General features: G+C 47.3%; 2 protein-coding genes and 1 pseudogene across 2 annotated transcripts; 1 reads left to right on the top strand and 2 right to left on the bottom strand.

Moving 5' to 3' along the window:
• Window positions 1-28,159: 28,159 nt before the first annotated feature.
• On the bottom strand, window positions 28,160-79,412 carry LOC123099355 (desmethyl-deoxy-podophyllotoxin synthase-like; annotated as a pseudogene).
• Window positions 79,413-80,751: 1,339 nt separating this feature from the next.
• LOC123095647 (switch-associated protein 70) lies at window positions 80,752-85,178 on the top strand. The gene is made up of 10 exons (XM_044517185.1): window positions 80,752-80,997; window positions 81,091-81,195; window positions 81,773-81,834; window positions 81,922-82,005; window positions 82,092-82,123; window positions 82,214-82,295; window positions 82,913-83,144; window positions 83,880-84,107; window positions 84,201-84,493; window positions 84,622-85,178. The coding sequence occupies exons 1-10, from the start codon at window positions 80,974-80,976 to the stop codon at window positions 84,980-84,982; spliced, it is 1,503 nt and encodes a 500-aa protein (XP_044373120.1). The 5' UTR covers window positions 80,752-80,973; the 3' UTR covers window positions 84,983-85,178.
• A 434-nt stretch (window positions 85,179-85,612) lies between these two features.
• On the bottom strand, window positions 85,613-91,760 carry LOC123095646 (ARF guanine-nucleotide exchange factor GNOM). The gene is made up of 2 exons (XM_044517184.1): window positions 90,764-91,760; window positions 85,613-89,421 (listed from the first exon to the last, which is right to left on the bottom strand). Exons 1-2 carry the CDS (start codon window positions 91,493-91,495, stop codon window positions 85,909-85,911), a joined length of 4,245 nt encoding a protein of 1,414 aa, XP_044373119.1. The 5' UTR covers window positions 91,496-91,760; the 3' UTR covers window positions 85,613-85,908.
• Between the last annotated feature and the right edge of the window lie 25,386 nt (window positions 91,761-117,146).

Here is a 117,146-nt window from a genome sequence, read left to right as displayed (position 1 = left end):
GGCGAGGCAGTGGAGTGGTTTCATGTGGTTTCATGAGCATGCAAGGCCCCCATGCTCTCGTGTTAACACATACAGTAGTAATAAGTGTGGCATCTCTTTGGTAATGTGGTACGTTGGTGGGTGTGTAGATGGGTCTTGGTCTTGGGGAGAGCGAGCAAATGTACAACGGGCTGATCAGAGGCATCACATGGAGGCAGTGGGTGTGGTGGCAGAAAAAGGCTGAGCGAGAAAGGATCAAGGAGCGGCCGGGGTGCAGGGCGCAGCCAGCTAGCTAGCTACTCCTAGCTCATGTGTGGATTTAGGTGCATGTGATCATATAGTAACTAGACGATCCTACTCCTCAATTGCACTATACTTCGGTGATTTGATTGTATGAAACATGCATTGTTGAATTAATAATAGCTGTACTAAAAATAAAGTATTACATTTAATTATTGTGGACTCGGAAAATAGTTTGGATATAAGTGGCATAATATAATGGAAAACTTTTTGCATACATGTTGAGTGGACCTTTAGAGTGAGGTGACAGGTGTGGTGAGATGGGACGTGTGCATGTGATCAACTAAAAATGAAAAACTTCTCATGCATGTGGTGGTGGTCCTTTGATGAGGTAGCATGTGTGCATGTTAAGTAATAGAGGTAGTGAGGATGAACTATTTAGGTACATAGGATAAGGACATCGAGGCTTTCAATGTTTTTTGTCATTCAACATGGTGCGCAAATGTCCATGGAGTATGCGCGTCCAAATTCTTGCAAACCGGACAAAAATTGGAGTGAGGTTTGCGGGCATCCGAATCTCCACAACGTAGAACTCGACACTCTTGGCCCGCTCAAATTCCCTCGCCCGTACCATTTTTGTCCCGCTCCATCCCTCCCCTTACTTTGTAACCCGCACCATCCTAGTCCGACGTCGCCATTGTACCACTTCGGCAGCCGCCCAAGCCTTGTCAGACATCTGTCGGCCCTCGCGCTTGCCCACCTTGGATTACGCCGCCATCCGCTCGGATCCGTCTGTAGCCATGCATCCTTCGCCCCCAGCCAATGACGTCCATGCCGAACAATACACCCGGCAAGTGTTTGTCCAAATGCCATTGACCATTTTTAAGTTATCGTTGTTTCTTTGGAGCAAGCACGATGATGGGGGTACTCCATGATGGAGACCAGGATGAGTTGATGTGCGATGTGTGAATGGCCAGAATTGGCGGACTTTGTAGGCATGAAGGAAGTTGACACAGTGTTTCGGCGAAATGTGCATTCTTGGTTTCATCTATAAAAACACTTTGCGTCTTACTACTTCACTAGTAAAGAATCGAAGGGGATTTTTAGTACGCGGGTGCATGGGCATGCAACCCCTTTTTTTCTTTTGGCTCTCGATATTCAAACTTTCATATTGAATCATAAGTTTTGTTTTTATGTTCGTGTTTCTGGTGACGAGGGCTTTCAAATGAGATCCATTTTGAATACCTGATGATGAGCTCTAAAAATCATAAGTTTCAAAAACTAAGACTCAAAACTTGATGTGCCCACGTGCGGGATCCATCGACTTTGAGAATCGCGAGGCAAAATTGGGAGCCCGCCACGGCTGGGCAGGTACGTGATTATTGTGTTTGTATTCTCTTAATGCTTCATGTTGATGCAATAAAATTCAGAAAGAAAAAAGTAAAAATGTGCTTCTGCATAGGGAACAGATGTCCATCGTACTTCCTCGGGCCTCCCAAAGGTTCGTTGTGAAACTGTACATGCTGCTCCTCAAGTTACTGTTCATTCTTTAGCACACTTGTTGGATCTGCACTAGCTTGTATGTGCATGGATCCGTGCCCGAGAATTAGGAAATATACTTGTTGATCAAGCAGCTTATATCTCATTCCCATAGCTTAAGCGCTTGTTCTATATCCGCCTTCCCGATCTCGTCTCGCTCCATCCTAGCTCAACGTTGATGTATCTCACTCCTAGCTCAAATGTGCAGCGTAAAGACCGAGGGCAACTACTCCCACTCACTCTTCCTTTGATCCAGCGAATACGTGCGTACGAATTACGGGCATGTATATACTAATGGTTTGACAGAGCACATTATTAATTGAGATGACAAGTTGGCAACGACCACAGCGTCTGTCTGTACCGGTGATGCGAGCGCGTCCGGCCGGCAAGAGAGTCTACTTAGCGTCTAAGTCCATTGGTGTCTCTTCGATGATGCATGAGTAGTTCATTATAGACCTACGGGTCCGTAGTTAGTAGCTAGATGGTTTCCTCTTTCTTTTTGATTCTCAATACAATGGTCTCTTGAAGATCCATATGATGTAACTATTTTTGCGGTGTGTTTGTTGGGATCCGATGAACTTTGAGTTTATGATCAGATCTATGTTTTTATCCATGAAAGTTATCTGAGTCTTCTTTGATCTCTTATATGCATGATTCCTTATAGCCTCGTATTTCATCTCCGATATTTGGGTTTTGTTTGACCAACTTGATTTATTTATCTTGCAATGAGAAAAGGTGCTTTGTGATGGGTTCGATCTTACGGTGCTTGATCCCAGTGACAGAAGAGGAACCGACACGTATGTATCGTTTCCATTAAGGATAACAAGATGGGGTCTATTTCTACATAAATAAATCTTGTCTACATCATGTCATCGTTCTTATTGCATTGCTCCATTTTTCCATGAACTTAATACACTGGATGCATGCTGGATAGCGGTCGATGTGTGGAGTAATATTACTAGATGCAGACAGGAGTCGGTCTACTAATCTTGGACGTGATGCCTATATAATGATCATTGCCTGGATATCGTCATGATTATTTAAAGTTTTAGCAATTGCCCAACAGTAATTCGTTTACCCACCGTTTGCTATTTTTCTCGAGAGAAGCCACTAGTGAAATCTACGACCCCTGGGTCTCTTCTTTATTATATTTTCCTTCGGGATCTATTTTATTTGCTTTTATTTTCAGATCTATTAATTCAAAAATACAAAAATACTTTGCTGCACTTTATTTTATTCGCGATCTATTTATTCAATCTATTACAACTTTCTCCCGTCTACTTGCCAATTTCTGGCGCCGTTGCCCGAAAGGGATTGACAACCCCTTTAATATGTCGGGTTGCGAGTATTTGTTATTTGTGTGCAGGTGCTGTTCATGTAGTGTTGCGTGGTTCCCCTACTGGTTCGATAACCTTGGACTCATCACTGAGGGAAATACCTATCGTTGATGTGCTGCATCATCCCTTCTTCTTTGAGGAAATACCGACGTAGTTCAAGCCGCATCATGGTGGTGCAGTGCTAGGCATGACATCCCCCCTTTCTTCAACAATGGCTTGTCCCCAAGCCGCAGCGCCTGGGAAGTGGCTCCTTAGCTCAATGAAGTCCTCCCACGATGCCAGCTCCTCTGGTTGTGAAGACCACTTGATCAGGACTTGCGGGATCTTGGAAGCACCTTTCGTGACCAATCGTCAGGCCAACACTTTCTCGGGAAAGTCTGGAGCGGAATGTGGCCTTAGTGGCTCCGGAAGGGCCATCACCACATCTGTGTCCGGTGGCAGCGCTCCTCGTAATAGCGACACATGAAAAACCGAGTGTATGTGGCTGCCGTCCAGCAATTTCAGTCCGTAGGCCACACTCCCGATCCGCGTCGTCACCTGGAATGGACCAAAAAATCTTATGGGAAGTTTATGGTTAGCGCGAGGTGCGACTAAGACTTGCACATATGGTTGTAGCTTCACATAAACCCCATCCCCCACAACGAAAGGTCATTCTGAGCGTCTTTTGTCTGCTTGGTCCTGATACGTCTCCGTCGTATCTATAATGTTTTATTCTTCCATGCCAATATTCTACAACTCTCACATACTTTTGGCAACAATTTATATGATTTTTTTGGACTAACATATTGATCCGGCACCCAGTGCTAGTTCCTGTTTGCTGCATGTTTTTTGTTTCGCTGAAAATCCATAACAAACAAAGTCCAAATGCGATAAAAATTTATGGAGATTTGTTTTGGAATATATGTGATTTTTGGGAAAAAGAATCAACGCGAGACGATACCCGAGGGGACCACAAGCTCAAAAGGCGCACCCCCCACCCTGGGCGCGCCCAGCAGGCTTGTGGCCACCTCGTAGGTTGGTTGGGGGTGTCCTTTTGCCACAAGGAAGCTAATATTCGGATAAAAATCCCCTCAAAATTTCAGCCCAATCGGAGTTATGGATCTCCGGATTTTAAGAAACAGATTTCGGCCAGAAAACAGAAACACAAAACAGAAGAGAACAGAGAGAGAGATCCAATCTCGGAGGGGCTCCTGCCCTCCGGGAGCCATGCGGGCCATGGACCAGAGGGGAAACTCTCCTCCCATCTAGGCGGGGGAGAAGAAGAATGAGGGGGCTCTCTCCCCCTCTCTCCCGGCAGCGTCGGAACGCCGCAGGGGCAATCATTGTGTGACGGCGACCTACTCCAACAACTCTGTCATCTTCATCAATGATACGTCTCCAACGTATCTATAATTTTTTATTGTTCCATGCTAGTATAGTATCAATCTTGGATGTTTTATATATATTTACAAGCAACAATATATCATTTTTTGGGACTAATCTATTAACTTAGTGCTCAGTGCCAGTTGCTGTTTTTTGCTTGTTTTTGACTTTGCAGAATATCAGTACCAAACAAAGTCCAAATGCCACGAAACTTTTTGAAGACTCTTTTTTGGCAATAAGAAACCCTGGAAGTTTCGGGAGGGGACGAGAAGACGGAGCAGTAGCCCACAAGGCACCAGGACGCGCCCTGGTACCTTGTGGGGCCCACAAGCCTCCATTTGACCTAACTCTGCCTCTATAAATTCTCAAAAATCAGAAAATCTACCATGGAGTCCACAAAATACTTTTTCCGCTGCCACACACCTCTGTTCTCGAGAGATCCCATCTGGGGAACTTTTCTGGCACTCCGCTGGAGGGGGATTCAATAACGAAGGGGCTCTACATCAACCGTGTTGCCCTTCCAATGATGTGTGAGTAGTTTACCACAGACCTATGGGTCCATATTTAGTAGCTAGATGGCTTCTTCTCCCTCGATGTTTTTCAATACAATAATCTCCTTGATGTTCTTGGAGTTCTATCTTATATAATTCTTTTTTGCGGTGTGTTTGTTGGGATCCGATGAATTGTGAGTTTATGATCAGATCTATCCATGAATATTATTTGAGTTTTTTTTAACTCTTTTATTCATGACTAATATAGCTTCGTATTTCTTCTTCAATTTGTTGATTTGGTTTGGCCAACTAGATTGATTTATCCTGCAATGGGAAGAGGTGCTTTGTAATGGGTTCGATCTTGTGGTGCTCAATCCCAGTGACAGAAAGGGACATGACACACATACTTGGGGAAGCCCCTCCGACTCGTTCGCCCCGCGCCTCTCTGCGAGAGTTCGGGCGAACCCTAGCCGCCACCTCTCTAGTCACCTCCCCCCGGTCTTCCCTCCCTCGCCGCCGCCCGGAGGCGTCGCCAGGCAAAGCCTGGCTGGTGTTGGCGATGATGGGGACTCCTCTTCCTCCTCCTATTGCGGGTCGCGACGCGGGGCACGGCCGCTTGGCGAGGACGCCGTGCTGTAGCGTGGGGCATGTTGGGGAACGTAGTAATTTCAAAAAAATTCCTACGCACATGCAAGATCATGGTGATGCATAGCAACAAGAGGGGAGAGTGTTGTCTACGTACCCTCATAGACCGTAAGCAGAAGCGTTATGACAACGCGGTTGATGTAGTCGTACGTCTTCACGATCGACTGATCCTAGTACCGAATGTACGACACCTCCGCGATCTGCACACGTTCAGCTCGGTGACGTCCCACGAACTCACGATCTACCAGAGTGTCGAGGGAGAGCTTCGTCAGCACGACGGCATGATGACGGTGATGATGAAGCTACCGACGCAGGGTTTCGCCTAAGCACTACGACGATATGACCGAGGTGGATTATGGTGAAGGGGGGCACCGCACACGGCTAAGAGATCAATCATCAACTTGTGTGTCTATGGGGTGCCCCTTGCCTCAGTATATAAAGGAGGAGAGAAGGGGAGGCCAGCCGGCCCTAGAGGCGCGCCCAAGTGTGGAGTCCTACTAGGACTCCAAGTCCCAGTAGGAGTCCACCAAGAGGAAGGGAGGGAGAAGGAAGGAGAGGGAGGAAAGGAGGAATGGGGGGCCGGCCCCCTAGTCCAATTCGGTTTAGGCTAGGGGGCCGCGCGCCCTGCCTTGTCCTGCCTCCTCTCTTCCACCACTTGGCCCATGAGGCCCAATACTTCTTCCCCCGTATTCCCGTAACTCCCCGGTACTCCGAAAAATACCCGAATCACTCGGAACCTTTCCGATGTCCGAATATAGTCGTCCAATATTTCTATCTTTACGTCTCGACCATTTCGAGACTCCACGTCATGTCCCCGATCTCATCCGGAACTCCGAACTACCGTCGGTACATCAAAACACATAAACTCATAATACCGATCATCACCGAACGTTAAGCGTGCGGACCCTACGGGTTAGAGAACTATGTAGACATGACCGAGACACGTTTCCGGTCAATAACCAATAGCGGAACCTGGATGCTCATATTGGCTCCCACATATTCTACGAAGATCGTTATCGGTCAAACCGCATAACAACATACGTTGTTCCCTTTATCATCGGTATGTTACTTGCCCGAGATTCGATCGTCGGTATCTCAATACCTAGTTCAATCTCGTTACCGGCAAGTCTCTTTACTCGTCCCGTAATACATCATCCTGCAACTAACTCATTAGTTGCATTGCTTGCAAGGCTTATAGTGATGTGCATTACCGAGAGGGCCCAGAGATACCTCTCCGACAATCGGAGAGACAAATCCTAATCTTGATCTATGCCAACTCAACAAGTACCATCGGAGACACCTGTAGAGCACCTTTATAATCACCCAGTTACGTTGTGACGTTTGGTAGCACACAAAGTGTTCCTTCGGTATTTGGGAGTTGCATAATCTCATAGTCATAGGAACATGTATAAGTCATGAAGAAAGCAATAGCAACATACTAAACGATCAAGTGCTAAGCTAACGGAATGGGTCAAGTCAATCACATCATTCTCTAATGATGTGATCTCGTTAATCAAATGACAACTCATGTCTATGGCTAGGAAACTTAACCATCTTTGATTCAACGAGCTAGTCAAGTAGAGGCATACTAGTGACACTCTGTTTGTCTATGTATTCAGACATGTACTAAGTTTCCGGTTAATACAATTCTAGCATGAATAATAAACATTTATCATGATATAAGGAAATATAAACAACAACTTTATTATTGCCTCTAGGGCATATTTCATTCAGTCTCCCACTTGCACTAGAGTCAATAATCTAGTTCACATCGCCATGTGATTTAACACCGATAGTTCACATCACCATGTGATTAATATCCATACTTCACATCGCCATGTGGCCAACACTCAAAGGGTTTACTAGAGTCATTAATCTAGTTCACATCGCCATGTGATTAACAACCAAAGAGTACTAAGGTGTGATCATGTTTGCTTGTGAGAGAAATTTAGTCAACAGGTCTGCCAAATTCAAATCCGTATGTATTTTGCAAATTTCTATGTCTACAATGCTCTGCACGGAGCTACTTTAGCTAATTGCTCCAATTTTCAATATGTATCCAGATTGAGACTTAGAGTCATCTGGATCAGTGTCAAAACTTGCATCGACGTAACCCTTTACGACGAACCTTTTGTCACCTCCATAATCGAGAAACATATCCTTATTCCACTAAGGATAATTTTGACCGCTATTCAATGATCTACTCCTAGATCACTATTGTACTCCCTTGCCAAACTAAGTGTAGGGTATACAATAGATCTGGTACACTGCATGGCATACTTTATAGAACCTATGGCTGAGGCATAGGGAATGACTTTCATTCTCTTTCTATCTTCTGCCGTGGTCGAGCTTTGAGTCTTATTCAATCTCACACCTTGTAACACAGGCAAGAACTCTTTCTTTGACTGTTCCATTTTGAACTACTTCAAAATCTTGTCAAGGTATGTACTCATTGAAAAAACTTATCAAGCGTCTTGATTTATCTCTATAAATCTTGATGCTCAATATGTAAGCAGCTTCATCGAGGTCTTTCTTTGAAAAACTTCTTTCAAACACTCCTTTATGCTTTCCGGAAAATTCTACATCATTTCCGATCAACAATATGTCACTCACATATACTTATCAGAAAGGTTGTAGTGCTCCCACTCACTTTCTTGTAAATACAGGTTTCACCGCAAGTCTGTATAACACCATATGCTTTGATCACACTATCAAAGCGTATATTCCAACCCTGAGAGGCTTGCACCAGTCCATAAATGGATCATTGGAGCTTGCACACTTTGTTAGCACTTTTAGGATCGACAAAACCTTCTGGTTGCATCATATACAACTCTTCTTTAATAAATCCATTAAGGAAGAAAGTTTTTGACATCTATTTGCCAGATTTCATAAAATATGACAATTGGTAACATGATTCGGAAAGACTTTAAGCATCGCTACGAGTGAGAAAATCTCATCGTAGTCAACACCTTGAACTTTGTCAAAAACCTTTTTTGACAAGTCTAGCTTTGTAGATAGTAACACTACTATCAGCGTCCGTCTTACTCTTGAAAATCCATTTATTCTCAATGACTTGCCTATCACCGGGCAAGTCAACCAAAGTCCATACTTTGTTCTCATATATGGATCCCATCTCAGATTTTTTGGCCTCAAGCCATTTCGCGGAACCTGAGCTCATCATCGCTTCCTCATAGTTCGTAGGTTCGTCATGGTCTAGTAACATGACTTCCAGAACCGGATTACCGTACCACTCTGGTGCGGAATGTACTCTGGTTGACCTACGAGGTTTGGTAGTAACTTGATCTGAAGTTTCATGATCATCATCATTAACTTTCTCACTAATTGGTGTAGGCATCACTGGAACTGATTTCTGTGATGAACTACTTTCCAATTCGGGAGAAGATACAATTACCTCATCAAGTTCTACTTTCCTCCCACTCACTTCTTTCGAGATAAACTCCTTCTCTAGAAAGGATCCATTCTTAGCAACGAATATCTTGCCTTCGGATCTGTGATAGAAGGTGTCCATTGGGTATCCTATGAAGACGCATTTCTCCGATTTGGGTTCGAGCTTATCAGGTTGAAACTTTTTCACATAAGCATCGCAACCCCAAACTTTAAGAAACGACAGCTTAGGTTTCTTGCCAAACCATAGTTCATACAGTGTCATCTCAACGGATTTAGATGGTGCCCTATTTAACGTGGATGTAGCTGTCTCGAATGCATAACCCCAAAAACGATAGTGGTAAATCGGTAAGAGACATCATAGATTGCACTATATCCAATAAAGTACGGTTATGACGTTCGAACACATCATTACGCTGTGGTGTTCCGGGTGGCGTGAGTTGTGAAACTATTCCACATTGTTTTAAATGAAGGCCAAACTCGTAACTCAAATATTCGCCTCTGCGATCAGATCGTAGAAACTTTATTTTCTTGTTACAATGATTCTCCACTTCACCCTGAAAATCTTTGAACTTTTCAACTGTTTCAGACTTGTGTTTCATTAAGTAGATATACCCATATCTGCTTAAATCATCTGTGAAGGTCAGAAAATAACGATACCCGGCGCGAGTTTTAACACTTCTCGGACCGCATACATCGTTATGTATTCTTTCCAATAAGTCAGTACCTCGCTCCATTGTTCCGGAGAACGGAGTTTTAGTCATCTTGCCCATGAGGCATGGTTCGCAAGCATCAAATGGTTCACAATCAAGTGATTCCAAAAGCCCATCAGCATGGAGTTTCTTCATGCGCTTTAAACCAATATGACCTAAACGGCAGTGCCACAAATAAGTTGCACTATCATTATTAACTTTGCATCTTTTGGCTTCAATATTATGAATATGTGTATCACTACGATCGAGATCCAACAAACTAATTTCATTGGGTGTATGACCATCGAAGGTTTTATTCATGTAAATAGAACAACAATTATTCTTTGACTTTAAATGAATAACCGTATTGCAATAAACATGATCAAATCATATTTATGCTCAACACAAACACCAAATAACATTTATTTAGGTTCAACACTAATCCCGAAAGTATAGGGAGTGTGCGATGATGATCATATCAATCTTGGAACCACTTCCAACACACATCGTCACTTCACCCTTAACTAGTCTCTGTTCATTCCGCAACTCCCGTTTCGAGTTACTACTCTTAGCAACTGAACCAGCATCAAATGCCGAGGGGTTGCTATAAACACTAGTAAAGTACACATAAATAACATGTATATCAAATATACCTTTGTTCACTTTGCCATCCTTCTTATCCGCCAAGTATCTAGGATAGTTCCACTTCCAGTGACCATTTCCATTGCAGTAGAAGCACTCAGTCTCAGGCTTAGGTCCAGACTTGGGCTTCTTCACTTGAGCAGCAACTTGCTTGCCATTCTTTTTGAAGTTCCCCTTCTTCCCTTTGCCCTTTTCTTGAAACTAGTGGTCTTGTCAACCATCAACACTTGATGCTTTTCTTGATTTCTCCCTTCGTCGATTTCAGCATCACGAAGAGCTTGGGAATCGTTTCCGTTATCCCTTGCATATTATAGTTCATCACGAAGTTCTAGTAACTTGGTGATAGTGACTAGAGAACTCTGTCAATCACTATCTTATCTGGAAGATTAACTCCCACTTGATTCAAGTGATTGTAGTACTCAGACATTCTAAGCACATGCTCACTAGTTGAGCTATTCTCCTCCATGTTGTAGGCAAAGTACTTGTCAAAGGTCTCATACCTTTCGACATGGGCATGAGTCTGAAATACTAATTTCAACTCTTGGAACATCTCATATGCTCCGTGGCGTTTCAAAAACGTCTTTGAAGCCCCGATTCTAAGCCGTAAAGCATGGTGCACTAAACTATCAAGTAGTCATCATATCGAGCTTGCCAAACGTTCATAACGTCTGCATTTGCTCCTGCAATCGGTCTGTCACCTAGCGGTGCATCAAGGACATAATTCTTCTATGCAGCAATGAGGATAATCCTCAGATCACGGATCCAATCCGCATCATTGCTACTAACATTTTTCAACTTAGTTTTCTCTAGGAACATATTAAAATAAAACAGGGGAGCTAAACGCGAGCTATTGATCTACAACATAGATATGCTAATACTACCAGGACTAAGTTCATGATAATTAAAGTTCAATTAATCATATTACTTAAGAACTCCCACTTAGATAGACATTCCTCTAATCATCTAAGTGATCACGTGATCCAAATCAACTAAACCATAACCGATCATCACGTGAAATGGAGTAGTTTTCAATGGTGAAGATCACTATGTTGATCATATCTTCTATATGATTCACGTTCGACCTTTCGGTCTCAGTGTTTCGAGGCCATATCTGCATATGCTAGGCTCGTCAAGTTTAACCTGAGTATTGTGCGTGTGCAAAACTGACTTGCACCCGTTGTATACGGACGTTGAGCTTATCACACCCGATCATCACGTGGTGTCTCGGCACGACGAACTTTGGCAATGGTGCATACTCAGGGAGAACACTTGTACTTTGAAATTTTTAGTGAGAGATCATCTTATAATGCTACCGTCAATCAGACCAGAATAAGATGCACAAAGGATAAACATCACATGCAATCAATATAAGTTATATGATATGGCCATCATTATCTTGTGCCTTTGATCTCCATCTCCAAAGCACCGTCATGATCACCATCGTCACCGGAGCGACACTTTGATCTTCATCGTAGCATCGTTGTCGTCTCGCCAACTATTGTTTCTATGACTATCGCTACCGCTTAGTGATAAAGTAAAGCAATTACAGGGCGATTGCATTGCATACAATAAAGCGACAACCATATGGCTCCTGCGAGTTGTCGATAACTCCGTTACAAAACATGATCATCTCATACAATAAAATATAGCATCATGTCTTGACCATATCACATTACAACATGCCTGCAAAAACAAGTTAGACGTCCTCTACTTTGTTGTTGCAAGTTTTACGTGGCTGATATGGGCTGAGCAAGAACCGTTCTTACCTACGCATCAAAACCACAACGATATTTCGTCAAGTTAGTGTTGTTTTAACCTTCAACAAGGACCGGGCGTAGTCACACTCGGTTCAACTAAAGTTGGAGAAACTGACAACCGCCAGCCACCTGTGTGCAAAGCACGTCGGTAGAACCAGTCTCGCGTAAGCGTACGCGTAATGTCGGTCCGGGCCGCTTCATCCAACAATACCGCCGAACCAAAGTATGACATGCTGGTAAGCAGTATGACTTGTCTCGCCCACAACTCACTTGTGTTCTACTCGTGCATATAACATCAACGCATAAACCTGGCTCGGATGCCACTGTTGGGGAACGTAGTAATTTCAAAAAAATTCCTACGCACACGCAAGATCATGGTGATGCATAGCAACGAGAGGGGAGAGTGTTGTCTACGTACCCTCGTAGACCGTAAGTGGAAGCGTTATGACAACGCGGTTGATGTAGTCGTACGTCTTCATGATCGACCGATCCTAGTACCGAACGTACGGCACCTCCGCGATCTCCACACGTTCAGCTGGTGACGTCCCACGAACTCACGATCCAGTAGAGTGTCGAGGGAGAGCTTCGTCAGCACGACGGCGTGATGACGGTGATGATGAAGCTACCGGCGCAGGGCTTCGCCTAAGCACTATGACGATATGACCGAGGTGGATTATGGTGGAGGGGGGCACCGCACATGACTAAGAGATCAATCATAAACTTGTGTGTCTATGGGGTGCCCCTTGCCTCATTATATAAAGGAGGAGAGGAGGGGAGGCCGCCCGGCCCTAGAGGCGCGCCCAAGTCTGGAGTCCTACTAGTACTCCCAGTCCTAGTAGGAGTCCACCAAGAGGAAGGGAGGGAGAAGGAAGGAGAGGGAGGAAAGGAGGAAATGGGGGGCCGGCCCCCTAGTCCAATTCGGTTTGGGCTAGGGGGGCCGCGCGCCCTGCCTTGTCCTGCCTCCTCTCTTCCACCACTTGGCCCATGAGGCCCAATATTTCTTCCCCCGTATTCCGGTAACTCCCCGGTACTCCAAAAAAATACCCGAATCACTCGGAACCTTTCCGATGTCCGAATATAGTCGTCCAATATATCGATCTTTACGTCTCAATCATTTCGAGACTCCACGTCATGTCCCCGATCTCATCCGGAACTCCGAACAACCTTTGGTACATCAAAACACATAAACTTATAATACCGATCGTCACCGAACGTTAAGCGTGCGGACCCTACGGGTTCGAGAACTATGTAGACATGACCGAGACACGTTTCCGGTCAATAACCAATAGCGGAACCTGGATGCTCATATTGGCTCCCACATATTCTACGAAGATCTTTATCTGTCAAACCACATAACAACATACGTTGTTCCCTTTGTCATCGGTATGTTACTTGCCCGAGATTCGATCGTCGGTATCTCAATACCTAGTTCAATCTCGTTACTGGCAAGTCTCTTTACTCGTTCCGTAATACATCATCGCGCAACTAACTCATTAGTTGCATTGCTTGCAAGGCTTATAGTGATGTGCATTACCGAGAGGGCCCAGAGATACCTCTCCGACAATCGGAGAGACAAATCCTAACCTTGATCTATGCCAACTCAACAAGTACCATCGAAGACACCTGTAGATCACCCAGTTACGTTGTGACGTTTGGTAGCACACAAAGTGTTCCTTCGGTATTCGGGAGTTGCATAATCTCATAGTCATAGGAACATGTATAAGTCATGAAGAAAGCAATAGCAACATACTAAACGATCAAGTGCTAAGCTAACGGAATGGGTCAAGTAAATCACATCATTCTCTAATGATGTGATCCCGTTAATCAAATGACAACTCATGTCTATGGCTAGGAAACTTAACCATCTTTGATTCAACGAGCTAGTCAGGTAGAGACATACTAGTGACACTCTGTTTGTCTATGTATTCAGACATGTACTAAGTTTCCGGTTAATACAATTCTAGCATGAATAATAAACATTTATCATGATATAAGGAAATATAAATAACAACTTTATTATTGCCTCTAGGGCATATTTCCTTCAGGGCACGGCGGCGACACCCGACGCACAGTGGGGCGGCGGGGTTGCGGCGACTGCGGGGCGGCGGTGCACACGTGCAGCGGTGCTAGGGGCCGCGAGGCCTGGCTGGGCTGGGGCTTCCTCCAGGGCGGCTGGGTGCTCCAGATCTGTCAGGCGCGGGTTGCGGGCTGCGAGTTGCGTGGACCAGCGGCGGCGGCCTTCTCGGCTGTGGGCGTTGGTGGTGGTGGTCTAGATGTGCGTGCCCGCCGGATCTGACGCCTTGAGCTCGGCGGGCGACGCGGGATGGGGGCAGCTGTCCGGCGTGGTAGTTACTCCGAGTGGGGGCAGCGGCCGGGCGTGGCTGTTGCTCCGGCCGTGGGCGGCGGCGTGGGGACGTCCGGCATGGGGTGGTGGCCTCCTGGTGGCGCGGCGGCTACACGGTGGCTTGGCGGCTCTACCCGCGGTGGCGTCCGGCTCCTCCGTCGTCGGCTCGTCTGCGGTCGGGTCGTATCGACCTTCGCTTCATCTCCTCGTCGTCCGGGCACTACTTGCATTGAAGGGTTGGCCGCTCCCAGCTGTGGTCCATTGCCCGTCTCACGCCCGGCAGCAGGACCGAGCTCGTCTCGCGCTCGGCGGCAGGACCTGTTGGAAATATGCCCTAGAGGCAATAATAAATGGTTATTATTATATTTCTTTGTTCATGATAATTGTCTATTGTTCATGCTATAATTGTGTTATCCGGAAATCGTAATACATGTGTGAATACATAGACCACAACGTGTCCCTAGTAAGCCTCTAGTTGACTAGCTCGTTGATCAACAGATAGTCATGGTTTTCTGACTATGGACATTGGATGTCATTGATAACGGGATCACATCATTAGGAGAATGATGTGATGGACAAGACCCAATCCTAAGTATAGCTCAAAGATCGTGTAGTTCGTTTGCTAGAGCTTTTCCAATGTCAAGTATCTTCTCCTTAGACCATGAGATCGTGCAACTCCCGGATACCGTAGGAGTACTTTGGGTGTGCCAAACGTCACAACGTAACTGGGTGACTATAAAGGTACACTACGGGTATCTCCGAAAGTGTCTGTTGGGTTGGCACGGATCGAGACAGGGATTTGTCACTCCGTATGACGGAGAGGTATCTCTGGGCCCACTCGGTAATGCATCATCATAATGAGCTCAATGTGACTAAGGAGTTAGTCACGGGATCATGCATTGCGGTACGAGTAAAGAGACTTGCCGGTAACGAGATTGAACAAGGTATTGGGATACCGACGATCGAATCTCGGGCAAGTAACATACCGATTGACAAAGGGAATTGTATACGGGATTGATTGAATCCTCGACATCGTGGTTCATCCGATGAGATCATCGTGGAACATGCGGGAGCCAACATGGGTATCCAGATCCCGCTGTTGGTTATTGACCGGAGAGGCGTCTCGGTCATGTCTGCATGTCTCCCGAACCCGTAGGGTCTACACACTTAAGGTTCGGTGACGCTAGGGTTGTAGAGATATGAGTATGCGGAAACCCGAAAGTTGTTCAAAGTCCCGGATGAGATCCCGGACGTCACGAGGAGTTCCGGAGGTGAATAATTATATATAGGAAGTCCAGTTTCGGCCACCGGGAAAGTTTCGGGGGTTATCGGTATTGTACCGGGACCACCGGAAGGGTCCCGGGGGTCCACCGGGTGGAGCCACCTATCCCGGAGGGCCCCATGGGCTGAAGTGGGAAGCGAACCAGCCCTTAGTGGGCTGGGGCGCCCCCCATGGGTCTCCCCCTGCGCCTAGGGTTGGAAACCCTAGGGTGGGGGGGGGGCGCCCCACTTGACTTGGGGGGAAGTTTCCCCCCCTTGGCCGCCGCCCCTCCCATAGATGGGTTCTTGGCCGGCGCCCCCCCCTCCCAGGGGGCCTATATAAAGGGGGGGAGTGAGGGCAGCAACACCACAGCCTTTGGCGCCTCCCTCCTCCCCTGCAACACCTCCCCCTCTCGCAGAAGCTTGGCGAAGCCCTGCCGAGATCCCGCTACATCCACCACCACGCCGTCGTGCTGCTGGATCTCCATCAACCTCTCCTTCCCCCTTGCTGGATCAAGAAGGAGGAGACGTCGCTGCTCCGTACGTGTGTTGAACGCGGAGGTGCCGTCCGTTCGGCACTCGGTCATCGGTGATTTGGATCACGGCGAGTACGACTCCATCAACCTCGTTCATTGGAACGCTTCCGCTCGCGATCTACAAGGGTATGTAGATGCACTCCTTTCCCCTCGTTGCTAGTATACTCCATAGATGGATCTTGGTGATGCGTAGGAAATTTTAAAATTCTGCTACGATCCCCAACAGTGGCATCATGAGCCAGGCCTATGCGTAGTTACTATGCACGAGTAGAACACAAAGCAGTTGTGGGCGTAGATGTTGCCAATTCTTCTTGCCGCTACTAGTCTTATCTTGTTTCGGCGGTATTGTGGGATGAAGCGGCCCGGACCGACCTTACACGTACGCTTACGTGAGACAGGTTCCACCGACTGACATGCACTAGTTGCATAAGGTGGCTAGCGGGTGTCTGTCTCTCCCACTTTAGTCGGAACGGATTCGATGAAAAGGGTCCTTATGAAGGGTAAATAGAAATTGGCATATCACGTTGTGGTTTTACGTAGGTAAGAAACGTTCTTGCTAGAAACCTATACAAGCCACGTAAAAACTTGCAACAACAATTAGAGGACGTCTAACTTGTTTTTGCAGCATGTGCTATGTGATGTGATATGGCCAGAAGATGTGATGAATGATATATGTGATGTATGAGATTGATCATATTCTTGTAATAGGAATCACGACTTGCATGTCGATGAGTATGACAACCGGCAGGAGCCATAGGAGTTGTCTTTATTTTTTGTATGACCTGCGTGTCATTGAATAACGCCATGTAAATTACTTTACTTTATTGCTAAACGCGTTAGCCATAGAAGTAGAAGTAATCGTTGGCGTGACAACTTCATGAAGACACAATGATGGAGATCATGATGATGGAGATCATGGTGTCATGCCGGTGACGAAGATGATCATGGTGCCCCGAAGATGGAGATCAAAGGAGCAAAATGATATTGGCCATATCATGTCACTATTTGATTGCATGTGATGTTTATCATGTTTTGCATCTTATTTGCTTAGAACGACGGTAGTAAGTAAGATGATCCCTTATAATAATTTCAAGAAAGTGTTCCCCCTAACTGTGCACCGTTGCGAAGGTTCGTTGTTTCGAAGCACCACGTGATGATCGGGTGTGATAGATTCTAACGTTCGCATACAACGGGTGTTGACGAGCCTAGCATGTACAGACATGGCCTCGGAACACACGCAATACACTTAGGTTGACTTGACGAGCCTAGCATGTACAGACATGGCCTCGGAACACGGAGGACCGAAAGGTCGAGCATGAGTCGTATAGAAGATACGATCAACATGGAGATGTTCACCGATCTTGACTAGTCCGTCTCACGTGATGATCGGACACGGCCTAGTTAACTCGGATCATGTTTCACTTAGATGACTAGAGGGATGTCTATCTGAGTGGGAGTTCATTGAATAATTTGATTATATGAACTTAATTATCATGAACTTAGTCTAAAATCTTTACAATATGTCTTGTAGATCAAATGGCCCACGTTGTCCTCAACTTCAACGCGTTCCTAGAGAAAACCAAGCTGAAAGATGATGGCAGTAACTATACGGACTGGGTCCGGAACCTGAGGATCATCCTCATAGCTGCCAAGAAAGATTATGTCCTAGAAGCACCGCTAGGTGAAGCACCAATCCCAGAGAACCAAGACGTTATGAACGCTTGGCAATCACGTGCTGATGATTACTCCCTCGTTCAGTGCGGCATGCTTTACAGCTTAGAACCGGGTCTCCAAAAGCGTTTTGAGAAACATGGAGCATATGAGATGTTCGAAGAGCTGAAAATGGTTTTCCAAGCTCATGCCCGGGTCGAGAGATATGAAGTCTCCGACAAGTTCTTCAGCTGTAAAATGGAGGAAAATAGTTCTGTTAGTGAGCACATACTCAGAATGTCTGGGTTACACAACCGCTTGTCTCAGCTGGGAGTTAATCTCCCGGATGACGCGGTCATTGACAGAATCCTTCAGTCGCTTCCACCAAGCTACAAGAGCTTTGTGATGAACTTCAATATGCAGGGGATGGAAAAGACCATTCCTGAGGTATATTCGATGCTGAAATCAGCGGAGGTGGAGATCAGAAAAGAACATCAAGTGTTGATGGTGAATAAAACCACTAAGTTCAAGAAGGGCAAGGGTAAGAAGAACTTCAAGAAGGACGGCAAGGGAGTTGCCGCGCCCGGTAAGCCAGTTACTGGGAAGAAGCCAAGAATGGACCCAAGCCTGAGACTGAGTGCTTTTATTGCAAGGGAAGTGGTCACTGGAAGCGGAACTGCCCCAAATACTTAGCGGACAAGAAGGCCGGCAACACCAAAGGTATATGTGATATACATGTAATTGATGTGTACCTTACCAGTACTCGTAGTAGCTCCTGGGTATTTGATACCGGTGCGGTTGCTCATATTTGTAACTCAAAACAGGAACTGCGGAATAAACGGAGACTGGCAAAGGACGAGGTGACGATGCGCGTCGGGAATGGTTCCAAGGTCGATGTGATCGCCGTCGGCACGCTACCTCTGCATCTACCTACGGGATTAGTTTTAAACCTCAATAATTGTTATTTAGTGCCAGCTTTGAGCATGAACATTGTATCTGGATCTCGTTTAATTCGAGATGGCTACTCATTTAAATCCGAGAATAATGGTTGTTCTATTTATTTGAGAGATATGTTTTATGGTCATGCCCCGCTGGTCAATGGTTTATTCTTGATGAATCTCGAACGTGATGTTACACATATTCATAGTGTGAATACCAAAAGATGTAAAGTTGATAACGATAGTCCCACATACTTGTGGCACTGCCGCCTTGGTCACATTGGTGTCAAGCGCATGAAGAAGCTCCATGCAGATGGACTTTTGGAGTCTCTTGATTACGAATCATTTGACACGTGCGAACCATGCCTCATGGGTAAGATGACCAAGACTCCGTTCTCCGGAACAATGGAGCGAGCAACCAACTTATTGGAAATCATACATACCGATGTGTGCGGTCCAATGAGTGTTGAGGCTCGCGGAGGATATCGTTATGTTCTCACTCTCACTGATGACTTAAGTAGATATGGGTATGTCTACCTAATGAAACACAAGTCTGAAACCTTTGAAAAGTTCAAGGAATTTCAGAGTGAGGTTGAGAATCAACGTGACAGGAAAATAAAATTCTTACGATCAGATCGTGGTGGAGAATATTTAAGTCACGAATTTGGTACGCACTTAAGGAAATGTGGAATCGTTTCACAACTCACGCCGCCTGGAACACCTCAGCGAAACGGTGTGTCCGAACGTCGTAATCGCACTCTATTGGATATGGTGCGATCTATGATGTCTCTTACCGATTTACCGCTCTCATTTTGGGGCTATGCTTTAGAGACTGCCGCATTCACTTTAAATAGGGCTCCGTCGAAATCCGTTGAGACGACACCGTATGAATTATGGTTTGGGAAGAAACCTAAGCTGTCGTTTCTAAAAGTTTGGGGATGCGATGCTTATGTCAAGAAACTTCAACCTGAAAAGCTCGAACCCAAGTCGGAGAAATGCGTCTTCATAGGATACCCTAAGGAAACCATTGGGTATACCTTCTACCTCAGATCCGAAGGCAAGATCTTTGTTGCCAAGAACGGGTCCTTTCTGGAGAAAGAGTTTCTCTCGAAAGAATTGAGTGGGAGGAAAGTGGAACTTGATGAGGTGATAGTCACCCCTTCCGAACCGGAAAGTAGCGCAGCGCGGGAAGATGTTCCTGTGGTGCCTACACCGACTGGGGAGGAAGTTAATGATGATGATCATGAAGCTTCGGATCAAGTTACTGCTGAACTTCGTAGGTCCACAAGGACACGTTCCGCACCAGAGTGGTACGGCAACCCTGTCCTGGAAATCATGTTGTTAGACAACGGTGAACCTTCGAACTATGAAGAAGCGATGGCGGGCCCGGATTCCGACAAATGGCTAGAAGCCATGAAATCCGAGATAGGATCCATGTATGAAAACAAAGTATGGACTTTGACTGACTTGCCCGATGATCGGCGAGCCATAGAAAATAAATGGATCTTTAAGAAGAAGACAGACGCGGATGGTAATGTGACCATCTATAAGGCTCGACTTGTCGCTAAGGGTTATCGACAAGTTCAAGGGGTTGACTACGATGAGACTTTCTCACCCGTAGCGAAGCTGAAGTCCGTCCGAATCATGTTAGCAATTGCCGCATACTATGATTATGAGATATGGCAGATGGACGTCAAAACGGCATTCCTTAACGGCTTCCTTAAGGAAGAATTGTATATGATGCAGCCGGAAGGTTTTGTCGATCCTAAGAATGCTAACAAAGTATGCAAGCTCCAGCGCTCAATCTATGGGCTGGTGCAAGCATCTCGGAGTTGGAACATTCGCTTTGATGAGATGATCAAAGCGTTTGGGTTTACACAGACTTATGGAGAAGCCTGTGTTTACAAGAAAGTGAGTGGGAGCTCTGTAGCATTTCTCTTATTATATGTGGATGACATATTATTGATGGGAAATGATATAGAATTCTTGGAAAGTATAAAGGCCTATTTGAATAAGTGTTTTTCAATGAAGGACCTTGGAGAAGCTGCTTATATATTAGGCATCAAGATCTATAGAGATAGATCAAGACGCCTCATTGGTCTTTCACAGAGTACGTACCTTGACAAGATATTGAAGAAGTTCAATATGGATCAGTCCAAGAAGGGGTTCTTGCCTGTATTGCAAGGTGTGCAATTGAGCACGGCTCAATGCCCGACCACGGCAGAAGATAGAGAAAAGATGAGTGTCATCCCCTATGCCTCGGCCATAGGGTCTATTATGTATGCCATGCTGTGTACCAGGCCTGATGTAAACCTTGCCGTAAGTTTGGTAGGAAGGTACCAAATTAATCCCGGCATGGAACACTGGACAGCGGTCAAGAATATCCTGAAGTACCTGAAGAGGACTAAGGATATGTTTCTCGTTTATGGAGGTGACGAAGAGCTCGTCGTAAAGGGTTACGTCGACGCTAGCTTCGACACAGATCTGGATGACTCGAAGTCACAAACCGGATACGTGTATATTTTGAATGGAGGAGCAGTAAGCTGGTGCAGTTGCAAGCACAGCGTCGTGGCGGGATCTACATGTGAAGCGGAGTACATGGCAGCCTCGGAGGCAGCACAGGAAGCAGTCTGGATGAAGGAGTTCATTGTCGACCTAGGGGTGATTCCCAATGCGTCGGGCTCGATGACTCTCTTCTGTGACAACACTGGAGCTATTGCCCTTGCGAAGGAGCCCAGATTTCACAGGAAGACCAGGCATATTAAGCGTCGCTTCAACTCCATTCGTGGAAGTGTTCAAAATGGAGACATAGATATTTGTAAAGTACATACGGACCTGAATGTAGCAGATCCGTTGACTAAACCTCTCCCTAGAGCAAAACATGATCAACACCAGGACGCAATGGGTGTTCGATTCATCACAATGTAACTAGATTATTGACTCTAGTGCAAGTGGGAGACTATTGGAAATATGCCCTAGAGGCAATAATAAATGGTTATTATTATATTTCTTTGTTCATGATAATTGTCTATTGTTCATGCTATAATTGTGTTATCCGGAAATCGTAATACATGTGTGAATACATAGACCACAGCGTGTCCCTAGTAAGCCTCTAGTTGACTAGCTCGTTGATCAACAGATAGTCATGGTTTCCTGACTATGGACATTGGATGTCATTGATAACGGGATCACATCATTAGGAGAATGATGTGATGGACAAGACCCAATCCTAAGCATAGCTCAAAGATCGTGTAGTTCGTTTGCTAGAGCTTTTCCAATGTCAAGTATCTTCTCCTTAGACCATGAGATCGTGCAACTCCCGGATACCGTAGGAGTACTTTGGGTGTGCCAAACATCACAACGTAACTGGGTGACTATAAAGGTACACTACGGGTATCTCCGAAAGTGTCTGTTGAGTTGGCACGGATCGAGACAGGGATTTGTCACTCCGTATGACGGAGAGGTATCTCTGGGCCCACTCGGTAATGCATCATCATAATGAGCTCAAAGTGACCAAGTGGTTGGTCACGGGATCATGCGTTACGGTACGAGTAAAGTGACTTGCCGGTAACGAGATTGAACAAGGTATTGGGATACCGACGATCGAATCTCGGGCAAGTAACATACCGATTGACAAAGGGAATTGTATACGGGATTGATTGAATCCTCGACATCGTGGTTCATCCGATGAGATCATCGTGGAACATGTGGGAGCCAACATGGGTATCCAGATCCCGCTGTTGGTTATTGACCGGAGAGGCGTCTCGGTCATGTCTGCATGTCTCCCGAACCCGTAGGGTCTACACACTTAAGGTTCGGTGACGCTAGGGTTGTAGAGATATGAGTATGCGGAAACCCGAAAGTTGTTCGGAGTCCCGGATGAGATCCCGGACGTCACAAGGAGTTCCGGAATGGTCCGGAGGTGAAGAATTATATATAGGAAGTCCAGTTTCGGCCATCGGGAAAGTTTCGGGGGTTATCGGTATTGTACCGGGACCACCGGAAGGGTCCCGGGGGTCCACCGGGTGGGGCCACCTATCCCGGAGGGCCCCATGGGCTGAAGTGGGAAGGGAACCGGCCCTTAGTGGGCTGGGGCGCCCCCCATGGCCCTCCCCCCTGCGCCTAGGATTGGAAACCCTAGGGTGGGGGGGGCGCCCCACTTGACTTGGGGGGGAAGTTTCCCCCCCTTGGCCGCCGCCCCCCCCATAGATGGGTTCTTGGCCGGCGCCCCCCCAGGGGGCCTATATAAAGGGGGGAGGGAGGGCAGCAACACCACAGCCTTTGGCGCCTCCCTCCTCCCCTGCAACACCTCTCCCTCTCGCAGAAGCTTGGCGAAGCCCTGCCGAGATCCCGCTACATCCACCACCACGCCGTCGTGCTGCTGGATCTCCATCAACCTCTCCTTCCCCCTTGCTGGATCAAGAAGGAGGAGACGTCGCTGCTCCGTACGTGTGTTGAACGCGGAGGTGCCGTCCGTTCGGCACTCGGTCATCGGTGATTTGGATCACGGCGAGTACGACTCCATCAACCTCGTTCATTGGAACGCTTCCGCTCGCGATCTACAAGGGTATGTAGATGCACTCCTTTCCCCTCGTTGCTAGTATACTCCATAGATGGATCTTGGTGATGCGTAGGAAATTTTAAATTTCTGCTACGATCCCCTACAGGACCGAGCTCGCCTCGCGCCCGGTGTTGTAGGACGCGGTGATGGTGGCCAGTTTTGGCCGGCCTATTGGGTCTGGGCGCTGGGGGCTACCCAGGGGTGCGAAAGGCCGGGCCTTTCCGCTCGTCTCTTTGGTTGGGGTAGCGACGGGTCTCGAGTGAGCTGGTGTATTGGTCTTGGATGCCGGGGCGGCGGCCCTGGTGGTGGTAGCATGGTGCTCGTGGGCAAAAGTCGTGGCTTGGTGCTGCCCGGCGGCCATGGCCGTGTGGGCGGCGTGGTTTCCGGGGTGTGGCGGTGAGTGTTGGCCGGGGTGAAAACCTATTCTATCCTCGGACGGACCGGCGGCGGCGAAGCTCGCTCCCTTCTTGAAGGCGTCGTCGCAGCTCTCATTGCCCGTTGTGTTGTTCCAGGGGAAACTCTGACCCTCGGGTTGGGCGGTGGCGGCGCTCCGGTGTCGTTTACTTCTTGAAGGCGCCATCTTAGAGTCCACAGTTCGTCGTACGCGGCTTCATCTCTTCGTAGATAGGGATGGTGTTGCTGCGCTCAGCGCCTATGTACCCTGCCTTGGATATGTGCGTGTGTTATGGTGGCGTGCGTTTGTACCGACAGTTGTGGATCGTTGCTTTATATATAAAGCGGGGCAGAAGCCTTTTGGGGTAAAGGGACATGACACGTATGTATCGTTGCTATTAAGGGTAAAAAGATGGGGTTCATTCATACTTGAGTTTATCTTGTCTACATCATGTCATCTTGCTTAAGGCGTCACTCCGTTTCTTGTGAACTTAATACGCTAGATGCATGTTGGATAGTGGTCGATGTGTGGAGTAATAGTGGTAGATGCATAATCGTTTCGGTCTACTTATCTTGGACGTGGTGCCTATATACATGATCATTGCCTTGGATATCGTCATAATTATTTCTTTTTCTATCAATTGCCCAACAGTAATTTGTCTATCCACCATATAATATTTTCTCGAGAGAAGTCTCTAGTGAAAACTATGGCCCCCGGATCTATCTTTTATCATATAAAAAATTCAAAAATACCTGCTGCAACTTTTACTTTATTTATTTTATTTTATACTTTGTGCGATCTATTTATCTATCACCATACAATTTAATCTTGCAATTAACCGCCAAGGATTTACAACCCCTTGTTCGCGTTGGGTGCAAGGATTTGTTACCTTGTGTGCAAGTATTGCTTACATAGTGTTCCTTGGTCCTCCTACTGGATTGATAACCTTGGTTTCATAACTGAGGGAAATACTTATCTCTACCATCGTGGTTTTGTCACGGCAGATGTCCTCGTGAAAGGACTTAGTTGTGAGGCCATCGCCGCTAAGTAAGTAGCTTGAATGGGGTTGATCGGAATCGAGAGACAAGGATTTACCCAAGTTCGGCCCCTCATGGTGGAGGTAAAAGCCTACTCCTGCTTGATTTCTATTGATGATGATGATCTCGATTAGAAGGGTGCGACTTGGCTAACCTAATATTCGGGAACATGTACCTGTTCTTTCTACCGCAGGGGCTCCCGTTTATATACAGGTGGAGACCCTGGGCTTACAACAGAGTCCGGATTGTACTACGATCCGTGACCTAGTATGTTTCCTATTTGTCATGTTTCCTAAGTAAGAAACTTTCTTTGGCGTCATGGCTGACACTGGCGGCTTGTGCTTCTAGGCCATGAGTCGGCCCATCTGGCGACTCATGTCCTGGGCCTTGAACTCGCGGTCACCTCAACCCATTATCAAATCATACCTTCGCCAAGTCGTGTGTGAATGACCCGGCCCTAAACGAGCCGGTCATATCGCAGAGTTATATCTCCAACATTAGCCCCCAGGTTGATTTGAATTTTAAAAAATGTTTGTAACATTCAAGAAGATGACGTTTAAAAATGTTCACCTATTTAAAAATAATTTACAAGATAGTATTGAGAAATAGCTATACAATGTAAAAAACTGTTTGTATAATTCAAAAAATATGTTACATTTAAAAAATTGCATGCATTGCAAAAATATGTTTGTGATTTTCCATTAATATTTATACAATGTGAAATATGTCCCATAGTTTTTTTAAAGTTGTGTATCATTCAAAAAAAGTTTGAAGTGTATTTATTTTTTTGAACATTTATTAAAAAATGTTTCAGAACATGTATTTCAAAATTGTTAATCATGTATTTTAAAATGCTAAACATATATAGGTTTTTTAAAAATATATAAAAAATCGAAAATGTGTATGAAAAATGTAGGTATCAAAAAATATATTTGAAAAAAATGTCTCATTTATTTAAAAAAATGTCCCTGGTGTATATGGGAAAAGTATAATGCGTATGAAAAAACTAGACTTGTGTTAAACAGAAAAATAAAACACCCCGAGGAAAGCATGTGAACACTAAAGAGAAGAAACAAATAAAACTAAGAAATTGAAGAAGGGATGTGAAATTTAAGAAGCTGGTTGGGCATGCTATGAAGCGCACAATGTTTTCTATCGCGGTTTGTTGAGAAAGCTGCGAAAGCCGATTGTCCTGAGAGCATCTTCAAGATGTAATGTGAAAACATTGTAGGGTAAGAGAGAAGATTTTGCATCACCGCAGCTGCCGCTGCTTTAACAAGCGATGTAAAATTTTCTCTCACGTACTCTGGCGCCGTTTTCTTCTCCACAATTGCTAAATATTGAAACCAATAATGATATGATAAAACTTAGGAGCTCAGTTTATCCAGAGCGAGAGCTAGATTGTGTCCCAGTACTGTCCCTTTGGATTGGAGTCCCACTAGAGTCCCGCCTTCCGCCGTGTCATAACCCCTTCCTTACTAGTGTTTCATTTGCCACTAAGCCATAGGCTCAATAAGCGAGCACTACTGCTCGGATTGTACTACCTTGCTGAGCAAGAGTACTGTAATATAACTTTGTACCCTATGGGTACTCTATTAGAATGTGGTTATTTTGTACCAAACTATAGTCGTGTTTCAGAAGACATGGATCTCTGGGTTGGAACATGAGGGCCTTCGGTTCTCTGAATCGGGGTGTCACACTTACATTCAAATGGTTGGTTTAGATTGCATGTTTGAATTTCATGAACTCCCCTACTCTGGTAAAAAAATTGAATTTCCACATGCTTTTTTTTTCTTTTGAAAAAAATAAGACTAGCAAAATATCCAGGACGAAATAAAATTACAATGAAAAGACCATGAAAACATGTGCCGTGCAAAAGAGGATGGTGATGTTTTGTTGGCGTATGAAATTCCAAGCTCAAACACAGATTCGTTTAGGAGGTATGAAAAGAAAAGTGGGGTATAAAATAGTTGTGTTTATTGGTTGACAACTGTTTTTAGCAGTAGCACGGGCATGCACATAGCAGCAGCGTGGGTTTAGCAGCAACGCGCTCAGAATAGCGGCGTTGCTGCTATTAGCAGCAGCGCGTTTCAGGAAGCACGCTACTGCTATGTATGGTTAGCAGTAGCACGGGTAAACCCACGCTACTGATAAAGTTTAGCTGTAGCGCCATAGCAGTAGCGCAGGCGCCCGCACTATTACTAAGGCAAAACCCGCGCTACTGCTAGCCTTTTCCCTAGTAGTGCGAGCATGCAGGTCATCAATCTTACAAGCATGGAGAGGTTATTATAGTACGGACTATATTGGTCAAAATTACATCTTAGTGCGCAGTAAAACTAAATCTTAAAGGTTAAAAAAATCATGAGCCACCAAACTTACATTCAAATGGATGGTTTAGATTGCTTGTTTGAATTTCATGAACTCTCTTACTCAGGTAATAAAAAAAGGATTTCCACATGCATTTTTTTGAAAGAAAAAAAACAACACCGGGAAACTATCCAGGGGAAATCAAGTTACAACGGAAAGACCATGGAAACATGTCCTTGCGGAAAAAAAAGATGGTGATCAGGGGCGGAGCCAGAATTTGGACATGAGAAGGGCGAGCAAGATAATTATCATTCTAGAGACATAATACAAAATATAGTCTCAAAACTGTACCATGATTTCTCTTATATTTTGTTCTTCCAATTCTAGTTTGTCGTGAAATTTCTAATGATACCACAATATGCTGATCATCTGTTTGCGTAGCAGCTGGATTGTGGTTAGAAATATCATCTACAATAAGTTGCTCTTCAAGTTGGCTTGCGTGTTCAGTAATATTTGCGTGTTCCTCCTCATCCGTTAGTTATTGAAACATTAAATAATGAGTGAAACTAGATTTCTAAATCATAATCTTACTGCATCTAATTAGTAAACTAAGCATTGCTTCGAACGAAGTGTACTAATTCATAAAGATTTAACAGTGACGTACCTTGATTCCTTGAAGTTAACATGTTGATGTAAGATGTCGGTGAAGAGTTAAGCAGGTATGGTCTCTCTCGTGGATTCAATTACGGCTGCAGTAGAGCACTGGACCCCTCCGCGCCTCATCCCCACGACGGCGGTAGCAGCGAGAGGCGACGGGCGACCGCGCACGACGTTCGGAGCCACGAACGTGATTACGGGAAGGATAGGAATTTTTTGTTTGAGACAATTCCACGAAGCTTTATTAATTCGTCACAATGTTTACAGGGAGGGATGGAAGATTCCCTGGATGCCCCAGCCAAACATGGCGGCCAGCCCCCAAGGTAAGTGCATGCTTCGCTAAATTGTGAGCTTCAAAATTTGAGCTCCTATGTTCATGAACTATATTACAGAAAGTAAAGGAAAGAGAATGGCTTATAATCTCTTGAACTATAGCCCCATAACTCGACAAATTTTTCTTCTGAATGTCCGTCAACCACCACCTTGCAGTCCGATGTCACATGAATTCTTTGGGCATAGAGATCATCTGCTAGATCCATAGCTTCTCTAACTGCCAATGCTTCAAGCGTTGTTGGGTCCGAAATATATCTGAAAAGGGATAGGAAATTTTCCTACTTGATCTGCCGGCTGCAAATAATTTGGGCCTTTGGGCTGGAAAGTCCCGATGTCATTAGCATGATTATGCCTACGAGCAAGCCTATATTACTTCCCCTTTGGGCTAGAATAGTAATACTAGTACCTGGGCGAGGCGATGGGGGGTGTCTGACCCCTGCTCACACCCCCTGTCTCTGCCTCTGATGGTGACTAGTGGTTGGGGCCCGCCATTGCGGGCCGCTTGAGAGAAAGCTATGCGCAACTAACTATCATGTCAAAAAATTTAAAAATATTCTCGCGTCACGTGGACATCACAACCATCTTAAAAGGAAAGAAAAATGTAGAAAAACTTCTCTAAAAAAAGTCTCCCTACCATTTTAAAAAACTAAAAAATACTTTCTCACCGTGACCCACCAGCATGCGCCACATGGCGTAGCTGATTGGCCACCATTCTAGCGCCTCTTAGATGTGAGATAAGTATTTCACATCTGGATATGAAATAGCAAAACTGTTAGTTCATATATTATCAATTCAAATATTTATGCTTCACGCAATTAAATCTCTCTAAAAAAAATCTCTTGAAATATTGTTGCAATCGATACCCGCGGCAATCGCACGAAGTATCATCTTAGTTTTTAAGTGACTGATAAATAGCAAAAACGTTTTTTTATGACTAGCAACAATGGGTAGTAACATAGACTAGTAACATGCCTATGTTACTAGTCTAACATTCCTATGTTACTAGTCTAACATTCCTATGTTACTAGTCTATGTTACTACCTCTATAGTGGGGAGTAACATATGTGTGGTAACATGCAACACTTCATTTATTAGCCTATAGACTCATCTTGCTTTGATACGTGCGATGTTACTCATCTTACTAGTAACTAGCTATGTTACCATTTTCCTCTCTTTCTTCATTTATTGGTTGCCACATCATCTAATTTATTTAGATATGTGTGATGTTACTACCTATATTACTCCCACTGTGGGTAGTCTAAGGCCAACAAGCATGAAGCAATTTCATGAGATGATTATATGTAGTACCTTTGTACTGTTTATATTATAGATCTCCTTGTTTATCATTGTTATTTGCTGGCATAGTAGTGATCGCTGATATCTAGTACTATGGTACAGGAACAAGCGTGGTGGCCACCACGAGAAGCTCGGACCTCCGCCGCGTGGTGATGCCAGCCTCCTCCGTCATGTCCAACCCCGCCGCGTCCACGCCTGCAGGCAGCTCCAGGTCGAAGTGGAACAGCAACGCGGCGAGCGCGAGCTCGATGTGCGCCAGCCCAAACATCATCCCCGGGCACATCCTTCGCCCTGCTCCGAACGGTATGAACTCAAAGTCTGTGCCCTTAAAGTCCCTCCCGGCGCCACCTTGCTCCTGGTCAAACCTCTCCGGCAGAAACTCCTCCAGTGCGTCCCAGTGCGCGGGGTCCCTGGCGATCGCCCACGAGTTAACGAGCACCATGGCGCCCGCGGGCACGTCGTACCCGAGCACCTGGCACGGGCTCCTGCACTGGCGGAGCGTCAACAGCGGGCCCGGCACGTGCAGCCGGAGAGACTCCTTGACGACCATGTGCGGGTAGTGGAGGTTGCCGAGGCCGTCCTCCGTCACCTTGCTGTGGCCGGCCATCGCTCACCGGACCTCCTCCTGCGCCTTATGCCGAACCCTCGGGTTCCGCATGACACTACAAAAAAATACACTTCCGTGATGATACGTGTTTGTCACAGTAGGTCGCGTTTTTTGTCATGCATGTACATCCATGACAAATTTATGACAGAATCAAGATAGTAATACCTGTGCTGTCGTAGAAGTGTTCCATGACATTACCAAAATTATCATCACAGAAGTGTCCACTTCCATGACGATAAATCGCGCGTCACAGAAGTGCTTTCGTCAAGGGTGACCGACACGTGGCATCCACCGCAACGGAACACCGTTAAGCTATCGGGTCGGGTTTTGGATCCGATAACCCGTTAACAGCCCCGACCAATGGGGATTTTCCACGTGTAAAATCATCATTGGCTGGAGGAAACACGTGTCGGCTCATCGCTGGGACAAATGTCATCCACTCATTGGACAGAAGGCGCCTATGATACGTCGACACGTGGCACGGCCCAACAGAGGCCCATTCCTGTGAAAAGGCCGGCCCGTTTGACTTGGTGAAAAGGTGGCGGGCCGGCCCATGGAAAGTCTGTTAACGGCCTGTTCGCATATAGCCCATTTACAACCCGCTAACCCAAGGCCCGTTACGCCCTATTCGAATTAGGCCCAGTAGCGTCATCTGGGTTATCCAATATGATTCCAGCCCGTTTTCACTTCTGGCCCATGTATGGCCCATGACGTCTTTCGGCCCATATGAGGCCCTATGTAACTCTTGGCCTATTAACGGCCCGTGGTGAAACTGGCCCGTAATGAACAGTGTATCACTTTACACCCATTAACGGCCTGTGGTGAAACTGGCCCGTAAAGGACAGTGTATCACTTTATACCCATTAACGGCCCGTTATTCCGTTGGGCCGTTTCCAGCCCATGTTATCTTTCGGCCTTCTCAGAGCCTATTTATTCTTGGGCTATTTTCCAGCATTCGTTTACTTACGGCCCGTTACTGTCATTTTCTGCTTGTGGGCCAAATTCAGCCCGTGGTTACAGTCGGCCCGTTTGTGGTCCGTTAATACGTTGGGCCATTTTCATAGCGTCATCAAATACGGCCTATTAACGATGGCCCGTTATGGTCGGCCCATGAACGGACGATTCCAACTCTAGCCCGTTTACGGCCAGAATGCGGTCTGTTTGGCCCATGTTTGGCCAATCGATCATACGACCCGTATAAGGCTCATTGATGATACGGCCCGTAGAAGGCCCATTGTTTCTACGGCCCGTAGAAGGCCCACTGTTTCTACGGCCCATAGAAGGCCCACTGTTTTTACGGCCCGTAGGAGGCCCAGTGTCACTACAGTAAATATTAGCCCATGGTTATTATGGCCTAGTTTTAAAAAATAGGTTATTGCAGCCACTAGCAAATCGCAGAAAAAGAACTGCACTGACTACAAGCAAATAAATAAACAAGACAATAAGGAAATAAATAAGCAAGCAACTTACACTAGGCTATCACGGCTATTACACATATTACATCCACTGGGCATCAAAGTTCGCCACCAGTGCAAATATAGGGAACACAGCAGCATATAAACGCCGCAGCAAAACAAGTGCAGAACTGAAACCACTTCAGAAGAGCTCAAGAAACAATATCCTGGGTACCCATAATGGTGGCAAGATGCTTAGCAAGCTTATTAACTTTCTCTTGTTTGGCGCTTAAGTCCTCCAGGGCTTGCTGTTGCACCAGAAAGTATGCATCTGAATTCTGCAGGGACTTCCTCAGTCTTTCGGCTTCCTGTCGCATAACATCTGATCGATATCTTTCAACTTGAAGTTGAGACTCAAGAAGCCGAACTGATTCAGGCAACGAGTTCGAAGAGCTGGTGCCAGCAGTGGTAGCCAGTAACTCGAACACTACATCAAGACAGGACTTTGGGGTTGTCTCAGTGTCTTCAATATAGTTTTTATCAGCTTTCTTGGAGACCAACATGGATGTCTCACTATCTTGAACCTTATCTGCATTACTTCCTTTACCATTGCATAACAGGGTACTCTTCTCCAATATTTTATTCGCGTTCTAAAAGAGAAACAAACAAACACATCTCAGGTTTACAATGTAGTATATGAAACTCATTTTGGTAAACCAGTTCAGTAGTAAGGTGGACAAGATAACAGCATGAAACAAACATATATCTATGTAGTATGGTCACTGTATGGTCTATATCATTCTAGTTTATGTTGCCAAATCAAGATAGATACAGTTCGAATCATATCTATTTAAGACAAAGCAGCATAGACAGAATATAAGTGTGGGAAACTACATAGCAATAACAACACTTGTAATGTGCATGGCATGAGAACATAACTGTTTATTCAATTGAAACTGAAATCAACATAGAGCAAGTTACAACAGCAAACAGCCAAACACGTTGAAGAAACAGGTTTAAAACATACCTGTTGCGCCATTGGAGTTTCAATTGCATCCTTCAAATTTGAAATTAGTTGGTATCAGTAAATATGAACCATAGCTACGGAACCTGACTTGAGAACAATTCTTCTTCTTCTTTAAGCGTTGACTTCGGGTTCGGAGTGGTGGTCCTCGTGATTTGGGCACTGCAGTTGCCTTACTAACCGTTCGTGTTTGGGTGCTCTGTGGTGGAGACGGTGCTGTGTCAACGGGAACTGGGTGTCTATCTGCTGGGGTTGGGGTTAGAAGGGGTGTAGCTAGTTCTCTGTCCAACTGGGTAGGGGTACAATCTGCATGAGTATGGGTTATGTGTGGTGGGGCTGGTTCTTGGGCAAGTACAACCGTGGTTCTATCTGCATCGACAGGTAGCACGATCTTTTCTGAAGACCGTGTTTTTACTCCCACAGATACTGCCATCACTCCCTCCAATTGAAATGACTGATAAACAAGAAAAGTAATTGAATGTACAGACATCGTAAGATAGATAGGTGCAATGGATAGTAGGGAAGAAAACAGGGCATGAAATAATTCACATTTATGTTGTCTAAGCAAACAGAATAGCAGGACATAATTTCACATATATGATGGCTAATTAAACAGGATAGCATGACACAATTTCATATGTATGATGGCTAACTAAAGAGGATAGAATGACATATTTCAAAATATGATGACTATGTAAACAGGATGACATGATATAACTATACGATGTGTCTATTAAAGTGGTTGGCATGCCATAAATCACAAACATGCCGTCGACGGAAACATGATGGCATGATATAATTCACGGATAGAATGACATAATTTAAAATATGATGACTATGTAAACAGGATGAGATGATATAACTATATTATGTCTTTAGAAAATGGGTTGGCATGCCATAATTCAGATACATGCTGTCTATGTAAACATCATGGCATGACATAATTCAAATATATGATTTATATACTAAGGAAGTGAGCAGAGGGCAATCGCATATATGATGTGTCAACTAAGGAGATGGCATTCAATATTGTGTATATGATGTAAAACTAAGCATTGTAATACAACATATGCATTATATGAGTAATATAACCCTGCCAAGTTTGAGCATACACCTCAGGGGGATAATAGGACTGGTCATCTGCCTCTGAATCCTCCTCTGAAGAGCTATCTGTAACCAGCAAGATATCTGCTTCAGTAGGTAGCATTGTCTGCTCTGAAGACCTTGTTTTCACTCCAGATTTCTCCATCACCAATTCAAATGGCTGATGCACAGGAAGAGCAGTTGAATATACAAACATTGTCGACAAAAGCAATGAGAAATACAAAAAAAGGACGGCATGATATAATTCACATATATGACGCTTGCCTAAACAGCATGGCATTGCATAATTCACATACATAATGCCTTGCAACAAGATAACATTGCATAATTCACATATATAATGTCTTGCAACAAGATGGCATTGCATAATTCCCATATATGGTAATTAGACACTAAACATGTGGCATTCACACAAAGCATGTCTAAACTAAGAAAATGACATAGCAATGCAAGATACCATACGCACGATATGAGCAACATAACCCTGCCAAGTTAGGGCATGCACCTCGGGGGAGAAATATGACTGGTCATCTGTCTCTGAATCCTCCTCTGAGGAGCTATCGGTAACCAGCAAGACATGCGCTTCGTCAGATAGCATTGTCTGCTCTGAAGACCTTGTTTCCACTCCAGATTTTTCCATGACCGTGCCGAATGGCTGATGCACAGGAAGAGTAATTGAATGTACTAAAATTGTTGACAAATTTAACACGTAATAAAAAATGATGGCATGATATAATTCACATATAAGATGACTGGCTAACCAGGGTGGCATTGCAAAATTCACATATATGATGCCTGGCTAGACAAGATGGCATTGCATGATTCACATATACGATAAAGAAACTAAACAGATGGCATTGACACAAAGCATGTCTAAACTAAGCAGATGACATCTTTAATGTATACAGTAAGCAATGCAAGGCACCATATGCATGATATTACCAACATCAGCATGCCAAGTTAGAGCGAAGACCTCATGGGGTAAATAGGAGTGGTCTTCTCCTTCTGAATCCCCCTCGGAACAGTTATCTTCCTCTTGATTACGATCCGAAATGGGTGAAGGGGGGCTGCCTTTGCGCCCACCATGGAACGACGTCTGCATGAAATTTTATTGCCACGCAAGGCTCGTCTCTTTTGCTCTACATGATCAGTTCCATTGTGTACAATAACTGGCATGCATAGGAATAAAACATAGTGAGATTATGTAAGGAGTGCATGCACAAATCCAAAGTGATGGTAGCAAACTGTGGATAGACCCAAAACCAATGATAGCAGGCAGATAATAGCTTTAGTTAAAAAATACAAATAATGGCTCCTTTAATGTTTGTTTGCACCCAACATGAAACTCATAGTAGACACCGGAGATTAACCAGATAGTAGACAGATAGTACTGATTGCTGCCCCAATATGTACCCCACAACCATTTAAAAACTCAAGTTTCAGCATTAGTTTGGACCTGACTCGGAGTCTAATAGGTGAACACAACGATAATGTAGCATGTCATCATATTAAGCGACGCATAACGTAAGCAGACACGGAAGAGTGCGACCTCTCTTGCGGACCCGTGTAGTCCTCAAGGTCATCTGCTCAGTTGATGATGGTAATGCAGTTGCCGTGGCTGCCAGCGGCGGGGAAGAAGATCTGAGGCGGCGAAAGACAGTCTGGAGAGCGGATCCCTGCTGTGGTGAACCCTTCCGTCATTGGAGCAGCTGAGCTGGGGTGGAACACAGCGTCGCAGGAGCAGGACAAACCACACAAGGTTTTCTTTGACACATATCTGTAACAGAAGTAATTGAGTAAGGGCTTGTTTGAATTTAAGGATTCTAACAATGCAGGGATAGGAAATAGATAGGAATAGGATAGGAATGCACGTGCAAAATATAGAATTTAAAAACACAGGATTTCTGCCAATCTGGGTGTTTGATTCACAACAATTGGAAGATCACAGGATGCAAAAAAGCATGGTGAGATTAAGTCAAACCACAAGAAAATGTACGGTTATAATGCTATTATGCTACTATCTCTTAGTCTTGTGCTTGATGAATAGGAATATGAAAAGGAGGAGAAGTGGAAATTAGAATTCCTACGGTTTTTCTTTCAAGGAGACACTAAAGGAACAAATCCTACAGTTTTCCTTTGCTCCATTCCTTTGCACCAAATTCATGAAAAGTAGTACCATAGGAAACTTTCCAATTCCGATGTTTTTCATTCACTTTTCCTTTCAAGCACTGGCGATTCTAGTAGGCAGGCTTGAGCAAGGAAAATCCTACACTAAAAAATGTTTTTGTGCTACTTCTATTACTTTGGACCCAGGCCACTGCCATACTAGCTCAACTCCCAGGCCCATCGACAAATGCACAGCTCAAACGCGCAGAGATAAATAATGATGGCGTTCAAGAGAGTCCATCACGGATAGCTAAGTTGCCTGGTACCTCACTGCTTGTCATATAGTAGGATAAAATAATCGTATTTCCCGTTACTATGAGTGCTCAGTGGACAATATATATAACATGTAGAGTAAAAAAGAGATGCAACAAGTGTACAACCTCTTTGGCGAAGCCATGTCGATCTTAGCGTGATTGGGTTGGCCGGTGAGGATGCTCCGGCTGACTTGGCTGTCGGAGGAGGGGAAGAAGATCTTAGGCGTCTGGAGATGGAGCCCGAGGTACTGCTCCGCTGTGATGGAGGGTTTCGTCGTTGGAGCAGCTCCGGTGAGTTGTACGACGCCGAGGCTGAAGCAGGACAAGAGAGACAACGAACAACGTTAACCTGAGTGGAATTCTAATAGCATCTCCAATACATGACGTAAAATACATAACCACAAAGTGCTAGATGTAAAATACATTAGCCGCTCATCTCTGAACTTAACTGTCGAAACTGAATTTAACTGTCGAAACTGAACTTAACTGTCGAAACTGAATTTTGCTGTCGAAACTGAACGCACTAGCAAGGTGAGGCTACACATCGGTCGACTGACTTTTTCATCTCTGGTCAGTCGATTTTGCAGTCGTTGGATACGAAATCAAGGGCCTGCGGTTCATCTTCAACCTGCACCCCCCTGAGCCGCCAGCCACCACCGGCCAAACAGCAGCCCCCCGCCGCCCGCGGCCGGCGGTGCGCCTCCCCGCCCGCCCCGAAAACACTCCCCACCGCCGGTCCGCCGCCGCCCCGGCCATCCCTCTAGGCCCCCCCGTGCCGAGCTTTTTCTCCGGCGATCCCCATGCCACCGCCCCGCCAACGCCCCGCCACCGCCGGCGACCACCGCCCCCATCCTGAACCCTAAGATAGATAGTGGGGTACCTCTCCGGCGAGCCCCCCTCCCCGCTGCGGCTGGTTCTTCCTTCACCCCGGCGAGCCCCCCCTGAAAATCGACTGACCCAAAAGTCGATTCAGTCGACTGAAGTGTAGCTAAATCGGAGCAGCATCGCAAGCAAGAGCAAGAGCGAGAGCAGCAGCGCGAGCAAGAGCAATAGCAAGAGCACACCAGGCAGGGGACCGAGAGCAAGAGCAGAGCAGCAGCGCGAGCGAGAGCTAAAGCAGCAGCAGCTCCTACTGATGTGGACGTCGCCGCCGAGGGAGCGACACCATGGAGGAAGTGGCCGGCGATGCCGCCGTGGATGGAGCCGCGCCGTGTCGGCTCGGGACCGAGCGCCGGCAGCACCGTGAGATCGAATCAAGTAGAAAATGCGGCGATTAGTGTACAACCTCTTTGGCGGCGCCGATTAGGCCGCAGCTTCATCCGAGGAAACGGTGATGATGATGCTCTTCCGGTGGTGCAGGTGAAGACGGCGGTGTGGGAATGGAGGTGGTGCGAAAGACGAGGGGAACGTCGGCGCAGCTCCTTGGAGGTGGAGGACGGGGTGGCTGAACCGGCGGGACGATGAGATCGATGACGGATCCTCATCCGGTACGGTGGATGAGGACGTCGAGGTGTTGCTGTGGACGACGTCGTCGGGGAAGAGGCTCCGGCTGGGTGGCGGACGGAGCAGGGTGTGGGGTTTCATCGCGGCTTTTCGCGGCCTCGGTGTACGAATGGGTGGGCGGATGGGATGGCAGTGGGGAACCATGGCTTAGAGACGCGCTTGTCCGAAATGTGGGGTAAGTTACGAAAGTACCCCCACCGATTTGAGGCGGTTCTTTCGGTTCAGGGGTACCACGGGCATTTCGCGTGTCGGGATTTCACAGGAGGTGGGAGTTTTCGCGCGCGTTGTAATTTCGGAATAGCAAGGCGCGGGTTGAGATGGAGGGAGTTGTCGGAGCACAACGAGACAAAGATATATCTTAAATATTTCGGGCTAACAAGGCGCGGGTTGAAGAGGCGGGAGTTTCGCAGCACGATAGACAGAGACGCTAGCTTGAATTTTTGGCATAACAAGGCGCGGCTTGAAATTTCGAAGAACAAGCTTAACGTGTACCAAAAAAAGACAATTTGCACCTCAACACGCACAACACACACACAAACACCATTTAGACTAGAGTAAGGTACACGTGCATTGCACGCATGAGATTTGGCCAACCAAATAATGAATAAATACCATATTATAGAATGCAAGCTTTGAGTCATATATGCATGATGTAGATGTTCGTTTAACTCTTATAGTTCATTTCATTCAAATCATCTAGTTTTTATAAGAAGCTAATCTATTTTAAGATTCATGGAATTGTGCGTTGTAAGACATAAAGTAAAAAACAAATAATGGCAAATCATGTAGAAAAAACATTTGGGCAATTCTGATACGGAAGATTCTAGAACAAATAAGAAGTGCTTGTGTTTTGATGTTTGTGCATTATGCTTAAGTTCAACCATGGAGTCTTCTAGATTATACATGTGGCGAAATCTGGTGGAATCTAGATGATATCCAACGGTCAGTAGTGCTCAAATTTGCCATCTTTGGACCATCGGATTCGCCTCATCCAACGACCATCTTTCAAAGTTAAAGTTACCCGCACACAATATAATATATATATAGGGGTATAGATATAGATATGTGATGCGAAAGCCGCCCATCATCTCCAATTAGAATAGTGTGTCCATGCACGGATGCGACGTGGCCTAATGATGTTTGTCATTGGTATCTCAAATTCAAATCAGTCCGACCTTGTTCAATGTGTATACATTACAACATGCTCGTTTCCAAACCACACCGCGCAGATCTCCGTTATATTCATGCATGCATGGGTTTCAAACATCAGGATCTCTTATTCAAATATTTGAATTCAACTTTACATTGATTATGACCTCACCTATTCTTTTACACCCACACAGTAGTCTTCTCTTTATAATTGTACCACTAACTTTTTCTCGTGCATGCATGCACACACACTACTAGTCGGCATTATCCATCGCACGCATACAATCTTTTTCTTCAGGTCGGTCTCCCATGAAGGCACACACCCACACACATCCCCCTCTCCATCATATCGTGCATTCTTTATCTCTCACGCGTGCATGCGCAACGATCGATGTTCCTCTATGTATGTGTGTATATAGCTAGGTCTTTCATAGTTTTCCACACAAACCGATCAATCGATATATCCAGTGAGGTCTCACCCTCTTTCCCACGTCCACATCGATCAATCTATACCTCTCTATATAGGATTAACATATATAGCTAATACACCCACATTAATTATATATCCAACGTCCCCCTCTCATCATCCATGCCTACCGCTTCATCTCTCACACGTGTGCACAATGGCGAAGACAGGGGCAGTAAGGGCCCTGCCCCCCTCCCCCCTAACATCACTATATATCGAGGCTAATATGAATGTGATCATTAGACAATTGCTGCTAAAAATGGTTTAAGTTCATGAATTGACCCTCCTCGTAAAGGATTAGCAATGCTTGGCCCCCTAGCTCATTTATTTTTCATGGCTCCGCCACTGCGCGCAACAGCGCACGTGTTCGCCCCTCTCTCTAAATATCGATCTCGCACTTGTGCATTCCTTCATAGTCTCCCTCCACTCGGCCCCTCGCACCATCTTCTAGCCCCCCACCGGATTTTGCCACATGTACAATCTAGCAGACTCCATGGTTGAACTTAAGCATAATGCACAAACCTCAAAACAACAGTGGTTCTCTTTTGTTCTAGAATCTTCCGTATCATAACTGCCAAACTTTTTTTCTAGTTGAATTGCCATTATTTGTTTTTACTTTATGCTTTACAACGCACAATTCCATGAATCATAATATAGATTGAGGGCTTCTTTGATTCAAAGGATTCTCAAAGGAATTTTGGAGGATTCTAATCATTAGGAATTTTTCCTATCTTGGTTGTTTGATTCGTAGGATTGTAAACCATAGGAATTTTTCCATATGATTCATTTGCACTAGATTTCATAGGAAACATCCCATCCACTCAAACCTCTTTGAAAGAATTCTGCGTTTTTTCTATGCACAATCAAACACTCGTACAATCCTGTAGGATTCAAGATGACATTCCACTATAATCCCATGTTTTTCCTATTCCCGCGTTCTTAGCTTTTTTATAAAAACTAATTGATTTTGAATGAGATGAACTATAAGAATTAAACGAAGGGCTACATCAGGCATATATGACTCAGAGCTTACATGCTATAGTGTGGTATTTATTCATAATTTGGTTGCAAAATCTGATGCGTGCAATGCACGTGTACCTTACTAGTACTTCGAGTATGTGCAAAACACGTAAATTAGAATACCAATGGCACGCTACACAGTGTCTCTCTTATAGTTCATGAAGCCACGTGGCACATGTGGAGGCGTTGTCGCGACCTCCTTGCGTGGATTGATCACAGTGACGTGCTACTGGTTCCAGAAGAATGTACTCGTCCTCCCTGAGCCATACTGGCGGTACATGCACGAAGCGAAGATGTGCACGCACGCCACACACGCACTCATTCCCTCGCACGCACACGCGGGTACACGGGCGGACGCAATTTTGTACCAAGATCCACCCCATGTGATAATTTGACGCGTGTAAAGTCGTTCACTTCATTGATGGTCAATTAATACAGCGCATGCAAATTGAGTGGACGTGAGGGCGGAAGAAATACATTATTACTCCACTGCGCGCATGCGAGTAGTTAAATCGTGGGTTGCTAGTAGTACTTCCATTGGTCTCCTTCGTATTTTGTGCCAATTTTTGACAGTAACATAATATTTACGCATTTGAGCAGTGTAGTACTTGAAATTTATGTTCCACTAAACTCATCGGGAGCCGTTTCGGGCCTCGAAACCAAAACCATCAATTAATTTTTACCTTGTTCCCATCACATTCGAAAGCCTGCTCACACCTATTAGTACGTACCAAACCTGAACGTGTTCCCACTATGCAGGTATTAGTACTAGTGCTAGTACTTAGGTTATAAAAAGGGGAACTACCTAACCGAAAATTACTCTACCTTTCCTCCTCATCAGTGCTTCTTCTTCCTCCGTCATTGCCATGGCCGGTGAGCAGAGCTCTAGGTCGAGAACTACTCGTAACAAGGGAGCGGCAACCAAGGCTGCGGAAAAAAAAGAGCTCGCCGCCACGCAGAGACCTCGAAAGATCTCTCATGGGCAGGCAATGGCTCCCAGGAGCGCCCTAGCCGCGGAGGCGAACATGCCGAGCCGGCGGAGCTGGAGTCGTTATCCCTCGACGGCATGCCCGATCAGCTCAATAAGCAGAAGGAGTTCATCCAAGGCTTGATGGAGTTGCTGAAGGAGAGCCTCGACGACATGCCCGCTGAGCTCAATCAGCAGGGGGAGTTGACCACCGGCTTGGTGATGCTGCTGAAGAAGAGCATTGCCTCGGAGAAGAAGGCGACCGGCGAAATCCTGCGACTTCAGGAGGACAAGGCGAAGCTCTGCCAGGAGATCGACCTGTTGAAGGAGAAGAACGCCGGCTGGAAGAAGCTGCATGAGAATAGTAGTTCCTCGATGAAGATGCTGCAGACCCTCGTCATGGAACAGAAGCAGGAGTTGGCGAAGCTCCGCATCGAGCACCCGGCTGCTGCCAAGGTACGTAATGCGGCCGTGGAACAGATGATGAAGGCTCGCGTCGAGAAATCCCGCGTCATGGACAGAATGAAGAAGATGGCGGAGGAGACGCGCAAGGAGATGGAGGTCGTGGAGGCGATGAAGAAGCAGTTACGACTCCGTGACGAATTAGATCATTTGGGGTGATAATCTTCCTTCTTCTTTTGCTCCTGTGTTTCATCTTTTGCTTCGGGTGTTTCGCCACACGTGTCACGTTCTCTGCGAGGCATGAATAGAACAATGGTTTTTTTGAGGGAATGAATAGAACAATGCTAACAATGAGATGACTAGCAAATTAGATCATTTTTTATCGCCATATGGCACTGGGCTGCCGTGTTTCGTGCTCCTCCGTCGCAGTACTACTCCAGTGGAAAACTTGAGTATACCGCACGGTTCTTTGCTCCTCCTCGATCAGGTCGTCGGCGCATTTATACGAGCAGTCAAATCACAAGGCCCCGCCTTCCAGTAGTAATGAGCCGTCAAATCACAAAGGCCCTCGCCTCTCGTGAAACCGACCAAGCTAGACTGCCCCGCCCTCTAGCCTTTTAAAAAATGTATACTTTTGTACATCAGTAGTATCGATGGATTGCGCCATGGAGCAAAACTTGAAATTAAAAAAAAGTGGTACATATAGAGAGCGCTCATCGCCAAATTATGCATATAGTACTATTAAAAAGGCTAGTCACAATAATGATGTCCAGCACAACCCACCCCTCAAATAAAACTAAGAGGGTGCTTGGATACGTTTTAGTCCCATGACTAAAAGTAGTGGGACTAAAACATGCTCTCCTCACCCATGCTTGGATCCAAATACTAAAAAGGCTAAAATCAAGTTAATGAGCATTTATTATCCTCCAAACCCTCCAATCCAGAACTCGCCTGTGTTAAAGGAGAGGAGTTAAATGAGTAGAGAGAGGACTAATCCACATTTTAGTAGGGGTACCCCTGACTAAAAAAATTTAGTCGACTAGTTTTAGCCCCTCTTTAGTCAGGGGTGCTTGGAACTTTAGCCTCTTAAAGAGACTATTTTTAGTCAGACTAAAATAAGTCCCTTGGATCCAAGAACCCTCTAAGCATCCTGGAATTCTTTGACAAAACTAAGCACCTTGAAATTCTTTGACAACTAAACTGCTGGCTATATGATGTTGGCCATATATATTGTACGTATATGATGTGAAGAAACGAGTGGTAGTACTATACCAACTAAAAGATGAAATGTAAGAAATACTAGTATGTACATACTGAAGAGTTAAAGTAACGAGAAGAAACATAACATAGTTCTGCTGGGGGCTCAGCACAACACACCCCTCAAATTAAATTAAGCACACCTGAAATTAAACTTTGCAACTATTCCGGTAGACACTTCATTAGAACCACCATGAGCAACGACACTGCCACCTTACTCGGAGTCCTCGTCCACGTCCTCGACTTCGTCCTTGTCCCTCTTCCTCTTGGCCGATACTTCTTTGCTTGAACCGCACACTTGGCTGTTGCTCTTCATCCAACCCTTGTAGATATGGAAACAAAGGTAGCCATCCATTGTAGCGTAGTGGATGTGGTCTATATCTAGTACATTCCGCTGCCATGCATGACGATGAAACGTGTAATGAGGTTTCTCCAGTTTACGGTACGAAGGATGAACCATGGCTCCTGCCAGGGTCAGCATTGAAGGCTGACGAGAGGGCACCAGCCGATTCTTCTGGAGGTCAAAGGGGTTGCCTATAACGAGGCCTATCCGACCCAGGACTTCTTTGTCGTTCTTAAAGTCTACAGTAACGAATTTCACTATTTTGTCCTTGAGGAAGTTCTTAAAATCCTGGCACTCAACGTCGGCATGGCATATGTGGTAGACCAAGCAAACGTTATGTACGCAAACCTGGATCACGGCGGGCTTCTTCCTCTCTTCGTCCTTTAGATCCTTCTCTCGTCCCAGGACTGTGGTGTACTCAACATCTAGCCCAGCGACCCACTCATCATCTGAGTTTTCGAACATGCGTCTGAAGCGAGAAAGGCATCCTTTCACCGTCGCGGAAGAACGGGTGTAGATGACGTCGAACTCATCTCGGTGATGGTTCTAACCTTGTACTCACCGCCGATCGTGGAGATTTGGGACGCCATGGATTTGGGAGGAGGGTTAGGATTAGTGGAACTGTCGTAATGTGAATGGACGGGACGACTAGGAGCGAACCGCCGTAGTATTGAAGGACGTGCGGGGATGAGTAGGAGCGAACTGCCAGCGTGCGAACGGCAGGGTAGTGGCTTAGCATTCTCCCATGATACGGGCTTTCGAGAGCCCTTGGATCTGAGATCGAACGGTTGCATTGCGTGATTCTAGACCTATGGGTGAATATCCTATCCTGGAGGGTTATTCTGCAAATTTTCAGCAACTTAGCATGCGACCATTTGATCTCAGATCCAAGGGCTGCCAGCAGCCCGTATCATGGTCGCGCCTACCACGACCGTCGCGTCGCTCACGCCCTTGGAGATTTAACACGGTGTGTTAGGCTATCTGATGTTGGCATGTCATACATAGTCATCACTTAGTCACTCATACTACAACAAGGTTGGCTATAAGGTTGGCTATAAGTGTATTTTTTTACTCCTCTCTATCTCTTTCTTCGTACTCCCTCCGTCCCATAATATAAGAACGTTTTTGACACTAGTGTAGTGCCAAAAACGTTCTTATATTATGGGACACAGGGAGTACTAGTATTTATTGCATTTGCCAAGGAGTGACCTCTTGCAATGAAATGGTGTTGCTAAGTTTGCTTCATTTAATTAGCTATAGACTCAAAATTTTCTTTTCACCTAGGTACACGCGCTTAGCACCGTTTCTTCCTTGGGTCACCAAACTAGTCTCTCTTCTTGATTAACTTGCCACATCAGAGTTTATGCCTATGTGGCAAGCTTAAGCACCTGTAGGAGCAAGTAAAAGTAAGTACAATAGTGCGCTTTACATGGCATTTTTGCATATGTGGAGGAAAGAGAGGCAAGGAAAAAGTGGAGAAGTGGGCTCTCATGCAAGAGCCAGCCTCTACTACATGGTGGAGCATTGGGAGAGGCACCTGTATGGAGGTGGTCAAGAATCGCGAGACTCACGCCGGTCGTAGCGCCGCAGTTAAACTGATAATGGCAAGTCAAATCACGGGGCCCCACCTGTCCAGCAGTAACTCGCTGTCAAATCACACAGCCCTACATTTGCAGCAGCCTACTCCCTCATCTTCTCGCGTCTCTGTCGAACCGACTAGGCGGAACTTCCCCGCCTACTGCGCAGGAAAAGCCCCGCCCTCGACTTTTAAATAGTATACAGTATACTAATTTTGTATCCATGGATTGCGCCCGCGCCATGGAGCAAAGCGTCTAGAAAACGGCGGTACACATGTACGGAGTATACAGCACGCCCGTCGCGTTCGCGTCGCACCCCAGACGGTCGGTCGGTCTGGCACGCTGCTCTCCGAATGGAACGCGCGTCATATTGCGTTTGCACACACATGTGGGACGGCAATTGAGAACCGACCATAGGCACACTCCCCGGCCCCACAAGTCGGGTGACTTAATAGAAGAGGGAGACGAGCGATAGTACTAGAGAAGTGTTGTACTACGTTGGTGCCTGGACGATCCCTGCAAGACACAGAAGATCAGTTCGTCCATGCATGTGACCAGACTCCAGCAGACACGCCTGGATTGGCTATCGTCTACATATCGTGCAGGCTGTGTTGTACATGGCTGTAGTTGTGGTGAGAAATCTAAAAAAAGGTTTCTTGTCATCTCGCAAAATTAGGTGTCATGTGCTTCGGATCACTGCGAGGGTTAAACAGCGACAACTGAGTTGGGCTAGTCATTGGGGGCACATGCACGAACAGTGACTACTCGGCTGCCATCTAGGTCAAGCCGGCTATGTTAATTAGGACATCTATCGACGAACCCCTTTTCTACGAGTTTATCTTTAATTTGAGCTTTGTTCCTCGTCTAGTTTGTCCGTCGGGATTCATGTTGTCTCCTTTGGGCAGTGAGGTTATGATTTCTTGTGATGTGGCATTTTTTTGTGTTATATGTTATAATCCGGCGCTTCAGATCAAAATGACGACAACTGCGCCTCCGGGCCACGTGCATGAAGACTTCTCGACAGTCATTGACGAGGTCAAGCCGGCTCCGGTAGACAAAAGAAAACTAGTACTACTCCACTATATAGGCAGGAGCCTCCGCGCTTGCTTGCTAGTGTTGCTCTCTTCACACTGTCTCGGCCTCTCCAGATCTAAACATGACAGCGGTGGCCACACTCTCTCTCTCTCTGCTCACCGCTGGTCACAGATCCAGCCGGATCCTCTCCGCCGGGGAAGGTGAGAAGGTGCAACGTTCACGCGGTCGTCCTCGGCGACGGCTCTTACCCACTGCTGGGCGCGTCCCGATCAGCCTGCCTTGTCGTTCTCTCCCAAGCACCGCTGGCGAGGGAGGGCCTCCGACCCCTTCTTCCTCGCTGCCGTAGTGTGGACAGATCCGGCCTCTCGCCGCCCACCTAGCAACATCCCGGCGACCATCAGGTATAACTTCCTTCGAAACCGGCCTTGCTCTACTTCCCGAGCTCCTGACGTCACTGCATTTGTATCTTTTACTATTTCTCAGGCCCCCTCGTAGATAGGATCGATCGGCTGTTCGAAAACCACCTAATTTTTTTACGTTTAAGAGGTAAAACTAGTTCATGCACTCGAGTCTAGTACTACTTGGTTCAAACAAGGAAGAAAGGGGTGGAGTGGGGGAGGATTTGTTACCTGAATCTAGGACTTGGTCGAAAGAGGAAATAATGGGGGCAAAAAGTAGCAGAGACTGGCTATCCAACTGGTCTCTAGGTCTAATAGGGAAATAAAGGGAAACGCAGTACAAACTCAATATAAACCCGATCTATTGGTTGAAAAAGGAAAGAAAGTGGGGACTGGGGGACAAGTCAACAGAGTAAGTCTAGCACTAGATTTGCTAGCCTCACACAGTATAAGGTGGCTATACCGAACAAAAATGGGACCAACCAAGATATCCTGTTCTGATGTTTGTTGCCCCGAGCCACTCTTATGTAATGCCACTGGTAAAATGTAGCAGTCGCACTGTTAAAAGTAAGGACACGTTAAACCAATGTTGTTTTCAATGTAATGCCTCCAGTAATATGAATCAATGGCACTTCTTTACATGTCCTGCTAAAATTTCCCATTAAGATAAGTTGGTTCTTTTCGTTAGAAATGCAACTGTCCTGGTCCGCCTACTCTCCCGTGCCCAAAGTAATGTCGTATTTAACGGTTGTCATAGTTAATCATAATGCTCACACTAATATCTAGCAATGCCAGTGCTTTAGAAATTGCTACTGTCCTGGTAGGATTGCCATTCAGATAAGGAACATGCTTCTTTTCATTTGATGCATGTTTCATCACTTGTTAGTCACCCTCCTTTCCACCTTTTTTGTGCAAACAGAGATATACATTTCATGCTCGATCTTAGTTGAACTGCACAAATGATATCCAAATTATAGTTGAGCATTCCAGGAGCTTCACAACCAACCTTGATGTTGCTCAATTTTATTGCAACTAATGAAGAAGAAGCTCTGTGGGTTTCGTTTTCTGATGGAAATGGAACCGGGGCTGGAGCCCTTTTCTTAAAAAAAATTGAAGAAGAAGCTGCTAGCTCACGGGACATTGCTTCATTTTAGGTGAACTGCACCAAAAGGTCCCATGAATTGAATCATCCATGTTGGTGACTGAAAGAGCCAGCTTCAGCATCCCAGTCTAAGCACCCCCGGCCTCCATCCTTGCGACGCACGGTACACCTCGTTTGCCACCTGCTCGACCCCAGGGTCACTGATAAAATGAAGTAATAATACAGTTAAAATAGAGCGAGTGTCATCTCTATCATTTCATTTCCAATGTAGATAAAGAAAGTGCTTCTCTTTGTTAATGTATGTTTCATCAACTAGTCCCATTGTTAATGTTTAAGCATTTCTGCAAACTGGGGTGCTTAATTTTAGTTGATATGTACAAAAATAGAGATTTGAATGTCTCAAGGCGCCTCCTTGCACTACCGCTGTACACTGATGTTCATCACTCGCAGAAGGTGTATCTGGGAGACTTGGGACGATGTCCAGTATGAGGCGTACCGTATGAGGCGTCGCAGGGGCCATCTCGCCCTCGCAGCATGGCATACTATGATACTATCGCAATATTTTCTTCTATTTATTTTGTGTGTTTCATCAACTAGTGCCACTATAATGTAATCACGCTTTTTCATTATCTGTGCAAACAGGGTTATTCAGCTGCATTTTGGTGGAACTGCACAAATGTACGTATGGAACCGGCATATATGCAGAGTGCGAGGTGTGCCAAGTAAAAATTACCGACACCAACCATGCTGCATGCACGCATTGGCAACCACCACCACCAGTGGGATGTGTGGTGCTCTCTGTGGACGGATCTTTCTCGGCAGCAAATCATCTAACCAAATACTAGTAGCTTATATTGGCAGTTTTCTAGGGAGTACTCTTTTCTGAAAGAAGCACCAATCTATTTTTCTTTATTTGTACGCTGTGTCACAACTTTGACCCAAAGGTCCAAAGCTATTTTAGGGTGATTGGCGTAGTACTCAGAGACTGATTGTAAGCATGATTTTCATTAACTGTCACACTGATTGTAAGCATGAGCAGGTGGAAGATTAGGTTAGTGCAAAGCTTACCTGAAACCCTACCGCCGCCGTTGAAACGAGGCGAGCGTCGAGGGAACCGTGGAGAACGGCGGGGAAGCGACGTCGCGCCATCCGGCCTCCTCTTGCGGTGGGAGAACGAATACTCCTGTGGCTCCGGCTGGCTCTGCACCCTCACGAACGGCACACCATACTCGATCGATTCGTTATCCTCTGGGTGCTCAACCTTCGACCTGTATGCCCACCACCTCCGCCTGACTGTTGCCTCGGGCGAATCTGTCTGCTCCATCGCCCAGAGGAGATACTCGATGAACTCGGAGGACTGCGGCGTGACTGTCGCCGAGGAGTACATGTACATCGCCGCCCTCATCGCCGCCGTCTCGCTCTTTCGCATACATTGCCACATGGCCCACACCATCCTCGAAATCTCCCACTCATTGTCAAACCAACTAAGGATCTCCTTCAACCTGGCTAACTTTGCCTGGTCGCCGCCGGCGATCTGCCTGATTCGCTGCTGCATCCTCTCCATAGATGTCCTTCTGAGTGGTCCGGTGCTAGCTTTGGAAGATGGGAGGAGAGACGGTGGTCTTGCAATAGAGAAGAGGGAGAGGCGAGACGGTGGTTTTGGAATGGAGATGATGGAGAGGAGAGGAGGTGGTTTTGCAATGGAGAAGATCAGAAGAGGGAGAGGCGAGACGGTGGTTTTGGAATGGAGATGATGGAGAGGAGAGGAGGTGGTTTTGCAATGGAGAAGATCAGAAGAGGGAGAGGCGAGGCGGTGGTTTTGAAATGGAGATGATGGAGAGGAGAGGAGGTGGTTTTGCAATGGAGAAGAGGGAGAGGAGCGTGCGGCAGCGATTTAGGATTGGACGAGAGGGCCGGCGCGCTGTGACTGGATCAAAATCAAAATCAATTTACCCTTCAATTAAGAAAGCGACCCCACATTAACTAGTCTCCCTTTTATTCTGGGTCATAATTGACCATGATTTTCGCACATAAAATATATGTTATACGTTGCAAAAATGATATAATTTGAAAGTACATTCAGATACGAACCAAACGATACAATTTTTGGTGACATGCATTCACATTTTGCTTGTCAAATACAGTACATGGTCAAACTTTGACCCAAAATACGCAAAACAACAAAAAAAATACTTCCAAGACCAGTGCCGCTCTTCCGCTCTTCTCCTCTTAAACCACCGCCACTCCTCTCCTGTTCCAATCTAAATGCAGCGCCGCTCCTCTCCTCTTCCATTTCAAAACCACCGCCCCTCCTCTCCTGTTCCAGTCCAAAACCAGCGTCGCTCCTCTCCCGTTCTAATCCAAAACCAGCGCTGCTCCTCTCCTCTTCCATTCAAAAACCACCGCCGGCGAGTGAAGGTGCTGTGGAGAAGAAGATCGATGGAGGAGTACAACCGATACGTGAGGATCGCAGACGGCGACCCTGTGAAGCTAGCTAGGTGTTGGAGATACAGTCTTGGTTTGACAACAAGGACCAACTAGCGGCGACGGCGACATCCATGGCCAAATATCTGCAACAGAGCGAAAAGGCGGCGATACTCCCGGAGGGAGTCGCGCCGGAGTACATAGAGCTGCTCCTCTGGGCCATGGAGCAAACAGATTCACCGAATCCGATCGTGAGGGAGCGGTGGTGGGAGTATCGATCCCAGATGGAGCATCCACCAGAGATTGAAGGATCGAGCATCTACAGGGTGCCGTTTGTGAGGGTGTTCTGCCAGAGCGAGCCGGTGGAGTCTTCGTTGACCGAACCCAACTGCAAGAGGAGAAAAGCAGTTGGCCCGACGACGCTTCCCCGCCATCGTCTCCCTCGCCGTTCACATCGTCTCACGGGGCGGCTGTCTGCCGCCGAGGAATAGGAGGGGGCTGCCCCCCCCCCAACCCAATAGTTGGGCAGGTTGTGAATTGTCAGGAGGAGCTTAGGGTTGTCAGTATTAGCAGGTTGTGAATTGTGTTTTGTGTTGTGTATTTTGAGAGTACTTTCAGATATGAATGTCTTTTGAATTTCAGATTTGCAGTATTGAGCATATGAAGTATTTTATGAATTCTAAAGATCTATTTTTAGCACTTAAAACATGTAGTTTCATAGGAGTATAAAAGTGCAGCAATGTGATTCTCAGAGAAGAAACTGCAAGTTTCAGTTTCAGATAAGAAACTGCAAGTTCAGTTTCAGATAAGAAACTGCAACTTTCAGAGGCAGAGCATTTATATTAACACGGCCTTTTCAAACAGGGTTAACATCATGTTGGAAGTTTTATTCATGGTCGAAAATGGAACTACCAGCCAGTTAACATCATGCTAATAAACATTCATGCATAGCACATCTTCATATGATGCACAGTCAAAATGCCCACACAATGTCGAGTGTGCGAAACACAGAGAAAACGAGGGACAAAGTTTTGGCAAGTGTTGGACGTGGTTTTGGCCTGCCCCGTCTAGGCCTGCTCCCTCCTCCCCGCGGCCGGCTCTGCTGCCGCGCAGGCCTCACCGCCCCACCGTACTCCCATCGCTGGCCTAGCCATCCCTCTACTCACCCACACCTGCTGTTATTCTCCGGCGACGACAGACGAACCAGTAAACCCTCGTACAGTCGTACTCCCCTCCGCGTGGGAAACAACTGCCGAGTCTTCCCTGCCTCCGTGTCGTTCCCTTCCTAGGCCTCGCCGTCGTCCACCACCCTGGTGCTCTAGGCGCGGCCTGGTCAACGTGGTCAACGACCGACATGCATCTGAAGTGGACTGTACGTGGAGAGGCCGACAGCTGGGTGCACGGCCGCACGCAAGGAAATGCCTCCTTATTACGCGCAAAATAATGATTCCTCCACCTGACATCAGGGACCCACCGAAAGGGCCTCTGTATTTCGCGAAAAAAACGTTCCCGCCGCTGACAGCTCGGACCCACCAGCTATATCTTCGCACGCAAGGAAGTGCCTCCTTATTACGCATAAAAAAATGAATACTCCCCCTGCTAGCTGGGACCCACCATGATGGGAGGCTGACTTGTGGGCTACTAAGTTGACTGGGACGGGGGCCTTTGTCAACTTTAGTCAATATGAACGATTCTAGCTCCAGTGACCATACGATGTCCATCCAACGGCCGTAGTGCTTATTCAACCTCTGGTCTTATTGCTCCAGCCGCCCAAAGCAGCGCTGGTCGTGCCGCATGCTCCTGCCTCCCGTGGCCGGTTGTGCTGCCGCGGAGGCCTCACCGCCCCCTACTATTCCCACCGCTGGCCAGACCCAGCGGCGACAGCAGCCTCACACCGCAGCCGAACCAGTGAACCCTCGTACTCCTCTCCGCGCGGGCTTCCACTGCCGCATCTTCCCCTTCCTAGGCCTCGCCGTCGTCCACCGCCGTGGTGCTCTCCGCGCGGCGTGGTCAACGTGGTCAAGGAATGACTTCCATCAGAAGAGTACTGTACGTGGAGACGCTGACAGCTGGGTCCACGGCCACAGCCCAGTTTTTTTGTGATTTGCCAAGTAAGTCGCTTTGTCAGGCCTGTTGGGCTGCAAATCTTTCAAGACGAGGAGAGCTTTCATTCGGCTGACCGAGAAAATGGCCCATCAATAATGAGAAATGGGCTGTACATTTTTAAAACACATCAAACCGGCAATTAGTTTCAAATATCTTTTTTTTCATTTCGAGATTTTAAATTACATTAATTTTTATGCGTGGAGAATTTGTTGGATTTTATATTGAGATACATTTATTTTTAAAATCAGTTTGAATGTGAGTCGAAATTTCGGCATTAAAAACAGTTCGGACCGCACCGAAATATGCAAATTTTCGTATAATTTTTTAACCGTGGCCACAATATGGGCTGTAATGCTAACAAAAAGAATATGGGCTCCAAAAAAAACCTTAATAATTAGCAAATGGGCTGTAAATTATTAGAAAAATAATGGCAGATGGGCTGTATGCTGTTTTCCACAGATTTGAGACTTTCCTAAAAAAAGGTTGACGCACAAGCAGTGACTGTTGGATGGCCATCCAACGGCCGTCGTGCTTCTTCAATCTCTGCTCTTCCTCAAGCGCCGGCGGGACTGCCTGCTCCCTCTTTCCCGCGGCCGGCTCTGCTGCCGCGCAGGCCTCACCGCCCCACCGTACTCCCATCGCTGGCCTAGCCATCCCTCTACTCACCCACACCTGCTGTTATTCTCCGGCGACGGCAGACGAACCAGTAAACCCTCGTATAGTCGTACTCCCCTCCGCGTGGGAAACAACTGCCGAGTCTTCCCTGCCTCCGTGTCGTTCCCTTCCTAGGCCTCGCCGTCCTCCACCGCCCTGGTGCTCTCGGCGCGGCCTGGTCAACGTGGTCGACGACCGACATGCATCTGAAGTGGACTGTACGTGGAGAGGCCGACAGCTGGGTGCACGGCCGCACGCAAGGAAATGCCTCCTTATTACGCGCAAAATAATGATTCCTCCACCTGACATCAGGGACCCACCGAAAGGGCCTCTGTATTTCGCGAAAAAAACGTTACCGCCGCTGACAGCTCGGACCCACCAGCTATATCTTCGCACGCAAGGAAGTGCCTCCTTATTACGCACAAAAAAAAATGAATACTCCCCCTGCTAGCTGGGACCCACCATGGTGGGAGGCTGACTTGTGGGCCTACTAAGTTGACTCGGACGGGGGCCTTTGTCAACTTTAGTCAATATGTACGATTCTAGCTCCAGTGACCGTACGATGTCCATCCAACGGCCGCAGTGCTTCTTCAACCTCTGGTCTTCTTGCTCCAGCCGCCCAAAGCAGCGCCGGTCGTGCCGCATGCTCCTGCCTCCTGTGGCCGGTCGTGCTGCCGCGGAGGCCTCACCGCCGCCTACTATTCCCACCACTGGCCAGGCCCAGCGGCGACGGCAGCCTCACACCGCAGCCGAACCAGTGAACCCTCGTACCCCTCTCCGCGCGGGCTTCCACTGCCGCGTCTTCCCCGGCTCCGTGTCGTCCCCTTCCTAGGCCTCGCCGTCGTCCACCGCCGTGGTGCTCTCCGCGCGGCGTGGTCAACGTGGTCAAGGAACGACTTCCATCGGAAGAGTACTGTACGTGGAGAGGCTGACAGCTGGGTCCATGGCCACAGCCCAGTTTTTTTGTGATTTGCCAAGTAAGTCGCTTTGTCATGCCTGTTGGGCTGCAAATCTTTCATGACGAGGAGAGCTTTCATTCGGCTGGCCGAGAAAATGGCCCATCAGTAATGAGAAATGGGCTGTACATTTTTAAAACACATCAAACCGGCAATTAGTTTCAAATATCTTTTTTTTCATTTCGAGATTTTAAATTACATTAATTTTTATGCGTGGAGAATTTGTTGGATTTTATATTGATATACATTTATTTTTAAAATTAATTTGAATGTGAGTCGAAATTTCGGGATTAAAAACAGTTCGGACCGCATCGAAATATGCAAATTTTCGTATAAGTTTTTAACCGTGGCCACAATATGGGCTGTAATGCTAACAAAAAGAATATGGGCTCAAAAAAACCTTAATAATTAGCAAATGGGCCGTAAAATATTAGAAATAATGGCAGATGGGCTATATGCTGTTTTCCACAGATTTGAGGCTTTCCTAAAAAAAAGGTTGACGCACAAGCAGTGACTGTTGGATGGCCATCCAACGGCCGTCGTGCTTCTTCAATCTCTGCTCTTCCTCAAGCGCCGGCGGGACTGCCTGCTCCCTCCTTCCCGCGGCCTGCTCTGCTGCCGCGCAGGCCACACCGCCCCACCGTACTCCCATCGCTGGCCTAGCCATCCCTCTACTCACCCACACCTGCTGTTATTCTCCGGCGACGGCAGACGAACCAGTAAACCCTCGTATAGTCGTACTCCCCTCCGCGTGGGAAGCAACTGCCGAGTCTTCCCTGCCTCCGTGTCGTTCCCTTCCTAGGCCACGCTGTCGTCCACCGCCCTGGTGCTCTCGGCGCGGCCTGGTCAACGTGGTCAACGACCGACATGCATCTGAAGTGGACTGTATGTGGAGAGGGCGACAGCTGGGTGCACGGCCGCACGCAAGGAAATGCCTCCTTATTACGCGCAAAATAATGATTCCTCCACCTGACATCAGGGACCCACCGAAAGGGCCTCTGTATTTCGTGAAAAAAACGTTACCGCCGCTGACAGTTCGGACCCACCAGCTATATCTTCGCACGCAAGGAAGTGCCTCCTTATTACGCACAAAAAAAATGAATACTCCCCCTGCTAGCTGGGACCCACCATGGTGGGAGGCTGACTTGTGGGCCTACTAAGTTGACTCGGACGGGGGCCTTTGTCAACTTTAGTCAATATGTACGATTCTAGCTCCAGTGACCGTACGATGTCCATCCAACGGCCGCAGTGCTTCTTCAACCTCTGGTCTTCTTGCTCCAGCCGCCCAAAGCAGCGCCGGTCGTGCCGCATGCTCCTGCCTCCCGTGGCCGGTCGTGCTACCGCGGAGGCCTCACCGCCGCCTACTATTCCCACCACTGGCCAGGCCCAGCGGCGACGGACACCGCAGCCGAACCAGTGAACCCTCGTACTCCTCTCCGCGCGGGCTTCCACTGCCGCGTCTTCCCCGGCTCCGTGTCGTCCCCTTCCTAGGCCTCGCCGTCGTCCACCGCCGTGGTGCTCTCCGCGCGGCGTGGTCAACGTGGTCAAGCAACGACTTCCATCGGAAGAGTACTGTACGTGGAGAGGCTGACAGCTGGGTCCATGGCCACAGCCCAGTTTTTTTGTGATTTGCCAAGTAAGTCGCTTTGTCATGCCTGTTGGGCTGCAAATCTTTCATGACGAGGAGAGCTTTCATTCGGCTGGCCGAGAAAATGGCCCATCAATAATGAGAAATGGGCTGTACATTTTTAAAACACATCAAACCGGCAATTAGTTTCAAATATCTTTTTTTTTCATTTTGAGATTTTAAATTACATTAATTTTTATGCGTGGAGAATTTGTTGGATTTTATATTGATATACATTTATTTTTAAAATTAATTTGAATGTGAGTCGAAATTTCGGGATTAAAAACAGTTCGGACCGCATCGAAATATGCAAATTTTCGTATAATTTTTTAACCGTGGCCACAATATGGGCTGTAATGCTAACAAAAAGAATATGGGCTCAAAAAAACCTTAATAATTAGCAAATGGGCCGTAAAATATTAGAAATAATGGCAGATGGGCTATATGCTGTTTTCCACAGATTTGAGGCTTTCCTAAAAAAAAGGTTGACGCACAAGCAGTGACTGTTGGATGGCCATCCAACGGCCGTCGTGCTTCTTCAATCTCTGCTCTTCCTCAAGCGCCGGCGGGACTGCCTGCTCCCTCCTTCCCGCGGCCGGCTCTGCTGCCGCGCAGGCCTCACCGCCCCACCGTACTCCCATCGCTGGCCTAGCCATCCCTCTACTCACCCACACCTGCTGTTATTCTCCGGCGACGGCAGACGAACCAGTAAACCCTCGTATAGTCGTACTCCCCTCCGCGTGGGAAACAACTGCCGAGTCTTCCCTGCCTCCGTGTCGTTCCCTTCCTAGGCCACGCCGTCGTCCACCGCCCTGGTGCTCTCGGCGCGGCCTGGTCAACGTGGTCAACGACCGACATGCATCTGAAGTGGACTGTACGTGGAGAGGCCGACAGCTGGGTGCACGGCCGCACGCAAGGAAATGCCTCCTTATTACGCGCAAAATAATGATTCCTCCACCTGACATCAGGGACCCACCGAAAGGGCCTCTGTATTTCGCGAAAAAAACGTTACCGCTGCTGACAGCTCGGACCCACCAGCTATATCTTCGCACGCAAGGAAGTGCCTCCTTATTACGCACAAAAAAAATGAATACTCCCCCTGCTAGCTGGGACCCACCATGGTGGGAGGCTGACTTGTGGGCCTACTAAGTTGACTCGGACGGGGGCCTTTGTCAACTTTAGTCAATATGTACGATTCTAGCTCCAGTGACCGTACGATGTCCATCCAACGGCCGCAGTGCTTCTTCAACCTCTGGTCTTCTTGCTCCAGCCGCCCAAAGCAGCGCCGGTCGTGCCGCATGCTCCTGCCTCCCGTGGCTGGTCGTGCTGCCGCGGAGGCCTCACCGCCCCCTACTATTCCCACCACTGGCCAGGCCCAGCGGCGACGGCAGCCTCACACCACAGCCGAACCAGTGAACCCTCGTACTCCTCTCCGCGCGGGCTTCCACTGCCGCGTCTTCCCCGGCTCCGTGTCGTCCCCTTCCTAGGCCTCGCCGTCGTCCACCGCCGTGGTGCTCTCGACGCGGCGTGGTCAACGTGGTCAAGGAATGACTTACATCGGAAGAGTACTGTACGTGGAGAGGCTGACAGCTGGGTCCATGGCCACAACCCAGTTTTTTTGTGATTTGCCAAGTAAGTCGCTTTGTCAGGCCTGTTGGGCTGCAAATCTTTCAAGACGAGGAGAGCTTTCATTCGGCTGGCCGAGAAAATGGCCCATCAGTAATGAGAAATGGGTTGTACATTTTCAAAACACATCAAACCGGCAATTAGTTTCAAATATCTTTTTTTTCATTTCGAGATTTTAAATTACATTAATTTTTATACGTGGAGAATTTGTTGGATTTTATATTGATATACATTTATTTTTAAAACCAGTTTGAATGTGAGTCGAAATTTCGGGATTAAAAACAGTTCGGACCGCATCGAAATATGCAAATTTTCGTATAATTTTTTAACCGTGGCCACAATATGGGCTGTAATGCTAACAAAAAGAATATGGGCTCAAAAAAACCTTAATAATTAGCAAATGGGCTGTAAATTATTAGAAATAATGGCAGATGGGCTGTATGCTGTTTTCCACAGATTTTAGGCTTTCCTAAAAAAAGGTTGATGCACAAGCAGTGCCTGTTGGATGGCCATCCAACGGCCGTCGTGCTTCTTCAATCTCTGCTCTTCCTGCTCCAGCCGCTCAAACAAGCGCCGGCGGGACTGCCTGCTCCCTCCTTCCCGCGGCCGGCTCTGCTGCCACGCAGGCCTCACCGCCCCACCGTACTCCCATCGCTAGGCTAGCCATCGCTCTACTCACCCACACCTGCTGTTATTCTCCGGCGACGGCAGACGAACCAGTAAACCCTCGTATAGTCGTACTCCCCTCCGCGTGGGAAACAACTGCCGAGTCTTCCCTGCCTCCGTGTTGTTCCCTTCCTAGGCCTCGCCGTCGTCCACCGCCCTGGTGCTCTCGGCGCGGCCTGGTCAACGTGGTCAACAACCGACATGCATTTGAAGTGGACTGTACGTGGAGAGGCCGACGGCTGGGTCCACGGCCGCACGCAAGGAAATGCATCTTTATTACGCGCAAAATAATGATTCCTCCACCTGACATCAGGGACCCACCGAAAGGGCCTCTGTATTTCGCGAAAAAAACGTTACCGCCGCTGACAGCTCGGACCCACCAGCTGGTGGAAATATGCCCTAGAGGCAATAATAAAATGGTTATTATTATATTTCTTTGTTCATGATAATTGTCTATTGTTCATGCTATAATTGTGTTATCCGGAAATCGTAATACATGTGTGAATACATAGACCACAATGTGTCCCTAGTAAGCCTCTAGTTGACTAGCTCGTTGATCAACAGATAGTCATGGTTTCCTGACTATGGACATTGGATGTCATTGATAACGGGATCACATCATTAGGAGAATGATGTGATGGACAAGACCCAATCCTAAGCATAGCACAAAGATCGTGTAGTTCGTTTGCTAGAGCTTTTCCAATGTCAAGTATCTTTTCCTTAGACCATGAGATCGTGTAACTCCCGGATGCCGTAGGAGTGCTTTGGGTGTACCAAACGTCACAACGTAACTGGGTGACTATAAAGGTGCATTACGGGTATCTCCGAAAGTGTCTGTTGGGTTGGCACGGATCGAGACTGGGATTTGTCACTCCGTGTAAACGGAGAGGTATCTCTGGGCCCACTCGGTAATGCATCATCATAATGAGCTCAATGTGACTAAGGCGTTAGTCACGGGATCATGCATTGCGGTACGAGTAAAGAGACTTGCCGGTAACGAGATTGAACTAGGTATTGGGATACCGACGATCGAATCTCGGGCAAGTAACATACCGATTGACAAAGGGAATTGCATACGGATTGATTGAATCCTCGACACCGTGGTTCACCCGATGATATCATCGTGGAACATGTGGGAGCCAACATGGGTATCCAGATCCCGCTGTTGGTTATTGACCGGAGAGGCGTCTCGGTCATGTCTGCATGTCTCCCGAACCCGTAGGGTCTACACACTTAAGGTCCGGTGACGCTAGGGTTGTAGAGATATATGTATGCGGAAACCCGAAAGTTGTTCGGAGTCCCGGATGAGATCCCGGACGTTACGAGAGGTTCCGGAATGGTCCGGAGGTGAAGAATTATATATAGGAAGTCCAGTTTTGGCCACCGGGAAAGTTTCGGGGGTTATCGGTATTGTACCGGGACCACCGGAAGGGTCCCGGGGGTCCACCGGGTGGGGCCACCTGTCCCGGAGGGCCCCGTGGGCTGAAAGTGGAGGGGAACCAGCCCCTAGTGGGCTGGGGCGCCACCTTGGGCCTCCCCCCCATGCGCCTAGGGTTGGGAACCCTAGGGGGGGAGTTCCCCCTTGCCTTGGGGGGCAAGGCAACCCCTTCCCCCCTTGGCCGCCGCCCCCCCTTGGAGATCCCATCTCCTAGGGCTGCGCACCCCCCTTGGGGGCCTATATAAAAAGGGGGGAGGGAGGGCAGCACACTACAGCCTTTGGCGCCTCCCTCCTCCCCTGCAACACCTCTCTCTCTCGCGCAGAAGCTCGGCGAAGCCCTGCCGGAGAGCCGCTACATCCACCACCACGCCGTCGTGCTGTTGGATCTCCATCAACCTCTCCTCCCCCCTTGCTGGATCAAGAAAGGAGGAGACGTCGCTGCACCGTACGTGTGTTGAACGCGGAGGTGCCGTACGTTCGGCACTCGGTCATCGGTGATTTGGATCACGGCGAGTACGACTCCGTCATCCACGTTCATTGGAACGCTTCCGCTCGCGATCTACAAGGGTATGTAGATCCACTCCTTTCCCCTCGTTGCTAGTAGACTCCATAGATGCATCTTGGTGAGCGTAGGAAAATTTTAAATTATGCTACGATTCCCAACAGTGGCATCATGAGCCAGGTCTATGCGTAGTTACTATGCACGAGTAGAACACAAAGCAGTTGTGGGCGTTGAGTTTGCCAATTCTTCTTGCCGCTACTAGTCTTTTCTTGTTTCGGCAGCATTGTAGGATGAAGCGGCCCGGACCGACCTTACACGTACTCTTACGTGAGACAGGTTCCACCGACTGACATGCACAAGTTGCATAAGGTGGCTAGCGGGTGTCTGTCTCTCCTACTTTAGTCGGAACGGATTCGATGAAAAGGGTCCTTATGAAGGGTAAATAGAAATTGGCAAATCACGTTGTGGTCATACGTAGGTAAGAAACGTTCTTGCTAGAAACCTACAAACCACGTAAAAACTTGCAACAACAATTAGAGGACGTCTAACTTGTTTTTGCAGCAAGTGCTATGTGATGTGATATGGCCAGAAGATGTGATGAATGATATATGTGATGTATGAGATTGATCATATTCTTGTAATAGGAATCACGACTTGCATGTCGATGAGTATGACAACCGGCAGGAGCCATAGGAGTTGTCTTTATTATTTTGTATGACCTGCGTGTCATTGAATAACGCCATGTAATTTACTTCACTTTGTTGCTAAACGCGTTAGCCATAGAAGTAGAAGTAATCGTTGGCGTGACGACTTCATGAAGACACAATGATGGAGATCATGATGATGGAGATCATGGTGTCATGCCGGTGACGAAGATGATCATGGTGCCCCGAAGATGGAGATCAAAGGAGCATGATGATATTGGCCATATCATGTCACTATTTGATTGCATGTGATGTTTATCATGTTTTTGCATCTTATTTGCTTAGAACGACGGTAGTAAGTAAGATGATCCCTTATAATAATTTCAAGAAAGTGTTCACCCTAACTGTGCACCGTTGCGAAGGTTCGTTGTTTCGAAGCACCACGTGATGATCGGGTGTGATAGATTCTAACGTTCGAATACAACGGGTGTTGACGAGCCTAGCATGTACAGACATGGCCTCGGAACACACGCAATACACTTAGGTTGACTTGACGAGCCTAGCATGTACAGACATGGCCTCGGAACACGGAGGACCGAAATGTTGGAAATATGCCCTAGAGGCAATAATAAATGGTTATTATTATATTTCTGTGTTCATGATAATAGTCTTTTATTCATGCTATAATTGTATTGTCCGGAAATCGTAATACATGTGTGAATACATAGACCACAACCTGTCCCTAGTAAGCCTCTAGTTGACTAGCTCGTTGATCAACAGATAGTCATGGTTTCCTGACTATGGACATAGGATGTCATTGATAACGGGATCACATCATTAGGAGAATGATGTGATGGACAAGACCCAATCCTAAGCATAGCATAAAAGATCGTGTAGTTTCGTTTGCTAGAGCTTTTCCAATGTCAAGTATCTTTTCCTTGGACCATGAGATCGTGCAACTCCCGGATACCGTAGGAGTGCTTTGGGTGTGCCAAACGTCACAACGTAACTGGGTGACTATAAAGGTGCATTACGGGTATCTCCGAAAGTGTCTGTTGGGTTGGCACGGATCGAGACTGGGATTTGTCACTCCGTGTAAACGGAGAGGTATCTCTGGGCCCACTCGGTAATGCATCATCATAATGAGCTCAATGTGACTAAGGCGTTAGTCACGGGATCATGCATTGCGGTACGAGTAAAGAGAGTTGCCGGTAACGAGATTGAACAAGGTATTGGGATACCGACGATCGAATCTCGGGCAAGTAACATACCGATTGACAAAGGGAATTGCATACGGATTGATTGAATCCTCGACACCGTGGTTCATCCGATGATATCATCGTGGAACATGTGGGAGCCAACATGGGTATCCAGATCCCGCTGTTGGTTATTGACCGGAGAGGCGTCTCGGTCATGTCTGCATGTCTCCCGAACCCGTAGGGTCTACACACTTAAGGTCCGGTGACGCTAGGGTTGTAGAGATATATGTATGCGGAAACCCGAAAGTTGTTCGGAGTCCCGGATGAGATCCCGGACGTCACGAGAGGTTCCGGAATGGTCCGGAGGTAAAGATTTATATATGGGAAGTCTTATTTTGGTCGCCGGAAAAGTTTCGCGCTTTATCGGTATTGTACCGGGAGTGCCGAAAGGGGTCCGGGGGTCCACCAAGGGGGTCCACCAGCCCCGGGGGGCCACATGGGCTGTAAGGGGTGTGCCTTGGCCTATATGGGCCAAGGGCACCAGCCCCAAGAGGCCCATGCGCAAGAGATAAGAAAGAAGGGAGAGTCCTAAAGGGGGAAGGCACCTCCGAGGTGCCTTGGGGGGGAAGGACTCCCCCCTGGCCGCACCCTTCCTTGAAGGAAGGGGCAAGGCTGCGCCCCCCCTCTCCCTTGGCCCTATATATAGTGGGGGGAAGGGAGGGCAGCAAGATCTAAGCCTTGGGCGCCTCCCTCCTCCCCTGCAACACCTCTCTCTCTCTCGCAGAAGCTCGGCGAAGCCCTGCCGGAGACCCGCTACATCCACCACCACGCCGTCGTGCTGTTGGATCTACATCAACCTCTCCTTCCCCCTTGCTGGATCAAGAAGGAGGAGACGTTGCTGCACCGTACGTGTGTTGAACGCGGAGGTGCCGTCCGTTCGGCACTCGGTCATCGGTGATTTGGATCACGGCGAGTACGACTCCGTCATCCACGTTCATTGGAACGCTTCCGCTCGCGATCTACAAGGGTATGTAGATCCACTCCTTTCCCCTCGTTGCTAGTAGACTCCATAGATGCATCTTGGTGAGCGTAGGAAAATTTTAAATTATGCTACGATTCCCAACAGTGGCATCATGAGCCAGGCCTATGCGTAGTTACTATGCACGAGTAGAACACTAAGAAGTTGTGGGCGTTGATGTTGCCAATTCTTCTTGCCGCTACTAGTAGTTTCTTGTTTCGGCGGCATTGTAGGATGAAGCGGCCCGGACCGACCTTACACGTACGCTTACGTGAGACAGGTTCCACCGATTAACATGCACTAGTTGCATAAGGTGGCTAGCGGGTGTCTGTCTCTCCTACTTTAGTCGGAACGGATTCGATGAAAAGGGTCCTTATGAAGGGTAAATAGAAATTGGCAAATCACGTTGTGGTCATACGTAGGTAAGAAAACGTTCTTGTTAGAAACCTACAAACCACGTAAAACTTGCAACAACAATTAGAGGACGTCTAACTTGTTTTTGCAGCAAGTGATATATGTGATATGATATGGCCAGAAGATGTGATGAATGATATATGTGATGTATGAGATTGATCATATTCTTGTAATAGGAATCACGACTTGCATGTCGATGAGTATGACAACCGGCAGGAGCCATAGGAGTTGTCTTTATTATTTTGCATGACCTGCATGTCATTGAATAACGCCATGTAATTTACTTTACTTTGTTGCTAAACGGTTAGCCATAGAAGTAGAAGTAATCGTTGGCGTGACAACTTCATGAAGACACAATGATGGAGATCATGATGATGGAGATCATGGTGTCATGCCGGTGACGAAGATGATCATGGTGCCCCGAAGATGGAGATCAAAGGAGCATGATGATATTGGCCATATCATGTCACTATTTGATTGCATGTGATGTTTATCATGTTTTTGCATCTTATTTGCTTAGAACGACGGTAGCAAATAGGATGATCCCTTATAATAATTTCAAGAAAGTGTTCACCCTAACTGTGCACCGTTGCGAAGGTTCGTCGTTTCGAAGCACCACGTGATGATCGGGTGTGATAGATTCTTACGTTCGAATACAACGGGTGTTGACGAGCCTAGCATGTACAGACATGGCCTCGAAACACACGCAATACACTTAGGTTGACTTGACGAGCCTAGCATGTACAGACATGGCCTCGGAACACAGAGGACCGAAATGTGGAATAGTTTCACAACTCACGCCGCCTGGAACACCTCAGAGAAATGGTGTGTCCGAACGTCGTAATCGCACTCTATTGGATATGGTGCGATCTATGATGTCTCTTACCGATTTACCGCTCTCATTTTGGGGTTATGCTTTAGAGACTGCCGCATTCACTTTAAATAGGGCACCGTCTAAATCCGTTGAGACGACACCGTATGAATTATGGTTTGGGAAGAAACCTAAGCTGTCGTTTCTAAAAGTTTGGGGATGCGATGCTTATGTCAAGAAACTTCAACCTGAAAAGCTCGAACCCAAATCGGAAAAATGCGTCTTCATAGGATACCCTAAGGAAACTATTGGGTACACCTTCTACCTCAGATCCGAAGGCAAGATCTTCGTTGCCAAGAACGGGTCCTTTCTAGAGAAGGAGTTTCTCTCGAAAGAATTGAGTGGGAGGAAAGTGGAACTTGATGAGGTGATAGTCACCCCTTCCGAGTCGGAAAATAGCGCAGCGCGGGAAAATGTTGCTGTGGTGCCTACACCGACGGGGGAGGAAGTTAATGATGATGATCATGAAGCTTCGGATCAAGTTGCCACTGAACTTCGTAGGTCCACAAGGACACGTTCCGCACCAGAGTGGTACGGCAACCCTGTCCTGGAAATCATGTTGTTAGACAACGGTGAACCTTTGAACTATGAAGAAGCGATGGCGGGCCCGGATTCCGACAAATGGCTAGAAGCCATGAAATCCGAGATAGAATCCATGTATGAAAACAAAGTATGGACTTTGACTGACTTGCCCGATGAGCGGCGAGCCATAGAAAACAAATGGATCTTTAAGAAGAAGACGGACGCAGATGGTAATGTGACCATCTACAAAGCTCGACTTGTCGCTAAGGGTTATCGACAAGTTCAAGGGGTTGACTACGATGAGACTTTCTCACCCGTAGCGAAGCTGAAGTCCGTCCGAATCATGTTAGCAATTGCCGCATACTATGATTATGAGATATGGCAGATGGACGTCAAAACGGCATTCCTTAACGGCTTCCTTAAGGAAGAGTTGTATATGATGCAGCCGGAAGGTTTTGTCGATCCTAAGAATGCTAACAAAGTATGCAAGCTCCAACGCTCAATCTATGGGTTGGTGCAAGCATCTCGGAGTTGGAACATTCGCTTTGATGAGATGATCAAAGCGTTTGGGTTTACACAGACTTATGGAGAAGCCTGTGTTTACAAGAAAGTGAGTGGGAGCTCTGTAGCATTTCTCATATTATATGTGGATGACATACTATTGATGGGAAATGATATAGAATTCTTGGAAAGTATAAAGGCCTATTTGAATAAGTGTTTTTCAATGAAGGACCTTCGAGAAGCTGCTTATATATTAGGCATCAAGATCTATAGAGATAGATCAAGACGCCTCATTGGTCTTTCACAGAGTACATACCTTGACAAGATATTGAAGAAGTTCAGTATGGATCAGTCCAAGAAGGGGTTCTTGCCTGTATTGCAAGGTGTGCAATTGAGCACGGCTCAATGCCCGACCACGGCAGAAGATATAGAAGAGATGAGTGTCATCCCCTATGCCTCGGCCATAGGGTCTATTATGTATGCCATGCTGTGTACCAGACCTGATGTAAACCTTGCCGTAAGTTTGGTAGGAAGGTACCAAAGTAATCCCGGCAAGGAACACTGGACAGCGGTCAAGAATATCCTGAAGTACCTGAAAAGGACTAAGGATATGTTTCTCGTTTATGGAGGTGACGAAGAGCTCGTCGTAAAGGGTTACGTCGACGCTAGCTTCGACACAGATCTGGATGACTCGAAGTCACAGACCGGATACGTGTATATATTGAATAGAGGAGCAGTAAGCTGGTGCAGTTGCAAGCAAAGCGTCGTGGCGGGATCTACATGTGAAGCGGAGTACATGGCAGCCTCGGAGGCAGCACAGGAAGCAGTCTGGATGAAGGAGTTCATTACCGACCTAGGGGTGATTCCCAATGCGTCGGGCCCAATGACTCTCTTTTGTGACAACACTGGAGCTATTGCCCTTGCGAAGGAGCCCAGGTTTCACAGGAAGACCAGACATATCAAGCGTCGCTTCAACTCCATTCATGAAAGTGTTCAAAATGGAGACATAGATATTTGTAAAGTGCACACGGACCTGAATGTAGCAGATCCGTTGACTAAACCTCTCCCTAGGGCAAAACATGATCAACACCAGGACACAATGGGTGTTCGATTCATCACAATGTAACTAGATTATTGACTCTAGTGCAAGTGGGAGACTGTTGGAAATATGCCCTAGAGGCAATAATAAATGGTTATTATTATATTTCTGTGTTCATGATAATAGTCTATTATTCGTGCTATAATTGTATTGTCCGGAAATCATAATACATGTGTGAATACATAGACCACAACCTGTCCCTAGTAAGCCTCTAGTTGACTAGCTCGTTGATCAACAGATAGTCATGGTTTCCTGACTATGGACATTGGATGTCATTGATAACGGGATCACATCATTAGGAGAATGATGTGATGGACAAGACCCAACTTAAGCATAGCATAAAAGATCGTGTAGTTTCGTTTGCTAGAGCTTTTCCAATGTCAAGTATCTTTTCCTTAGACCATGAGATCGTGCAACTCCCGGATACCGTATGAGTGCTTTGGGTGTGCCAAACGTCACAACGTAACTGGGTGACTATAAAGGTGCATTACGGGTATCTCCGAAAGTGTCTGTTGGGTTGGCACGGATCGAGACTGGGATTTGTCACTCCGTGTAAACGGAGAGGTATCTCTGGGCCCACTCGGTAATGCATCATCATAATGAGCTCAATGTGACTAAGGCGTTAGTCACGGGATCATGCATTACGGTACGAGTAAAGAGACTTGCCGGTAACGAGATTGAACTAGGTATTGGGATACCGACGATCGAATCTCGGGCAAGTAACATACCGATTGACAAAGGGAATTGCATACAGATTGATTGAATCCTCGACACCGTGGTTCACCCGATGATATCATCGTGGAACATGTGGGAGCCAACATGGGTATCCAGATCCCGCTGTTGGTTATTGACCGGAGAGGCGTCTCGGTCATGTCTGCATGTCTCCCGAACCCGTAGGGTCTACACACTTAAGGTCCGGTGACGCTAGGGTTGTAGAGATATATGTATGCGGAAACCCGAAAGTTGTTCGGAGTCCCGGATGAGATCCCGGACGTCACGAGAGGTTCCGGAATGGTCCGGAGGTAAAGATTTATATATGGGAAGTCTTATTTTGGTCGCCGGAAAAGTTTCGCGCTTTATCGGTATTGTACCGGGAGTGCCGAAAGGGGTCCGGGGGTCCACCAAGGGGGTCCACCAGCCCCGGGGGGCCACATGGGCTGTAAGGGGTGTGCCTTGGCCTATATGGGCCAAGGGCACCAGCCCCAAGAGGCCCATGCGCAAGAGATAAGAAAGAAGGGAGAGTCCTAAAGGGGGAAGGCACCTCCGAGGTGCCTTGGGGGGGAAGGACTCCCCCCTGGCCGCACCCTTCCTTGAAGGAAGGGGCAAGGCTGCGCCCCCCCTCTCCCTTGGCCCTATATATAGTGGGGGGAAGGGAGGGCAGCAAGATCTAAGCCTTGGGCGCCTCCCTCCTCCCCTGCAACACCTCTCTCTCTCTCGCAGAAGCTCGGCGAAGCCCTGCCGGAGACCCGCTACATCCACCACCACGCCGTCGTGCTGTTGGATCTACATCAACCTCTCCTTCCCCCTTGCTGGATCAAGAAGGAGGAGACGTTGCTGCACCGTACGTGTGTTGAACGCGGAGGTGCCGTCCGTTCGGCACTCGGTCATCGGTGATTTGGATCACGGCGAGTACGACTCCGTCATCCACGTTCATTGGAACGCTTCCGCTCGCGATCTAGAAGGGTATGTAGATCCACTCCTTTCCCCTCGTTGCTAGTAGACTCCATAGATGCATCTTGGTGAGCGTAGGAAAATTTTAAATTATGCTACGATTCCCAACAGAATTATATATAGGAAGTCCAATTTCGGCCACCGGGAAAGTTTCGGGGGTTGCCGGTATTGTATCGGGACCACCGGAAGGGTCCCGGGGGTCCACCGGGTGGGGCCACCTATCTCGAAGGGCCCCATGGGCTGAAGTGGGAGGGGAACCAGCCCCTGGTGGGCTGGTGCGCCCCCCCTTGGGCCTCCCCCTGCGCCTAGGGTTGGAAACCCTAGGGGTGGGGGCGCCCCCCACTTGGCTTGGGGGGGAAGCCACCCCTTGGCCGCCGCCCCCCTTGGAGATCAGATCTCCCAGGGCCGGCGCCCCCCAGGAGGCCTATATATAGGAGGGGGGAGGGAGGGCAGCCGCACCACAGCCCCTGGCGCCTCCCTCTCCCTCCCATGACACCTCTCCCTCTCGCTGAGCTTGGCGAAGCCCTGCCGAGATCCCGCTACTTCCACCACCACGCCGTCGTGCTGCTGGATCTCCATCAACCTCTCCTTCCCCCTTGCTGGATCAAGAAGGAGGAGACGTCTTCCCAACCGTACATGTGTTGAACGCGGAGGTGCCGTCCGTTCGGCGCTCGGTCATCGGTGATTTGGATCACGACGAGTACGACTCCATCAACCCCGTTCTCTTGAACGCTTCCGCTCGCGATCTACAAGGGTATGTAGATGCACTCCTCTCTCTCGTTGCTAGATGACTCCATAGATTGATCTTGGTGATGCGTAGAAAATTTTAAATTTCTGCTACGATCCCCTACAGTGGCATCATGAGCCAGGCCTATGCGTAGTTTCTATGCACGAGTAGAACACAAACTTGTTGTGGGTGTAGATGTTGTCAATTTTCTTGCCACTACTAGTCTTATCTTGTTTCGGCGGCATTGTGGGATGAAGCGGCCCGGACCGACCTTACACGTACGCTTACGTGAGACAGGTTCCACCGACTGACATGCACTAGTTGCATAAGGTGACTAGCGGGTGTCTGTCTCTCCCACTTTAGTCAGAACGGATTCGGTGAAAAGGGTCCTTATGAAGGGTAAATAGAAATTGGCATATCACGTTGTGGTTTTACGTAGGTAAGAAACGTTCTTGCTAGAAACCTATAGAAGCCACGTAAAAACATGCAACAACAATTAGAGGACGTCTAACTTGTTTTTGCAGCATGTGCCTTGTGATGTGATATGGCCAAAAGGATGTGATGAATGAGATATATGTGATGTATGAGATTGATCATGTTCTTGTAATAGGAATCACGACTTGCATGTCGATGAGTATGACAACCGGCAGGAGCCATAGGAGTTGTCTTTATTTTTTGTATGACCTGCGAGTCATTGAATAACGCCATGTAAATTACTTTACTTTATTGCTAAACACGTTAGCCATAGAAGTAGAAGTAATCGTTGGCGTGACAACTTCATGAAGACACGATGATGGAGATCATGGTGTCATGCCGGTGACGAAGATGATCATGGCGCCCCGAAGATGGAGATCAAAAGGAGCAAAATGATATTGGCCATATCATGTCACTATTTGATTGCATGTGATGTTTATCATGTTTTACATCTTATTTGCTTAGAACGACGGTAGCTTAAATAAGATGATCCCTCGCAACAATTTCAAGAAAGTGTTCCCCCTAACTGTGCACCGTTGTGAAGGTTCGTTGTTTCGAAGCACCACGTGATGATCGGGTGTGATAGATTCTAACGTTCGAATACAACGGGTGTAAGCCAGATTTACACACGCAATACACTTAGGTTGACTTGACGAGCCTAGCTTGTACAGACATGGCCTCGGAACACGGAAGACCGAAAGGTCGAGCATGAGTCGTATAGAAGATACGATCAACATGAATATGTTCACCGATGTTGACTAGTCCGTCTCACGTGATGATTGGACACGGCCTAGTTGACTCGGATCATGTTTCACTTAGATGACTGGAGGGATGTCTATCTGAGTGGGAGTTCATTGAATAATTTGATTAGATGAACTTAATTATCATGAACTTAGTCTAAAATCTTTACAATATGTCTTGTAGATCAAATGGCCCACGTTGCCCTCAACTTCAACGCGTTCCTAGAGAAAACCAAGCTGAAAGATGATGGCAGCAACTATACGGACTGGGTCCGGAACCTGAGGATCATCCTCATAGCTGCCAAGAAAGATTATGTCCTAGAAGCACCGCTAGGTGAAGCACCCATCCCAGAGAACCAAGACGTTATGAACGCTTGGCAGTCACGTGCTGATGATTACTCCCTCGTTCAGTGCGGCATGCTTTACAGCTTAGAACCGGGGCTCCAAAAGCGTTTTGAGAAACACGGAGCATATGAGATGTTCGAAGAGCTGAAAATGGTTTTCCAAGCTCATGCCCGGGTCGAGAGATATGAAGTCTCCGACAAGTTCTTCAGTTGTAAAATGGAGGAAAATAGTTCTGTCAGTGAGCACATACTCAAAATGTCTGGGTTACACAACCGCTTGTCTCAGCTGGGAGTTAATCTCCCGGATGACGCGGTCATTGACAGAATCCTTCAGTCGCTTCCACCGAGCTACAAGAGCTTTGTGATGAACTTCAATATGCAGGGGATGGAAAAGACCATGCTTGAGGTATATTCAATGCTGAAATCAGCGGAGGTGGAGATCAGAAAGGAACATCAAGTGTTGATGGTGAATAAAACCACTAAGTTCAAGAAAGGCAAGGGTAAGAAGACCTTCAAGAAGGACGGCAAGGGAGTTGCCGCGCCCGGTAAGCCAGTTGCCGGGAAGAAGCCAAAGAATGGACCCAAGCCTGAGACTGAGTGCTTTTATTGCAAGGGAAGCGGTCACTGGAAGCGGAACTGCCCCAAATACTTAGCGGACAAGAAGGCCGGCAACACCAAAGGTATATGTGATATACATGTAATTGATGTGTACCTTACCAGTACTCGTAGTAGCTCCTGGGTATTTGATACCGGTGCGGTTGCTCATATTTGTAACTCAAAACAGGAGCTGCGGAATAAGCGGAGATTGGCGAGGGACGAGGTGACGATGCGCGTCGGGAATGGTTCCAAGGTCGATGTGATCACCGTCGGCACGCTACCTCTACATTTACCTACGGGATTAGTTTTAAACCTCAATAATTGTTATTTAGTGCCAGCTTTGAGCATGAACATTGTATCAGGATCTCGTTTAATTCGAGATGGCTACTCATTTAAATCCGAGAATAATGGTTGTTCTATTTATATGAGAGATATGTTTTATGGTCATGCCCCGCTGGTTAATGGTTTATTCTTAATGAATCTCGAACGTAATGTTACACATATTCATAGTGTGAATACCAAAAGATGTAAGGTTGATAATGATAGTCCCACATACTTGTGGCACTGCCGTCTTGGTCACATTGGTGTCAAACGCATGAAGAAGCTCCATGCAGATGGACTTTTGGAGTCTCTTGATTACGAACATTTGACACGTGCGAACCATGCCTCATGGGTAAGATGACCAAGACTCCGTTCTCCGGAACAATGGAGCGAGCAACCAACTTATTGGAAATCATACGTACTGATGTGTGCGGTCCAATGAGTGTTGAGGCTCGCGATGGCTATCGTTATGTTCCCACTCTCACTGATGACTTGAGTAGATATGGGTATGTCTACCTAATGAAACACAAGTCTGAAACCTTTGAAAAGTTCAAGGAATTTTAGAGTGAGGTTGAGAATCAACGTGACAGGAAAATAAAGTTCTTACGATCAGATCGTGGAGGAGAATATTTGAGTCACGAATTTGGCACACACTTAAGGACATGTGGAATAATTTCACAACTCACGCCGCCTGGAACACCTCAGCGAAATGGTGTGTCCGAACGTCGTAATCGCACTCTATTGGATATGGTGCGATCTATGATGTCTCTTACCGATCTACCGCTCTCATTTTGGGGCTATGCTTTAGAGACTGCCGCATTCACTTTAAATAGGGCTCCGTCGAAATCCATTGAGACGACACCGTATGAATTATGGTTTGGGAAGAAACCTAAGCTGTCGTTTCTAAAAGTTTGGGGATGCGATGCTTATGTCAAGAAACATCAACCTGAAAAGCTCGAACCCAAGTCAGAAAAATGCATCTTCATAGGATACCCTAAGGAAACCATTGGGTATACCTTCTACCTCAGATCCGAAGGCAAAATCTTTGTTGCCAAGAACGGGTCCTTTCTGGAGAAAGAGTTTCTCTCGAAAGAAGTGAGTGGGAGGAAAGTGCAACTTGATGAGGTGATAGTCACCCCTTCCGAACCGGAAAGTAGCACAGCGCGGGAAGATGTTCCTGTGGTGCCTACACCGACTGGGGAGGAAGTTAATGATGATGATCATGAAGCTTCGGATCAAGTTACTGCTGAACTTCGTAGGTCCACAAGGACACGTTCCGCACCAGAGTGGTACGGCAACCCTGTCCTGGAAATCATGTTGTTAGACAACGGTGAACCTTCGAACTATGAAGAAGCAATGGCGGGCCCAGATTCCGACAAATGGCTAGAAGCCATGAAATCCGAGATAGGATCCATGTATGAAAACGAAGTATGGACTTTGACTGACTTGCCCGATGATCGGCGAGCCATAGAAAATAAATGGATCTTTAAGAAGAAGACAGACGCGGATGGTAATGTGACCATCTATAAGGCTCGACTTGTCGCTAAGGGTTATCGACAAGTTCAAGGGGTTGACTACGATGAGACTTTCTCACCCGTAGAGAAGCTGAAGTCCGTCCGAATCATGTTAGCAATTGCCGCATTATATGATTATGAGATATGGCAAATGGACGTCAAAACGGCATTCCTTAACGGCTTTCTTAAGGAAGAATTGTATATGATGCAGCCGGAAGGTTTTGTCGATCCTAAGAATGCTGACAAAGTATGCAAGCTCCAGCGCTCAATCTATGGGCTGGTGCAAGCATCTCGGAGTTGGAACATTCATTTTGATGAGATGATCAAAGCCTTTGGGTTTACACAGACTTATGGAGAAGCCTGTGTTTACAAGAAAGTGAGTGGGAGCTCTGTAGCATTTCTCATATTATATGTGGATGACATACTATTGATGGGAAATGATATAGAATTCTTGGAAAGTATAAAGGCCTATTTGAATAAGTGTTTTTCAATGAAGGACCTTGGAGATGCTGCTTATATATTAGGCATCAAGATCTATAAAGATAGATCAAGACGCCTCATTGGTCTTTCACAAAGTACGAACCTTGACAAGATATTGAAGAAGTTCAATATGGATCAGTCCAAGAAGGGGTTCTTGCCTGTATTGCAAGGTGTGCAATTGAGCACGGCTCAATGCCCGACCACGGCAGAAGATAGAGAAAAGATGAGTATCATCCCCTATGCCTCGGCCATAGGGTCTATTATGTATGCCATGCTGTGTACCAGACCTGATGTAAACCTTGCCGTAAGTTTGGTAGGAAGGTACCAAAGTAATCCCGGCATGGAACACTGGACAGCGGTCAAGAATATCCTGAAGTACCTGAAAAGGACTAAGGATATGTTTCTCGTTTATGGAGGTGACGAAGAGCTCGTCGTAAAGGGTTACGTCGATGCTAGCTTCGACACAGATCTGGATGACTCTAAGTCACAAACCGGATACGTGTATATTTTGAATGGTGGGGCAGTAAGCTGGTGCAGTTGCAAGCAAAGCGTCGTGGCGGGATCTACATGTGAAGCAGAGTACATGGCGGCCTCAGAGGCAGCACAAGAAGCAATCTGGATAAAGGACTTCATTACCGACCTAGGGGTGATTTCCCAATGCGTCGGGCCCGATGACTCTCTTCTGTGACAACACTGGAGCTATTGCCCTCGCCAAGGAGCCCAGGTTTCACAGGAAGACCAGACATATCAAGCGTCGCTTCAACTCCATTCGTGAAAATGTTCAAAATGGAGACATAGATATTTGTAAAGTACATACGGACCTGAATGTAGCAGATCCATTGACTAAACCTCTCCCTAGATCAAAACATGATCAACACCAGAACTCTATGGGTGTTCGATTCATCACAATGTAACTAGATTATTGACTCTAGTGCAAGTGGGAGACTGTTGGAAATATGCCCTAGAGGCAATAATAAAATGGTTATTATTATATTTCTTTGTTCATGATAATTGTCTATTGTTCATGCTATAATTGTGTTATCCGGAAATCGTAATACATGTGTGAATACATAGACCACAATGTGTCCCTAGTAAGCCTCTAGTTGACTAGCTCGTTGATCAACAGATAGTCATGGTTTCCTGACTATGGACATTGGATGTCATTGATAACGGGATCACATCATTAGGAGAATGATGTGATGGACAAGACCCAATCCTAAGCATAGCACAAAGATCGTGTAGTTCGTTTACTAGAGCTTTTCCAATGTCAAGTATCTTTTCCTTAGACCATGAGATCGTGTAACTCCCGGATGCCGTAGGAGTGCTTTGGGTGTACCAAACGTCACAACGTAACTGGGTGACTATAAAGGTACACTACAGGTATCTTTGATAGTGTCTGTTGGGTTGACACGGATCGAGACTGGGATTTGTCACTCCGTATGACGGAGAGGTATCTCTGGGCCCACTCGGTAATGCATCATCATAATGAGCTCAAAGTGACCAAGTGGTTGGTCACGGGATCATGCGTTACGGTACGAGTAAAGTGACTTGCCGGTAACGAGATTGAACAAGGTATTGGGATACCGACGATCAAATCTCGGGCAAGTAAAGTATCGATTGACAAAGGGAATTGTATACGGGATTGATTGAATCCTCGACATCGTGGTTCATCCGATGAGATCATCGAGGAACATGTGGGATCCAACATGGGTATCCAGATCCCGCTGTTGGTTATTGACCGGAGAGTCGTCTCGGTCATGTCTGCATGTCTCCCGAACCCGTAGGGTCTACACACTTAAGGTTCGGTGACGCTAGGGTTGTAGAGATATCAGTATGCGGTAACCCGAAAGTTGTTCGGAGTCCCGGATGAGATCCCGGACGTCACGAGGAGTTCCGGAATGGTCCGGAGGTGAAGAATTATATATAGGAAGTCCAGTTTCGGCCACCGGGAAAGTTTCGGGGGTTATCGGTATTGTACCAGGACCACCGGAAGGGTCCCGGGGGTCCACCGGGTGGGGCCACCTATCCCGGAGTGCCCCATGGGCTGAAGTGGGAGGGGAACCAGCCCCTGGTGGGCTGGTGCGCCCCCCCTTGGGCCTCCCCCTGCGCCTAGGGTTGGAAACCCTAGGGGTGGGGGCGCCCCCCACTTGGCTTGGGGGGGAAGCCACCCCTTGGCCGCCGCCCCCCTTGGAGATCAGATGTCCCAGGGCCGGCGCCCCCCCAGGAGGCCTATATATAGGAGGGGGGAGGGAGGGCAGCCGCACCACAGCCCCTGACGCCTCCCTCTCCCTCCCGTGACACCTCTCCCTCTCGCTGAGCTTGGCGAAGCCCTGCCGAGATCCCGCTACTTCCACCACCACGCCGTCGTGCTGCTGGATCTCCATCAACCTCTCCTTCCCCCTTGCTGGATCAAGAAGGAGGAGACGTCTTCCCAACCGTACGTGTGTTGAACGCGGAGGTGCCGTCCGTTCGGCGCTCGGTCATCGGTGATTTGGATCACGACGAGTACGACTCCATCAACCCCGTTCTTTTGAACGCTTCCGCTCGCGATCTACAAGGGTATGTAGATGCACTCCTCTCTCTCGTTGCTAGATGACTCCATAGATTGATCTTGGTGATGCGTAGAAAATTTTAAATTTCTGCTACGATCCCCTACACCAGCTATATCTTCGCACGCAAGGAAGTGCCTCCTTATTACGCACAAAAAATGAATACTCCCCCTGCTAGCTGGGACCCACCATGGTGGGAGGCTGACTTGTGGGCCTACTAAGTTGACTGGGACGGGGGCCTTTGTCAACTTTAGTCAATATGGACGATTCTAGCTCCAGTGACTGTACGATGTCCATCCAACGACCGTAGTGCTTCTTCAACCTCTGGTCTTATTGCTCCAGCCGCCCAAAGCAGCGCCGGTCGTGCCGCATGCTCCTGCCTCCCGTGGCCGGCTGTGCTGACGCGGAGGCCTCACCGCCCCCTACTATTCCCACCGCTGGCCAGGCCCTGCGGCGACGGCAGCCTCACACCGCAGCCGAACCAGTGAACCCTCGTACTCCTCTTCGCGCGGGCTTCCACTGCCGCGTCTTCCCCGGCTCCGCGTCGTCCCCTTCCTAGGCCTCGCCGTCGTCCACCGCCGTGGTGCTCTCCGCGCGGCGTGGTCAACGTGGTCAAGGAACGACTTCCATCGGAAGAGTACTGTACGTGGAGAGGCTGACAGCTGGGTCCACGGCCACATCCCAGTTTTTTTGTGATTTGCCAAGTAAGTCGCTTTGTCAGGCCTGTTGGGCTGCAAATCTTTCAAGACGAGGAGAGCTTTCATTCGGCTGGTCGAGAAAATGGCCCATCAGTAATGAGAAATGGGCTGTACATTTTTAAAACACATCAAACCGGCAATTAGTTTCAAATATCTTTTTTTTCATTTCGAGATTTTAAATTACATTAATTTTTATGCATGGAGGATTTGTTGGATTTTATATTGATATACATTTATTTTTAAAATCAGTTTGAATGTGAGTCGAAATTTCGGAATTAAAAACAGTTCGGACCGCACCGAAATATTCAAAATTTCGTATAATTTTTTAACCGTGGCCACAATATGGGCTATAATGCTAACAAAAAGAATACGGGCTCCAAAAAAACCTTAATAATTAGCAAATGGGCTGTAAATTATTAGAAATAATGGCAGATGGGTTGTATGCTGTTTTCCACAGATTTGAGGCTTTCCTAAAAAAAGGTTGACGCACAAGCAGTCACTGTTGGATGGCCATCCAACGGCCGTCGTGCTTCTTCAATCTCTGCTCTTCCTGCTCCAGCCGCTCAAACAAGCGCCGGCGGGACTGCCTGCTCCCTCCTCCCCGCGGCCGGCTCTGCTGCCGCGCAGGCCTCACCGCCCCACCGTACTCACATCGCTGGCCTAGCCATCCCTCTACTCACCCACACCTGATGTTATTCTCCGGCGACGGCAGACGAACCAGTAAACACTCGTACAGTCGTACTCCCCTTCGCGTGGGAATCAACCGCCGAGTCTTCCCTGCCTCCGTGTCGTTCCCTTCCTAGGCCTCGCCGTCGTCCACCGCCCTGGTGCTCTCGGCGCGGCGTGGTCAACGTGGTCAAGGAACGACTTCCATCGGACGTGGACTGTACGTGGAGAGGCTGATAGCTGGGTCCACGGCAGCAGCAAGGAAGTGCCTCCTTATTACGCGGAAAATAATGATTCCTCCACCTGACAGCTGGGACCCACTGGATGGGCCACTGTATTTCGTGAAAAAAACGTTTCCCCCTGACTGCTGGGACCCACCAGCTACATCTTCGCACGCAAGGAAGTGCGTCCGGGCAAAAAAAAACGATTCGCCCCCTGACTGCTGGGACCCACCAGCTACATCTTCGCAGGCAAGGAAGTGCCTGACAGTCGGGACCCACCTGGTTGAAGCGTATGTAGCGTTGTCATTCTGGTCGCGAACGTGTACGTACATATATACTGGTGGATGTAGAGGCGCGCACGTGTCGTAGTAGAGGCGCGTACGTGTCGTAGTAGAGGTGCGCACGTAGCATGTACACGTACGTACAGCGGCCAGGGTGCAAGAAAGAAAATACAGCCACGTATGTGTACATACGGGCGGGGTCTCGAATGCCTACTCGCGCATACGTATGGCCAGGGCTCGTGTACATGATTGGGTCGGAGCGGAGAAACAGCGTCGTCGTCGTGTTCATGGGGAGGCAACGAAATGCGTCGTGTTCATCGGGAGGCAACGGAACGCGTGGGAGCCAACCGGCTGGGTCGGAACGGAATGCGTCGTCGTGTTCATCGGGAGGGCTTGGACGGAACAGCCGATGAAAACGAGGCCTGGCGTACCGCAGAACGGAGAAAACAGCCTTGTGTTCGACCGGCCACGTTTGAAACGGGATCCTGCTCATCGGGAGGGGTCTGGCGTACCGCAAAACGGAGGAAACGGACCTCCTACGGTCGAAACGGGAGTCTTGTTGATCGGGAGCGGTGTGGCGTACCGCAAAACGGAGGTAACGGACTTGTGTTGGAGCGCTACGGTCGAAACGGGGGTCCTGTTCATCGGGAGGGGTGTGGCGTACCGCAAAACGGGACTCCACGGGATACTATTCATTTCCACCGTCGACCCCTCCAGCCTCCACGGGCTACTGTTCATCCACCGTCGACCTCCTCCAGCCTCCACCTGCGACTGTTCATCCACGGGCTCCTGTTCATCCAGCCTCCACCACGCGCTTCTCCACCGGCTACTGTTCAACCAGCCTCTCCACGGGCTCCTGTTCAACCACCCCTCCACGGGCTACTGTTCATCCAGCCCTCCACCGCCTATTGTTCATTCTGCCCTCCACGGGGTGGTCCTGTTCATCCTATCCTCCACGGGGTCCTGTTCATCCAGCCCGAACCGGCTCGATCGATCAGGGTCCTGTTCATCCAGAGGCAACACCACGGGGTCCTGTTCATCCACCCCCACCGGGAACTGTTCATCCAAACCCCCCCAGTAACGCTCACTGTTCATCCGGAGGCAGCATCGATCGGCTTCAGTTAGCAGCAGTAGCGAAGGAATCGCTCGATCGGGTTCAGTTAACAGCCATCGATCGATCGCTCGGGTTCAGTAACGCGTAGCCTGCAGTGTAATCGCTCGGGTTCAGTTAGAGCCCAACGCCTCGCTCGGGTTCAGTTAGAGCCAACGCCTCGCACACACGCGCGTACGTGTACGAGAGAAACGCGCATCGCTCGGCCCCCGACCTTCCACCGTAACCGGGAACTCCCCGAAATTTTCCTCGCCCTCGCTTCTACCACAGTTTTTTCCGTCATGGACGGCCCAAAGAATGTCATGCAGCTGCGTCTCCGCCCGCCCAGGACGAAAAGCCCATTTTCTGTCATGATTTTTTTCATGGAAGTAGGAGCCCACCACATCTATAATGATACCGGATTTTGTCACAATTATTATCATAGAAGTGCATGTATGACAGAAAAAAATTTCGTTCGGCCAAAATGTTACGGATGTGTTTTTTTTTTTAGCCTGAGCTCCGCCATTACCCACTGCCGCGCCGTCGTTGCCGTCTCGCTGCCCGCGGCGAACATGTCCTGCACGTGTGAGAGAAACAGAGCAGCTAAAGATTAGTAATTCCGTGGCGCGCATGCATGGCGTGGCGTGGAGATCGCAGCTAGATTGCCGCGACGATCACTGGAAGACCTTACAATCATAACGAATTTTATGTTCTTGGTGGTCAGCGGGTGCTGGGAGCCCACTTCTTCTGGAGTCCGAGGAGCACGTCGACCAGGTCTTCGTCTTCGGCGTCTCCCTCGCCGGCGGCTTTCCTCTCCCGGTGCTCTTGGATGACGGTGTCCGTGATCTGCAGCATCTCGCGGCGGCAGCGCTTGATCCGGTCGGGCTCGCGGCTGACGAGCATCGCGAGGCGCGATGACGGAAACAGGTCCGGCAGGCTCAGCCCGGGCCTCATACGGAACATGTCCTCGAACAGCTTCAGGCACGCGTCGCGGCCCTTGAACGGCCTGCTGCCGATGATGGCGCGCACAGTGGAGTCGGCGATGTACGCCGCGATAATCTCTGTCAGGTTCACCGGGCGACGCTCGGACGGCGACGGGGAGGACGAGGCCATGGCGCGAAGGAGGCGGCCGAGCTCGTCCTGGCGGACGCGGCGGGCGCTGAGGAGCTCCTGGGTGCAGATCTTGCGGAGCTGGCGCCACGCGTCGCCGAAGGGCGCGAAGACGAGGCCCTCGGAGCCCTGGAACCAGAGGCGTGACATGGGTCCGACGGGCCGAGACGCGAAGGCCGGGTCGTGGGTCTTCAGGATCTCGCGCGCCGCGTCCGGGGACGAGGCCACCACGGCCGTCACCTCGCCGAAACGGAGCAGCATCAGCGGGCCGCGGCGCCGCGCCAGGTCGCGCAACGCTTGGTGCGGGATCGCGCCCGCGAGGTGGTGCAGGTGGCCGATCACCGGCAGCGCCCACGGCCCTGGCGGGAGCCGCGCGACGCCGGACGACTCGGGCGGCGTCAATCTTCTCGAGGCGAAGAGAATGAGGGGTATTATAGCAAGGAGAGGCACGAGCAGCAGCAGGTGGAGCGGGACGTCGGCGTCCATGGCAGCTCGATGGCTGGTGCGCGGGAGGAGCAACAATTCTGAAAGATACAAGCTATATCAGCGTGCAGTAGTGTCAATCTTTGTCCTATCTTTTTATTTTATTTTATTTTTGCGAATCTGGTATGCATAATGTATGACACAATTGTTATGCATCCCAGTTCTGTGGCTTTATGCACCTCACGTCAAAGACGTTTAGAGGGTTGTCAAAGTTTATTGTATTGGAACGCCTAAGGGTGCACACTAGTGGTTGAAAGATGAACCTCCCATTCAGTTATATGGGCAAAAGATCAATGTCAAAGAGGGGAAAACTCTGAGATGGATGGTAGACCCGAGCCTTTGCATTGTTTGATGGATGTGCCCATCATGTATTGCAAAGTTTGAGGTCCGACACAGAGTTATACAAGCTGGATACAAAACAAATGCAGGGTGGGCTTGTAGTTGTCAACTTCTAATTCAAACGGCCAAGGATGCAGACTAGTGGTTAAAAGATGAAGCTCCCATTCAGTTAAATGGGCAAAATATCAATGTCAAAAAATTCAAAATAGACGGTAGATCCAGGCCTCTGCGTTGATTGATCCACGGGGCCACCATCTATTGCAAAGTTTCTGAAAAGGGATAGGAAATTTTCCTACTTGATCTGACGGCTGCAAATAATTTGGGCCTTTGGGCTCGAAAGTCCCGATGTCATTAGCATGATTATGCCTACGGGCAAGCCTATATTACTTCCCCTTTGGGCTAGAGTAGTAATACTAGTACCTGGGCAAGGCGATGGGGGGTGTCTGACCCCTGCTCGCACCCCCTGTCTCTGCCTCTGATGGTGACTAGTTGTTGGGCCCCGCCATTGCGGGCCGCTTGAGAAAGCTATGCGCAACTCACCATCATGTCAAAAAATTAAAAAATATTCTCGCGTCACGTGGACATCACAACTATCTTAAAAGGAAAGAAAAACGTAGAAAAACTTCTCTAAAAAAAGTCTCCCTGCCATTTTAAAAAACTCTAAAAAAATACTTTCTCACCGTGACCAGCCAACATGCGCCACATGGCGTAGCTGATCGGCCACCATTCTAGCGCCTCTTAATGGGTTTAATAATAATGTTTTGTTGGCATATGAAATTCCAAGTTCAAACACAAATTCGTTTAGGAGGTATAAAAAAATTTAGGGTATAAAATAGTTGTGTTTATTGGTTGACACTGTGTACCGCTGATTTTTTTTTCTTTCAAACCATGCAAATAAATTTGTGTTTGAACTTAAAATTCAGCATGTCCATACAAAATCATTTCTCCGACACACAAGACATCGCAGTCCTGCCGTGCCCCACAAACCAAGAAGCTGTTCCGGCGGGCCCACGCGACATGGGGCCAGCACAGCTCGCGGGTAGCTTGTGGCAGCGTAGCAGAAGCATTTCCGGCACCGAAATTTCCATCGATCTGAACGCCCCCACCGGCCGGTCGACCCTCCACCACCTACCCGTCGCCGTCGTCCTCGCCCTCGCCCTCGCCTCCAGCCTCCCCTCCGCCCCCAAAACCCTAGCCCCGGCCCCGGCCCCGCCGCCCCAGAGCCCCCGCCATGTCCACCAACGGCAGCTCCCCGGTACGCACGCCGCCGTCCCGCCCCGGTCCACATGTCTCTGAAATTTCCCACCTTTGGTGTCTTCTCTGACGATTTGCTCGGGGGATTCCGCAGAGGGTCAGGGACACGGAGAGCAGCCTGGAGAAGGTGAAGCGGCAGCTGTCGACGGGATCCGGGAGGTACCTGCTGCAGGGCCCCCTGCTGAAGCGATCTGAGACGGTACGGCGCTCATCTCTGGGACGCTGGATCATATAGGGGTTTGTTAGGCGTGTGAATGTTCGATTTTGGTGATAGATTTGAACTAGTGAGGGGTGTAGCCGTCGAAAACTTAGGTTTAATGGCTCAATTTGGCGAGTTAGGGTAAGTCGTTGGTTTATATTGCTCGTCCTGGGTTTTTGTCGCGTCTGATTATAGCAGAGTGACTTTTCTGTTCAGTTTCCTGAAGTAATTTGATCGATATCCTAGGAATTATATGAAATTTGACGAGTAGCAGCTAGGAGTACTGCATTGCCCTGTGTCCTTGCGAGCGAATTACTGGGAAAGCAAAGTCAATCTTGCTCCATGTGTGAACTGATAGAATTGAATATTATGAGATGCTAGTTAGCGACCTACCTAGGCCTTGCAATTTGATAGCCAGCGTGTGAATAACTATGTCCAAATGAATTCAAGAGAATCCTAGTGAATATAATGTTCTACTGATTATTCCCTTGTAAAGAAATATAAGAGCGTTTAGATCACTTGTGAACAATTGTCTACTAATTTCGCTTTTGGACTGCTATTATCTTCTTTCGAACAGCTACGGAAATGGAACGAACGATGGATAATATTGGACCCAACATCTGGCAAGATGGAATACAAGTACGGAACACCTTGTGTTTTGTAACTGAGAATGCCAAAGAACATTTCCACAGCTATCTCCTTATCTATTGTGTTTTGTTGTTCCAGACTTCGGAGGAATGAAACTGCCGTTAAGGGAACCATTATCTTTGATGCTTCAAGCACCATTACTTTGTCTCCTGTAAACTTTCAGTAAGATTGGTCCCTGAACATAAACTATTCTTGGTACTTCCTTTCTCACTCTGAAGGTTGTATAACTGCCACTTCAATTCTTACAGAGGCATGCCAAAGTATGACGGATGCTGTTTCTGTATCCTTTATACCTCTGATGAGCTTTAAGCATATTTTTTTGCAAGCTGTCTATATCCTTCTAGACTTTGGTATTCCTTTACTCTAGTAGACATTGGAACTCCTCAGAAAAAAGATTACTTTCTTTGCGCTGAAACTCCTGGTGCTGCCAAAGCTTGGGTATCTACATTGCAGTAAGTTTCCGATCTATTACCTGTGAAATATCATTGTATGCTCTGTACAGGCGTTTGCAAATTTATTTTATGATTCTACATTATAGTATCTAGTGCAAATGCTGAACTCAACCCAAACACGCAAACTTGGTGAGTCGTTCAATCATTGTGAATGGGATTATCGCTAACAGTGACACTATCCCAGTAGAAGGTAGCACTCTCATGGTGCAGATTTAAACGATGTGTCTCATGGTGCAGATTTAAACGATGTGTTTACATTCATTGTACAGCTTGTGATTAGAGTTGCATTTTTGCACTGTATATGCATCTCTTAATTCTGTCTTCCAGTAAGGTATAACTAGAAGATAATGCTTTTGAATGGGACCAAAGAATTATATGTTGCCATAAACTGCTTTCAACTTTACGAGTCCTGGACCCAACTAGTTTGGTACATTGCGGGGCTATGCGATAATCTTCTTTCAGTAGTTAAACTAAATACTCCCTCCGTTCCAAATTAGATGACCCAACTTTATACTAACTTTAGTACAAAGTTGGGTCATCTATTTTGGAACGGAGGGAGTATTATAGTACATACAGTTGTTGAACTATTTGGTACTGATGATATCTTTAATTAACAGTGCAACTCAATTAGTACTACAAGCGCATAAAGAGGCAGTAAATTCTTTAGCTGGGAATGGCTCTCCTTCTACATTAGGCACGGTTGCTACTGCAGTTGCTAATGCTAATGCAACTGCTTTGGAGGCAATGAAGGAGATAGATGCAGCACTGAAGGTTTCAATGAGGGCAGCTCTTGGGTTGGGTACAAATAATTCGAATGTGGGTCAACTTGATGATTTAACTATCATGAAGGTATGCATTCATCTCGGCCTAGATAGATAAATCTCTTATCTGAATCTCTTGCTCCATATTGTTATTAACTGTGGCTGGTGTGACCATACAAACAAAAATTTCCAGCATGATTCATTGCTGAGCTGTCATGACTCATGATTCACTTCTTAATAATATATATTGCTTTATTTTCGAATATGTTTGTATTGTAATAAGCATTTTATTTTATTATTACACAATGTACATATGTACACCCCACTTATTGATCAAACATACTTCGTTATTCACACCAGCACAAAATCACTAATATCATACAGGCCGTTGCAAACCATGATCAAATATAAGAGCGTTTAATAGTGATCTAAACGCTCTTATATTTCTTTACGGAGGGAGTAATTGTCATAAAAAATTACAAGTTCATCATCTCTGCCATTTTTAATATTAGCCCGGTTGTCTTAGACCAGACTAACATATTCTGAATAAACGTGGGAATTCATTGTTAGGACATAATGTTCCTTGCTTATTGTATGCAATTTTGACCTTTTGTTTTGTGGCTAGCATGTCATCCTTCCAACTATATACTGACCAGTATAATCTCTTAAACTTTGATTACTATGTCTAGTTCTGTTAAATGGTTACATCTTTGGGCACTAAGTTGTATGGTGGTGTGATGGTAGCTACATAATTCTGTATCCTTGTTATATGCACGGGCATTGATTTGGTCAATTCTTTGTGTACCGTGTTAATGTTTCCCAGGAGACTCTCCGAGTGAAAGATGAGGAGTTGCAGCATTTGGCTAAGGACATTCGTGCTCGTGACGCCACAATTCAGGAAATTGCAGAGAAGTTAACAGAGACCGCAGAGGCTGCAGAAGCAGCAGCTTCTGCAGCCCATACAATCGATGAACAGAGACGACTTCTATGTTCAGAGATTGAGCGTCTGAAAAAAGCAATGGAAACACAAATGGAACAATCCATGCTTAAGGTCAATATTATGTTTTGTATTGCTTATTACTATTTTGGAAGATTTAAGTGCTCTGAACTCTAATGCTAAATATGGTTAATGGATGTATGGCAGCTACGGCAATCTGAAGAGAAGGTAATTAGCCTGAGCAAAGAGAACGACCAGTTGCTGAAGGAAAGAGACGCCGCATTTCAGGAAGCATATATGTGGCGCACTGAACTAGGAAAAGCTAGAGAACAAGCGGTGATACAGGAAGCAGCAATTGCCCGAGCAGAGGAGAAGGTAAGGGTGTCTGAAGCGGATGCCGCGGTTCGGATAAAGGAAGCCGCTGAAAAGTTGCATGCTGCCGAGAAAGAAAAAGAAGAACTTCTAGCCCTTATTGGTGTTCTCCAATCACAAGTGCAGAGGTTTTTGTCTTGTCCCATTCCTTTTGCATACAAGTTCAAAATGAAACCTGCATAGACATTTATCCATCAACATGAATTTACACTATGCATTACCAGTGATGATTAAAAGATAAACTGTACTGATGCAGAGAACAAAGCAGCACGAAGCAGGTATGCGAAGAGAGATCCGAATCATGCTCTGGCGCCGACAACTCCCCTCCGCTGACAAAGCATGTCGACGCATCAGACGACGACGTGGACAAGGCGTGCGTGAGCGATTCGAGATCGGTCCTGGTCTCGAGCGAGAGCACGGAGGTCCAGCTGGCCGTGGACGGGGTGGACATCCGCCCCATCGGCGACCCGGAGTGGGGCGGCTTCCAGCAGCCGGAAGCGCTGATCGCCGACGTGCGGGAGGTCTCCCCGGAGGCGGAAGGCAGCAGCCTGGATATCCCGGTGGTCAACCCGGCACCGGCCAATGATCATATGCAGGGAGGGGCAACACATCCCTGAAGGCCTGGAGGTCCTGGAGCTGTCCATTGCTTTCTTGGGTGGTTTGTGATTATTGAGGAGACCGGCAGGGATTTGAATCCTCTCGAGAATTACTGTCGCTTTTTTTTTTGCTGCTTCCAGGTTGTGTGTCCTTTGTATTTAAGTATGCAGCTCAATAAAAGATGAGAGCAGTTTGTCGTGTGATTGTAAATTATTATTCACGTCATCTCCTTTTGCCATTGATTTGAATTATGAATTGTCCATGATTGAAACAAATGTGATGAGAAAAGGACACATGAATTGAAAGTTGATGCTGTGGAACTAAAATCACAGAAGTTGTACAGATCCCGTTTGGGAGATGCCATTTTTTTCCCTTGTCCGTCTTATTGGCTTAACAAAATAAAATCATATTTTTGTTGGTAAACCAATATGTACTGATTCAATTGGCAGCGAAAATCAATCACGGGGATTGCATACAAAATATTTGTGCACCGAAAGTCGATGATTTCGTACAAAATATTTGTGCCCCAGCTGAAACGATGTGCGATAATCTATTACAAGGGGGGGAAATGACAAGGTGAGAGCTGGAATCCTCCAGTAGGTGAGAATTTGTGATGAGCAGATTTCATGTAGAAACCGGTGCAAAAAACATAAAACATATCTTCCAAACGAGTCCCAATTAGAAAATGAGCCAAATTTATACAAACCAGCACACAAACTTGAACTTTCTGCGAAACAACAGCATTTCCAGTGCTGATGATGAAACGTGCATCACAGCCACTCAGGTCAGCAGCGCAAACATGTCAATCTGCTCACATTGCTGCCACAGTTTTACGCAACAACAGCAACTCGGACAGAATAAATATACATACAATGGAGGCGGCGAAATGCGGGTTACAATATCAAAACCTTACGTCTCAATGGATGAGCCGACCCATGAGCTTTTTCTAGTTCTTAATCTCGGCGTCGTTCAGCCCCCCTCTCGGGCTACCGGCATTGCTCGGCGGCTCATACTCCTGGCTCGGGAAGACCTCCGACTGCAGGCCCGTCGAGATGTTGTTCACATGGAGCCACGTCAGCTCCCACAGGCTGTCGCCCCCTATCGTGCTCCTCTTGGCGAGGATCCCCCTGCTCTTCATCGCGACCAGGATGTTCCTGAGAAGGTCCGGGATCAGTTCCTGAAGCTTGTCGCTGCGCTTGCCCCGGACCTTGGTCTTGATGCACTTCTCCATCCGGCTGAGGACCCCCAGCCACAGCTTGCAGAAGCTGCTCAGCCCGAAGAGGTCTGGTAACAGCTGAAGGTAGACCTTTGCTACCAGTTTCACGGCGAGCACGAGGGATCCTTCCATGTTCCTGTGGTCCTTCTGCGAGTGGTTCTGGGCGATTTCCAGCAAGTCGTCCAGCAAAGCGAATATGATGTGATCGAAAGCGTGTGACCATGTGGTGGACTGGAGGCCTATCCCTTCGGTCGCTGTTAGGCATCGCTGGAGTGAAACCAATGCGTGGTTTCGCACCTCCTCTCTCTGGTCCAGGCTCAACTTTTTCAGCGCTTGCAGAAGTTTGAGCCACATCTCCCTGATTGCTTCCACCCCTCTATCAGCTTCTTCGCCCGGCTCTTTTGTATCTTGCGACCACCGGGCAAGATAAGTGACCGAATCAGCCATCAAATCCAGGGCACGAATGGACCTGTCTGTTAGACCAACTCTGGACTCGGCAAACTGCCTTGACGCTTCAATGCAGAAGGCATAATTTGATCTTGAAAGGTGGCCCTCTGACATGATAAACATGATAGCCTCAAAGCCTACCCCTGAAGCATCTGGGTGGCGAGCTGTAATGGAGAGCAGCAACACTACAGTTCTCCAACCCATCTGCGATTTTATGTGTCCCGCGTTTGCTTTGACAAGCCGTGCGACCTCTTGTGTGATGTTCTCACAGTATGCATCCGCTACACGTGCGTCCAGCTTCAGAACTAATTGCAATGACCTCAGCAACTCATCAGCAAGGTTCTCTTTGTATGGAAGTAACCTCTGGCATATCCGCAGAAGGCCAAAAATAGCTTTCTCCACAAGGGCACATGGCATGACTGTGGACTGAACTATGTTGGCAATATGCTCATATACACCTTGCCAGAGGAGCACAATTCGATCTCGATTGTTAAGCGTGATGGCGATGAGAAGTTCCAAGCAGAATACTGCTGTGTCTTCGTCGTCTGGCGAACTGGCAACCTTTTGAGGCCGCCCTGCAGCCCATATCAGTGCCCTGGCAAGCTGCAATAGTGAATCAGGTTGCAAAACCTTGCTCTCTGTAAATATACCATCAATGCGGCACTTCTGGATTGTCTGAAGAGTCCTCTGGTGGGCAGCAAGTTGCTGCTCAGTTGGTTGTGATCTTGGTTCCTCGCTGTCAAGCGAGAGTAGCTGACTAAATCTTCCCATGAGTCCAGAGGATTTCCGAGGGGTACCCATCACTGGAATGTGAGATGTGGAGATTGAGCTAGGAACAGGCTTTCCTTGGACAGTTTCAGCAGAAACTTCTGAATCATCAGCTGCATCACTAGCAACACGGGCAGGAAGAAGCCCTAGCTTATGCAGTCTCAGGATGCAATCCAATACATTCCTCCAACCAGTACGTATGTAATGCCCATATTTATTAGCTATGGTAAACAGTGTCTCAGTTGCCAATCTAGCCTTCAGATCATCTCCAAAGGCGGTGACTGGTTCCTCGACCAAAGAGGTATTCAAAAGAGTGGTGAATTTGCAGAGAGAAACAACAAGATCGTCCAAAACGTCTTCAAGATGATGAAATGCTGAGATCTTTGCGATGCCCAAGAAGCCATCCACACAGGTCAACAGAACTTCTTCATGTTCCGAATGATCAAATACCACTGCAATGGCAGCAATAGTAGGGCCAGACATGATAGCAAACATATCGTGGTCGAGGAAAGGCTGAGAATCACCAACAATATACTGGGGTGTTGACTTGGACTTCCGCATTAGATCTATCCAACGGCTGGGAGACATTTCCAAATATCCCATGCCCTGCTCGGGCGTGGTCTTAATCTCATTTCGGCAGATAGCGTGGTATAGCTCAGACAACATCTCACGTGGGAGGTCACTACCCCCATTTATGTTCCTGTTGTTTTTTATGAAGTCCTCCTCAGTCATCTTCTTTTTCACCTGCATGTTATGCTGATCAGTGTTCAGCATTATAATTGAGTAAGACAGCAGCAAAGCAGTGTCTTTATTTGCAAAAGCTTGCGGAGCCTGCTCATAGTATCTATCTGAAAAGGCCTCAAGAACCCTCTGTATCTTCTGAGATTCTCCAGGTAGTCGGAATGTCTCCAAAAATAACCTCAGAGCTGTATCCAAGTTCATCTCCTCGAAGTCAAAGGTCTGAGCAAACTCATGAAGCACCTGAACACAAAACTCGTCATGATTGCCGAGAAAGTCTCCTACGAGATTCTTATCCAGACCAGCTGTGTAGCGGAAAAAACAAGCCACACTCTGCGGATCAAGCTTCTCGGGCAACAGATGATTGCCTTGAAGGAACTCCAGACCTTTCTTTGGGTCCCTGTTGAAGTGATCAGCGCCAATCATTAGCCTCCTCTTGACATACTTCCTTTGGCGGACAAATTTCACCCAATGCTGAGGATCCAAAAAATTCTCGCACTTAACAGTCCAGAATGGAGCATATTCATCAAGTTCCACAGACCTTAGTTCAGGGCCAGAGGTTGCATTCCCAATCCGATCAGCCATTCCCTGAATCACAGCAATCAAGCCTTCCAGAGCAAGAATGTGCATAGAAGACAAGGGGCAGTTAATAGGAAATGCACTCTTTGATAGAAGATTTGCAAGCTCCTCAAACACATTCCTGCATGTTATGTCACAGTCAAGATTGGCGTACATCTCCACCATAAAATTCTTCTGTCGACAGAAGTCTACAAGAGCTTCCATCGCAACCTCCTGCTGATGATATGTTGCTCCAAATCGGGGCTGTGCGAGCCTTAGAATTATGCAACAAAAAAAGGCCTCAAGCTGCATCTTGAGCTCATTACGGAGGTGATGGTAAAGATTCAACACGATGCTGCACACCACTGAAAGAGTAAGCGGGCTTATCGATAAGCCAAGCTGCATTAGGTTTCGGAAAAGCTCATCTTGGACCAGCGACAGCACCTTTGGATGCCTCCCAATTGCAGACCCACCAAGCTCTATCGCTGAATTGATCAACTTCAGAGCAAACAAAGGTTGACCTTCATCATACCCGTTCAGCTCAACACCACTGAGGAGAGAGCATAGGAAATGGAAAATCTCCTCCATGCAAGGAGTTCCATATGGCTCCACAACAAGGACACTACCATCCGGAGAATTCTCATCAGGTGTACCTGCCTCGGACACATAGCTTCCGTTTCCATTTTCCATTTGCCCGATACCAAATGGATGATTCTTATCCATGCCACCCATCTGCACGAGTACAACACAGAAATCAATTGTAACCAAATGGAGCAAAAATGTCATCTAATACATGAGAACGGTACATGATATAAAAATAAATGCCAAGAAGCTAACCAAAATTCCAAACTTGTATAAGATCAGGACCTGAGGTGTGATCTGTGGCGTTAGCCCATACGGGGATCCAAAAGCTTGTTTAAATCCTGAATTATTTTGATAGCAGTTCTACAGATTGCATCTAATTTGAATAAAAAATTCCGAACCTGAACCACAGGTCGAGTAACAAAATGGCAAATTTGGCGGTGAATAGTAGCAAATGGATCTGAAATTCCATGTCGTGGTAGACGGATCTTGTGTGAATGCTGGCATAACTTTTCAACACCTTTTGGGATATCCAATGAACTGATTGTGCCAAAGGGTATGTTTGGTTTGAGCCCCAACTAGCCCCACCAAAAATTTGGTGTGACCAAAGCGACAAATTTTTTGGTACCTTGTTTATGTTTGGATTGTGGCCATTGGACCATCCAAAATTTTGGCAAAACAGACCTCTTGTTTGGTTTGCAACCAACTGCGATTTCCTGACCATACTAGTCTTGCACATATTTAAACAAGCTATACTTTGTCTACTTATAGGAGACTTACAAGGGCCAGGCTGGTGCAAGAAACAACATAATTTTGGAGGGCTCAAACATCGATTGCAGTATTCGCATACGCAATAACATTATGGGATTAGATTTTTTGTGCATCATTTAGTTCAAACAGTAGGAAAAAACAATCACCTTCCCAGCCTCTCTGCCCTACCCAATTGAGTTCTACCCGATCTCTTATCTCACTCACTTGATCAGTTGGTCAGGACCAGTGCAGCATAATCAGTTAGGTTCAATGCATCTGTTCCAATCCCTCAGTGCCATAATATAAGAGCCTTTTTGACACTAGTGTAGTGTCAAAAGTCCCATAATATAAGAGCATATTTGACACTAGTGTAGTGTCAAAAATACTCTTAGGCCCTGCTTGGAATAGCGTTTCAGCTCGTTTTTGGCCGGTTTAGGATACAGACCTCCTTCCGTCGTTTTAATTTCAGTCTGGAATCAAGAGGCGACCAGTAATTTACACCTGCAAGATAAATACAGGTGTAAAAACTTACACCCATTCCAAGCAGGACCTTACATTATGTGACGGAGGGAGTAGCATTTACTGTGTGCAATGGTGCTGCATTCTTGGATACAGCAAAATGAAAATCGTAAATTTGTGCTAGTAGTTGTAAGGATGAGCTGCGGAGTTGAGTGGCATTTGTGGACTGGATGCACTAATAATAGCGAAAGCAGAAGCTCACATTACGAAGAACTTAGCATACCTCTGGTTTGACGGCAGCGTCGTCCGCGTCGCCGGCGCCTATCAGCGGGAGGCGGGCGAAGACGAGGCGGACGAGCTCGTGCATCACGTGGCGGGAGAAGCGCTGCAGGAGCTCGCCCTTGGCGGCGGCCTGGTGGACGACGCGGAAGCAGGTGTTGACGGCGGTGAGGACGTGCTGGTCCCCGAGCGCGGGGGCGGCGGGGGCGCGGAGGCAGGCGAGGAGCGCCTGCAGCATCCGCATGAGCACGTCCTCCTCGGCGGCGGGCTCGGCGCCGGCCTCGAAGCGGCAGCAGGCGACGGCGTCGACGACCTCCCGCAGCGCGGAGCCCGGGAGGGCGGGGGCGGTGAGCGCCATGACCTCGTGCAGCGCGGCGAGGGCCGCCGAGGTGGCGTCGGCGCCGGCGTCCTCGGACCGCACCGCGTCGAGGAAGGGCCGCAGCGCGGCGGCCGGGAGCGAGGGGGAGGCGGCGGCGAGCGGGGCGAAGGCGAGCCGGCGCAGGGCCTTGAGGGAGGCCACGAGCGGGTGGTCGGCCGCCGCGTCGTCGGCGGCCGCGGCGCGCGGGTGGCGGAGGCCCCGGCGCATCACGGCCAGCACCGCGCTGGCCTGCGCGGAGATCGCGCAGGCCAGGGCCGCGGGGTCGCCGTGGGGAGGGGGGTGGTGCGGCGGCGACGGCGACGACTCCTCGGCGATGGGGTCGATGCCGCCCGAGTTGAGCGGCCTGGGGCGGCCCATTTGGGTGGCCGGCGGGCGGGCTAGCTGGACCTCGGGGCGGGGGGCGGCATGGGGGGTGGATCTGGGGCGGAGATCCGGCGAGCGGCTGCTCGGGGGAAGACGGCGGGGAGGGGAGTGGGAGTTCGTGCGTGCGTGCAAGACTGCTTTTTTCCCCTCCTCGTGCCCGCTTTAATTTTTCCGCCGCGCCGTGCCGTGCGTCGGGGAAGCGGAGCTCGCCGTGGACTGGGGACGGACTTTGGCTGGAGCTGGTGGGTAAACTGGTCGTTGCGCGTCGGAGAGAACCAAGGAGCGAAATGCGGTAACGAGGAAAAACCGCTTTCTTTTCTTTTTTCTTTCTTATTATAATATAATTGCGTGTGTTCTTATTTTCCATGGGTTTTGGTTTTCAGATGGCGTCGAGGGCACAAACATCGCCGGGTGAATCACGATGAACACCGCGGAGGTATTGCCAAAATGATACAAAAGTGCATCCGCGTCGGCTGATGTGTTGCAAAGAGATGGAGATGGGGATGGGGTTGTGATGATGAAGACAGATGGATGGTGATGATGATGCCCTCTCGATGCGGCGATGCGCCGGCGGAGTCCCTTGATCATGTCCCCCTCCTCTCGATGCGGTGATGGGGACGAAATATACGTGGTCGGGGAAGAACGGAAGTACAGAACCCTGGCTAGAGTGACTAGATATAATTAGGATTGATTTCTTCGCACTCTTTCATTTCTTGCTTTTGGCTTATAACATACCCGGTTTGCCCGGTTAGAGTTAAGAGCAGTGACAAGGTAGAACATAAACAGTGATGAGTACATTTGAATTACAACGGTTAAGCCCACACGTGTTTAATCTTACAAGGTTAACCCCACACGGTGTTTAATCTATCATCCTGGCTGTCTATCTCCATTTACCCACTCCCATACCCACCGTTGGATAACTGAGGAAGTGTTACTGCAGGTGTTCGTCAGTTATCGACAGCTACACATTTCTTTGGTGTTCGTCTAGATCCTGACATTAACTGCATGGAATGACATTGACTGCGGTTAGGGGCTGGTTTGGTAGTTTAACACTATATACCTATTTCTTGAAAATGTTGCTTACCCAATGCATGAAAGCTTGATGTCAGTCGCAACATTATCTCTTTGGCTCCAGATAATTTAACATGAACATTCCTGACCGGATAGTGTGATCTACTTTCTTTTGGCTCAAGCTTATGTTGACGACTTTCACACATAACTTTTTGGAATAAAAGACGCCGCAAAACAACTAAACTGTCATAAGGGGGACATGCATACAAAAGGGTGTGAAATTGATGTAAAAAATGAAATTTTCCTCTCCCAGCATAACTGTAAGATGGTCACCCTCAAAGATCGTCCCTGACTCTAGATCCTCTTTTACAATTGTGCCCGCGTCTTCATATTTATCAATTATCGGCATTCTACATGTTCATAAAGAAATGTGTAAAGGTTGCATCCGGTTGGCATCTATCAACATAACAAAATAGACAACCTTCTATACAAGTGCCCAAAAACAAATAAAAAAGATTAAAAATATTACTCCCTCCAATTTGTCATGTCTCTTTCCAATGACAGATCCAACAACAGATTATAAGAGGTAACGTACTTACAAGAGGCAGGATATGAGAATGTACCTTACTGCATCACCAGGCCCACACAAAGGTGGAACATGGTGGTATGTGGATTTATGTGGCACAACTGGGCGTGGGGGCGGAGTTCTTCATAGAGCAGTAATTGAGGCCAAGCTAAATGAATCTATGAGAAGTGATAACAACTTTTGCAAATAAACGAAAACTTAAGAATCCAAACGAAAACTCGAGAATCCAAACGAAAACAATGTGCAACTATAAAGAATCCAAATGAAACAATGCGTTACAATAACAAAGCTGTTGTAGGGTGAAACCCTAGAGGGGATCTTTTCACACTTGGAGGGGGGAAGAGGAAGAGCGCTCAAGAATACAAGGAACAAATCACTCAAACAAACCCAAATATCACATCCACTAGAGTAGCATACATGAGATCCACAAGATTACATGAACAATTCAAGGAAAATAGCACTAGGGTAAGGTTCTTCCCACTAGGTGAGGTCTTGATATCCAAGAGGATCTTCTCCAAGAGGAGGGCTTGATCTCCAAGAGGAGGTCTAGATCTCCTAGAGGAGGAAGATGAGCAAAGCTCTCTCTTTGTGTTCTAAATACTTTGCTATCCCTTCAAACAAGCTAGTAGATGGGTACTTATAGTCTAGGGACGGAATAAGAGTGGAGAGGGGATACAAGGGCAAAGACCCAAAGAGACACGCAGGCCTTCCCGGAGTGGTCCGGGCACCCGGGGCAAAGGGGCCGGGCACCCGGACCGGTCAGAGACCCGCGCCCAGGTTCGGCCGGGCACCCGGTGCGAAGGGGCCGAGCACCCGGCCCGTACAGGGGGCGCGGCTGGGAGGTGGACGGGCACCCGGGGGTCCCAAGCCCAGGCACCGGGGTTGCTCCAGGCGGCCGGCTGGGAGAGGCCGGGCACCCGGGGGTGCGGCTGGTGGCAGGGCAGGGGCTCGAGCACCCGGGAGCCAAGGGGCCGGGCACCCGGACCGAGCAGGGGCAGCGCCAAGGTGAAGGTGGCCGGGCACCCGGAGTTGCAAGGGCCGGGCACCCGGGGTGTCCAGGGGGTTTTGCCCTCCCGCTTCCTTCTTCGCTCTTCTCCTCCGTGCATGCTTGAATCTCCATCCACTCCTTCTCACGCTCATCTACTTGGTACCTAAGAATGAACAATGTCTCCGTTTGAGGTAGAATCCAATTCTCACACGAATCCGAACGAGACACGAATAGGAAAGAAGTGACCTCGTTCTCGACGGCGCATGCGCGGGCTCTTGTCGTCGGTCCTCTCAGTGCTTGTGGTGGTGATGGAGTGTCGATGCGGGTAGTCAAGGGATGCTCCGCATCATCCCCCCCCCCTTGGGAGAGATCCGTCCACGGATCGTGATCATCATCACCATGGTACTTGGCCAAGTCTTTGACGTTGAAGATGTCGCTTATGTTGTACTTGTCGCGTGGAATGTCGACCTTGTAGGCGTTGGCGTTGTAGCGTGCAAGCACCTTGAATGGTCCATCCGCTCTCGGTAGTAGCTTGGACTTGCGCTCCTTGGGGAAGCGGTCCTTGCGGAGGTGTAACCATACTAGATCGCCTGGTTGGAACACCATCGGAGACTTGTGGATGTTGAGCTTGGAGGCGAGTCGTTGTACTTGGCGCTCGATCGTGGAACGTGTTTCTTCATGCATCTTCTTGAGGTAGGTGGCTCTTGCACTAGCGTCCATGTTTGCTCACTCTTGAAGCGGTAGAGGAAGGATGTCCAATGGTGACAATGGGTTGAAGCCATAGACAACCTCGAAGGGGGACTTGCCGGTGGTAGAGTGTCTTGCGCGGTTGTAGGCGTACTCGGCGATGGGTAAGCACTCCTCCCACTCCTTGATGTTCTTCTTTATAAACACGCGTAGGAGAGTGGCAAGCGTCCGGTTGGTGACTTCCGTTTGGCCATCGGTTTGAGGATGATACGCCGTGGAGAAGAGTAGCTTGATTCCGAGCTTGGCGCAAAGCGTCTTCCAAAAGTAGCTTAAGAACTTGACGTCTCGGTCCGACACAATTGTCTTTGGCACGCCGTGCAACCTCAAGATTTCCCTACAAAAAAGATTTGCAACATGTGAAGCATCTTCTATCTTATTGCATGGTATAAAATGAGCCATTTTGGAGAATCGGTCCACAACAACAAATACAGAGTCCTTGCCATTTTGAGTCCTAGGTAATCCAAGCACAAAATCCATGCTAATATCTTCCCAAGGTTGATGTGGAATAGGTAAAGGCATATGTAAACCATGGGATTGAGATTGTGACTTAGCTTTGCAACATGTAGAGCACCGGTTGGTGAAGCGTGAGACATCGCGAAACATCTTGGGCCAAAAATAGTTCTTGGAGAGCGTGGCAAAAGTTTTGTCGCGTCCAAAGTGTCCCATGAGTCCACCTCCATGAGCCTCTTGCAAAAGTAACAAACGAAGAGAAGACTCGGGAATGCATAGTTTGTTAGCTCTCATTAGATAACCATCTTTGATATAGTATCATTCCCAAGAAGTATGCGTCACACACTTAGCAAAAGGAGTAGCAAAAGTCACATCATGCTCATACAAATCTTTGATATGGTCAAATCCAACAACATTCAATTCAAGTTGAGTAACTAACATGCATTTGCGGGAAAGAGCGTCCGCTAAAACATTCTCTTTGCCCTTAATGTACTTGATCACATAGGGGAAAGATTCAATAAATTCACTCCATTTAGCATGCCGTTTATTCAACTTGGTTTGGCCTTTAAGGTACTTAAGAGTTTCATGATCGGTATGTATGACAAACTCATGTGGTCTAAGATAATGTTCCCAAACATGCAACACACGCACTAAAGCATACAATTCTATGTCATAGATGGGATAGTTAAGTTGAGCACCGGATAGTTTTTCACTAAAATATGCAATAGCTCGCTTTTCTTGCATCAAAACTCCACCAAATCCATTACCACTTGCATCGCAATGAACCTCAAAAGTTTTGTCAAAGTTGGGTAAAGCAAGAATCGGAGCATGAGTAAGCAATGATTTGAGCTCATCAAAAGCGGTAGATTGCAAAGGTCCCCAAACAAAAGGAGCATTTTTCTTACTCAAAGCATGCAACAGTGCGGCAATAGTGCTAAAATCTTTCACAAAGCGACGATAGAAATCCGCAAGGCCAAGAAAACTACGCACTTGTTGCAAATTAGTGGGTTGTGTCCAAGTTTTAATTGCTTCAATTTTAGACTCATCAACATGGACACCCTTTGAGGAAACAACGAAACCCAAGAAAACAAGCTTGTCAACGCCAAAAGTGCATTTTTTTCATGTTGGCATAAAGACGCTCCTTGCGAAGAGTTTGCAAAACGGCCCTAACATGCTTTACATGATCTTTGATGGATTTGCTAAAAACAAGTATGTCGTCGAAGTAGACTACAACAAACACTCCGATGTAAGGACGAAGCACAAAATGCATAAGACGCATGAAAGTACCGGGAGCTTCAGATAAACCCATAGGCATAACTAACCACTCGTACAAGCCAAATTTAGTTTTGGAAGCGGTTTTCCATTCATCACCTTCTTGTATGCGGATTTGATAGTAACCACTTTTGAGATCAATTTTTGAGAAAATAGTGGCACCGCTAAGCTCATCTAGCATATCATCAAGGCGAGGTATGGGATGCCTATATCTAACGGTGATAGGATTGATGGGTCTACAATCAAAGCACATGCGAAAACTACCATCTTGTTTAGGCACAAGTATAACCGGAACGGCACAAGGGCTTAAGCTTTCACGTACATGGCCGTTGTCGATGAGTTGTTGTACTTGCCGTTGGATCTCCTTAGTTTCTTCGGGGTTGACGCGGTATGGATCCTTGTTAGGTAGAGGTGCTCCGGGGATGAGGTCGATCCTATGTTCAATGCCACGTAGAGGAGGGAGACTGGGAGGTAGCTCATCGGGAAAGACATCCTCGAATTCCTGCAACAAGTTAGAAAACACTAAAGGAAGCGGATTAGGAGTGTTAGTCTTTGCAACCTCATCTTTGCATAGGAGGACATAGTGGATGACACTTGATGGGTTCTCACACACTTCTCTCATCTCTCTTTTTGTGGCTAGGAGGACTAATTTTTTCTCTCTTGGTGAAGAGTCGCTCAATTTGGGCTTGTGGCGCTCACTTTCTCTTTGGTGGTACACTCTCTCACTAGTATCTCCATGATGGGTGGAAGCTTGCTTGTCGGCGATCACTTGGCTTGGTGACATTGGTCGAAGTATGTACTCCTTGCCCTTCATCTTGAAGCTATAGTGGTTAGTTCTTCAGTTGTGGATGACGCCGCGGTCGAATTGCCAAGGTCTTCCCAAAATAAGATGGCACACGGACATAGGAACTACGTCGCACTCCAAGGTGTCCTCGTAGGCACCGATCTTCAAAGAAACTTGCACCGTATGCTCCACTTGAATAGTGCCGGAGTCGCTTAGCCATTGCACCTTGTAGGGACGAGGGTGCTTCTTCTTGACCAATTGCAGCTTGGAACATAGCTCTTCACTTGCCAAGTTGTGACAACTACCTCCGTCGATGATGACTTTCACGGAACGCCCGTTGATGCCGGCCTTGGTGTGGAAGATGTGGCACCGTTGGTCTTCTTCTTGGTGGTGTTGGAGCGTCAAGACCTTGGAGACCACGAGAGAGGGACTTGAATCGTTGTCACAAAACACTTGATCATCTTCATCTTCGTTCACGCGCCGGTGCATGGCCACGGGCTCAAGGGCTTCCATTTCCTCCTCACTCATCGAGTCGTATGTGCCGTCATCGTTGAAGATCATGGTTCGCTTGTTGGTGCATTTGAAAGACTTGTGTCCTCGGCCACCACATGTGAAACACTTGAATGAACTTGTCTTGACGGGATCATTGGGAGACGCCGAAGACGAGGGAGTCTTGGATTTGTAGGTGCTTGCCGGAGGACGAGTCGAGGAAGGCATAGCTTGCTTGGAACTTGACTTGTTGCCGGTACTTGGTGATGCTCTAGTTGAGGTAGGAGTTGCCGAAGTTGCGGGAGCTTGAGAGTAGGAGCCGTAGGTCTTGGAAGAGTACTTGGCGTATTTGAAGTCATCTTGCACTTGTCGCTCGGCCTTGGTCGCTTGATTAACTAGCTCGAGAAGGTTTGAGTATGGTTGGAAGTCGGCAATCCGCTTGATTGGGTGGTTGAGGCCGTTCAAGAAGCGTGCCATTGTTTGCTCGTCGTCTTCCTTGACATTGGCTCGTATCATAGCAATCTCCATTTCTTGGTAGTATTCTTCCACCGTCTTCGTGCCTTACTTGAGGAGTTGCAACTTCTTGAAGAGATCACGGGTGTAGTGAGTAGGCACGAAGCGAGCTCTCATGACTTCCTTCATTTCCTCCCAAGTTGTGATTGGTGGTTCGCCTCTTGTATGTCGTCGCTCGATCACTTGTTCCCACCAAATGAGGACGTAGTCTTGAAACTCGAGGGAGGCCATGGCAATCTTCTTTTCCTCGTCGTAGTTGTGAAGACGGAATATCTTATCCACCTTCAAGGCCCATGAGAGATATTCTTCGGGATCATTGCTTCCGGAGAACTTGGGCATGGTGAACTTGAGCTTGCCGTAGCGGAGTTCTTCATCGTAGTAGTGGTTTTGATGTCTCTCTTGCCGTGGAGGAAGGTCCTCAAATGCTTGTTCTTCAAGATGTCGCTCTTGGCGTGGAGGAGGACGAGGAATATGCGCTTGTTGTCGCCTTTCTTGTTGCTCTTCAAGTCGAGCGGCTTCTTCTTGTCGTTGAAAGTGCGTTAAGTCGACTAGAGGGGGGTGAATAGGCGATTTTTATGAATTCTTCACTGAGGAATTTCAGGGTGAGGAAATTCCTAAGCAAAGAACAACTAGCAGCGGAATAATTACTCAGATGCAAACATAACAGAGCAGAAGTATAGACATCATGATGAAATTAAAGCAAACACAGAGTACAGACAGCGTAACACAGGATAAGCAGGCTGAAGACAAACTGACTGAAGAATTGAACTGAGGAAATTGAGAAAGTCTTCAGTCAAAGTCTTCAAACAGTAACGATCAAGTACACAACACAGTACTGAGGAAATGGAAGGGTTGAGGAAATAGAACCGGTAGCTCGGTGAAGACAGTGATTTGGTAGACCAGTTCCAACTGCTGTGACAGTCGTACGTCTGGTTGGAGCGGCTAGGTATTTAAACCTGAGGACACACAATCCCCGACACACAATCCTCACTGTATTCTCCTTGAGCTAAGATCACACAAACCTTGCCCAATCACTCGTGGTAAGTCTTCAGGTGACTTCCAAACCTTCACAAACTCGGTCACTCGACAATCCACAATTTCCTCTTGGATGCTCTAGCCCATGATGCCTAACCATCTGGAATATGCACAGTCTTCAAAGGTAACAAGCGTCGTATCCACACAGGAACAATCTCTTCAGTGATGCTCAATCACTTTGGTTTTGTAGGTGTTTGGGTTTGGGTTTTCCTCACTTGATGATTTTCGCTCAAAGTCCTCGGAGGATGGGATGCTCCCAATGACAAGTGTCAGTTTCTCTTGGAGCAGCCAACCAGCTAGTGGTTGTAGGGGGCGGCTATTTATAGCCTAGGAGTAGCCCGACATGATAAGACATAAATGCCCTTCAATGATATGACCGTTAGGTGGGTAGATATTTTGGGACAGCTGGCGCATAGCACAACAACGGTCGGAAATTTGACTATCAACTTCCTCGGGGCTATCATGTTCCTCACTTGTAGGCAATCCACACTGGCGAATTCCTAACTTCTCGGTCAGAACAAATTCCTCAGAGACCAGAAGAACTTCATCTCTGTCACTGAAGAAATTGACTGAACTGCAAGAGATTTCCAATGGCTTCACTCGAAAGGATTGGTAGGTGTAGGATTTTGAGATGAGCATAACTTGGAAACTTTTCCTTAGTTTTTCCTCGACCCCCTTTAACAGTACGGTGTTTCCTATGACTCAACAAAGAGAAATCGAAACTACGAAAGCAAAAGTCTTCACGCTTCATATTCCTCGCATGAATATTAAGTCTTCATGGTCACACCAATTTCTTCACTTTCAAAGTCTTCAGAAAGCCAAAGTCTTCAGTTGAAGACATTCATTTCTAGGGGTCGACTTTCTCTGTAAATATCAAACTCCTCATAGACTTATAGACCTGTGTACACTCACAAACACATTAGTCCCTTAACCTATAAGTCTTCAATACACCAAAATCACTAAGGGGCACTAGATGCACTTACAATCTCCCCCTTTTTGGTGATTGATGACAATATAGGTTAAGTTTTCAACGGGGGTAAACATATGAAGTGTAAATACTGATATTGAGGAATTTGATTGCAAGATATAGAAGAATCCCCCCTGAAGATGTGCATATGTGAGGAAATTGCTCTTGTGAAGCAATGCACATTGAAGAGTAGAATCATGGAGATCTCCCCCTATATCTTGTAATTCATACACGCATTTAACAGATGAAATGAAGAATTTGAAATGCATGATGAAATATGGCGACTGATGTAATTCAGCATGCGTGCATTAACATAAATGAGGAAATAGCATGCAGAAGAACATAGCAAAAGTATCAGACCACCATCGGGTTTAAGTTTACAACTCGATCCAACAAAACTTCAGAAGAACAAGAGTTGTAACTTTGAAAAAATGCCCATATATAGACCCGCTTGAAGACTAACTCAAATTTCTCCCCCTTTGTCAGCGAATGACCAAAAGGGACGAAAATAAGGACTAACGCCCCTGAAGAATATCATCACGAAGTCGATGGAGGAGCGCCAGCTATGTTGGGATCGGTTGTTGAAGCAGGGCCTGCCGCAGTTGAAGGAAATATGCCCTAGAGGCAATAATAAAGTATTATTTATTTCCTTATATCATGATAAAAGTTTATTATTCATGCTAGAATTGTATTAACCGGGAACATAATACATGTGTGAATACATAGACAAACAGTGTGTCACTAGTATGCCTCTACTTGACTAGCTCGTTAATCAAAGATGGTTATGTTTCCTAGCCATAGACATGGGTTGTCATTTGATTAACGGGATCACCTCATTAGGAGAATGACGTGATTGACTTGACCCATTCCGTTAGCTTAGCACCCGATCGTTTAGTATGTTGCTATTGCTTTCTTCATGACTTATACATGTTCCTATGACTATGAGATTATGCAACTCCCGTTTACCGGAGGAACACTTTGTGTGCTACCAAACGTCACAACGTAAATGGGTGATTATAAAGGTGCTCTACAGGTGGCTCCAAAGGTACTTGTTGGGTTGGCGTATTTCAAGATTAGGATTTGTCACTCCGATTGTCGGAGAGGTATCTCTGGGCCCACTCGGTAATGCACATCACTATAAGCCTTGCAAGCATTGTGACTAATGAGTTAGTTGCGGGATGATGTATTACGGAACGAGTAAAGAGACTTGCCGGCAACGAGATTGAACTAGGTATCGAGATACCGACGATCGAATCTCGGGCAAGTAACATACCGATGACAAAGGGAACAACGTATGTTGTTATGCGGTCTGACCAATAAAGATCTTCGTAGAATATGTGGGAACCAATATGAGCATCCAGGTTCCGCTATTGGTTATTGACCGGAGAGGTGTCTCGGTCATGTCTACATAGTTCTCGAACCCGTAGGGTCCGCACGCTTAAAGTTACGATGACAGTTATATTATGAGTTTATATGTTTTGATGTACCGAAGGTTGTTCGGAGTCCCGGATGTGATCACGGACATGACGAGGAGTCTTGAAATGGTCGAGACATAAAGATTGATATATTGGACGACTATATTCGGACACCGGAAGTGTTCCGGAGAAGTTTCGGATAAAACCGGAGTGCCGGAGGGGTTACCGGAACCCCCCGGGGAAGTATTGGGCCTTAGTGGGCCTTGAGGGGAGAGAGAGGGCAGCACGCAGGAGGTGGCGCGCCCCCTCCCATGAGGAATCCTAATTGGACTAGGAGAGGGGGGCGCAGCCCCTCTTTCCCTCTCCCTCTCCCTCTCTTTCCTTCCCCCCTCTCTTCCTAGTTGGACTAGGAAAGGGGAGTCCTACTCCTACTAGGAGGAGGACTCCCCCCTCTCCTTGGCGCGCCTAGGGCAGCCGGCCTCCCCCTTGCTCCTTTATATACGGGGGCAGGGGGGCACCTCTATACACACTCGATATACGATATTTTAGCCGTGTGCGGTGCCCCCCTCCACCATATTACACCTCGATAATACCGTTGCGGAGCTTAGGCGAAGCCCTGCGTCGGTGGAACATCAACATCGTCACCACGCCGTCGTGCTGACGAAACTCTCCCTCAACACTCGGCTGGATCGGAGTTCGAGGGACGTCATCGAGCTGAATGTGTGCTGAACTCGGAGGTGCCGTGCGTTCGGTACTTGATCGGTCGGATCGTGAAGACGTACGACTACATCAACCGCGTTGTGATAACGCTTCCGCTGTCGGTCTACGAGGGTACGTGGACAACACTCTCCCCTCTCGTTGCTATGCATCACCATGATCTTGCGTGTGCGTAGGATTTTTTTTGAAATTACTACGTTCCCCAACAGCAGTGTCGTCCAAATCTTCATTTTCATCAGTCTCGCGCGATGAAGAATAAGAGCTGGACACCAAGGAAGGAACTTTGACTTTCTTGAATTTCTTCGAAGGTGGCTGAGACCAGTCAAAGTCCTGCTTGAAGCCCATCTGCTTAAGATCTTCTTCACCGTAGAGATGAGACAGAACAGCCCAGGTGCAATCAAATACTTCATGGAGGTAGTAATGGTTCTTCTTCACTGAATTGTGTGTAGCAGTCATGTTATGAAGAATTGAACCAAACTGACGCTTGGCCCATTTGTGGTTGCGATCGACCTTCTGATGAAGACTGAGGAGAAGCTCACTATCAGTCATCACCCTTGGAGTTGTGCCTTGAGGATTTTGCTTTGAAGCATTGGCGGCAGAGTCATCATTGGTGGAGTAGGATGCAGCTTTGCGGAACTGTCCATCCAATGGACGAATGCCTTCATCAATTACAGTGGCCTTGCCCTTCTCATCAGCTGAGGAAATGGTCCGTTTGAGGACCTCAATGGGGGGCAAGTAGCTGCCATGGTTAAGTGTATCAGCCTTGTAGTTGATTGAAGACCTTTATCTGATGAATCTCATGATCCAGGGAGCATAAGGCTTCAATTCAAACGGAGAAAGAGCAACATTGGCCATAGTCCTCATGAAGAAATCATGGTAGTTGACAGGAACTCCATGCATGATATTGAATAGCAGATTCTTCATGATGCCAACGACCTCTTCTTCATTCAAGTCGTGGCCTTTGATTGGACTCAGGGTCTTGGTCAAAATTTTGTATATAGTCCTTGGCACATAAAGCAATTCCTTCACGAGGAATTTGGTCCTTGGGGCTTGACCAGGCTTCAGAGGCTTCATCAAAACTTGCATGAAATGATCAGAGAGCTCAGGTTCATGATAGATGAGACGTGCACCTTCAAGGGGAGGACTGACAGGCAGGGCATGAAGCAATTCAGAGGTCGGTGCTTTGAAGTGTGTGTTCTCTGTCATCCAGTCCAACACCCAAGAATTCACATCTTCAGCATTGCCGGTGATGTGCAGCGTTGCGTAGAACTGAAGAATTAGCTCTTCATTCCAATCACATATATCAGTGCAAAAATTGAGTAGCCCAGCGTCATGAAGAACACTGAGGACTGTGGTGAAGCAAGGCAGCGATTCCATATCCACATGAGGAATATGCTCGTGGTCAAAGATTTTGTCCTTATCGAATAGCAGTGAAGAGTAGAAGTTCATTTGACTTGTTATCCAGAAGCGCTTGCGGCGAAGACGAGCAGAGTCATATGGGTTGTATTCCGTGAAGAACACATGTTCATGGAAGAAATCATCAGCCTTGAACTTCGGCTTCTTTGAGAAGGGATTCTTTGGCTTGGGCTGAGGTGTATCAGTCAATGTCTTCACAGCCTCTTGAATCACAGTCTTAGGTGCCACAGGCTGAGGGATTTCAGTTTCCACTTCAGTAGCAGCCTGGGTCTCCATCTCTTCAGCAGTATTAACATCAGCACTAGTGGCTGGAATTTCTTCAGGGATGGTGAGCAGAGAAGCTTGAGGTTCTTCAGAGCCCGTATGAATTTTTTCAGTCTAGACTAGGGACTGGGGAATTTGTTGCAGTGGGGTGAACATTGGAGAGTTGGGATGATGACTTTCCCAATAGTCATCATTCAGAACTGGAGTGGTGCTCCCAATGTCCACGTCTTCTTCTTCATCATCAATTTCCTCAACGCCTGCCTCTTCAGCTGTAAACTGAGGCATGGGCGATGATACCAAAGGGGTTGAAGGGATGTTATCCACTTCAATTTCTTTGTCCAACAGCTCTGACAAAGCAGCAGAAGGAACTTCTTCATCTGATCCGCTTGGGATCACATAATCTTCACCAAAAGGAACGATTTCCTTTGATGGCATGCTCGAAACTGGAACAACATCAATTGGATTGTCATAGGAGCTTGTCAAAGTCTTCGCTTTCTTAGGTGCAGAAGACTCTAAGGAAGCAGATGCTTTCCTTTTCTTCACTGCTGCTCACTCCGCAGCCTTGGTTTTCTCTGCTTCTGATGCAGAAGGAAGGATAGGACTTGGCGTTGGTGCAGGAGGATGATAACCCAGAAGTATAGGGGATCGCAACAGTTTTCGAGGGTAGATTATTCAACCCAAATTTATTGATTCGACACAAGGGGATTCAAAGAATATTCTCAAGTATTAGCAGTTGAGTTGTCAATTCAACCACACCTGGATAACTTAATATCTGCAACAAAGTATTTAGTAGCAAAGTAATATGATACTAGTGGTAACGGTAGCAAAAGTAATATTTTTGGGTTTTGTAGTGATTGTAACAATAGCAACGGAATAGTAAATAAGCGAAGAACAATATAAGAAAAGCTCGTAGGCATTGGATCGGTGATGGATAATTATGTCGGATGCGGTTCATCATGTAACAGTTATAACATAGGGTGACACAGAACTAGCTCCAATTCATCAATGTAATGTAGGCATGTATTCCGAATATAGTCATACGTGCTTATGGAAAAGAACTTGCATGACATCTTTTGTCCTACCCTCCCGTGGCAGCGGGGTCCTATTGGAAACTAAGGGATATTAAGGCCTCCTTTTAATAGAGTACCGGAACAAAGCATTAACACGTAGTGAATACATGAACTCCTCAAATTATGGTCATCACCGAGAGTGGTCCCGATTATTGTCACTTCGGGGTTGCCGGATCATAACACATAATAGGTGACTATAGACTTGCAAGATAGGATCAAGAACTCACATATATTCATGAAAACATAATAGGTTCAGATCTGAAATCATGGCACTCGGGCCCTAGTGACAAGCATTAAGCATAGCAAAGTCATAGCAACATCAATCTCAGAACATAGTGGATACTAGGGATCAAACCCTAACAAAACTAACTCGCTTACATGGTAAATCTCATCCAACCCATCACCGTCCAGCAAGCCTACGATGGAATTACTCACGCACGGCGGCGAGCATCATGAAATTGGTGATGGAGGATGGTTGATGATGACGACGGCGACGGATTCCCCTCTCCGGAGCCCCGAACGGACTCTAGATCAGCCCTCCCGAGAGAGATTAGGGCTTGGCGGCGGCTCCGTATCGTAAAACGCGATGAATCCTTCTCTCTGGTTTTTCCCCCCGAACGTGAATATATGGAGTTGGAGTTGAGGTCGGTGGAGCACCAGGGGGCCCACGAGGCAGGGGGGCGCGCCCAGTGGGGGCAGGCGCGCCTCCCACCCTCGTGGACAGGGTGTGGGCCCCCTGGTCTTGATTCTTTCGCCAGTATTTTTTATATTTTCCAAAAATAATCTCCGTGGAGTTTCAGGTCATTCCGAGAACGTTTGTTTCTTCACAAAGATAACACCATGGAAATTCTGCTGAAAACAGCGTCAGTCCGGGTTAGTTCCATTCAAATCATGCAAGTTAGACTCCAAAACAAGGGCAAAAGTGTTTGGAAAAGTAGATACGACAGAGACGTATCAGAGGAGCAGAGGAATCTGGTGCAGTTTCCTCAGGCGCAACTGATGCAGTTGCTCTGGCTTGTTCAATGACTCCAGGCATAGCAGGAGATGCTTCAGCTGGCCTGACTTGATCCTCAGGCGCAACACTAGTGGTTGCACTGGCAATTTCATCAGCGACTGGAATAGCTTCATCAGCCCTGGTACTTTCATTTTCATCAGCAACCTGATCATCATCAGCGGTGCTGGAATGTTCTTCAGTAGGCTGGGCAGATGCTTTAGCCTGAGGAATTTCAATGTGCGTTGGAGCAGCAACATTGGATGTAAATCCCTTCGCCATCCTGACAATCTGACTTTGGCTCCTAGCCATTCTGCACGGTATGCGTCAAATTCATCACTGAGTTTCTTGATTTCTGATTGCAGAGCAACAAGTTCATCAAGTGATAGCTTTATAACATTTTGCTTCCGAAAGCGCTCTTTCTTGTACTGAGCTTTCTTCACCGTCCTGGCTTTCTCAAATTTCCATTTTTCTTCGGCTATGAAAGCCATCAACATATGACTTTGGCCGGGGTGAGATTTAATTCTGGCAAGGGAGTGTTTGGATCTTTGTGCCATAGATCAATGAAGTCCAGGATCTTCTTCGGATCCAGCAAGAGTGGCACAGCACTGCCCTTGGCTCTAGCGGCCGGTTGCTATCTATCTCTGATGATTTCAGCGAGTTCTTCATCATCAGCTTCGTCTTCATCTGACGGTACTTGGAAGGCAACTTGCTTCTTGCGAGGACTTGGTCTAGTGCCTCGTCCAACAGTGGCCTTGGTCTTCAGCAAGGTGGGGCCTGTTGAGGACTGTGGAGGAGCAGAAGAACTTGCAGAGGCTCCTGAGGCAATTGAGATTCTTGTGGTCCTTTGACACGAGGCGAGATGCACAGGTGCTGAGGAATTTGCCGGAGGAGCTGAGGACTTTGCCGGAGGAGCCCTCCCGAGAGAGATTAGGGCTTGGCGGCGGCTCCGTATCGTAAAACGTGATGAATCCTTCTCTCTGGTTTTTTTCTCCCCGAACTTGAATATATGGAGTTGGAGTTGAGGTCGGTGGAGCACCAGGGGGCCCACGAGGCAGGGGGCGCGCCCAGGGGGGTAGGCACGCCTCCCACCCTCGTGGACAGGGTGTGGGCCCCCTGGTCTTGATTCTTTCGCCAGTATTTTTTATATTGTCCAAAAATAATCTCCGTGGAATTTCAGGTCATTCCGAGAACGTTTGTTTCTGCACAAAGATAACACCATGGAAATTCTGCTGAAAACAGCGTCAGTCCGGGTTAGTTCCATTCAAATCATGCAAGTTAGAGTCCAAAACAAGGGCAAAAGTGTTTGGAAAAGTAGATACGACGGAGACGTATCAACTCCCCCAAGCTTAAACCTTTGCTTGTCCTCAAGCAATTCAGTTGATAAACTGAAAGTGATAAAGAAAAACTTTTACAAACTCTATTTGCTCTTGTTGTTGTAAATATGCAAAGCCAGCATTCAAGTTTTCAGCAAAGATTATGAATTAACCACATTCACAATAACATTTAGGTCTCATGTTTACTCATATCAATGGCATAATCAACTAGCGAGAAATAATAATAAATCCCAGATGACAACACTTTCTCAAAACAATCATAATATGATATAACAAGATGGTATCTCGCTAGCCCTTTCTGAGACCGCAGAACATAAATGCAGAGCACCTTTAAAGATCAAGGACTGACTAGACATTGTAATTCATGGTAAAAGAGATCCAATCATAGTCATACCCAATATAAATTAATAGTAATGGATGCAAATGACAACAGTGCTCTCTAACTGGTGCTTTTTAATAAGAGGGTGATGACTCAACATAAAAGTAAATAGATAGGCCCTTCGCAGAGGGAAGCAGGGATTTGTAGAGGTACCAGAGCTCGATTTTGAAATAGAGATAAATAATATTTTGAGCGGTATACTTTCATTGTCAACATAACAACTGAGAGATGGCGATATCTTCCATGCTACACACATTATAGGCGGTTCCCAAACAGAATGGTAAATTTTATACTCCCCCACCACCAACAAGCATCAATCCATGGCTTGCTCGAAACAATGAGCGCCTCCAACTAGCAACAGCCATGGGGGAGTTTTGTTTGCAATTATTTCGATTTAGTTTGCTTAAAGCATGGGACTGGGCATCCCGGTGACCAGCCATGTTCTCGTGAATGATGAGCGGAGTCCACTCATCTTGAGAATAACCCACCTAGCACGGAAGATACAGACAGCCCTAGTTGATACATGAGCTATTTGAGCATACAAAACAGAATTTCATTTGAAGGTTTAGAGTTTGGCACATGCAAATTTACTTGGAACGACAGGTAAATACCGCATATAGGAAGGTATGGTGGACTCATATGGCATAACTTTGGGGTTTAAGGGATTGGATGCACAAGCAGTATTCCCGCTTAGTATAAGTGAAGGCTAGCAAAAGACTGGGAAGCGACCAACTAGAGAGCGACAACAGTCATGAACATGAATTAAAATTAATTAACATTGAGTACAAGCATGAGTAGGATATAACCCACCATGAACATAAATATCGTGGAGGCTATTTTGATTTTGTTTCAACTACATGCGTGAACATGTGCCAAGTCAAGCCACTCGAATCATTCAAAGGAGGATACCACCCTATCATACCACATCACAACCATTTTAATAGCATGTTGGCACGCAAGGTAAACCATTATAAACTCCTAGCTAATTAAGCATGGCATAAGCAACTATAATCTCTAATTGTCATTGCAAACATGTTTATTCATAATAGGCTGAATCAGGAACGATGAACTAATCATATTTACAAAAACAAGAGAGGTCGAGTTCATACCAGCTTCTCTTATCTCAATCAGTCCATCACATATTGTCATTATTGCCTTTCACTTGCACTACCGAACGGTGTGTATAATAATAATAGTGCACGTGCATTGGACTAAGCTGGAATCTGCAAGCATTCAATAAACAGGAGAAGACAAGGCAATATGGGCTCTTGGTTAAATCAACACTAATGCATATAAGAGCCACTTCAACAATTTCATCAAGGTCTTCTCCTATCGACCCCCAAAGAAAAGAAAAGAAATAAAACTATTTACACGGGAAAGCTCCCAACAAGCAAAAAGAAGAATGAGAAATCTTTTTGGGTTTTCTTTTTAATTACTACTACTACAAGCACGGAAGGTAAACTAGCTAAAAGCTACAATTAATTTTTTGGGTTTTCTTAAGGTTTTTCAAACACACAAGAGGAAAGCTAGAAAAAGGTAAATAAACTAGCATGGATAGTACAATGAAAGAGTATGAGCACCGACAACTGGAATGAGTGTGTGAACATGAATGTAATGTCAGTGAGAAATACGTACTCCCCCAAGCTTAGGCTTTTGGCCTAAGTTGGTCTATGGCCACGGCTGGCCTGGCGGATATCCAAAGTTATAGTTGGGGTCGTACTGAGATGCAGCGGCTATTGCATCGTGGGCTGCAGCTTGGAGGCGAGCTGCCCTCGTCCTCCTCCCGTACTCATTTGCCTCCTCCCTGGTTATGAAATATCTCCCTTTTGCCTGAAAGTCAAAGAAAGTAGGGGCAGGGAGAGTAATATGGACAGCACGGCGTCTGTCAAAGATTAGTCGGTACCGGAAGGGAGGTTCATCCCTCTCAACAAACTGATGACAAACCATAGCATCATAATCTAAATAAACAGGAGGCAACTCAACATCATACTCACGTATGGGTATATCAAGAAAATTAGCTAAACGGGTTGCATAAATTCCACCAAAGAAATCTCCATTAAATCTATTATTATGCAACCTACGTGCAACAATGGCTCCCAAATTATAATGTTTATCTCCTAATACAGCGCTCCTTAGAACACTGAGATCAGGGACACACATGTGACATGCTTCATCCTTACCATTTATGCACCTACCAATGAAGAGAGCAAAATAATGTATAGCAGGAAAATGAATGCTCCCTATGGTAGCTTGTGTTATGTCTCTAGATTCCGCCACCGTTATACTAGCAAGAAAATATCTAAATTCAGATTTGCGAGGTTCACTAGGACTACCCGATTGTGGAAGTTTGCAAGCAGTATTAAAATCCTCTAAGTCCATAGTATAAGAATTCTCATAAAGATCAAACAGGACAGTTTGAGAGTTGCGTGATGATGAAAATTCAAACCTCCTCACAAAGGAATCAGTGAGATAGTGGTACTGACGGCACTTATCTGCCTCGAAGCTCTCAAGATCAGCATTACGCACATATGCGTAAAATTCTTCCTTAATTCCCGCTCGATCCATGAAGTCCTCTGAAGGCCATTCACAAGCCCGCACTTGAGCTTCCCTTGGTGGTTCATCGTCGGCATCGCGCATTGCGAGCCTGAGTCCTTGCTTCCTTGAAGAACCACCTTGGTATATTTTCCTAAACATATTTCTTCCTCTGAAAAATTTCTGAAATTTTTAGTAACTTCAAATAAAAGTGAACCAAACTCAATAAAATTGATAGCAACTACTCCCACAAGTGCCTAGAGACTATATCGTGCATTAGAACTACATGGGACCAAATAAATTTGTCATGCAAGCTCAAGAACAGGGTCACCTAAGCAGCAAAAATTTGCAATGAATAAAGCACTAGAACAAAAACTAATTGGACCATTGGAGGAGTCACGTACCAAAGATCAATCCCCCAAAGCAGTTTTGTGAATGGGGCTTTGAGCAAGGAGATCGAAAATCGCAGCAAAATGAGCTAGAACTCGTGCTTGAGCTGGTTGGTGATTTTTTTGGGAGGAAGAAGGAGTGTGTGGGTGCAGGAATAAGTGGAGGGGAGCCACCATGGGCCCACGAGGCAGGGGGCGCGCCCCAGGGGGGTGGGCGTGCCCTGGACCCTCGTGGCCAGGTGCTTGCTCCCCCTGCTGTGTTCTCAGTGCTAGATATTCTCAAATATTCTAGAAAAAATCATATTTCATTTTCGGGGCATTTGGAGAACTTTTATTTTTGGGGTATTTTTTATTGCACGGATAAATCAGAAAACAGACAGAAAATATTATTTTTAATTTATTTCAACTAAATAACAGAAAGTAAAAGGTGGGTACAGAGAGTTGTGCTCTCTAACTTCATCCATCTCATGCTCATCAAAAGGAATCCACTAACAAGGTTGATCAGGTCTTGTTAACAAACTCATTCCGAATCACATGAAACCGGAGAATTTTCGAATAGCACTAGGTTACCTCAACGGGGATATGCACATCCCCAACAATAAGAATATCAGATTTCTTCTTGACAGTAGGAAGGGGAAATTCAAAACCTCCAATAATAATAGTTGGAATTTTTCCAATAGAATTGATACTCTGGACTTGAGGTTGTTTCCTTGGGAAGTGTACCGTATGCTCATTACCATTAACATGAAAAGTGACATTGCCTTTGTCGTGGAATTGTCACGGCAGATGTCCTTAGTGTCAGGACTTAGTCGCGAGGCCAACGCATCTATGTGGTAGCTTGAGAGGGGTTGAGCGGAATCGAGAGACGAAACATAAGACAGGGATTTAGACAGCTTCGGGCCCCGGGAAACATCATCCGGTAATAGCCCTACATGCTGTTTGTGGCTAGGTCTCATTATGCTCATGAGAGAGTCGCTGGTAAGCCGGCTCTTTGTGTCTAGCCCTAGAGATTGTTTCTTGTTGCTCTCTGTCCCTCTTTGGGGTGCCCTGCCCCTCCTTATATAAGTTAGAGGGGCGGGTTACATGCGGAGTCCTAGTAGGACTAAGACTAGTCTATCTTTTCTTACAAGTTGAATACAAGTCCGGGTCTTGCTCCCTCGTAAAGGAAATATTCGTCATCCCTTTCTCCTTAAGCCAGCCCACCAGAGTATAAGCCAGCCTGCTGGGCCTTGGGCCTTGTCGTCCGTCTGATCCGCCCGCCGGGTCTCCAGTGAGTCACAATGTCCAGGCGGGTTACCTGTGAATCGCCATGTTCGGGCGGATCACTAGTGAGTCACCAAGCTCTAGCCAGGTCTCTGGTGAGTCGCCAAGTAATGCCGGGTCATACCGCGGGGTATATCCCCGACATTAGCCCCCATTTTAATTTGGATTTATCCATGTTGAACTGATCCTGCAAAATAACTCAAGAACAAATTTGACAGGTTGTGCTCCGGGTTAAATATTCTTGTAAGCCGGCACCTGATCATCCTTAAGTCCTTGACATTTTCTCCTGGAATATCCGGGTCAATAGGCCAGCTTCATAATCCATTTGCTGACATTGGCTCTTTATAAAGAAATATTATACGAAATAATCCATTTGAGTCGGTTTCCAAAACTCTGACTTGACAAAAATATTGGTCTTGAAATATTCAACTGAAATTCAGCCGGCTTAAAGATGTAGATCTTGCCGATTTATGATTGCCAAAATCGTCGGGTTATAAATAAATGATGCCGGGTCATGACTGTTGCAGACACCGGGTTAATCTGGTCTACTCCAAACTGAGAATTTGAAGATTTTTTCTCCCTTATATGCATATCACCTGTAGCCCCCAAGTGCCGGGTTGCCATGCTTGCAGCAACCTGGGACTTGTAATTGCCTTATGCTTATGAAAATTTCAACCAGTGTAGCCCCCAAGGGCCGGGTCATTATGCAATAATGAGTAGGGACTTTGTAGATATAACCATGTAAACTTGAACAGCAACGTGTAGCCCCCAAGGGCCGGCTTAGTAAGATAATACTGAGCTAGGACTTTGATAATAACATCATATAATATAATCTCCACCATGGGGCTTGAATCCACGTCCACAAGGTTAAGAGCTTTGTACTCTACCAACTGAATAGTGGATCGTTCAATATAATGGATTAATGCTTGTGTACCTTGAATTGTTGACAGGAGCAATTGGTAGCCCCCAAGGGCCGGCTCATTATAATGTGATGAGTCGGGTCTTCAATAAGTTGAGCAAAAAATGACTTTGCATTAGCCCCCAAGTGCCATGGTGCCTGCTGGCAGTGACATGGGACTTGCATATTTGATGTGATCTCAATTTAAATAATGTAGCCCCCAAGTGTCGAGTCGTAAGCCTGCAGCGACTCGGGACTATTCTTTCTATTGTAGAATAAATCATATCCATTGATAAAATAATAGCCATTGCGCCAAAGCGACTTTGAATACCTCATCTGTTGATAAGTCAATCCGGAGTTTAAATACCCGGCGGCTCTTGGCCGATGGCGATTTAATACGCCTCCATTGTAAGCCGGAATTTGTACAACCCGGCGGCTTATAGCCTTTGAGAAAATTAAGAATTGATAACCCTTTTGAGACACCAATTTCAATCTTTGATGATGGGCTTGAATTTAATCATTTATGTAAGTCATAGCTCTGTAAATCCTGCAGAGTTTAAACAACATATGCCCTGGCGACTTAACGTCAAAACCAGGGCGGGTAACCACCCAAATGTAGTCTTATCCTGCACATAATTAGATCACAAGATCCCTTGGCGGTTTACCGCAGGGCGGGTCATAATATCTCACATATAACCATTGATGTGTAACAAGGAGTCACAGATAAGCCTGTTATGAATCATAACTTTGAAACATAACTATAATAATAATATTATACCTGTGATATTGAATTTTCACTGCCGGTTTATGTGACCTGTGCAGTAAGGGTGATAACCCAATCCTTAGAAGCCAATGCTTCCACATAGATGATGATTGTCATAAGCTGGCGATTTATCATCGAAAATCAAGCCGGGTTAAATAGCAACCACTCATATACACTTTAGATATGAAAAAGAGCTTCAAATAAAATCCAAAAATTGTTTGCAAAAAGAGACTTCAAAATTTTGAGGCTTCTGATTCGAATACGATCAGAAAACCGTCCCAAAGGGGTTAAGCTAAGATTCGAATACGATCATATAGCCCCCAGTGGCTTTGGCGTTGCCGATCAAGAGGGTACCGACAGCTATGTTCTCTTTGGTTCGAATATGACCTATGTTTGAACAGGAAGCCCCCAAATGACCTTGAGAATTGTTTAACGACGCTGATTCGAATATGATCCACGTCGGTTCCCAAAAGGGGTTGAGCTATGATTCGAATACGATCAAGAAGCCCCCTAGTGAGCTCGGCAGTGTGCCAATCAAAAGGGTACCGACAGCTATGTTCTCTTTGGTTCGAATACGACCTATGTTTGAACAGGAAGCCCCCTAGTGATCATGAGAATATTTAACGACTCTGATTTGAATACGATCAGGGTCACACCAAAAGGGTTAAGCTAAATTCGAATACGATCAGCTCCCAATGGTCATTAAAGCAGGGTACCTATGTTTGGGTTGTGCTTTGTAACAGACTCTTTTTGGTCCCTTTAATTTTTCCTGAGAACTCGAACTTTGCGAGAGATAAATTCTTTTTGAACCGGAAAAAACCGGATATTGAGAGTTTCAAAGCTTTGTGATATACAAATTTACCTTGAACCGGATTTGACCGGATTTGAGAGCTTCAAAACTTTGTGGCAGATAAATTTCCCTTGAACCGGATTTTAAACCGGATATTTAAGAGCTTCAGTGCTTTGTGGGAGATGTCAAGTCTCTTGAGCCGGATCTAAACCGGAATCCTTCTTTTTAAGCCGGAAATTTTCTGACGGCCTTTAAACTTTTCACCAATATGGCGGTAGCCTCCGGGACCGAATTATTTTTCCCTCCAATGACCCGGAGTTCTTGAATGCATTGAAACCGACCAATGCTGCCGAGTCATATCATTGTAGCCCCCGAGTCTCAAGACGACTCGAGGAGTTGGCTTTGAGATTCTCCATATTGACCATAGCATAAGGTGTATATCATTGGTGTTGATAGCGCGATGTGAATCCACAGAAGGTTGAAGTGACTGCGGCGGGTTATAAATGATCCCGTATGAGCCGTGTCAGCAACTCGGCCAATGGTTCCTTCCAACTGGATGTTTTGAAGTTAACCAAACTGTAGTGGCGGTGACTTGTGCGCCTGCCCATTGAACCATCCAGTGGAGACGGCGGCTGATAATACATGATAATTCGCCTCCAATTTGTTGGAAGAAAACCGGGCTTCCCAAGCAGTGACTCGCTCATATTTAATAAACAACTCATGCATACAGGTGCGGCCCATTGTGTTTATATAGACCAACCCGCGAGAGACGGATGGTAAAGACGACCGTTGCATCAGAGGCGGCACAGACAGATGAGCCGGCCGTGGTGTTGTAAGCCGGTCCGGACAGGCGAATCGATCGCCGGCGCGGTAAACCGAGCGGACGGGCGAGTCAATCGCAGGTGCTGTAAGCCGCGCGGATGGGTAAGCCAGCCACGTCGTGTTGATGTAGTGAACAATTGTCCTGCATCAACAATATTGCAGACCAAGGCAAAAATAAACTGTTTTTTTGACAAAAAACAATATGTGCTAATAAAACAAACTTAAATGGATATCACCTGATGTCTTTGAATTACTGATGATCTGTACATAGAATTCTTGCACAGAGTTGTGGTAGTGCTCGGCAATACTTTTTAGACTGCCAACACAAATTGCCGAGACTTGTGCTCCGGTTGAGTCGGCAGCGTGGTCTTCAAAATAATTATGCATGCATGCATTTCCTTTTCACGTGAATGCTCACAACGCTCCAGGATGTAGCTTCTGCACTTGTACATGTAGCTTATCTCTGTTTGCTTCTCCGTTCACAATCTCCACGTCAACGAAGATAACAGCAATAGGAGCGGCTAACTGAGCAGAGGCGGCCCAGGCGGCTCAACACAACAGCGAAACGGAGGCATCACCATGGCGGCGGCTCAAAAGCTGCAACGGCAGCGCGTCTGAGACGGCGAAGGCGGCGACTCTCGGAGTGGCAGCGGTAAGTCACAGAAGCTCTCCGACGAGGCACAGCACCGGATGGTGCCTGAACCATATTTTTCTTTAGTCTGGCATCCGGCGACTTGTGGTGCAGACTGCCGGTGGGAGAGGCGGCCGGCGACTCAAAGCGCGGTCGGAGGAGGTGAAGCAGAGCGAGGCCGGGGCGGCTTAGGGCCAGGCCGGCTCGACGTTAGGACCATCGCGGTGACTGCTCACCGGAATAGATCCCTGGACCTCTGGGTGTTGGCGCGATGGGTTGACCAGTGGGGCTGGTTGTGTGTTTGCAGGTCGAGATGACGACTAAAAACATGGTGCGGCTCACAGATAGAGGCGTAACCGGCTTTGGCAGCAGAGGCGAGGCCGGCGGCTCAGAGCAACAAAACGTCCCGACGAGGAGATGCAAGGCGGCCGGCGACTCGAAGCGGACGGCCCCCGACGGCCCTGCGACAGCGGCAGATAGTGACTCAAAGGTGAGCCTGACAAGACGAGGCCCCAGCGGTGGTAGTGGACGGCGCCGACTTGGCCTCACGGCAAGGGCAGCTTGCAGGTGCGGCTCAACGGCGGCCGGCTCGGCGTGAGGCCGCAGAGTAGAGGCAGGCGACAGCTCAAGGTGCGACGGCGAAGGCGCGGCCTGCAAGGGAGGCCGGCTTGACCCGGCGCGACCGTAGAGTCACACGGAGGAGCAGTAGAACCAGTACGTGGTGTGTGTTACCACGGTTCAGAGGCAAGGTGCGGAGCTGGCCAAGCGACCGTTTTGGCGTTGATTTTGTCAATCCGATCAGGTGTTGGAGTCCTTGCCCAACATGCATGTACATGTAAGCCAAACAATGCTATTTTTCTTTTTTTGTACAGATTGCCTCCTCAAAGTTTGAGCGTTAACATGGGAAGTATCCGAGTACTAGATGGATCACTTTATGCAGATAGTAGCAACGGAGTAGTATTGCCTTCATCACGTATTTCAGATTTGACTTGGTCCTGACACCAGAAAAAATAGCAGCAGAGGCGGGCCATGGCAGAAGCGAGCCGGCGGAGGCGGACCGTAGCGGCGATGCCAGCCGACGGAAGCGGAATTGGAGTCCAATGCCTACCCGGGTTCTCTGATTTGT

The sequence above is a fragment of the Triticum aestivum genome, chromosome 4D (assembly GCF_018294505.1).
Source record: "Triticum aestivum cultivar Chinese Spring chromosome 4D, IWGSC CS RefSeq v2.1, whole genome shotgun sequence".
Taxonomy (NCBI): Eukaryota; Viridiplantae; Streptophyta; class Magnoliopsida; order Poales; family Poaceae; genus Triticum; species Triticum aestivum.
Note: the sequence above shows the minus strand (reverse complement) of the source record. Positions and strands in the feature narration are given on the sequence as shown.

What these genes read in the sequence shown, in the direction of transcription:
- LOC123095646 (XM_044517184.1), bottom strand. Translation starts at nt 91,495, where the DNA reads ATGGGCCGCCCCAGGCCGCTCAACTCGGGCGGCATCGACCCCATCGCC. An exon ending in ACGCTGCCGTCAAACCAGAG is followed by an intron (nt 89,422 to 90,763) that starts GTATGCTAAGTT and finishes GTACTCGTGCAG; the next exon opens with ATGGGTGGCATGGATAAGAA.
- LOC123095647 (XM_044517185.1), top strand. Translation starts at nt 80,974, where the DNA reads ATGTCCACCAACGGCAGCTCCCCG. An exon ending in TCTGGCAAGATGGAATACAA is followed by an intron (nt 81,835 to 81,921) that starts GTACGGAACACC and finishes TTGTTGTTCCAG; the next exon opens with ACTTCGGAGGAATGAAACTG. An exon ending in GCTTGGGTATCTACATTGCA is followed by an intron (nt 82,296 to 82,912) that starts GTAAGTTTCCGA and finishes TTTAATTAACAG; the next exon opens with TGCAACTCAATTAGTACTAC.